General features: G+C 35.2%; 17 protein-coding genes and 1 pseudogene across 30 annotated transcripts in view; 7 read left to right on the top strand and 11 right to left on the bottom strand.

The window, feature by feature from the left end:
* The window catches only part of LOC140822358 (cationic amino acid transporter 8, vacuolar-like), a 2,424-nt gene extending 363 nt beyond the window's left edge, over positions 1-2,061 (top strand). The window contains exons 1-2 of one of the 2 annotated variants that reach the window (XM_073183112.1): positions 1-1,102; positions 1,553-2,061. The exon at positions 1-1,102 is cut by the window's left edge and continues 363 nt beyond it. In XM_073183112.1, coding sequence (XP_073039213.1) covers positions 1-1,102; positions 1,553-1,623 — 1,173 coding nt within the window. In that variant the 3' untranslated portion in view covers positions 1,624-2,061. The other variant, XM_073183111.1, reaches the window with a different exon arrangement.
* An 11,372-nt stretch (positions 2,062-13,433) lies between these two features.
* Positions 13,434-15,449, top strand: LOC140822349 (gibberellin 2-beta-dioxygenase 1-like). Its single transcript, XM_073183099.1, has 3 exons — positions 13,434-14,028; positions 14,137-14,488; positions 15,028-15,449. The coding sequence occupies exons 1-3, from the start codon at positions 13,634-13,636 to the stop codon at positions 15,277-15,279; spliced, it is 999 nt and encodes a 332-aa protein (XP_073039200.1). The 5' UTR covers positions 13,434-13,633; the 3' UTR covers positions 15,280-15,449.
* Positions 15,450-16,983: 1,534 nt separating this feature from the next.
* On the bottom strand, positions 16,984-19,330 carry LOC140822356 (interactor of constitutive active ROPs 4-like). Of its 2 annotated transcripts, XM_073183109.1 has the most exons (4): positions 19,157-19,330; positions 18,624-18,836; positions 18,335-18,408; positions 16,984-18,255 (listed from the first exon to the last, which is right to left on the bottom strand). In XM_073183109.1, the coding sequence occupies exons 3-4, from the start codon at positions 18,349-18,351 to the stop codon at positions 17,148-17,150; spliced, it is 1,125 nt and encodes a 374-aa protein (XP_073039210.1). In that variant the 5' UTR covers positions 18,352-18,408; positions 18,624-18,836; positions 19,157-19,330; the 3' UTR covers positions 16,984-17,147. The 2 variants fall into 2 exon arrangements, with proteins under 2 accessions (XP_073039210.1, XP_073039208.1); XM_073183107.1 differs by lacking the exon at positions 18,624-18,836 and having other exon boundaries at positions 19,157-19,326.
* Positions 19,331-22,217: 2,887 nt separating this feature from the next.
* On the bottom strand, positions 22,218-24,194 carry LOC140822343 (polyphenol oxidase I, chloroplastic-like). Its single transcript, XM_073183093.1, has one exon. It carries the CDS (start codon positions 24,174-24,176, stop codon positions 22,374-22,376), a length of 1,803 nt encoding a protein of 600 aa, XP_073039194.1. The 5' UTR covers positions 24,177-24,194; the 3' UTR covers positions 22,218-22,373.
* Positions 24,195-26,857: 2,663 nt separating this feature from the next.
* Positions 26,858-33,033, bottom strand: LOC140822342 (E3 ubiquitin-protein ligase DA2L-like). Of its 7 annotated transcripts, none has more exons than XM_073183090.1 (10): positions 32,494-33,033; positions 32,090-32,390; positions 31,344-31,395; positions 31,189-31,234; positions 30,952-31,066; positions 30,699-30,843; positions 30,524-30,626; positions 28,701-28,767; positions 27,414-28,012; positions 26,858-27,236 (listed from the first exon to the last, which is right to left on the bottom strand). In XM_073183090.1, the coding sequence occupies exons 2-9, from the start codon at positions 32,294-32,296 to the stop codon at positions 27,431-27,433; spliced, it is 1,317 nt and encodes a 438-aa protein (XP_073039191.1). In that variant the 5' UTR covers positions 32,297-32,390; positions 32,494-33,033; the 3' UTR covers positions 26,858-27,236; positions 27,414-27,430. The 7 variants fall into 7 exon arrangements, with proteins under 7 accessions (XP_073039191.1, XP_073039188.1, XP_073039187.1 ...); XM_073183087.1 differs by having other exon boundaries at positions 26,858-28,012; positions 32,494-32,593; positions 32,796-33,032; XM_073183086.1 differs by having other exon boundaries at positions 26,858-28,012; positions 32,494-32,593; positions 32,789-33,032.
* Positions 33,034-35,593: 2,560 nt separating this feature from the next.
* Positions 35,594-35,860, bottom strand: LOC140822339 (VQ motif-containing protein 1-like). The gene has a single exon (XM_073183083.1). The coding sequence runs from the start codon at positions 35,858-35,860 to the stop codon at positions 35,594-35,596; it is 267 nt and encodes an 88-aa protein (XP_073039184.1).
* Positions 35,861-40,972: 5,112 nt separating this feature from the next.
* Positions 40,973-42,925, top strand: LOC140822350 (exopolygalacturonase-like; annotated as a pseudogene).
* Positions 42,926-43,150: 225 nt separating this feature from the next.
* LOC140822351 (polyadenylate-binding protein-interacting protein 9-like) lies at positions 43,151-47,348 on the bottom strand. 2 transcript variants are annotated; one of them, XM_073183101.1, is made up of 11 exons: positions 47,215-47,348; positions 46,393-46,751; positions 45,752-45,862; positions 45,634-45,678; positions 44,542-44,614; positions 44,329-44,441; positions 44,162-44,221; positions 43,970-44,017; positions 43,803-43,871; positions 43,487-43,548; positions 43,151-43,405 (listed from the first exon to the last, which is right to left on the bottom strand). In XM_073183101.1, the coding sequence occupies exons 2-11, from the start codon at positions 46,720-46,722 to the stop codon at positions 43,351-43,353; spliced, it is 966 nt and encodes a 321-aa protein (XP_073039202.1). In that variant the 5' UTR covers positions 46,723-46,751; positions 47,215-47,348; the 3' UTR covers positions 43,151-43,350. The 2 variants fall into 2 exon arrangements, with proteins under 2 accessions (XP_073039202.1, XP_073039201.1); XM_073183100.1 differs by having other exon boundaries at positions 46,393-47,291.
* An 866-nt stretch (positions 47,349-48,214) lies between these two features.
* Positions 48,215-54,807, bottom strand: LOC140822345 (ethylene receptor 1-like). Its single transcript, XM_073183096.1, has 7 exons — positions 54,653-54,807; positions 53,099-54,037; positions 51,821-52,189; positions 51,425-51,691; positions 51,220-51,347; positions 50,945-51,142; positions 48,215-49,002 (listed from the first exon to the last, which is right to left on the bottom strand). Exons 2-7 carry the CDS (start codon positions 53,993-53,995, stop codon positions 48,645-48,647), a joined length of 2,217 nt encoding a protein of 738 aa, XP_073039197.1. The 5' UTR covers positions 53,996-54,037; positions 54,653-54,807; the 3' UTR covers positions 48,215-48,644.
* Positions 54,808-68,196: 13,389 nt separating this feature from the next.
* LOC140822361 (9-cis-epoxycarotenoid dioxygenase NCED1, chloroplastic-like) lies at positions 68,197-70,568 on the top strand. The gene has a single exon (XM_073183115.1). The coding sequence runs from the start codon at positions 68,374-68,376 to the stop codon at positions 70,192-70,194; it is 1,821 nt and encodes a 606-aa protein (XP_073039216.1). The 5' UTR covers positions 68,197-68,373; the 3' UTR covers positions 70,195-70,568.
* A 10,560-nt stretch (positions 70,569-81,128) lies between these two features.
* LOC140822359 (pyruvate dehydrogenase E1 component subunit beta-like) lies at positions 81,129-84,368 on the bottom strand. The gene is made up of 4 exons (XM_073183113.1): positions 84,024-84,368; positions 83,637-83,719; positions 83,501-83,541; positions 81,129-82,379 (listed from the first exon to the last, which is right to left on the bottom strand). Exons 1-4 carry the CDS (start codon positions 84,112-84,114, stop codon positions 81,407-81,409), a joined length of 1,188 nt encoding a protein of 395 aa, XP_073039214.1. The 5' UTR covers positions 84,115-84,368; the 3' UTR covers positions 81,129-81,406.
* Positions 84,369-85,283: 915 nt separating this feature from the next.
* On the bottom strand, positions 85,284-89,024 carry LOC140822344 (glycolate oxidase). 2 transcript variants are annotated; one of them, XM_073183095.1, is made up of 12 exons: positions 88,884-89,024; positions 88,071-88,239; positions 87,816-87,940; positions 87,376-87,422; positions 86,910-86,987; positions 86,702-86,826; positions 86,540-86,606; positions 86,388-86,450; positions 86,105-86,174; positions 85,925-86,025; positions 85,756-85,860; positions 85,284-85,653 (listed from the first exon to the last, which is right to left on the bottom strand). In XM_073183095.1, exons 2-12 carry the CDS (start codon positions 88,208-88,210, stop codon positions 85,462-85,464), a joined length of 1,113 nt encoding a protein of 370 aa, XP_073039196.1. In that variant the 5' UTR covers positions 88,211-88,239; positions 88,884-89,024; the 3' UTR covers positions 85,284-85,461. The 2 variants fall into 2 exon arrangements, with proteins under 2 accessions (XP_073039196.1, XP_073039195.1); XM_073183094.1 differs by lacking the exon at positions 88,884-89,024 and having other exon boundaries at positions 88,071-88,248.
* A 3,848-nt stretch (positions 89,025-92,872) lies between these two features.
* On the top strand, positions 92,873-98,090 carry LOC140822338 (uncharacterized). 2 transcript variants are annotated; one of them, XR_012115955.1, is made up of 4 exons: positions 92,873-97,224; positions 97,322-97,449; positions 97,575-97,705; positions 97,783-98,090. XR_012115955.1 is itself a non-coding variant. In XM_073183082.1 (3 exons), exons 1-2 carry the CDS (start codon positions 94,311-94,313, stop codon positions 97,702-97,704), a joined length of 3,297 nt encoding a protein of 1,098 aa, XP_073039183.1. In that variant the 5' UTR covers positions 92,889-94,310; the 3' UTR covers position 97,705; positions 97,783-98,090. The 2 variants fall into 2 exon arrangements, 1 of the variants encoding a protein (XP_073039183.1); XM_073183082.1 differs by having other exon boundaries at positions 92,889-97,224; positions 97,322-97,705.
* Positions 98,091-99,421: 1,331 nt separating this feature from the next.
* Positions 99,422-100,927, bottom strand: LOC140822357 (serine/threonine-protein kinase WAG2-like). Its single transcript, XM_073183110.1, has one exon. It carries the CDS (start codon positions 100,907-100,909, stop codon positions 99,467-99,469), a length of 1,443 nt encoding a protein of 480 aa, XP_073039211.1. The 5' UTR covers positions 100,910-100,927; the 3' UTR covers positions 99,422-99,466.
* Positions 100,928-103,746: 2,819 nt separating this feature from the next.
* Positions 103,747-108,198, top strand: LOC140822355 (endoplasmic reticulum oxidoreductin-1-like). 3 transcript variants are annotated; one of them, XM_073183105.1, is made up of 10 exons: positions 103,747-103,967; positions 104,138-104,369; positions 104,915-105,046; positions 105,360-105,618; positions 105,917-106,027; positions 106,417-106,535; positions 106,981-107,085; positions 107,169-107,371; positions 107,612-107,735; positions 107,828-108,198. In XM_073183105.1, the coding sequence occupies exons 2-10, from the start codon at positions 104,199-104,201 to the stop codon at positions 108,014-108,016; spliced, it is 1,413 nt and encodes a 470-aa protein (XP_073039206.1). In that variant the 5' UTR covers positions 103,747-103,967; positions 104,138-104,198; the 3' UTR covers positions 108,017-108,198. The 3 variants fall into 3 exon arrangements, with proteins under 3 accessions (XP_073039206.1, XP_073039205.1, XP_073039207.1); XM_073183104.1 differs by lacking the exon at positions 103,747-103,967 and having other exon boundaries at positions 103,975-104,369; XM_073183106.1 differs by lacking the exon at positions 103,747-103,967 and having other exon boundaries at positions 103,976-104,369; positions 107,831-108,198.
* Positions 108,199-111,232: 3,034 nt separating this feature from the next.
* LOC140822364 (CASP-like protein 2A1) lies at positions 111,233-113,012 on the bottom strand. Its single transcript, XM_073183119.1, has 3 exons — positions 112,756-113,012; positions 112,540-112,657; positions 111,233-111,619 (listed from the first exon to the last, which is right to left on the bottom strand). The coding sequence occupies exons 1-3, from the start codon at positions 112,965-112,967 to the stop codon at positions 111,347-111,349; spliced, it is 603 nt and encodes a 200-aa protein (XP_073039220.1). The 5' UTR covers positions 112,968-113,012; the 3' UTR covers positions 111,233-111,346.
* A 2,982-nt stretch (positions 113,013-115,994) lies between these two features.
* On the top strand, positions 115,995-116,791 carry LOC140822340 (agamous-like MADS-box protein AGL29). The gene has a single exon (XM_073183084.1). It carries the CDS (start codon positions 115,995-115,997, stop codon positions 116,772-116,774), a length of 780 nt encoding a protein of 259 aa, XP_073039185.1. The 3' UTR covers positions 116,775-116,791.
* Positions 116,792-118,298: 1,507 nt separating this feature from the next.
* Positions 118,299-121,683, bottom strand: LOC140822348 (solanesyl diphosphate synthase 1, chloroplastic-like). Its single transcript, XM_073183098.1, has 6 exons — positions 120,862-121,683; positions 120,633-120,757; positions 119,845-119,972; positions 119,658-119,761; positions 119,345-119,472; positions 118,299-119,145 (listed from the first exon to the last, which is right to left on the bottom strand). The coding sequence occupies exons 1-6, from the start codon at positions 121,091-121,093 to the stop codon at positions 118,597-118,599; spliced, it is 1,266 nt and encodes a 421-aa protein (XP_073039199.1). The 5' UTR covers positions 121,094-121,683; the 3' UTR covers positions 118,299-118,596.
* Between the last annotated feature and the right edge of the window lie 21,168 nt (positions 121,684-142,851).

Consider the following 142,851-nt stretch of genomic DNA (forward strand, 5'->3'; position numbering starts at 1 on the left):
AAAACCCCCCACCGTCTCAAAGATCGCCTATTCGGGCGATCCTCCGACGCGAATGAACTCGTTCAGTACAAGAAACAATCGGAGAATGAGATGAAGCAATGCCTCACGTGGTGGGATCTTATCTGGCTCGGATTTGGTTCGGTCGTCGGTTCGGGAATTTTCAGCATCACTGGTCAAGAAACCCACGATCACGCTGGTCCTGCAATCATTCTGTCGTATGCTGTTTCGGGTTTATCCGCTTTATTATCTGTGTTTTGTTATACCGAATTTTCTGTTGAGATTCCGATCGCTGGGGGGTCCTTTTCTTTTCTTCGAATAGAATTGGGGGATTTTGTTGCTTTTATCGCTGCTGGAAATATTTTGCTGGAAGGGCTGGTTGGGGCAGCAGGCTTGGGGCGTTCTTGGTCATCTTATTTTGCTAGCATTATTAAAAGTAATCCCGATTTTTTGAGGATAAGAGTTGATTCTTTTGCTGAGGGGTTCAATCTATTGGATCCTTTGGCTGTAGTGGTTTTGGCCATTGCCAATGGTTTTGCAATGACGGGCACGAAGAGAACTTCGGTGCTGAATTGGATTAGTTCAATATTCGGGATTGTGGTGATTGTGTTCATTATTGTTGTTGGTTTTGTGCATGGGAAGAGTGATAATTTGGTTCCTTTTTTTCCATATGGGGCTGAAGGGGTGTTCACTGCCGCTGCCGTAGTATACTGGTCTTATACGGGTTTTGATATGGTTGCTAATATGGCTGAGGAAGTTAAGAAACCTTCAAGGGACATACCAGTTGGGCTGCTTGGGTCGATGTCTTTGATCACTGTCGTGTACTGCTTAATGGCGTTGGCTCTCACCATGATGGTGAAATATACTCAAGTGGATGTCAATGCCCCGTATTCTTTCGCATTCGATGGAATTGGGATGAAATGGGCCAAGTATTTAGTGAGCATTGTTGCTCTTAAGGGAATGACTACCAGTATGCTAATTGGATCAATGGGACAGGCTCGTTACACTACTCAGATAGCGAGGGTGCACATGATTCCCCCTTGGTTTGCTCTTGTTCATCCCAAGACAGGAACTCCTATTTACGCCACCCTGTTGATAACCACAGGTAGTTGCATTCTTGCCTTCTTCTCGAGTTTGGACGTTTTATCAAGTGTATTATCGTTTAGCACCCTCTTCATTTTCATGCTTATGGCCGTTGCTTTGCTCTTTAGACGGTACTACGTTAAGGATGTCACCCCCAAAAGTGATGCCATCAAATTTTTCATATCATTATTCCTTATTTTTGGGTCGTCTCTTGGGATAACGGTCCTTTGGAGTTCCAAAAATAGGGAATGGACAGGGTATGCTTTGAGCGGAGGGCTGTGGTTCGTAGGAACTTTAGGGATGGCATTTACAGCGAAACACAGGAATCCGAAAGTATGGGGGGTTCCCCTTGTTCCGTGGTTTCCATCTCTATCGATAGCTATGAATTTGTTTCTTATAGGATCTCTTGGTTCGGTTGCTGTGTGGCGGTTCCTTATATGCAGTTTCATCATGCTATTTTACTATTTGTTAGCCGGAGTTCATGCGACTTACGATACTGCTCATATGGATGAACAAAAAATGAAACTTGAAGAGGGAATATAAGATTTGGACCAAGGGAGTTGGCTGGTAATGAGGAGGTAGGGTTTGCTAAGATATGTTTGCTACGAGTGCAAACCGAGCACTCAACTAAAGTATGAGACAGCATCGTCTTTACAAGTTCCATTTCAAATACAGTGTTCTGTCATATTTTTCTTAGTTGGTTTCTGTATTCTGTCAATACAAGTTTTAAAAATATGGAAAAGCGCTTGAAACTTGAATGAAATATTTAGTCCAACTCTAAAATACAAGCAAAGTGAAGATTAATGTACATGTCATCTATGTACACGCACTGCGTGTGTGTTCAAAGCTAGTTTGAAAGATTTGCATGAAAGCTAGTTTGAAAGATTTGCATGGATGATGGACCCCCAATGAAGGAAGAAGATAATAAGAAATTAACTTTGTCGTATTTACGTTATTGAGTAGGTTTTTGGATTCTTGGAGTTGTATTGGATACAGAAAAAGTCTTGTAAACGAATAGCCCAAATCCGATTGTATGATAAACAAGCCTACAAACGCTTGTGCAAAACTATTGAAAATATCGTTTCATTATATGTATTTTGAACAGTTGTAAATATACTTAGATAAATTCAAAACTAGAAATAGAGCGGGTCGACTTGGTTCATATTTATAATAAAAAAATATTAATTTTTATATAAAAAATAATATATTTTCATTTACAATTGATCAAATAGAATATGTATCTCACAAAATTGATTTGTGAGATCGTTTTATGAGATTTTTTGTGTAATAAAAACTCGGTTTCCATTGAAAAAGAAGTGCAATGAAAATTAACTTTGTATATGCAATGAAAAATAGTGACCATTGAATGTTTCGAATACCAAAATCGAGTTATGATCCAAGTGAATATATATTATCACAGGCGCACTACTTTGTTTTTGTGAGATGAATTTCACCACATGATCATGAAAGAACTTCATAGTAATAACGAAATAAAGAACTTTGAAGTTGCAATTCATTTAAAATACTTATGTTTAATAATGCACACGTAATATATATTTCTGCCACTTTCTAACTTTACTGATGGAGTCTTATCCAAACCAACAAAGTCCCTTATCTAAAACTACAGTCCTCAACCAGTAAAAGTCCAACACTTCTCACGTTCTTGAAATTCGCTAAATATGTGGGAGCATGGATTCACTTATTGGCTCCAAGTGCAAAAAAGGAATGGAACAGACCCACCCCAACTTTTTATCTTCTTATTGGCTGCTAAGTGAGAGAAGCATAAGAATGGAAATATCTTTTGCCACGAATGGTGGAAGAATAATCTAAGATGAGACAGAAACCTTATCCTCTAGGATGTTTTCATTCAAGAAATTCGGAGATTTGAATCATTACTATATCGGAAAGTTGGGTGGTTGGTGTTTTGTTTTGGATAAAATCTTGCTCTCCTACTTGGGATCGATTATGTTACCTGTCTTTTTTAGCATTTCTCATCTATTAAACCTAAACTCGATCGAGTACTGCCATCTGCTCACATACATATAAATAAAAGTAAGAACATAAATTTATTTCTGAGTTTTTTTTAATAGTATATATAATATCGTTCTGTTTAATTTCATCAAATTGCCAACATGCTCTTGACGATGTAATCTTTCGAGAAAAAATATAATATTTTACCACCCTCGTACAAGTAAATTAATTAAGTGGTCGTATGTATAAATTTTATGCATTATTAATCCCTGAAAATTATGATGTTAAAGAGTTAAACTTTTCTTGTAAACACGACAGCTCATAGTCGCATACACATCAATCAAATTCCAATAAATCCGCTCATGCATCAGTCACTTCTTCTTCTTCTTTCTTCTTTTCTTTTCTTTTCTTTTCTTTCTTTTTTTTTTTTTATAGTGAATACGTGCTTTGATTTGACAAACTGAGCATCCTCAGAATGTGAGTGGTTTTTAGCTCTATGACTCCACCACAGTAATAATTTAGTATTGACCCGATTTCATTTTCCTTTCCATGTTCTCAACTATCGCAAACATGGTTAGATAAGATTAGTGGTGCACTCCAACATCATCGAGATCACCTCTTCAGACCGCACTTGTCCAACTTTTCTTTGGTATAACCATCGAAGTTTCGATTTATATCACCATTAGCTTTGCTTTATTCCGTGTGAATATATATATATATATATATATATATATATATATATATATATATATATGAAGTGATTATTGAGGTATATTTCCTTTATGGATACCCATTTTTGCAATCCTCTGTGAATTTAAACTGAAGCAAAACGTAGAGTGCTAAAATGTGGGCATTTGAGCTAGCCCACCAAATTAATATTTAGATGGAATATCTGGTCAAAAATATTGTTAGGTTAGGCAAACAAGATTACGTTTGATTTTTTGGTAGATCTAGCAGATTGGATTATTGTCAAAGATAGTGATTAATTAATGCAGTGCGTAAATCCACGGGGGTTTCTTGAATCCCAAAAACTAAAAAGAATGAGTACTTTATGTCTACATCAGATTGTGATCAGTCCGTGACTCTGTTTTCAGACTTCAAATGTGACGTCTGAAGACTAAAGTAGTAGGGGAAATCATTCCCATGGAGATATAGACTTGTAACTCGTTGAAAACAAGTTGAGTGCCACTTTTTATTTATTTATTATTATTTAGTTAGTTGGATGCCATTATTGATCAAACCAGTTTTTATCGTTTATTTTTCCTTTTTGTAAGGAAATCACAAATCAGAATCTTAATTAATGCGATGAATCAATTTCGCACGAGTTTCAGTTTTTTAATGGTATAGGTTCATCGAATGTTAGCATGAAACACAAATTTAGGAGATAAAATATTACATCATGTGATCAACTCTCTCGATTCAACATGATAAACATTGAAATATTTTGATTAAACGTTTCTCGAAATTTTCGTTAATCCCATCGAGCATGTGAGTGGCTCGATGAAGTAAATGTTTTGGTGGATGAATATAACGTACAATTTATTGAATATTAAGATTCAGACCTAACTCCATGTTCCATGATCTTAACATAACGTTGTAAAAACATAGTAATATCTTTCTTACTTAGCCGCTTATGAGTGTGTGTTGTATATATATCTTTTACTAATGTTTCAGTCAAATTAAGTGTTAGTTGTATATCTCATCTCATACCTACTACTGCATGCCCATGTATATTCTGTACACCATTACCACCTTATCTCCCCCCATTCAGACCAGTTGCTTTCACTGTAAATGGTTGCATGCCCCAATTTTATAGGAATTATGGATAATGAAATGCATCAATTATTGGTCCATGCCACAATTGGGACCAAAACCAACTCTCGCCATCAATTATTTTTTGACGTTTAAATAACAGATTTTTGACTAAGACCAAACACTCTTGCTTGCGATCGGTCAGAGGAGACACGTGTATTCAGAATTTATCGCTCATTTGTTTTTCGAAAGCTTGAAAATATCGGTACGAAATTAGTATCTGCAACATGTAAAATATATATTATATTCGATTTTCGAACTTTTGTCGACACAAATACGTATGAAAGAACTATATATGATATTCATAATCTTTAGAATGCATGTTCTATTGAAAAAAGAATATTTATAACGTTATCACATAATTAGGCTAACGTATTTTAAATAATCACTTAAATAATACTGGTCTGGTATGGCGGCGTTACGTTTAATGATATACTAGTATATCGACGCATGCATGAATAATATTTTTATAATTCATTTGTTTATATTTAAATGATGATCAAAATATAATTATAAGAAATAAGGAGGGATTACGTTGTAGTTTTGATATATGAATTTATTTAAAAAAAAAAAAACAAAGTAGAAACTGAACCTACAACTACACGCGGAGAAAAGAGAAAAGAATTCGTTGAAGACATTACATTTATAGTAGCGCCCAAGTCCCAACAATGGAAATATACGTCTGGCTTAAGTCCAACCTTGTTGTCGTAAAAAAGGGAAGGCAAACTAATAAATTGGACTATTGGCCATAAGACCATCTCCAACTCATAAATTTATTTCGGTGTAATTTCTGCACCAAAATAGTGCAGTTTCTGCACAAAATTTAACATTCATCTCCAACCCATTTACTCCAAATCTTACATCAAAAAGAATATTCTCGAAATATTCTTTTTATTTTACATATATTAATTATTATATTTCATTTAATATATTTATAATTATGACTAAGATTTTATTATTAATAAACTTAAATAATAATATTTAAATTTATAATTTAATTAAACATTTGTATTTATAATTATATGTATTATAAATCATTAAATCCTATTAGTCCTTAATTAATAATAATTAACATAAATAAATATTTTAAAAATCAACAATTATTAATTTTAAATTTATATAAATAAATATTTAATTATTAAAATTATAAAATAAATATTATACTATTATTTAAATAATATTTATAATTTTTAATATAAATATTTCTAATAAATACAAAAAAAAAATCAAAAAAAAAAAAAGAAACAATCCTCTGCGCCAAATTTGGCGCAGAGGAGCGCCCCCGTTGGAGCAAGATGGTGCAAACGTTGGAGATGGCCTAAGCAACGCCAAAAAGTATGCGCATCGCACGTAACATTCGACATGGAAACGCAAGAATTATAGTGCTCCACCTCACCCAGCATCAAATTTCTGGACCATTACAATTTTATTGAAAATTATGTTGCTTAATTATTGTTGTAGGTTTCGAAGTTTTAAATGAGAAATATATTTTACGAGTTGTCCTTAATTATTAAATCATATGTTAAAGGTTGTACTGAATTAAGTATTTATTAAATCTGGAAAGTTTTTTTTTTTTTTAAATGGAAATAGGATGGGGAGGAACTGATAAGTTTGGTTGACTAGACGTGCCCACGATTCAGACGGGGGCTGAAAAAGCTTGGCTGACTAAATTGGCCCAGTCAGCGACGATGTTGACTACTCCTATTTCATCAGTTATGGCTGCCATTTTTTTTTTTATATTTTTAGTATCTTGTGTATGATATTTAAGTCACGTTTTATTTTGAGGATAAAATAAATTAATGATTAATATATAAATGATAAAAAAAATTATTATGATTGAAATGTAATATATAATTTAAAATTGTATTATGTTTGGTGTGATTTTTAAGTGTGTGATAATTTTAAATTTTTTGAAGAAATGACAAAATTGTCCTTTTCTTTTTTTTCCTTTTTTACTCCGACGACGGCATCGGTGTGGTGGTCGGCCGGCCGGCTGTGGCGGTGGTCGGCTGTCAGTAGGCGGCGGCTAGCCGAAGGTGGTCGACCGACGGCGGCGGTCAAACTGCGGCGTCTGCAGTATTCCGGCGGTCGGTCGGCAGTAGGCGACGACGACCGTCGACCGACGGCGGCGGCGGCGGCGGTCGGCCGGTAGTCGGTCGTGGCGGTGAGTTTGGATATAAGAGAAATGTAAATTGGAAAAGTAAGATGGATTAAGAGTTGGGTAAATAATCCTAGAGGGTGAGGAGTGATTATTTTATCACACCTTATACAACCTAATCATTTATAAGAGAGATTGCATTGGTTAAATAAAAATCATACTAAACACTTGACTAGGTGGGTTTAACAATCATAAACCCACCTAATCCCATGAACCAAACGCCCTTTTTTTTGTTAAGTTTAGGACTAAACTTATTTTATTTTAAATTTGGAATCTGTAAAACAACTTATTAAAATTCCGAAATATGTAAACAAAAATAGTATCGCATAAATATAGACATAGGGCCAGTTTGGTAGGTAGTATAAAGGTTGGATTGATTATGAATAAGTTGTTTCTTTCAATTATTAGATTTGACATTGACTATTTTCTTTACAATTTTACTGTTTGTGATGGAGAATAAATCCATGCTTCCAAGAATGATAGTAATTATCCGGCCAACCCCAAAAAGTTAAAGCACCAAAATACCCCTGATGCTTGCCACTAAGCTTCCTACGCTTTTTAACCTCCCTACCAGCCTCCTTTGGTGGCCACCCCCCTGCGCTTCCCAGCCACCTGAGAAAGTCCACCACCTGCTACAATCGACGCACCGCCAGTAACAACCCCAAATGCCATAGAACTTACTATCCCACCATCAATAGCCACCAACCCTCCCCCTACATTAGCCACCTTACGCGGACGGCCACGGCCTCGGCCGTTCCCGGCCATGACAGGGAAGCAGCGTTTTTCTTAAGCCTTCCCCAGCTCCTCCCAACAATAGCCTGGACGCCACCCCTACTTTCGGGCTACCCCGCCCGCGTTTGACCCCACCCTGTTTAGGGGACGTCCACGGCCTCTTGGGATCCCCCCCACAACAGGCCCAAAAACTGGAGCAGCGGCAACATTCACCGACCCCAGTAGCGCAGTAGCCGCATTCTGCAACTGAGGAGTAGTATGTTGCACAGGGTTCTCATTCTTCACGGACGAACGGAAGGGAGAGGGTTTGGCGTCTGATTTTTGGGAGAACAGGCCGTAGGTTTGGGGAAGAAAAACAGTATTGGAAAATAAAATAAATATTAAGATGAAGGGTATTTTGGTTTTTAGCACACTTATCATGAATTTATCTATCTTCTTAATTTCACACCACACATGATATTACATATCTCTCAAATTAACTATCTTATCATATCAAACATTTATCAATCAAATTATTAATCATTCAATTATCACGTCCTACAAACCAAGCGAACCCATAGTGTTAAAGGAAAACAGTACGCTACAAGAAGTATAAATATTATAAATATATAACAACAAGAAACAAGTAAACTAAATCAAAGTATGTAATCCCCAAGTGTAAAAGCCCTGCTACAATGAAAGACTTGCGACCTATCTCTCTGTGCAATGTTCTATACCGTATCTTGGCAAAAGTGTTAGCAAACCGGTTGAAGAAAGTGCTACCCCAGCTGATCTCAGATTCTCAAGCGGCATTTGTACCAAATCGATACATCACTGACAATGTCATTGCAGCCTTCGAAATCATACACTACATGAAACGAAAATGCCGTGGCAAAAAAAGGGGAGGTGGCATTGAAGATAGATGTTAGCAAAGCATACGACAGAATCGACTGGGGCTTCCTGAAGCTGATACTCTTACGCCTAGGCTTCGATCCAAGCTGGGTCCGATCAATTATGTTATGTGTCACCACTGTTAAATATTCTATCAAGGTGAATAATAAGCTCGTTGGCCCGATAACCCCGGGCCGTGGATTACGTCAAGGATGTCCCCTTTCACCCTATCTGTTCATTATCTGTGCACAAGGGCTGTCTAACTTATTAGACAAGGCTGTCAATCGTGGTGACTTACACGGCATTAAAATATGCCGTGGTGCTCCAATAATATCACATCTATTATTCGCCGATGACAGCTTTCTCTTCTTCCGAGTATCGGTGGAGGAATGTCTCACAATAAAGCATATCCTCAACACATACGAACAAGCGAGTGGGCAAGCCATCAACTTGCAGAAATCTGGAATTTTCTACAGTAGGAACACTGAGCAATCTTTGAGGGAGGGATTGTCTAACATACTTGGGGTGGTGAACCCTCTAGACACTGGTAAATACCTGGGACTTCCCTCATTGATTGGAAGTAAGAAGAAGGCTGTATTTAGTTACCTAAGGGAGAGGCTGTGGACGCGAATTCAAAATTGGAAAGGAACATCTCTATCCATGGCAGGGCATGATGTACTCATCAAATCTGTGGCTCATGCTCTGCCCACGTATTGCATGCAGTGTTTCTTGCTACCAAATTCTCTACTGGATGAACTTCAACGAATGATGAACTCCTTCTGGTGGGGATCCAAGTCAAACGGTGCACGAGGGATTCATTGGATGTCTTGGGATAGGCTGTGTATCAGAAAAGAATTTGGTGGGTTGAGCTATCGGAATTTAGAAGGGTATAACCTCGCTATGCTTGGGAAGCAAGGCTGGAAACTTATCACAGCCCCTGATGCTTTATCTTCACGGCTCCTCAAAGCTAAATATTATTCGGACAAGGGATTCTTGAATGCAAGCCTAGGATCGAATCCTAGCTTCATATGGCGAAGCATCTGGTGCTCTCAAGCTATACTGGCACGGGGAATACATTGGAAAATTGGTGATGGCAAATCCAATAACATCGGCACAGATCCGTGGCTACGGGACCCTGCAAACTTCTATATTCAAACAACGCTTGAGGAAGAGCAGCGTGCCATGACGGTGCATGACTTGATCGATGTAGATTTACATCAATGGAAGACCACGACACTGCAAGCCATTTTCGAACAAAGGGATATTGAGGAAATCTTGAAGATACCAGTACCAACGGCTGTCTCTGAAGATGTACGATTATGGCATTTCAGTCGAGATGGGTGCTATACGGTTAAATCGGGGTATAGGCTCCTTATGGCAAGCATAACAGATCCAAATAGGGCACAACTCGCACCTGGATCATGGAATCGATTGTGGGCAGTCCATGTACCACCGAAGGTTAAATTCTTCATCTGGAAAGCTGTAAGAAACTGCAACCCGTGCAGGCAAAACTTGCTTAATCGTCATATTGATGTCCCTGCCATATGCGTTCTATGTGGATCAGGAATCGAGAATAACTGGCACATGTTCATTGATTGCCCTTACGCTCAGGCTTGTTGGGAAGCTGTACACTTGGCGCAACTTGTCAATGATAAGGCAAATAACTCAGATTCATTTACACAATGGTTCTTCGGCTGTCTGGAATGCTGGCCCCATCAGTTATTGCCCACAATGTTCATGACTCTATGGAGCATCTGGAAATACAGAAATGACAAGCTATGGAATGCGGACGAAAGATCACCACGGGCTAATATAAAATTAGCTGCTGAGCTTCTCAATAACTGGATAGAGGCTCGCAAAACACCCCATGCTATACACTCTCAAATGAATGTGCCTGAGGAGGAGCGTACTTGGACGAAACCACCAACAGGGTTCATGAAATGCAATGTAGATGCGGCAATCTTTAGAGAGACGGGCTTGATCGGATATGCAGCAGTGGTTCGGGATTCAAAGGGCGAGTTTATGGTCTGTAGGATGCTCAAACTCCAGGGATCACTTGAGGTTCGAGAGGCAGAAGCAAAGGCGCTACTTGAGGCAATAACCTGGGCCACATCTCTGGATATGCAACATATTATATTCGAAACAGATTCGAAAACCGTGGTGGAGACGGTTCATGCAAATGCGGTGGATCGTAGTGAGTTTGGAACAATTATTGGAGAATGCCGTTCTCTTTTGTCCAGAGAGCGTTATTACAGAGTTCAATTTAGAAGACGACAAGCGAATATGGTTGCCCACAACCTTGCTCGAGCGGCCATTTCTCACGCTAGTCCTTGTGTCCTTTATGATGCTCCTAGTTTTATTTATGATGCTTTAATTCATGATTGTAATGAACTTGTTTTAAGCTAATGAAAGTCAATTGATTTTGGGCTCAAAAAAAAAATTCGTGTAGTTACTCGAACATTATATATTTACAATCAAATCATATTTTTGATACTCTTACAACTATTCTAATCATTCCTAATTAGAAAAGTATAGGATTTTTCATGTATTTCTTCTGTGAAAGAAAATTATACAATACGATATGATTTGTTAAGTAGGAACAATATTTTGAACATGCAAAATCGAGATACATTAATTGTTTGGTTTATCGGCGGCCGACATTGCTAGTTATTTTTGTTCCTCTGTTTTCCATTTATAGAAATAGAAACCTAATTGCAAATCCATAGCGACGTCATAAATTTTCACTAGAGAGATATGAATTATTATTTTAATTAGAACTCAGTCATACTCATAGATTGGACATCATCAGCACTGGGTGATGATGTAATGTTGTTAACGACGAAAGGCACAGAAAATAATAGGAATTTTTTTCAATTATTTTAGTCATTTTACATTAAATTTTAATTTTTTGTTGATTTTTTCCAATTACTTATCAACAATTTATAATATTACGTCAGCGTTTCCAATTTTCACATCAGCATTATAAAAAATATGATAAAAAATAATTAAAGTTATTGTACAAAAGTCAAAGATTGAATACAAAATAGATCAGAACTCAAAAAAACAATAGTATACCATATGAAGGAATGTGCTTTAATTAAACGTTAAATATTGGCATATCTCAAATTTTAAAATTTTCCAGTTATGGGGCCAACAGCGATGCAATCCAAATTTAACTCATTTTCACATGGTAAAAGCATTTAGTTAATATATATATTGACTTCACAAATATGTAATTTACACGAGTCAAATGATTAGCCGTCTGAACCTTGGACCAGATACTGTGTAATACCCGAGAATGTTGCTATTGTAATTTGAAATAATTTATTGATAATTGATGTGATTATAGACGGAAAAGATCAGATCGGGAAAGACGAGAAAAGACACGAGATATGTGCGAGGACAGAACCCCTCGCGCAGGTGCGCATATGCGCGAGATGGGCAGAGGACCCCGCACATGTGCAGGAAATTATGCCAAGTCAAAAGAACCTCGCGCATATGCACTGCGATGGTGCGCGCATATGCGCGAGCCTGTTGATTTGTATTGCTGGGTATATTGAGATTGTGCAGTTATGCCGTTGAAATAGAGTTAGATTGAATTCTGATTATATCCAGTATTGGATTGAGTGATATATTGATATTGTCATTGCCAGATTGAGTATTGACAGGCTTCGAATTCAGAATCAGATTGAGAGTTTTCGAGTTGACTCGTGTTCGGGTTGAGTTTCGGTTAAGCAATTTTTGAATAGTAATATTGTTTAAACCGACTCAATTCATCCAATCTACCCGAATTGACACCCCTATAGCCTGGACCAGCCGAGCATCAAATTGACTATTTATTGCCTTTTCTAACTTTCATTAATGAAACTTTTAGTTTATGTTTTATGTTTTTTAAATATATAATCTTTTCAACCTGAATCACCTTTTCAATCATGATTTTCTAAAATTAAATTTGAACCAGATTTTGAGAATAAAATTCTAATGGAATTTAAAGTTTCAATCATCCGAACTACTAATTAACATTACCAACATAATTAATATGCCAACATGTGCGAAAAAAGTCAAATAACTATAAACATAAATACGTCATGAATTTACAGTAATTTTAGACTTCAACACGTAAAAGCCATAAATTAATACGTAAAAATGCATAAAAATATTCGTGAATTCATTAGATATTCGACAAGAAATCGAGGAGAAGAAAAAGTGATCGCGACAAGCTTAATAAATTACCTAGTGAGACGTCATATTACAATTTTAGAAATATATTGAAAATTATTTGCAATTACAATTTTAGAAAAAAATTGTTGATACAAGGGCAATTCGAAAACAAAATTTCGGTGTTTTTTTTTTTGTATGGCAATTTTTTTTTATAAATAGTATATGGAAAAAACTTGTGTGAGAGACGGTTTCACGGATCGTATTTGTGAGACGGATCTCTTATTTGAATCATCTATGAAAAATTATTATTTTTTATGCTAATAATATTATTTTTTATTGTGAATATCGATAAGATTGACTCGTCTTACAGATTAATATCCATGAGACAGTCTCAAATGAGACTCATTCATAGTGTATATATAAAAATTGCGCGTGGGCATTTGGGAATTGTTGATTTTGATTACGATATTACGTCATTTTCAGCAAGAATTAGAACTTCTAACACGAAAAGAACGATAATTTTGTGTGAATATCGCTTTCGTACATGGAACATAATTATTCATGTCACCGTCAAATTATTTTATTAATCACGTATGATTGAATTCAATATTCAAAAAGAATTTCCCTTTCACAAAATTCTACTGGTTCATAATTCCAAGTGCGACTTTTGTGTTCCCAAAATCTTACCTTTCCCATTATCGTTTCTCTCCAAAACCCTCTATAAATAGCCAAGCGACACTCCATCCCATTACTACATGGTCGTAAACCTTAACTCAGCTGTCCTAATCTTCCATAAATCTCCATAATTCTGCGTCTCCATTTCCTCATTTTCAGTTCCCATTAAAATCAATGGTGGTTCTCTCAAAACCCTCTATCGAACAGTTGTCTATAGCCAATAACTGCTCCGCATTTTTCCCTGGTGTGCCACTGGTAGACCTCTCCAAGCCCGACTCGAAAACGCATCTAGTTAAGGCCTGCGAAGAGTTCGGATTCTTCAAAGTAATCAATCATGGTGTCCCTTTTGAATACATGAGAGATTTGGAATCGGAAGCTCTTAAATTCTTTTCTTTGCCTCCGTCTGATAAGCAGAAAGCTGGCCCCCCTAACCCTTTCGGCTATGGCCATAAAAAGATTGGCCATAATGGAGATGTCGGTTGGCTTGAGTACATACTTTTGAATTCAAATACCGAAGCCGATTTCCATAAATTTGCATCCCTTTTCGGTGAAGCAGCAGAAAATTTCAGGTCAGTGTTTTACAAATCCAGTCAAGAAACTGAGAAAGTGAAGGTTTATTTTTCTTATTTTAGCTCTGTTTTCCCCCCGTTTCTGACTTTCTCTGTAATCTTTTGCAGTCGAGTTCTGAAAGATTATGTATCGGCAGTGAAGAAAATGGCGTTTGAGATTCTTGAAATGCTAGCAGATGGACTGAAGATCCAACCAAGAAACGTGTTCAGTAAACTTCTGATGGACGAACAGAGTGACTCTGTTTTCCGAGTGAATCACTACCCTCCATGCCCAGATTTGGGAGAATCCAATGGCGCCGGGAATTTGATTGGATTTGGAGAACACACCGACCCGCAAGTCATATCTGTTCTTAGATCCAATAACACCAGTGGCCTTCAAATCTGTTTGAAAGATGGGAATTGGATTTCCATCCCGCCCGATCACAACTCTTTCTTCATTAATGTTGGTGATTCATTGCAGGTACCACCACCCCTTGCACACATGCATACACTCATAGGAAATCATATCAAATAAATAAATTTATTATTAATTTCCATATATATGCATAACGCGTGTGATATGATGATTATTGAAAGAGAGGTCGGTAAGGTATAGATAAAAAAATGTGCCGAAAATGGTATTGACCCCTCGTGTCTATGACATCATTCTTGTGTCATGCCCACGTTTCTTGCTTGTACCTGTCATCGAATGAATCTTGGAAGATTCCTTTACATCTATGTTTTTCAAGTCACTATCTATAGTTCTAGAAACATGAAAATGAAGGGGCAATAAAATTAAGGTGGAATTAGAATATCTTAAAATGGGAAGAATGATTATTGGTTAAAAACTGATAGTTAATTTAATTTATCCGAACATGTATTATTTTTTTAGGAAAATAGCCTCAGTTTTTTGTGACACAAGTTACTCTTTTGAGATAAAATTATGTCTCATTTCACATCAATCAATCACATCAATCAAAGGAAAGTTTATAATGAAATATCTTCTGTGTATCTGGGCAGGTTATGACTAATGGGAGGTTCAAGAGCGTAAGGCATAGAGTTGTGGCCAATAGCTCAAAATCAAGACTTTCAATGATATACTTCGGAGGCCCACCATTAAGTGAGAAGATAGCCCCATTGCCTTCACTAATGAAAGGAGAAGACAGTTTGTACAAGGAATTTACATGGTTTGAGTACAAAAAATCTGCTTACAAGTCAAGATTGGCTGATAATAGATTGGGCCTCTTCGAGAAAATTAATGTAGCCTCATGATGCTTGCTTGGCACATTTAGGGATTTGGTACAGTCTGATTCAAAATTTTCCATAGATGGCAAAGTTTGTGTTTTCTTTTGCTTGCTTGCTTGCTTGCTTGCCTGTCTTTCCTCTTTCCTCCACACATCATGTAACTTGTTTGTTCATAAATTCAAGTATTCATCAATCAACTTGTTTGTGTATACATAATTTACCCCTATTTATTTTTTTTTACTTTATTTTATAATAAATATCTATCATATTTCAAGTAATTTGGTCATTGGCGATGGAGTTGTTATCACTAATTCCGAATACGTCAAACTTAGGCAAGCACTTCTCGAGAATCGTGATTTGTCAAAGACCTGAATTGGGTTAGATGTTCTCTGGCATGTTCATTACATCACTTGATCATTTTTATGGGTTTTTATTTAAATATCAAGAAAGTGATATTATAGTCAAATTCTTGGCAGCCCTTAATCAATTATCTTCAACTCCTACTAGTTTCTTGGAGCACAAAATTTCCTATTGGTTGGCAAGGTTTTACATCTACATCGATCAATGAAAATAGACCAGCAATAGTAACCAATGAAGATGTTCTAGTTATAGTCAAATAGTAAAACTAAGACCAAATTCAAAGAAAAAGGGGTTTTTTTTTGGGTCAAGACTACCCTTTTTTGAAAAATAAAAAAATCATTCCAAAGTTATTTTCAATAATTGGACTTGTATTTGCATGTGAATTTAACTAATTATATATGCACACACACAATTACTCCCTTCAAAGGTCGAAATGAAATTACTTGACGATCCAAATTCCAGCCCTGAAATCTATGCCCGTCTATTCAATGAATCTTGGAAGATTCCTTCACATCTATGGTTTTCAAGTCACCGGGTAAAAAAAATTGTTAACTGTGTTTCAAAAAGCTAAATATAATTTTTTTTTTGGTTATTTTCAAACGACTGGTGTATAATTGCTGATTTACATTTTTGTGCTGTATTTTGTCGTTTGAACATAACAATTATATACGCTTCCCAGCTGAACACAGAGATTTGATGCTTCCTTATTTCAACAAGAAATAAGGAAGCATCGATCTTCGCTATGTTACCAAGCCTGTTGTATGCTTCTGAGCAGGGAATAATGTCAACAAACTGACTTCTGCTGACTGTAAAGTGATCTTTGGATTGCAGATTGGTTTGCCAACTGAACAACAAAATGGTGGCGAATTAAAGAAATTCAAAGTTGATTGAGATATGGGAAGCTGTTGGAATGAATCTTGACAGTGGAATTTATTTGGTCTTTAGAAGGGATCAACTCCAGAGCTCATGAATATTGGCTCCTTTAAAGGACATAGCTAGGAAGAACAAGTTTCCTAGGATAGTAAGGAGTTTAATAGACTCCAATATCACATGTGCATTGCACATTAATGGAAAATGTATTTTTCCATATATTGCTTTTAAATTTCAAAAATTTTCATAAATCTCCTTGTCGTCTCTTTTGATTGACGTAAAATTAGGGTCATTTCGTCTACATGCTCCCACGATTAAGCGATGAAAGTTTCCCCTCAAACAACATATGTCCGTAAATATAATACCACATGATTTATTGTCCAGAACCATACCTTACAAGATTGTCAGCAGACTGAATATGAACACAAACAAGCATAATGAGTACTCATACAAGCTATGATAATTTGTTTAAGGCACACAAGCTCGCCCTACTTCATAATCTTTAGTTTAGAACTCCGTCTTTTATTGATAATAATCAATCACAAGAGCGTCGGAGTAATCATAGTACAAATACTGATGGCAAATAATATGGCAAGTAACCATATTCTCTAAGCCTGAACATAATAACGCATGAACACATCACCAACAAAAGAAAATTTAAGGTTCTACTTCTGACTCTTCTTTTTCCACAGGTCCCCAAACATTCTAATACCTGAACCCTTTCTTTTTCCGCCTTCAAAAGCATCATCACTTTCATCGTCCATTGGACGAGGGGAATCAACGTAACCAGGATACACACCAACCGGTTCATATGTTCCTCTATAATGATTATCCATGGATCCACACCTCTCAGATATCCTTCTTCCATTCATCTCTACCCCCCCTGCTAGAACTGAGGCTGCTGCATCAGCTGCTTTTCTCCATTGCTCGGTTTGCACCCGAAGCCTCTTCATCTCATTTTCTAACTCTTCCTTTGCCTTTTCTGTAGCTATTAGCTTCTCGTTGATCTGGAATGCATTGTTTTTAGTATTTTCAAGTTCTTGATCCACTTCATTTAACTTCATAATCAGCTCCTCAATCTGAGATTGATCTGATGACATCTTAAGTGATTTCTCGTTAAGCTCGTTCTTTAAACTCTGATTTTCTTGACGAAAAACATCCACTTCTTTGTCTTTTTCATCTAGCTTGGTTTTCAACAAGTTTATCTCATCATTCATTGATCCCAACTCATTGAAAGTGGAATTCTCTGGCTCTGTTACCACCGGCATTTCAGACGACAAATCATCGGATTTAGATACGACTTGTGTCTTAGTTTCCATAGGAACTTCAAAAACATCAGTTTCGTTCTCTACTTCATCAGACGATCCAAACTCTGCGACGCTGCTGTTTTTCATGTTCATTTCTTCGGTTTTCATTGAAGCCGAGTGCTTCTCTTGGATTTGGATCGACTCTGGGCCGTTTTGTTGTTTCTTTGCTTTCTTGTCAAGCTGTTCTTGAGCCACTTTTTTGGTAGTTTGAACTGACACTAATTGGTCTTTAAGACTTTTGAGCTCATCTTGTGCTTGTCCAAGTTGAGATTCTAAATCAGCAATACGCGTCCCAAGCTTCTTTTTATTCACCGGATCAGACTGGGCACCACGAGGAGAACGACCCTCTGCAATTTTCGGGCTCCTTTCAGTTCTAACACGCTGGTGTAGTAGATCAGAAGCAGAGCTCGATGTCCTGAGATGAGGGGGACCTCGGGGAGTTTGCTTTTGAGGCACTTCTGTTAACCTGTTCTCATGAATCTAGATCAAGTCAATGTAATGACAACAAATTGAGCAATAAGGAAATTCCTGGTTATGAGAACTACCTTGTTGTTCTTGGCATTTTTGATCAAGTTCAAAGGCGGATGATTTTTAACAGAAGCAGAACTTAATGTTTGATCTGCATAATTGGAAATATAATATGAGAAAGGATTTCAACAAGAGATGGCAAACATTTCAATAAAAATTACTGCTAACACTAAATCTCAAAAAAAAAAAAAAATGACCGCCCGAAATATTTTTCGTGAGAGATCATTACTAGTGTTGGTGAAGTATCATATTATACCTAAAATCAAAAACTGTAGCATACAATCAAGACGTGTAGCTTCATTATACCTTTTGAATTAAGATTCAAACAAAGAGAAGCAGAAAAACCAAGTTGATTGCTCAGACATTTCTCATGTTATTTTCTATTCCTTGGAGTGCAACAAAAAGAAACGTCCAAAGGTTTGACGCATGCTTTTTTCTCCACAAAAGAAAGTAACTTTGCAGTCCACTTCTCGCAACTTTTAATGCAATAAAAAGATGTGCAGACTTTTGCCTTCGTACCTAGTACGCGATTCAATTTGATTGTATGAAAACACGATGATCAAGTGGATGCCAATGAGATCTGAAGTTACAGAACAAATACTCGGCAAATAAAGATTCAAATTTGAAATCTTTCATGAGATTTCAAGAATCTTGAGGTTAACGCTATCAAAAAAGAAAAACCCTTTAAATTAAACATTTGCAAACAAAGAAACCCCATTGGAAGAGCCAGATCAAAGCTAATTAACAAAAAAAACCTGACACAATGAAGACAGAATATAAAGGGAAAAAAATATAGAGCTCACAATCAAAGAAATGACTCGATCACACTTCTTACTCACCTTGAGTCAGTATAGTTTCCCCTTCTTCTCTGCAAAAATGAGTGGCAGAACAAGATCAAAGAAAAGAAACAGCTAAATGAATGAAGAGTGGGGGGTTGTAGCCGTTGAATGGCATTTATTAATGCATATCTGCAAGTATAAATGAGATAGCTCTACACAGGACCCCAGACAAGCGGTAAAAACAATATGTTATGTACGTGCATTGACCCCATATTACCATTTTGAAAGTTTGAATTACACGTGAACCAACACTTGTGGAGTAAATTATATAGAGGCTGAATTTTCTTTTTTATTTTTATTTTCACCCTTCCAAATATATAGTTCATAGTATATATTTATTTATTATTTTATTTATATATTTATAGAGGCTGCGTTTTCTTGCTTGAACATTTAAAAAAAAATTAAAAAGCTATTTATATTCAATACATAGACGAAGGATGCAATTTGATATTATAGATATAGTTGGGTAAATTTAGGTGGAGGGTGATGTAATATTTAATGGGGAATTTATATTGTCTGAATATTTAAAGGGAAGACTGATTTTTGTTATTAAATATCAATCTTTACACATGTCTTTAATTTTTATTATTATTTTAGATTCTCGGAGTTTAATCATCTCTAAAATTTTAAAATTAAACCACCATCTACGTAGGTTGGAAATTAAAGATTGAAAATCTTGATAGGGCCAGCAATATTAATTTTATATGTGGTTGCATTTTTAGTTTTGTCCGAAGATGATTCTACATTAAAATTTATAATTTTTTTAAATAAAAAAACCAGATAATTAAATATGATTACTTTCTAACTTTGTCCCACTTACAAAACGAGGTAATCCTTCATTAAATAACTAAAAATATAGGTAGACAATAACGTTTTAAGATCTTGATTAGACTAAGATTCGGTAATCACGTTTGATAATTAGATTGATTACATTGCTAATGCTGACTAATTAAATTAAGTTACTCACAAATCATTCGTCAATCCAACTTAACCAAATAAATCTTAATTGTATTTTTTTAACACTATGTCTCACATGATGCATATCGGATAGATTCTTTGTTTCCGAAACATCAAGTTATAGGTTCAATTCAAACATCAATATCTTGTTTTTCTATTTAAAAAATATTGTACATGCGTCGATGTACTAGTTTTAATTTGATTAAAAATTATATATGTTACGCAAAATGCTATTCGAAAATATAAACTAATATTGCGTTAATTTTGATTTGGAGCGAGCATATACATAATCATAATACAATGAGAATCATTATATAAAAAAAATAATTGTTAATTATTTAAAAAGAAATTATATGGTTGGGTATGAGGCGAGTTCACGTGAAGTCGATAGGTTTTTGTATTTTCTAAAGACAAAGCATGTGAAAAGCTTAAATCTAAATCCAACGACTCCACCGAAATTGCCGATTTTTTGTAGCCATATGCCTATCAATTTTCCGGTTTTGTTCATACCACTCATATTAGTAATATTCTTATCCACGTGACACATGTACTGAATTGATAACTCATTTCCACTCATTCAATCGTAATGTATAGATGGACGAACATGATTCATCACTCAATACATGTATTATATGTTGAGTGAACGAGGACACTGCCAATATGAATAGCTTCTGCTAAGCCCAATTTTCCTTTGTCACCAATCTTTATTTACCAAAATTATAGCACATTCAAAGAATCGAGCCCAGTATTGGCATAATGTCACAAGTTAGGAATATTTAATAATAAATTCCACACTTTATAGAAATTTAATTACTTGAAACATAATACGTCTTTTTTTTTTCCCATCTTAAATAATTTGCTTTGAAATGGGTTATTATTGATTAATACATTGCAAAAATAGGCCCGAATACAAAAGTGGAGCAAATCCGAAAACCATAGCTTTTGTTTGTTTGTTTGTTTTTATATAAAAAAATCTTTTATTATATTATATTATATTATTGCATTTAGAATGTAACATTCAACTTTGGATACTTTAGCTTTCTAGGGATATTTGTTTTTAAAAGCACGTGTATCATAAAGAATTTGTCGATACGAGATATATATATATTTTTCCTATTTTTAACTTAGGGTTTGCTAGTTTTTACAGCACAAAAAAATTTCAGCTCGAATGCTCGATCATTATTGATTAATTTTTCTATGGACTAGTGAAGTTTTTTTTTTCTTTCACTAAAAATATCCTCTGTATTTTTAAACTTCTCATCCTATTTTAAAGGAGTACAAGTAAATAATTATTTTTAAAATAATCATTTAAAATAATCCACCATTTATAATTTTATTTGATTTCTTTCTTATATATATAGTTTTTTCAGAAATAATTTTTTCCCAGTTTAGTTTAGATCACAAAAAAAAGGCAAAAATTTGTGTGAGACGGTCTCACGGGTCGTATTTGTGAGACGGATCTCTTATTTGGGTCACCCATGAAAAAAGTATTATTTTTTATGCTAAGAGTATTATTTTTTATTGTGAATATGAGTAGGGTTGACCCGTCTCACAGATTATGATCCGTGAGACAGTCTCACATGAGAAAGAAAAAAATTAATTAAAGAATAAATTAATATTATATCAATATTTTTTTACACATACTATAATATTTCACAAGTGTTTCCTACTTCATTTTAAAAATGCACAGAACTTTTTTTTTGTAATAAATTTACAAGCCTCGTGGATGTGGTTTTTAGGCGGCCCATTAAAATAGGCGGCATCATATCTGCGAAAAATTTCTGCTGACCGGACAAAGCTTCGCAACAAAGAATTGTTCGTAATTATTACCATTATATGATCAAGTTCGAACATAAAATAATTCATTTTCCAGCAGCAAATACTATACTATGAAAATGTGATTCCCTTCTATCATAAATTAATGAGTTTTGATGTCTGTTTGAGTACTTTTCTATACTAGCTAAAATCTTGAATTGGGTCTCTTGAATTTGTGCTTCCGTATTTTAATCAGAAATTGCATCTAATTAAGCTCCTCCAGGTGCAATCAATGGTAAGGGGGATGATCTAAAGACTGGGTTTTAATGTGATTTAGAGACTGGCCGGATTTCTAAATAATTAAGACACACATGCATTTATTGACTTGAAATATACAAAACTTACACTCGTTCATCCAACGTACACCGAATCAAGATCTCTTATTTTCTTACAAGAGTAGGCAAGCATATAGGAAATACCATCATCAAATCGTAAATTAAAGAAGCTAAGCATAGACGATCTTGATACCACCAATGGATATGTCCTCTCCCCTAGCTTTTGGCACCAAAGAAACCAATACTTTTTCATCATCTTCAGCATCCAAATCTTCCAGCAGTTCAGTCAGTCCCAACCTTATCTTAGTCTTAACAGTTGTCGAATTCTTGTGGGGAACCTGAGAGAAACTTCCTGCGTACTCCGCCTTGTCCAGTTCGTCAGGCTTATCATCCTCGTCATTAACAAAGACATCGAACCTCACAAACTTAGAAGTGTCCACTTCAATCCCTTCGATCACCAGCAACTCCTCTTCCTTTTCTTTATCTTTCTTGTTTCTCGATTTCTTTGGCCTTGAAACCAAAACTTTCACCACTTTGTCAAGTTTCACTGGGAATGTATTCCCCGCCGCCTCTGGTGCCTTTGAGGTCTTGGCCACTGTAGATTTCTTGACACGCGCAGTTGGCCTTTTTTTCAACCAGGGCAAGTCCCTGTCCTGGTAAACGTACCCCATTTTTTCGTTCTCCAACGTGTCTTTTACATTTACGCGCACAAGATCTGCGTTTTCATCGTAGAATAGGTAATCGGCTTCCAGCCAGTCGGCTTCGGTGTAATCTTTGGGTTTTGACCCCCTCAGGTTGCGCCATATAGACCAGAGACGATCGATATTTGCGTGGTGGGCGAAAAAAAGTGTATCTCGACCAGTTGAGTAAAAGTTCCCCATATCCTCTCCAGTACTCGTGGCCTCTCCAACCCAAACGTGCGCTGCAGTGTGGGATCCACGCTCCACTGAGCCTGGACCTGGGTTAGGCGCGGTACCAGTTACGTATTTATCGCCGTAGAAATCATCTAGCTTTTTAACATTGCGAACCATTTCGCCGTATACGATTGTCAAGTTATTGGGTATTATCTTGTCTTGGGCGGTGGCGGATTTGGGCGCGTATGCCAGATCGAGGACGGCCGGCGACAGATGAGTCAGGTTCCGTCGCGCATTATACAGGGGTGAGGCTGCCCTCGCGTATCTTTCAGGCATGGGCATTCCGTCTGGATGGTCCCAGTTCCAAAATGGCATACCGAAAGTCGGGTCATCGATTAATTTGCCCAAGATTCTTTCATAAAAATACAAGTACCATCTGTGCCAGGGGTAGAAGTGCCAGCAGTTGTGAATTTGAAGTTTTACGTCAGGGTCTCCTTTCTGTTCATACGTGAGATTACAGTAGGCACAGTGAACATTAGCTTGTTGCATGAAATTGCGAGGATCATCGGCAGGGAGAGCTTTCATGAGCGAAATAGCTTTCTCGAACTTGGCATAGTATTCTTCTCCGGCTAGCTGCGCGGCGGGGCGGATTCGCATTTTTTCCACGGGAGGCAGCTTATAAGTGATTATATCTGTTGACACCGGGGGGCAACAGTTCACGTCTAGTGGTTGGTTTGTGTTAAGATTTGTGCCTTTCGTGCATTTGGTGAAATCGGGGGAAGAAATTGGAGTGGCAATCGCTGGAGAAGTTGATGGAACAAGATTTGCCGCACTATAGAGACCTCCCATTCCAAAGAGCACATTTCTCCTGTCTAATTTCCCTCGAGAATTCTCAACGTCTTTAGGGTCATATTCCTGGTTTTGGCCTTCCTTCGTTTGGTTGCACGACACAGCAAACCGATGAATTTGGCCTGAAAAATGTGGTGGCTTGGCGTTGAAACTGCGTCGGTGTTGAGGCAAGGGGGAGAACGAAGAGGGGACCGGGCCGGACCACGAAAGTGGAATAGTAGCCATGTTTTGTGGAGATATTGTTGATGCAGAATATGGTCGCGATAACATAGAGAATATCACGCTTGCTAGTCTTATATATATATACACAATTGGACGTGAGAATAATATTCTACATAAATTTTCAGTCCAAGGATCTTTGTATACTAATAATTTAATCGAAAAAACTACACCCTCATGATCCAAAATTCTTGAATATATTTATATCACTACTTTTTTTAAAATACTAAACAAAAAAAACCCCCCAAATGCAACATTGATCCTTAATTTTTTAAAAATATAACTAAAAATTGTAAACATTAATTGGAAATCTTCTACAACAATTGGTGTAACATTACACGGTTGTCACATGTAATAAATTTCAATTCATTTTATAACTGCATTATAATTATAATTTTTCAATATCGATAAAAATTCTACATTTGACAATGTTATAATAAATATTATATATGATTTTTTTTCGAATTAATTTAATATTTAACCATTATTGTATTTCTTGATGATTATAAACAATCAATATAATGTGATGTTTATGCTAATGCAATTAATTGAGTGTACGTGCTTATTCATTGTCGGCAACGCTACGTATTCCGATTTCCACGTTTTTCTTTTCTGCTTACTTTTTTATTTTATTTATTTTATTTATTTTTTGAAACTGAAAAATATTTTTAAATGATTTTTGTATGAAGAACATTTTTGCTGTCCTTTGGGTTGGAGGGACCCGGCGGCTGAAGGGACTCTCACATTTAACCTACTATTCTTCGATTTCATGTTAAAGACCGAAAAAATATATAAAAGAAAAAAATAAAAATAAAATTCTTATTTTTTTTTGTACATGTTATGAATCATAATATAATATGTAAATAAATATCTTCTTAATATTAGGACATTAATCAAAGGTGTAGGAGATATAGATTTAGGATTAAAAGGATTAAGAAAATTAGTCTTGCGCATATTTTCATAAAACAACTTATATTTTTCATAAGAATAATTTGTCGAGGAAAGTAGGAGTGATTTAGTCTTCTATGAAATGATTAATTTGTATGAATCTGCATTTAATTTGACAACTCAAGTAAACCTATCTAATTCAAGTGCTATATTTAGATTGTTTTACCAACTACGACCCGTTATTATGCTCAAAATCTCTTTATAATAATTACATTCATTGCAATAAATTATAATAAAAGTTGTGACATTGATTCTGATATAAATTTATGAGACTGGGCTTTTGTTGCTTTACCAAAAGCTATATATATGATGATAACTATATAACTCTGATATTTTTAAATCATACATCAGCTCAATACTATGATTTGATCGTTCGATCGAATATAAACAATTATTGCAACTCAATATATTTTTTTAAAAAATCTCCTATATTGTGATTGTCCGAGCAAGCGTAGCTAGGAATTTTAAATATGGGAATGGATATTAAAGTTTTAAGTATTGTTTTACAATTAGTATGTTTCCATTCTTTTAAATAAATTTCTTGTAATATGAACAAAATATGGAGGGTTTGAATTTTTCGATAATCGCTCACTATATTTTTTTAGATGAAATGATTACCTGTAAAGGGAATATCGACGACAAAAGAAAAATTCATAAATGGTTTAACAAAATATGGATTTATAAACTATATATAACACACCATCTGAATTTACACACACACACACACACACACACACACACAGATATATATATATATATATATATATATATATATATATATATATATATATATATAGATAGCCTATTTCATTTTTTTAGCAATATTTATAAATAAATAAAAAAAAAACTCACTCTATTTGATTCTATCTAATAATTGAAATTGAAAATATTAAAAAGCTGTGGGTCTTGGCGGGGCTCAATAGTCAATACTGCTCCGCCCATGTGCCCAAAGTTGAGGTTCCAAATCAACAATAATTGTCCTAAGGTTTTTTGCGAGGACAATTATATGTGTGAGATTTTATGGGATTTTAATTTTTATATTGTTAAAATTGTCTCTTAGTACGTATAATTTATTTATTTATTTTTTTGAAAATTTAGTTATTCTTTGTATTGTTAAAATTGTTTCTTAGTCCATAAATTTTTTTTTTTTTTACGATTTTAGTTATTTTTCGTTTAGATGAAAAAAGTAAATACTATAGTCTGAAAAAAGAAAAAGGAGAAAAGAAAACCCACTCACCTCTCTCCGATCACCGAAAGACAACCAAAAATAAAACGAGTTGATTCGTTGTTTGACGTATTGGTAGAAGCATATTAATTTTTGACTCCATAAGTTTTGATTGACGCGTTGCGTAAATAGTCAATGAGTTTGTAAAATATTTAGAGATTTTGTGAAACATTCGAAATTTTCTTTTGACAGCCTAAGGTTCAGCCAATTACATACAATATACATATGTTTGGAATGATTCATGTTCTATAGAAAAAAAGTTATGTAATAAAAATGTAGATCACTATAGGTTAGGTCACTGTTTCTATTTATTTGGAAATTCTCAGCCTTGTTCTTGCATATGTGGGTCATGTATATACATATATGCAATGTCGTAAATGGTCTCGACCGTTAGGTGGTGTCTAGGCAGTTGAATTTTTTTTTAATGAATATTTATATGTAATTATATATAAATATGCTATATAACTATAAATAATCATTAGAAGGAAAATATGATCGTCCGATAGAAAGAAAAAAAGAATCTATACCCCACGCATATTGCGTTGAATAGTCCGTCACGAACAGAAAATGGCCAATTAATCTATGGCATCCCATAACGAAGTACACCTTTGAATCCCACAAAAAGAGAATCTACGAAGAACTATAAATGTTTGTGGGTGTGTGTGTGTGTATGTACATGCACGTTCCCTTTGCGTATATACCTGAGAATCAGCCATTTCCAGACAATATTTTCTGATACATAGGACGTGGCCAACTTTCTCGTGTCCTGTCTAGCTTGAGACGACGGCCTCACACGAGGTGCAATGTTGATCTGTTTACACTCCCCTTGAAACCTCCACATCCATACATGTTCAGCTCCCAAGTAGTGTTATCGTGATAAATGCCCATTGAACAAAAGCAGGCCATTGAGCAAATTCATTCTGCAACCAACTTGGTACCTACAAAGTTGGAAAGGAGATCGTTGAAGGGTCTTTCATATCTCACATTCCCTGGGTTTACCGAAAGGAAGTACCCTCGCCAAGTTTTGAATTTATATGAATGGATAAAGAGTTGCATATAATAAATATTTTTTGTTATGCCCCTGGGTTTTAGAGGGATAGATTTGGAGATTTTACTACACCTACAACGGTAGCTAGTGCCATGTAACTCCTGGCGGACTTGTCCTGGCTCGAGCCTCGGCCAGTGAAACAGCCATGGCTAGCATCATCTGCTCCTCAAAACTCTCGGGAACTACTGTTCCTGCAACAGGTTGAAAGCTATCTTGGTTTTCATCTTGTTGGGGTTGTTCCCCGTGTCTCCCTGAGTCATCAAATTCATCAGAACCTCCATAGCTAGTTCCAACTTCAGCCATCTCTGATCTATGATCAACCCATTCTCCAGTATCCCTGGTCATTGCCAAATGGTTATCAAGTGATGCCACCCTGATGTTCTCCGCAGGAAAATAACTTTCAGATTCAAGCTCCTCCCGATTCAAAAATCTGCTTGAGCTAGGCATGCTATATGTAGACATGATTCCACCAGCATAATTATTAGCTGTCTCTCTGCCTACTTCTTGTTCTGCAAGTGCTGCGATGGCGCATGCGAGACCACCAGATGGAGATGACGAAGATACGGATATCGGGGCCATCGCCGCCAAGGAACTACGATCATCTGCAAGGTATTCTTCAGGCTGAGCTGCATCACCATACTGTGGATCTTGTCTTTTCCCACTCCCCTTACATTATCACATCACAGAAACAAGAGAAAAGTCATTTTGCCATATCACGAGATCAGAGCAAAAGATTAATGGTTAGACCAATCAACAATGTGAGGTAACAAGATATGGGTGAGAGAAAATAGCAAATTCATCCATAAGCCGGCCTGGTTGTGATTTTGATCACCTAGCTAACTAGATTCCAGTCTTAGTCCAGAATGATTTCTTCTTTTGCAATAGTACTTCTTTATTCGCCACAGTGCTAACGTACCACAAATCTTGTTTATATGGTGCTGTTCCCGTGCCATGTCAATACTCCAGCAAACAAATTTACAAAATTGCAAAACAAAATTATTGAACAAATTCGACAAATTAGATTACCAAAACCACAAATATGCCAAATTACATATTAATTTTTCTATTCTCCCAGAAGGAAATAGTGGTCAATATTGATGTTTATGTTCCAACATTGCATAATATCACTTCATCATAAATTTAATGCCCCTGCCCCTCAAATGGACCGACTAAAAAGCACATACATATACATTAGGTCACAAAGCATCAAATTTTTTAGCATATCCAAGATTACCTACACACATGGTCTTCAAAATCAGCTAAGCGATAAGCTCTGAGTTTCTTTAACAAATAATAAACCTAAATATCGGGTCAACAAAGTAGTAAACTTAAAATATTGGATGTGTAGAAGTACCTGAATAGACAGCCAAATAGCTTCCATAACCATTATATCCTCGAGATCCAGGTCAAATTCCCCTTCCCTACATTCATTGTTGGTATAAGAGCAACATATAAGGGATATTGCATCGTAAATCATCTCATAAATCTCCAAAGAAGTAATCCCTATTCTATTAGTCCAATCTGCAACCATTATCACCTTCCTATTTAAAAATCCATCTCTCAACTTAGTGCTAATATATGCATGCACGAGTATGTGATGATATGAAACATACTCGTGGTCATAGAAGTAGGTATGAACTATCATGATGTCAGTAAAGTGGCCATAGGAAAGCATTAATAAATTTATAAGTCATTAAACACACTCAAGGTTTCTTTAGACAGTATGAGATTGAAAATGTAAATATTCTACAATCCATCAGCAAATAATTTGCCAGAACCTTTTGAACAAGGAAGTTGTTTGACTAAGCTCATAAACTTGATAGTATTTTTTCTAAAACAAGCTCTCGTAACAGCTTCATCTTTTTAAGCATGTAAATAAGAAGATTAACACTACGAAAATTATAATTTCTCTCAGCTCAGTTTTTTATTAAACAAACTGAGATTTCTTTTTTGGAAAAAGAATTATCACAAGATCCAGAAACATTATAAAATCTCATGGAGATTATAAGATGCTCAATAAATTAAGCCAAACACCTCTAAGTCGGTATACCATAAGAACGGAAAAATATTCATATTACTGTATATTTTGGTTCATTCTTTGTGTGTAAGGTGATCTCAAACACTAGCTATCAATAAAAATGAAGATTACATCTCGTATTTACTTCATCTTTCAGCATGTAGACGCACCCACAGGCTCCTAACCACTTAATATCTGTAAACCATGTAAAAAAGCTATTCCATATCAATACAAAAAGTTACCTAATTGAATTTACATTCCAACCTACAAGATGAAATCCAGTAATCATTTCGCTGACAAATGTTACATACAATCACTGATAAATTGTCATGCATTACATCTTCTAACCACAATCGCACATTAAGCCAACAATGCATGTCGATCTCATCGACAAGTACATGGTATGAATTCTAATACCTTAATACCTTATGACCACAAGATCTTAAATCTAACCATAAGATAGCAAAACAAGCTTTAACATGAGCGAAGAAAGTGGATAACTGAAATTCAAAAGGCTAAAGCAACATTTATGCTCTTCATCTGACAAAACCAAGTAAGAAACAGATTATTGAACATGAATCCTGTTGAACAATAAACTAATATTGAGTATATATGACCCAAAAACTTCTGCAACAATATTGTTTTATATTGAAACAAATGCAGACACTACAGTGAATCAAGAAAAATTAGAGCTAACACTGTCACTGACATTCCTAGAACCTGGGATTGTACCTTTCCCTCCAGATAAAAAGGAAAGATAAATATGTAAAGAAATTGCCAATTTTGAGTTATTATCTTCCTACATTTGACTCTATCTTCATATTTCAAGAAAAAAAACTTTAAAAAAAAGAAATGTCTGATGAGAGCAACTGCCCAGATTAGCTGGATCCCTGGATCAAATTAAATGAGAGTACTAAATTTTCACCAAATTTAGATTACCATTTGAAATGCAACATAATTAGAGTGATAAGTCAACTCCCAAGAGATAAACATGGAACAAATGATACACAACACCTCTAGCCAGCCTCCAATAAACGTGTTCTTTTGGCATACTACCGAACACATCAACACAAACTTTTAAAGTGCCTGATCCTATTCAATTAAGAACACAGTGGATCATAGCAAGAATAATTTAAGCATAAATTATAAAACAAGTAGACCTATTTTGCCTTTGGAGTGGAGGCAGTCTTGATGCAGTAGCAGCATTAGACTCGTGAAAGGCCACAATTTCTTCACTTTCCAAGGCAGAAGCAAAAGATGGGGCTACAAATTGGAAGAAGTTAAATGTAAATAAGTAAATGAGCAATGACCATTGACTAGTCTCATATCAATTACCTCTAGTCGAGCAATGATCAGCCTCACTTGGTCTTCTCATGCTGCTTGAAGAACTGACTTCTCTTCGTTTCAGCATCCTATCCTCTTCATCCTGAACTTCTTGCTGTCTCATCCTTATTTTGGCTTCTATAACTCGTTGTTCTTCCTAAAAAGGTAAGTTCAATTACATGCCAACATTTCAGAAGCGGGGGCATTTTCAACAACTATAAGAGGAAAAATATAGCACATGATGATACTAATATTTCACTCTCACAATTTGTTCCAAGCATTTCTCTTCCTTTGTCTTAACACCTCGATATTCCACGGCATAATTTGAGGTTTTGCAGAAAGGGCACCTTTCACTGTTAAGGTAAGCAGAACCAGGAGTACTAGACAGCATAACGAGCAACGCAAATAAAAAGTTAAAGCAAACATTGCATATTACGAGCAAAGCAAACCACTTTTATACAAAATTGAAAAAAAAAATCAATTAAATAGAAATCAAGGATACTGTGTTGGCCGGGTAGAATTAGGAGTCCTCATCTGCAAAAAACACTCTGAAATGGGGAAAACCAATATAGTAGCGACTTAAAACCAAGATAAGTAAGAATAATTGTTTGGTGAAATAATGACTAAATATGGAGGATAAAATTATGAGCAGTGTACCAGTACATATGCCTTTCGTGCAGCATCTTGACCGATTAAGGCTTGGATAGAACTGAAAACATTCAAAACAAAAAAAAATAGTTCTACATGAAATGGAGGTCAAACTAAAATAACAAGTCGCCGATCACCATTGTTTGCTAAAACTTAATGGTTGTGTCAAGAAAAAATAAGCGCTCTATTAATTCCTATAAAATGACTCTACTTGGTCTATCGCCGGAAAACATATAAAAGGATATAACTAGTTGTTAAAAAAATTGAAGCAAACCACTTTACATTCAGTTGTTCATGAGCATCATTAATAGCCCAGAATGATAATTAAAGATCGGGCTCATATTTGCAATGTCAAACACTTCAACAATTTTGCCGAGGTAATCTCTTTGGCACTATTGAATATTCGACTGTTCCAAGGCAATTTCTTTTGCATTGCTGTAGAAGAAACCACTCACTAGGCCAATAATAAAAACAGGCCAAAAAATGTGAATACACAGATGAGCAAATGGAGCTCAAGAACCAAACTACTGTTATAAGCAGAGAATTCAATCACAGCTAAGGAAATACAGGATGAACAGGGAAGATACCCCTTCAAATTCTAGCAAGACTTTTAAAACAATGTAGAGTTTGTCCTCTAATATCTTTTCCTGAACCACTTGGCATCTTGGTTCCTAAAAGTTTCGTTCTTAAATGGAAATCTCGCCCAAACCCTATGAAATATAGAAAATTTAACGAGGATAAAAATAGGGGCAGACCAGGAAACAAATGGGGCATTCCTCTAGGTCACAAGCATAATCATCATCACCAGGAAAACAAGGTGCCAGTTTTGAGTCAAGAATAAGCTTTCTAAGCTTCTTGTGATCCACATCTTTGTGTTGGTACAACCCTTGAGGCCTAGTGTACTTCTCATCCACCGCATGCCTCTTCTTTCCCAATTTATTCCCCATTGAATAAAAGCACATAAATTCTCAAACGTTCTTTTTCTACAATAGTAAGATGTCCCAATCAATCTTCCAATGCAGTTCCAAGATTTCACTTCAAAGCGACCTCAAATTCCTGCAAAACGGGCAAATGAAGATAAAACACATTAAAGTCAGAGAAACGAGCGAGACCCATCAATTTTACGCAAGAAAGGAAGAGCGCTATCAAATAATTAAACCTTGAGACGAAATCTTGGAACAAATAAAGACGGCCCTAATGAAATTCAACAAGCAAGAAAGCGCAACACCGCCTATGCCTCCACGGATACATCAACATGTCTGTACAAGAGAAAGGGGGAAGAAGAACAATAGGGAACAAAATCAGAACTTTTTCTCTGTTGTCGATATCTGTGTTTTTTTGCGAGTGAATCGATATATAAGTGGGAGATTTGTGATGGGATTTGTACCTCTCTTCATTTTATGCGGTGCCCACAGAGAAATAAAATAAAATAAAATAAAATAAAATATATATACTTATAACGCTGATGATTCGCAATCTGCTGCTGTTCTTGTTCTATTACGGATCTTCAGGCCTGGGTTTGTTCATCAGGCTCGAACTAAAAGCTTCGGTGAGAAAACACGTGATAATTATTTTTCTTCTCTCTTTCAACCAAGTAAAACAAGAAAGCTTGGATAGTTAATAATTAATTGATTGATACGGCAATTTTGTGCTATTTTTTCCTTAAAACTAAACGAACAAATACAACAATGGAAAGAAGCCACAGGACGGAGTGGAGCTACCAGAAAGAATCAGGGGATATTTGAGGAAAGAGTGGGTCTCATTTGAGACCGTCTCACGGATCATAATCTGTGACACGGGTCAACCCTATCCATATTCAAAATAAAAAATAATACTCTTAGCATAAAAAGTAATACTTTTTCATGGGTGATCCAAATAAGAGATCCGTCTCACAAATAAGATCCGTGAGACCGTCTCACACAAGTTTTTGCCTTGAGGAAAATAGACGAAGTCGATATTTTTTTTAAAAAATGGGTTATAAAATAAAATAGCCCCAAGAATCATGTGTGTAGAAAGAATATATATATATATGCATACACACACATGTAATGTCCCACCTATTTTTTTAATAAAAAATTTAGAATTTTTTATCACGAAAACAGGAACCCTAGTTCAACTACTTTAAAATTCGGTTGAAAATTTAGTGCGATAATATCGATCTATGATGTTTATGAATTTTTGAATTTGAATTTTAGCTTAAAAATATATCGTCGTGAATTTTGGTAAAATAATTTATGACTACAGTATTTGATAATTATTGATGTTACAATTATTATTGAGCTTGCATGACAATTTCTTTAGTTCGAAATACCTGAAAATTGAATAATTGTGAGAATTGAAAAATAATTCTACATATTATTAAAGACTAAAACTTGTGTGAGACGGTCTCACGGGCCGTTATTTGTGAGACGAATATCTCATTTGGGTCATCCATGAAAAAATATTACTTTTTATGTTAAAAGTATTACTTTCTATTGTGAATATTGGTAGGGTTGACTCGTCTCACATATAAAGATTCGTGAAACCATCTCACAAGAGACCTACTCATTATTAAAAATCAAAAGACCAGACATCAAAAAGTTATGGATATTTTTCATCCAATATTGATATTTCGTTTTTTATTTTATATTTTTGAACTATTTAATTTCACGTACATGTGACAGAACAAACCTCAAATAATAATATTATATATATAGTTTATTATATTATACGGGATTAGGTGAAATCCAAATTTTTATTCCAGTTTTGATAATTATATAACTCAAGTGAATTTCACAAGAAATTGTGATTATATAGTAAATTGTTTCATGTTTCGAGTGATCTCGTGCATGGACTTAAATCATGAGGATAAAATATAAATTTAACCATAATTGAGCCTTGTTGCAATCGAGAGTTTGAATAACAACACGTAGTCAACTTATAAAAAAGTTCAGACTACATGTGAAGTTGACAATATATTCCAGATTTTTTGATAAAAAGGACAACATAAAATTTGAGTAAAACTCAATACGATAAATTCAAAATACAATGATTCCTTTAGTTTTTTTTTTTTAAAGGACGAAAGCAATAAATGTGGGCAAAAAATAAAAATAAAGGGAAAATCTTGGAAGAAATATATAATTATCTAGTCTATCATAATATTATTTTCATGAAAACTTTGATTTTATGATCGTAATTAGTTAATTACCTCCCATACAATTATGTCTGATGAATCGTATTATAAACACATTATTAATAAAATACAATAGTCGTAGAGCCGACACGTGACTTTGATAGATCCATTTAACTTTACATTGTTATTCCTTTTAAGTCTAAACATATGTTATGATTCAGTTTTAAGGTTAAAAAACTTGATTTTACTTACCTATTTGACATGTTTTCATTTCAATTATCTGAAATTAAGAATATGAAGATTATATTACGCATACCCAATTTAAGTTGATTGATCCTCAATTTAAGTCAATTCGTAATTGAAATACAATCATTTGTACCTTATTCTCAGCAATATGTACCTTATTTGTGCTATAATCTCAATAATTTGTACCTATATTTATTGTTTTTATTTCGGCGTACGTCTTATATATGAAAATAAATAATATTCTCAATTCCATAATTTGAACTATTTGTACTTTTTTTAATTTTGAAGGGACCTAATGGGGATTAATTAGTTGAAGAATAGAGTTTATTTTAAAATTAAAATATCACGAGGAATGTGATTCAAGTTTTAGGTGGGAAATTTTAATAAGTTAGGTTTCCTTTATAGTTACACTGCATGAAGACTTCAGGCAGTATGACTATATACCTATGAAAACAACAGATTACTGATAAAGATTTTTTTACAAAATATTACAATAGACTAAAAACTTATATACATTAATATAAGTTTTTATGTATTAGGACAATCGTTTTAAAAAAAAAAAAAATAGTTCGGTTTATATTAAATAAAAATAATATCATAATTGTAAAAACTGACGAAAAATCTTACTGAGCTTGGTCATATCAAACATACGAAATTTTTATCTCTATCAGGTTGACATTTAATAGAATAGTGTGTAGAGATAAAGTAATTATAATCATATATAGAATTAACCAAGTGTGTTTAGCTTGACATATATATTTCCATTTGTTTCAAATATCCACAACAACAACAACAGATACAGTAATTATAATCATATATATAAAAACCGGAGCATGGAAAATTTGTGAAATTACACGAGATCGATCGAAAATAAAAGGAATCAACAAGAATTAATTCAACTTCATCGTAAGGCTTGCAATAGTTCATCAAGTGGAGGCAAGTCGTTAGGCATCCATTCGAAATCCCTAAACGACATTCCACGGGACAAAAATGGAGCCATATTATAGGCAACTTGAGTGGAAGATTGAATCGACGGTGGCTTTGCTTCGGCATGGGAATCCTTTCCGGTGAGGTTTTGAACAACTGACTTGAAACTCATGGCATCAGTTTCCACATACTGCGTGTTGATTATCACTACCTTAACGCCAGCTCCACGCCTCCCAGCCATTATTATATTTATATATATTGCTAAATGTTTTCTTTCAAAAACAAAAGAGAAATACGGCGCGCGCTTGCTTTGCCTTTTGTGAATGATGATCCACTGATAATTAACGACGCAGAATTTATAAGTGGTTTGACCTGTACGACAGTTGCTCGTCAAAGAAGTTGACCAATGTGTTGTTATATATAGAACAGCCTAATAGGACCATGACTTTGAGTCGAGACACGCGAACGGGAACCTCGGGAAGAATCGGTCCAAAGAAGATTCCATGAAATTCACTCCCTTTATAAATATATTTTATCAAGATCAAATATAATTTTATATCTCAAAATGCTTTTATAATATATATATATATATATATATATATATATATATATATATATATATATATATATATATAGATATATTATAAAAGCATATATATATATATATATATATATATATATATATATGTGTGTGTATGTGTGTGAAAAATATCGTTTGTAATTGTTTCTCCTAAATTTTAATAATAGTTAAGTTGAAGGTTAATGTTGACTCCACTGTAGTAAATGACAAATAATTGCACTGCCCGGCCAATCTTAGAAAAAATGAAAAGCGCCCACGTGTTTGTATGCTCTTCACATCTTGGTGGGAACGCAACGTTAAAATTTTGTTGACTAGTTGATATTTGTCTTCCAGGCTATTGTTTTCCTTTTTCGACTTTAATTACAGGCTGATTAATTTTCATTTTATTGAAGATATTATGCACAGTATGTAGAATTCATGTCGTTTTCAGATTTAATTTATTATTATTTTATGGTTTCAAACATACCACCGTTATTTTTTGTACATGTTAGATAAACATATATTAATCTGTAAACAACGGTAAGCAGAATCATCTGAGATAATTTTGATAAAGAGAATCGAACTCCTAGTAATTATTAGTCAACCGATCATTTTTATTTCACCAATTTGGACGCCACCAAGAATATTTTCAAATTTACATTATGAAGTGATCATAATGAAATTAAAGGTAAGGAAAAAAATTAGACGGAGACTTGCAAATATGTTAAAAGGGCGAAAAAGGCAAACTGTATATTATTTTTCAACTCTAATGAAAGGATGTAGACATGAGCATATCATGTCTCTCAATTATATAGCATACTGGAACATCTTCTTCTAGTGTAATATATATAAATCTAAAAAAAAAATCAAGTTTAACAATATTTTTGCCTTGATTTTAAAATAATAAATATTTTCAATAAAAATAACTAACGCTATAACTAGAAAAGGCTAAGAATTATTAGTATAATTTAAATAATGAAAGTTCTCGGTAAAAATTATATATTACATTATTTAAAAATAAAAGGAAAATTAGTATTTGCCCCTATAAGAAGCTCTCTTTGTAATAAAATATGTAATGCCTATGAAATAACGAAATTTTTTGATTACCAGATAAACAAAAAATGATACGAGATACCTTGAATTGAAACCAACAAAACTATCCTACTTACAGACATGTCCTGAGATACGTGGACTTAGAATTCGGTTTCTAGTACTGTTTTTTGGTCGCAATCTTGATCGATCCATATACGAGCTTCTTCCCATAACTTGGTCTCCATTCTTAACTTCCGGAGCTCCAGACCATGCTCGACTGTGACATAAAAGCAAGACAGATGAGCTCAAACACGACAAGGTACAAATATTACTTCCATCATGCATGCATGCATGAATATTCAAAAGTAAAAGACGTGGGACGTTTGTGACATGGAGAAAACAAAGAAACAATATATTTCAATCAAACTAAGGAAAACATAAAATGGAACAAATACAAAAAAATAAAATTAGATAGATTTGTCGAAGTTAGTACCATCCACAGTATCATGTGAATTTAGCTGCTTATGGGATTTGTTGATCCAGAACTTTAGTTTCTCTTCCGCGATATCAGGTTCCAGTCCTTGATTCTTTGCTCTTCTCCAAAAATATGTCAGCCAAGCCTAATATTGTAGTATAATGAATCTGTCCTTATTCCCGAGCACGAATGTGCAGTAGATAACAACAATAATGGTCATTTCAGATTACATAAATAGGTTTCATTTTAGGTTACCTGTTTGAGAAGACCGTCTTCAGACTCTTCAGGAGTCAACTCTGAAACAAAGTATGAGTTCTTCATTAATTAAAGTAGTAATGGCTGGAAACATTTTGGACAAATAGACTTGCCAAATGCTTCTGAACAATATTGGCCCTCGCAATTGGTAGCTTCAATTCATCTGTAGTGGTAAAAGGAGGGCATCATCAGAGATATTTGCTTCAACTTTCCTTGTTAGATTATGAGTTATGAAATAATATAAATTAAAACGCTTTAGGGCCATTGAAACAAAATACTGAATAACATCAGAAGTAACAAACTTCATTAATTTCCTTTTTTTCTCTTTTGTATCAGTAACAAACTTCATTCTACTCGAGGTTGAAAATGAGATTTCAGGCGTAATCAATTGTCTTAATTTGTCTCCGCAAACAGATCAAATTTTTAAACAGTCTCTACGAACATTGATATAAATTTAGAGTAACGAATAACATGACTTCGAAGAAGTGCGGAAATTTCAATCCATAGCCATTAAAGGTAGAGGAACAAATTTTCGAGAAGAACCTTAAGTGAGTTCAGTTCCCTAAGACCTTTCTCAACTAAAAGCTTGCTTTCAACAAAAGCTTTTTTTTGGAATATCACTCGTGTCTTTTACAACCTTCTCCCTCTCTTCAAACTCATTGTTCACTGCAAATTGACAAAAGTAAAAGACAGTCAAGTCAAGAGAAGTTTGCATGAAAATAATGCTCGTTAACACAAACATACTCTTTGGAAGTTTCATCTTTTGCTTTCCGTCCGGCAGCTAATATAACTTCAACAGGATGAGAGGCAAAAGATGACCAATATTCGTATCTTGATCCAGCAATTTCAGAATGGATACCTGCTATTTTATTTCAAATTAAAATTCCTAAAACAATTTTCAATCAAAATCCAAAATATCTACTACTGATCTATTCCACCATAACCTGGCCATTTCAGAATTCCTGTTAAAAATATTAGAATTCTGTCATGTATCCTAGTTGGTGTCTAAAATAGGCCCAACCATGTCGTGGTAGTTTAATCATCATAAAAAATTTAGGAGTGAACTAAAATTACCATGGTGAAGGCATATACTCCAGCACCGAGCAAGCTGTTGTCTCTTTAGAACAACCTCTTCCAATATTAAGAGACTATCAATAACTTAAGTATGCATAAAAGATTGCAAGGTAAGAGCACCAAAATGTTTCAATTGATAGATACAGTCTCTTCTTGAGTCAATATCATTCTTTGTAATTGTTCGAAGCAATTTAACTTCATTTTCAACATCATGGAGCTGCTCCAAAGCCAATGTAGCTTCATTGGATTTAGCAGATTTAGTCTCTACAGGGACTCCCGATACCTCAGGCTTATTTGATACTGGTACACTTCGAGGCACCGTGGAAGCGGTCTTGATCAATGATCACTAAAGTTGGACAATCAGCTGATGCAAAACGAGCAGAAGGAGGCTGTTCCGAGAGACTAGAGTAAGAAGCTGATCTTCCATTGGCGTTAGATCGAGCGGAAAGTGATTGTGTTTCTTCTGCCGATTCCGTGGGTTGAAATGAAATACTTGGTATTGTTGAAAGAATATGTGCCGGCAGGTCAACCGGCTTTAAATTTGACGGTCGAAGAAAAGGTGAAGAGCGAGCTGAACAAGGCTGTTATTTTTTTTAATTTAAATATCTATTTATTTTCATTAATTTTAATAATATCATCTCGTGCGATTCACGGGTTAAATACTAGTTTAAAAAAAACAAAGATTCCCACAAACGAATAATGTATAATATGCGATCACATTATCATAGAGACACTTGATCAGTTATATTTGCCGTCTCTACAAATAGTTCGTATTCGATATCCATTTCGGAACTTTTCAGGAAAAAGAAAAAATTAGAAGTCCCACGTATTGCATGCAAAATTGCATGCAACTCCAAAATACAATAAAATGGACCGTGACTTTGCTTTTTTTTTTTTAAATTATTTTAACTTTTCAAAGTTCTTGTTTTAATCATGTAATTTTAATTTTTATTAATTTTTAGATTTATTTTCTTGGAATATTGATATAGCATTAAACACGTTATCAATTTTCAACGTCATATAATTGATATGGTGAAACTGTGCTAAAAACCAAAAAAAAAAAAAAATTTAAAAGACTAAAAGTAACTTTCCACAAGTAAGATGATCAGAATGGAAAATATGAAAATTTAGAAGACTAAATTAACTATTATATCAAATTGATAAAACTGAATTAAATTTAAATAAAATAAAATCATGAATCCGAGTCAATACATTATCAACAAAATAGGGTGATTTATCAAACGAAATATTATATGATTTTCGATTTTTTTCCCTACACGAATGACTTGATTTTTATATATCTAATTTGTTCTGATTACAATTTTAGAAATCACTAGGTTGCTTTTTTAAAATAAATAAAATGTTTGTAGTAAAAATACACAAATATGCATAATGGTAATAATAATAATAATAATAATAATAATAATAATAATAATAATAATAATAATAATAATAATAATAATAAATAAATAAATAAATAAAATGTTCACAATTAAAGACATTTTAATTCAGATTTTTGATAATTTAAAGTTTTACATTTGAAGTGATGAATGAGGGTCAGAAATTTATCAAATTACCTTTCTTTTTCTTTTTATTTTCTTTTTTATTGATGAAGTCATGAAATGAGGTTCGAAATAAATGTACAGTGCGTTTTTTATTTGGTCAAATTGTTGACTCAACTCTATATTCTATATTAAAAGGAAATCTTTATACACACATTTGTGATTTGACTAGCTTTGACTTAAAAATGTAAATCACTTTTATTAATCATTAATTATCGCAACATTTATCATTGCGAGAGGATAGTGAGGCAGATGGCAAAGATTAGCAAGCCCAAGTTATATTCAAAATCGACAATATTATTTATCTTCTGTTTTCAAAAATACCTAATCTTTTTGTGTTCCATGCAGGTGCATAAAGAAATGAGCCCACTAGCTGAGAATCTCATAAGCACTAATATGAATCCAAGAGTAGCCCTTGGGATAACATTTCTTTCCATATTTTCCGTGTTGGTTGCATGTTCTAGCCACAAAACAAAAGTATTCAACGTCAAGAAATATGGAGCTGTTGGGAACAACAAGACAGAGAATTCTAAGGTGAACAGATATCCCATTAGCGTTTTCACAGTATCGTGTTCTTTACATAACTCATTTCTTGCGAAAAATTGTGTAGGCATTTATGAAAGCTTGGGCTGACTCATGTAAATGGAGAGGCAAGAGCTGTGTTTTGATCCTGAAGGGAACTTATCATTTGGAATCAATTGTTTTGAAAAGGACCTTGCAATGGTAGAAAAGAGTTTGTGATAAAAGGAATGCTAAGGTCTCCTAATCAGTCGAGTTCCTTCTTCATCGACCATTGGATCACATTTCAGAATATCAATAATCTGAGGATCCACGGTGGGGGTACGTTGGACGGCCAAGGAGCCTCGGCTTGGCCGTATAATAAATGTAAAACCGGTTCTTGCAAGCCTCTTCCTGTTGTTAGTTCTTTTTTTCCTTTATTTTTTTTGTTTGTTTCTTAAGATTTAATGATATTTTTTTGTCTTCCTATCGTTTTCTTAATCAAGGAGAAGCCATTGGAAGTGATGGAGATTTAATTTTGGTTGACTGCTTGTGGGAAGTGACTGCATGTGGGAAGTGACTGCATGTAACCCCTCCTTTAATCCTATTTTACTCGAGTATTATGAAATTAAATTGGTGCCAAATGGCTTAGAACCTTAACTGTCGGCGTTTAATTTTTGTCTCACCTGGGATTGCGGTAGTTCTGTAAAAAAACAAGAACATGCATTGTATACTGAACTAAGAGTTAGGAAGGATATGGATTACTATTTTGAATTTTGGGAAAAAACCAACAGTCACTGCGGCTGGATTTCGTGAACGACTCGGATATATCCAACATAAAGTCACTAAACAGCAAGAACTTCCATTTCAACCTCTTCGCATGCAACCGAGTCAAAATCCACCGCGTCACTTTATCAGCTCCGGCAGACAGCCCCAACACCGACGGTATCTATGTCAGCAGCTCGGGTAACATCAATATTGACAAGACAGTCATCTCCACAGGAGACGACTGTGTGTCCATCGGCCCAGGCAATCGGGACATTCACATCACCAACACATTTTGCGGGCCTGGTCACGGGATCAGTGTGGGTAGCATGGGAAAATCTGGCACCAAAGAAGACGTTACAAGCATCAGCGTCGTTAACTGCACGTTCAGAGGGACTCTTAATGGAGTTCAGATCAAAACTTGGCCAGAACCAAAGGCTGCAGGCGGGTACGCAACGAACTTCACATACGATAATATCTTGATGGAGAATGTGGACAACCCCATATTCATTAATCAGCAGTATTGCCCATTCAACCTGTGCAATCCTCAGGTAAAGGGTGAATTCGTTTAAAATGATAGTGTTTGCTGTTGGACCTGTGGAGTATTTCCTAAGTTTTCTTGTTTCAGGGATCATCAAAGATTCAGATAAGCAACATTATATTCAGGAACATATGGGGGGGACATCAACCACCAAGGATGCAGTAAAACTGAAGTGCAGTAAAAGCAATCCATGTCACAATATTGCTTTAGAGAACATAAACTTAATTGGTCCAGGCGGAGTTGCATCTTCCTCCTGCTCGAATGTCCACGGCAGGTCTCGCGGCAGACAGAAGCCACCTTCTTGCCTTTCATGATCAGAATTTGGAGGCCTCTGTTTTTGAAGAGAACCTCTACAGTTATTAATGGTGGCACTTTGCTCTTGTTTCCCTGACCAATGTCAAGGATATTAATGCTTTAGACTGGCGAATTTTTTTAATTTTAGTATTTTGTGGGATGGTAGATTTTGAAACAATTACTTTTATAATCGATACAACGTAAACGGCAGATGCCACTTCGTGTTCAAGTAAATCTGAGAGCCCGATGATTGGCCTTATTTATGGTTAGTTTCAACTATACAAAGAGCCGAATATTCTTCAATTTACAGTTGAATTTTGCATAGTTAATAATTAATACTTGTCGCATATGGATCCTAGGAAAAGAATGATTCAAGAAAACTCAATAACCACTAATCAGATCCGAATAGTAACTTTACCGACCTTGAAATTTAAAACCACCATTGTAGATGATCAATCATAGTATAGAGCAGTGTAACCATGATTTGAACCGTTAAATAAAAGGTCGACCATCAAGAGTAGCATTCAGTTTCAAGTAAAAAAAAAAATCGAAGTTTTAAGGGAAAAGGGATAAATGAAAGAAAGATAAGTTCCACCGCCACTTCATTTTAGAAGCATTCTCTTCCAAGATAACCAAACCCAGCTACCAGGTTTTGGATTCCCGCTATCAGATTTTTCTATACACCGGGACGAGGAATCCGAGGCCTTACCGGTGTCTTTGAAGGACTCACCCTACAGTAAATATTGAGAAATTTGTAAATGAATTGTTACTGTCTTGAAAGAAAACTGGTGATCACCGATGACAAGCTTTACCTGATGCGTTGGGATCCCACAATTTCACCACAACAGTCGAGGGCCAGTATTGCACTCTCAGCCTGCAAATCATAGCAATATGCACTAGTGAGTACGTATATTTGCGTGCAAAAGCATGTAAATATGGAAGTGGAGATGGGTGATTCGTGTTATCGGCTAGGTGGCCATGAATAGTCATGGTCCACCATCTTTTGACGGAGGAAATCTTACAACGAACTTCGGGGAATGAAAAGTCAGTTGAAGCATTATTATATAAAAGAAAAGGAAAAAGAACAAAGTCATGTCATAGCAATTTCAGCCAGTGAGATATGCATACCATGGAAAATTCAACAAAAGCGATGCGTGTTGAGTGCATGTGATCCCCCAAGAGCCTCAGACGAGAAACCTACAGTTGAGTGTACATCAGCCATTTTACAGTTAAAAAGCAACGATATTTAGAAAAACCGAATCCAATGGCCAATACTTGAAAACTTTTAGGTATACCTCTCCACATCTTGTTTCGAAGAATACCTTGACATCGATTTGAGAAACCTGCTCAAGTTGACACGTAAAATAGAAATGTGCTTTAGAGTATGCAACAGCTCCAGTAACATATGAGCAGGACAACATGGTAAACGATAAATCATTATTCAGTAAAAGCAAAAAACTAGCTATCAACAGATGTAGATCGTGTACCTTCTTATCGATATTTGTACAGTATACGGTCCTGGCACACATTTCACGTTCAACCTCCGACTACAGATACAAATTCAATTAAATAAATAATGGTAACTAATTAAGATGGATATACATGCAAAAGTTGTTCAATATCAGCAATATTTAAAGCTCATATTTGATCTTACCCTGGGAAGAAAGGTCGGGTTAACTGGTAGGATGGCCGTTTTTGAAGGCAGGACTGTCACAGGAGAGAAACCTAAATGTGTCCCACAAAGGCTAAGAGCAGCTCTCGCAGAATCTGTAGATGTTATTACACATGGAAATTCAGATTTGAAAATATTAGGTACGCATCCCAAGCAATACAAAAAAGAGTTGATGCGGAAAACAAAATTACATACAGTCATCAGCAAATTCTACAAAGGCAAAGCGAAGGCGAGAGTGTGGGTCACCACAAACTCGACAGTCCAGAACCTGAAACAAATACAGCCAGAAAGAGAAACATTTTTAAGAAACATCAAAATATATATCTTGCCAATCTTTAGCCTTAAGTTAAAATTATACACTTGTGTTCACTGTGAAATGGGGGTATGAAAATTTTTCCTAGTAAACAGAGGTGGTTTACTGTTTGAAACTTGACAGCTTAATGACTATAGACCATTCTCCCAAAAGTCGAAGATAAAGAGACCACATTTAAAGTTCATAAAACAAGATAACAGGGAAGAGAAATTTATGACATCCCATGTTTTTCCTTTAGCTCCAGCGATTTTCTTCCCTTTCGGTTAGGAGCTCCAGAGAAAAATATATTATTAACATGCTTTAAACTGTGGAGAAGCGTCATTTGGATTTGTCAGACGAAATTTATTGACTCATTCGCCCCTTAAATGTCAATTGCAATGACAATTTAATCAAACGAGGGAAATATTGTTCTCTGGTAGGAAATCAAAGGGCAGACTAAAAGACATACAGGACAACCCACAAATTCAGTAAATCTACTTTGTCACATAGTTTACGTGTTTGATTTATGTACCAATTCAAATCATTTGTTAGCTAGTTTAGGCAGTCATAAATTATTAATGCTACATTCTCTGAAAAAATATATATATCCTAAACCATACCGCATTACCATCATAAGGAATAAAACCAGTTCAGCCCAGTCAGATACAATCAAACATATTCTTCGAATCTCAGAATAGCACAGATCCATGATTTAACAATTAGTTAAACCAACAAGCAAAACAACATAGTTCAAAAGTCAACAAAGGAAACAAGAAAGTAATTGTTGGAGAAGCTAGTAAGTCACTCAGAATTCATTTCTCCAGATTATTTGGCGAACATTCTAGTATCAAAATCTTATTTTCAAAAATCTGCACCCAAGTTCCCCACATCTCGTGTATGTTTTTCAAACAACACACATCCACAGCAGATATACAAGGAAATCATTTATGGATTGCAGAGTTGCAGTTGAACAATATCTAAACAGAAAAACTTACTTGTCCAAAGCCACTGAACAATGCAGCAAGCTGCTCTTCGGTGACCTTATTTCCAGAGACGACAAGAATGTGTCAATATGAATCACAAGAAAAAAGTGAATTTCATTGATTTACTTACATTGTGGTCAATGTCAGACACATAGACTGTTCGCCTAATACTATCTTCTCTTTGAGCTCTAAAAGATCTTCCATTTATTCTCCTCTGATTCTGGCTGTAGTTATTTTTTCTCTGACAACAATTGGGCGATCAGTGAGAAAGAAGTAAACATAAGAGAATCACAAATCATCAAATCCACATGAATAACTAAATAATAAAATGTATAATTAGATCATCACAATTCCAAATTCAACAATTCATAAATCACTATAAAAATCTCAGACAACAAATGGCTAAAAAATAAAATGTATAATTAGATCATCACAATTCCAAATTCAACAATTCATAAATCACTATAAAAATCTCAGACAACAAATGGCTCAACAATCCTCAGTAAGAAAGAAAAGAAACCTTGCTGAACGTTTTATCGTTTCACTTTTGCAAATAAAACCCAGGAATTTCTTCTTATTCTGTAACTATCTAATATAAGAGTAATTAAGTGCAAGCTAACTCGGTAAATCCAACACTGAATCACATGAACAGGTCATAACCTTAGATGACAATCAACAAGCAGTCAAGCACGATAACTAAAAGATTAATTGGTCCATTTGAAAATGAACTCGGTTAACATAAACAGAGAGGTTATTGAAATTATACTATACCCTTTGATTATTTGGGAGACCATCATTTCCCAAATTCTTATCATCGGGAGCAAAATTGATTATCCCCATTTGGCCATGATTATAAGAGGAAGGAAAGAACTCCTTGGCTAGGGGATTCAGCTTCAGTTTCTTCAGCATATCAACAATTTCCTTCACTTTCATATCTGATTTTGAATCCCCATTGGAGGTCAAATCAGAATCCTTAAAATCACCATTTATCTCAGGTTCCGCACACTCCTTAGAATTGGGATGAACGTTATTTTCCACGGATTTTTCAGTGGAAGCGTCGGTCGATTTTGGTGGATCAAGAACAGCAACAGGGGTCTCCATTTCCTTAATTGCTGCGTCACCAGTCACTTCTGCACCAGCAGCCATTCAATCAACAGAACCCCACAAACAAAACGGGCCCAAATTACACAAAACCCGACTCTGTAAGACAATCTACACAAGAAATCAGACTCAAATTCAAAAAGCTCCAAGATTTTTCATGTTTCCTCCCGCAAAGATAAAAGCACAATCTTTGATCTCAAAAACAACATAAATTACAATGGTCAGTCAAGAAAGAGTATTTTTTCTCCGTTTCAGATTTGGGTGTTCTCGAAATAAGATTTCAGGCCGATTCTCTCAATGTAATGAGTATGCACACAATTAATAAATGAGCTATCACCAAAAGACAAAAATGGCAGGAAAAGAAAGAAGTGATGATGATGATGATGGTGAGAGTGAAGGAAAGAAAGCGAAGAGAATGATGCAATATCTAACAAAGGGCTCTTGTATAACAAATTCGATCACAAATTGGAAGTGGTTTTGGAAGAAACTAACAGGTGGCCTTTCTCTACCCTTCTTTTTGGCAGTGTTGTTGAGAGAGAGAATCTGTCACACATACATACATACATACATACATACAACATATACATATAGGTAGCCACATAGGATGGCTGGAGGGGGTGGGATAGAGTAAGAGCATTAAAGTGAGGGACGTTAAAGAAGGGGCAGGGAGATGTGTACTGAGCTAACGTAAGATGACTTAAGTTTAGCTTTCTTTTGGTTGTTATTCCCCTTACTCATGGGGTGGGGTTTGGCCACTGCCTCTTTTTTCATTGGGATTCTAATTCCCCATTCCCTTATCTTTTGGACACTTGCTAATTCTATTTCCATTTTCATTTTTATATAAATGTTTATGGATATTTGTATATTCATTACATCGTCATATAACAATTCATCCATCAGTTGTCTCATTTAGACAGTGCTACATGATTTTTGATTTTATATATTTAATATCGAAATAAACATAAATAATACACACACAGACCGAAGCTAAGACGAACCTTCGTTGATGTTTTTATTATAAAATTATGCGTGTTCATTTCTATATGAAATAAAATGATTTTTTTATTTTAAAAAAAAAACAACCACGACGACTAGTTTGAATTTTTTATATATTATGCGTACTAATTTCATGGCCAGAAAAGTCAAGGAGAAAAATCATTTCCGCTTATATTTGTTACGTAAGGGGTTGGTCATTAATTAGTATACAACTAAATGGTCAAGTAATCTGACCAAATGAAAAATCGACTTTGAACAAGTTTTCTTTCAGGGTTGGAACTCGGACAAAAAATAGGTGCAGATTTTGAATACGACACCAGTGATTCAATTATCAGAATTACACGGTATTTTTCCAAAAGTCAAATTAGTAAACCTCGGTGCCATTTAATTCACTTATAATCTATTTTATAACTAAAATTATTTCGTTCGGAAATGGAGAAACAGAACATGCACCTCTAAGCATTATTTGAACTCGAACCAAACTAATACCCAGAAAGAAAGTCACAATTTTATTTTTTTAAACTTAAATGGGTTCGATTTGCAGCATGAATATTAGACAAAGTAACAGTATTTACAACCTTCTGAATATAACAAAAAAGTGACAGAAAGATAAAAAGGTGAGTTAGGTAACTATAGATGGTAGGCAAGCCCGGCTTTCAGAACTTCCTCTCTATAAATATATTCTAAACATAATATAACCGAGAAAAAAATACCAACTTATGATTGGAACCAGACCAAGTGCAAGCACGAATACAACCTCAGGACGACTGATTTCTCCCAAATTTTGTCAAAAGATTCATCATCTTCAAAAACCATTCTACATCCAACCGGTTAAAACAATTGCAAAATGGTCTCAGGCAGCAGTCCCTCCCATATATCCATAAAGCTCAATTACCTTGTTCATCAGTAAGCACTTGTACTTTGGTTTACTGAGATTCAAACAAAAATCCATGCTCCAGGAGATCGGATAAGACGGTTCTCATTTTATCTACAGAAACAGGCTTTAACACGACTCCATCCATACCAACCCTTAAGCAGTTCTCTGTTGTCAACTTATCGGTGTTTCCTGTGAGTGCTATAATCAAATGTCTCTCGTGACGTTTTGGGAATTTTTCACGAATCCTTTTAGCAACTTCAAAATGATCAGCACCTGGAATGCTTATGTCGAGGAACACCACCTTGTGTTCATAAGTAACGGCTTTGACACACTCATCTCCCGAACCTACAGCCAATACATCACACCCAAGGTGCGTAAGGAGCCCCTTTGTTACCATACGGCCAACACTGCATCATGAAGAACCAACTTTAAAGTCAAATTTATTAACAACTAGGACTCGTGCTATTATATTTCAAATCAACTGTGCAGTTCATCGAGCTAAATATACATGGGAGAGAGATGAGACCAAGTCCTCCTTAGTCCAAACAATACCATTCAACTTAGCAGCATAAAAAGTACATCAGTATTCTAGTTTTGGTGACCGACTTCCCCATCCTTAAAGGCTCAATGTTAAATGTAGAGTTTGTTTAAATCTAAGTTGAGCTGCAATGTGATAGTACTTTATACCATTAAACTGGAAAAAAAAAATTGAGAACCATTAACAAAGTATATTACGAGCTATGTTATATATTTTCCCATGTTATGTAATAATCCTGTTTTTATGTAGATCCTAGAAATTAATGTCTCAGCACGCCTCGTTTGAAGAAGGCGCGCGTCTCACTTTGTGCCTAAGCTTGAAGCTATCCTTGCACCTTCTATAACTATGATCTAGAATTATAGGAGGATCTAGACGATCCAGGTGTTTTGGAGGTGCACTAAGATGGCCATGTGGTTAATATAAACTTAAAAATAGACCTTGAAAACACAATTTTGTTACATCCAATGAAGTAACAATGGCCAAGAACTCAACACACTTCCAACAATTCAAAGATCGCAACTGTAATCACGCCAGAAACCTAAGCAATTTAATAGCAGTGAATATAGTGGCAATAACCAATAGGATGGCCAACAATGATGCCAAAACTATTGACAATGAAAATGAACTTGCGATCTCCATGAGTGACGAGCACATACAGTTTCTCAACATATACTTCGTCGAGCATTGTATTAATCATTTTTTCCTAACTCTGAAAATGTGCTCATGTACCAGCTGAGCTTGTCCAAACATAACTCAAAATTAGTGGTCCAACGCCATATGGAAATATTTAGAGACAGTAAACGATATTGGTTCCCAAAGAAGTATCCGTAAATAACACAACTTACAAGGATAATAACTTTTCTATCTCTGATCATTTACATTTCTGGTATAAAATAAACAAAAAACACATGCACATACATCCCATCTAAATATTCCACTATGTCAACATGTACTTCGCAGAAAGGAAGGTAGAATTAATTTAAAATTTTAAAAGGTACAAATAACATAGAGAAATATAAACAGAGTTTATTAGAAAAAGCAACCACAGAGATTAACTTAATCTATGTAAAAAGCTTCTTCAGCTTGGATTAGTTTAAAAGTCTGGAATGTATTTGCACTATCATTATCTTCAAATAAAGTATTTTCTACGGTAACACCATGAACAGCACACAACAAAGCACCGCCCAAATAAACCTGTAACTCCTATTATGAAATGGGCTTCGCGTCCAATTATGAAAACAGGTTTGAATGATTTGGAATTTGGACCTCCCTTTGGAGAGAAAAATGTAGTCTACCCTTCTGAAAAAAGCCCCACAGGCCATAATGAATATCACCACAAGATTTGCACCAAGAGACAATGGTGCAGTATGGAGAAGATATTAGAACAATGGTGAAAATATGTTGACATTCGGCTGGAGTAAGGTGAAAGTCAGACAACAGAGGTGTATAATCAAGGGTACTGAAAGCATTTCTCTCCTAATATTTGGTTCTCGACATTTCTTGCACAAATGTAGAACATCATTGTTAATACTTATCCAATCTTTTCATCTGTAAACCATAAGTTTCTGCAACATGAACTCCCATTGAGAATGTAATAATAAAAAAAGAATTTTCCAAAATAATCTAAGAATCAATTCAAGCCAAGGAAGATATTAATTCACCAAAAGGCAACATTTAATTTAGCAACAGTTACTTGATGGTTATAATTCACTGCTTTACAAACAAATAGAACATGTATTGCTCATAAATAAACACAGAAGGAAACAAGTTATAACATCGTAAATAAGAGGGAATGATAAACCATTACTAACCTGTTCTCATCCATCACAACCACTTTGAGCCCAGAAAATATTTGCTTAACATAATTTTCTGGACTTTTAGGTACAAACGAGTACTTGATCTCATTTGAGCGTCCAGGAATCCCAAGTTTAACAATGAAGATAGCAGTAGAACCTTTCCCAATACCTTCACTTTCAATCCAAATATGCCCTTCCATGAGATTAACAAACCTGATCAAAGAAATAGTTCTAAGCTAATTTTGAAATCATTCTAAAATGTTTATGGCTCAGAAAAGTAGCAAGATTACCTCTTACTAATTGCCAGACCAAGTCCACTGCCATCAGAATTTTTGGCAGCTAGAGGTTGGCTCTGCACAAATTTCCTGAATAGCTTAGGAACATCTTGTGGGCTGATTCCCAAACCAGTATCTTTTACCTAAACCAAAATGGCAAAGGTTGTAAGATGGTTAGAAGAACAAAAATTATCATCCTACTAGGAAAAAGGGAACAAACCTGCACACGTAAATAGAAGTGATTATCACTCGGTACAGGGAAAAACTCTGGGGCTCGAGGATCTCTCAAAGCATCTGATTTTGCAAGAAAGGCAGAAATCGAAACACCGCCCTCTTTTGAGAACTTCACAGCATTCCCAACAACATTTAAAAGTACTTGCATTAGCCGCTTTTCATCACCAACAGCAAACTCAGGCAAATCCGAAGACAAACTCAATGTAACATATAGCTTTTTCACATATGCTATAGGCTTTATCAGGTTAAGGGCCTACAATAAGAAGCAAACATTTCATTTAACCAAAGAAGAATGGGAAACAAAAATTAAATAAAAACTTGCTACTTCTAAAGACCAGACAATTCTTGAACAAACACAAAACAACCAATATCTTATTCTTACCTCTCTGAAGAGTGCATGAAGGTTAAATTTTCCTATCTCGAGTTGAAGGCTGCCATCTTCAAGCCTTGAAAGATCCAAGACATCATTTATAAGTGTTGCCAAAAGGTTGCTGCTCTTGAGTATTGTTTCAACCATCAGACGTTGCTCCGGTGTCAGCTCAGTCTCTTGTAGTAAGCTTGAGAGAGCTATTATTGCATGCATGGGAGTTCTCATTTCATGATTCATGACAGCCAAAAAATCATTACGAGCACGGACAGCCGTCTCTGCTTCTCTTCTCGCAAGATCAAGAGCAACATTCTGTTCCATAAGTAGATCCCTAGCCCTCATTGACTCCTCCAAAATTGCAGCATGTGATAGAGCAACAGCAACCTGATTCCAGAATAAATCACACACAGGAACTCCAAGCATCAAGAAATCTGATAAGAGGGCTAATCAACTGTTCTGAATCAGGCAACTGCAGAATGCAAGTTCTTCATTTTTTTGACTTTCAGTGGTGTGTTCTAGTTTTCAGAAGATTGACATATCCTTTAACCCAGAAAATTATTTTGACAACTTAAATAACCAAATAACCAATAAGCACCATAGCATAGCTATACCCATAATGATGACATGATATTAATTATACACAACCAAATTCTCAGGGAATGGAGAATGAATTTCCGAACAAACGAGAAACTTTGTTGAGGTATCATTTAAAGTTGTTGGACCAATATAATCAAAGAACAAAAAACTAAAAGTCAGCCTGAAAAAGCAAGCATGCTGCTAATGGATCTGGATCTTGAAAATTTGGATAGATTATTCCCACTCTATTTCATGACAGTAATGCCAAACTAATGTAGAAATAAAAGACTAGAAAACTTAAAAAAAATAGAATTTTGTTGCCAGAACAGTCGGTGGAAAATTATGTCATTAGCATTAAGACAATACTAGATGCAACTGTAGATGGACAAGATCTCGTCAGCCACTTTACCAACCTTCCAGTTATATAGCTGTCACTCACCTAAAGTGTAGTTTTTAGAACAACCTGGTAGCCCCTTTAGAATGGAAAGTAGTAAAGAATGGGGCCCTTTAGTGTAATGTTTCATTTCAGTAGATTTAGCTTGTCTAAATTCTAAGCACTACAGCATAAAAAAAGCACAGACACATTCAATGTCAATTTTTTATTAACATAAAGATAAAAACTACGAAAAAGATCCACACCCCAAACAAAGGAAATGCACAAAGAAAATAAGTCCAAAATATGAATGTAACTAGGAAAAAGATGTGGTGAATCCTAACCTGGTCAGCCACCACTTCAACAAGCTCCAACTCATGGACACGCCATTGCCTTGCACTATCCGAAGGAAGCATTAAAACCATTAACGCATACCGTTTAGTTGAGAGCTCAGGCCAATCATGAATCTGGAAATTGGAAAGATGTAGGAGGGGAACCCGCACGGCAACCACTTCTCCAGGCATGTGTTTTCCTGCACGTCGGAACCTGGCGACTGGAGAATTTGGAGAGATTTTTATGGCTCGATTAGCATTGAAAACTTGATTGATCACGGGATGCTGTATAGGCACAGTAAACCCAACTGGGTTTTGGTGATGAAGAGTATATGAAAGTTGGAGCTCTAATCCTGTACGGGTTGGCATCCACAATGCACACTCTTCCAAAGCCAATGTTCTTCCCAGCTCAACAAATGTAGTTTTTAGAATGGTATGCCTGTCAAGAGTGCTTCTAATTTCATGAGTTAGCATTCTAACATGCCTACCAGTTTCTTCCTGTGAACGAATTAATCCCATTTCTCTATCGAGCTCTGCGGCCTTATTTTTCAAAAACAACTCCCTTGTTTTAACACTCAATAAATCAGGGATGATATGAACTAGCATAAGAGCAGTTGCGCAGGACACAGCAGCAGTCAAAACTTTTGCGGCGGTCATGACAATTGCCACGGTTCTTGTATGCATGGTAAATGTCCATAAATTAATTAAGTGTGTAGCCCCACAAAGAACAATGAATGCACCAAACTGCACAAGCACCCATCTATACGGAAATACAGCAGATTTTTTAACAAAGTAGATCAACTCCAAAGGAATCGAGAAATAAGCCAATGCAATGAAGAAATCCGAAATATACTGGTACTTCATCAACAATTCATCAGCCGGCCATTGCGGCTCCATGCAGCAATCCATTATGTAAGAACCACCTGAGCTCCACTATTTATGTCTACATTCCTGAATCAATTATTAAAAAATAAATTCACAATCCCAGCTGCATCACAAGTTATTATGTCGTGAACTTTCAACCTTAAGAACAAAATTTGTTCAAAAATCACTTGAAAGTCGATGCCCTTTCCCGGATTAAAGAATGCGTATCTCCGAGAAAAAGGCACACCACTAATTAGTGATCTCCAGTTGCTACAAAAAAACTTCCCGAAAATTATTCATTTACAAGAAAGTCCCAACATCTGATGAATTATACGAGACAGCTAATCATATAATTTTAGCATTTTCTTGAAGAACAATCACTTATTTGTAGATGGTTATTCGACTAACCCCACCCAGTCCCTCCCCCACCCCCCGGAAAAAAAAATCTCAATACAACTCTTCAATATTCATATACAGCTTGCCCCAGCAAACATATCGTCATATAACCTGATAAAACTGCAAATTTTGCCCAAAGAACAAAACTTTAGCTGAAATCCATTCAAAGAACGACTTTTTGCGTAGTCAATCAGATCCCGTGAAGGTGAACCAACAAAATTTGAAATTACTACTCCCAAAATTCATATGTTGACGAAAAAAGAGGAAATGAAAAATTAATATGGAAAAAAAGTAGGAAAGAATTACCCAATATTTCGACGACTAAGAAATTACTGAAGCTAAAATTCTTCATATGGAAAACGAAGCACCTTGATTTCCCATTAGCATGACTAATATTTCATATATTATATTAATACAATAATATGAAGCTTTTCTGTGATGACTTTGTTTAAAACCAGACAGGGCCTAGAGAAAAAAAAATGTCCGGGTACCGATGTATTCTGGAGGAATAATAACGTTACAGGACTGTGATGTTTTCCACGTCACGGCCATGCACTGACGTTAAGGAAACCCAAAAGTTAGGTAAACAGTCAACATCAAGCAAGTCAAAGCCTCTTGTTTAAATTAAAGGGTATTATTGCCATACAAGATAAAATTACATGTATCTGGCATATTTCATGTGCATCGGGTATCCAATTAATTTATTATTTGTTTTGAAAAAATATCCAAAATTACAAATAGGTCTATTATAAAATGATCTTATATATTTATATATATGTGTATTGGTCGACTCAATCCATATTTATCATGAGAAATAATATTTTTTGGCATAAAAAGTAATTTGTTTATGAGTTGAGTTAAGTTGAGTTGAGTTGAGTCGGACATCTGTCTCATAAAATGGACATATGAAAGATACTCACAAATTTTTTTGTTATTTCTACATGAGTTTCGAGATTTTTATCTTATATTACCAATAAAAAAGTAGGTCTCATGCAACACCGTCTCACGGATCTTAATCTGTGAGACGGGTCAACTATACTCATATTCACAATAAAAAGTAATATTCTTAGCATAAAAAATAATAATTTTTCAAAGATGATCCAAATAAAAGATCCGGCTCACAAATACGACCCGTGAGACCGTCTTTTGTCCCAATAAAAAACACTAATTACTGAAAAGCAAGATGATTTTTGGTATTATTATCAATGAGAAAATATATATTTTTTGTTTTCTGAATTAAAAAAAAAAAGAAAAAACCTTCTAAAATTTCGTACCGCGTTTCTTTCTTTTCCCTTCTTATTTATTTTGTCGAGGATCGCTTAAAGTCATCGTTTGATCCACAATACGCAAACGGACCAGCTCATTTCCAGCACACCTGTCAATTCACTTAACTACTCAATGGGCCCGTTATATTCTTGTAGTCATATTTGGGACAAATAAAAGACCATCTTTTCTTGGGCATTCAGCCCATTAAAGCTATTGGACATTATTCATATTAGAACAACATGAGCCGGGCCAGCTAGAAAACCTATGGAAGAATGAATTTGATTTGAGACAAGACATAAAAATGCACAAAATTGCTCCCACGTTTTCTTGGCCCCTTGATGAAGACCAATGATTGTCCTGAATTGATGATAATCCAAGTTTAGGGAACTAGACAAAACAAGTAGACATCTTCTTTCTTTTTCATTACTTGCTCTACATACATATACACGATAAGCTTACATACATAATTGATCAACAGCAAACATTCCTTCCCTTGTGTACACGGAATGTATGATGATGGAGTAAAATATTTTCGACGGCTCTAAATTATATTCTTAAGATTATTTTCGGATTGATGTATTTGATTTGAACATGCGAAAGATTTGAATTATGAATTTCAAATGATATCTTTCTTTATTGTATTTTAAATTCATTGTAATTACCATTGAAAACATAATTTGATGTGATATTCATCGATCCGAGCATATTATTGATGTATAATCTATATTGTATATTTCTTTTTTTTTTTCTGGAAAAAAATTATTCGTTTTTATTAGCCGTGATATTATATGTTCGTCGGCTTGCTTTTTAGCTTAGAGACACCTTGCCCATTTTAACAAAGCCTATCCGAAGGCCCGTAGGAGAACTGATGATTACTTCGAGCTATGCTTTTTAACGTATGGTCCTTTTCATCTCCCAAATCTGATTTAATGCTTACTTTTTTTTATTTAAAAAAAGATTGGAAGGGTTAGAGTAATTGGGGAAAGTGCTAACGTCCAAATCAACAAACCAAAGAAACAAGACGAGAAAGACTTGTCGACATTTGTATGGGTGGCGGGTCAATTAACACGTTTTAATCAAGGGATTATGCGCCTTTATACTACATGACCAGTGATTGATTGACGGGTGATTATATTTTGCAGCCGCTGGATTGATATTGCACAAAAACTCTTGTAAAACGGTCTCACAGATTAATTTTGGGAGTCGAATCTATTATTTGGATCATCCATGAAAATATTACTTTTTATGCTAAGATTATTACTTTTTATTGTGGATATCGACAAAGTTGACCCGTCTCATAAATAAAGATTCGTGAGACCGTCTCACAAGTGACCTACTCTTGATACTGAAATTAGCTAATTTCCTCGTTCCGTCATGTTTCATTTTTTGTTTCTCAAGGTTTTAACCATGTAATGTTGATATTTTTATCTTCGTCCTTTGACATGAATTTTAAAAATGTTTAGATTTATAAATTATGTTATATGCATGATCAAATTTGCGATATAAAATTAAAATATATATAAAATTCTTTTATCTAATGGTGGAACGGAAATTAGGGTTCTATTTCATTTTTATGCTGAATTTTTTTTCACTCATGGTACATAAAGTAATGATTTATATTTTATAATTAATTTTATCTTCAAAGACAACATACTATTTTTGAGTTAATTCACTTATCATATTCCTAGATATGATGCATTTAAATATGTATTTTTTAAAGAAAATTTTAACTAAAATTAGATCCAGAAAACATTTTATTTTAAAACTTTGTTTTATAATGTAATTTTTAATTCCCTCCTCCGTTAATATTTTCTTAGATCATTTAGCTTTCTTATGTTGAGATAATTCTCCTCCGTCAACCCCTAAAATAAAAAAAAAAAAAAAAATATCCTAAAGATGTTTTATAATATTAAGTGATATTTTTATTCAACTTTTGTTTGTTCACAACAATTAAAATATAAATTTTAATTTTTGAGGACGAAACTTATTATAAAGAGGGTAGAATGTGATATTCATGACCAAATTTGCGCTATAATGAATAAAATATATTTAAAATTTTCTTTTATCTAATATTTAAACAAAAATTAGGGTTCTATTTTCATTTTTATGCTGAAGTTTGTTTCACTCATAGTACATAGAGTAAGGATTTATTTTTTATAATTAATTTTACCTTCAAATCCAACATACTATTTTAAGTTAATGAACTATTTTAATTCTCAATTAATGATTTATCTTAATTTCAATATTAATGTGAAATTATTATTATTTAAAAGTTGTAACTCATTTTCATAAATTCCTTTCATTGCGATAATAATTTCTCTCAATTAAATTGTCAACCTTTCATGTCACTTTTGTGTATTATAAAAATCCTCCCAACCTAATTTCATTTTTCATAAAAAGAGAATGGAGAGACAAGACATAAACACTATATTTTATGACCACCAAATTTACTAAGTACTATTCCAATTCATTTTATTTTGTCGATTTGTCACAGCCATTTATTCCCTTCCATACTAATATCTACTCATTATTTTTATTAAATTAGAGTAATGGCATAAGGATTGAAGGATACTGAAAATAATCATTTTTTATTTTGATACTTTGAGTATTGTGTACTTGTGGATATTTAAAGATTTTTTTATGAATATAATTCTTAAGTTATGACATGAAGTTGATGATAGAAGATGATTAATAATAGTTTCCACTATATGAAGCTGAGATCGAGGTAAGTGGACTTATATATGTGTTTTAAAATAATTATGTTTCTGTTTTTGAAAACTCGATCGTACACTACTCATTTCATGTCTTTTGATTTCATATATGTTCGTTCAGCATGATTCCTCTATTATTCCATGAAAATGCACTGTTATGATTCAAATTAAAAGTGGTTAGGAAATTTCCGAAACATAATAAGATAAAATAAGGCCCTGATGCAGTGCGTTATAATAACTGTTCACTTGGCCTCACCTCTAGAGGAGTAACATATAGGAGACTGATCAATAGATCATGAATAAATATATGAATAACAGTGCCTTGTTTTGATATGTTTTGATGTCTTGTTTCGAGTTCTCTTTGTCTCTTGTCTTGATTCATGTGTGCGATATGTTCTGCGACAATTCACCTTTGAACTCGTATTATATGTATATTTCGATATTCTGGTGTATGCTTGGCCCCCACATGCTGAGTGTTTTCACAAACACTCACTCCCTTATTTCCCTCCTCATATCTATATATATATATAAAAGCTGAGTTGTTATTAAATTTAGTAAGTTCCCGCCTAAATAACCTTCTAAAAAAAGAAATACACGAAAAATATAGTAATATATATTATAATAAATGTATAAATATATTTAATTCATTATTAAAACTGTATATTAATGTCTGATTGAAATTTGAATCTCTCCTAGGAATTACAAACTAAATTAAATTACATTTCAAATTTCAAATCCTGAAATTAATTTCCATTATGAGAATTATAAACCAAATTCAAATTGTTATTCAAAATTTAAATATGAATTCTGCAAATTTGAAACACGTTTCAAAAATTGTGCTCCGTTGAAATCATTTTATTAGTTTAATATTAATGACATAAATATATAGATGTAAGGTTATTATAACTCAAAAATTGCATCTCTATTTTAGATGAACTAATTTTAAATTTGATTTTATTTTTGAAATCTAATATATTTATTTCAGTGATAGTATAAAATCATTTTTCTATTCAATATATTAACTTTAATCATAGACCAACAATTATCGAATTATTATGATGTTTAAAAAATAATTGTATGTCAATTTAATATAAACTACCATTTTTAATATTTTTTTGTTCAAGCAAAATAATATAAACAAGGAAAAATTGTTAATTGACATATTTAAAATTAAAATATATGTATAAAATTTGACATACTCAACAGGAAAATTTTGTTAATTAAATTAATTCAAGGCCAAATTGATTATGTATTTGTATAGTAGGCTATTGTTAATAATCCATGTTAAATAAATTTATATTAAATATCAATTACTATTTTTTTTATACTTGAATACATTTATTTTGTAAGTTATCATTATAAATGTTTTTTTTTAATTAGTTCCATTTATTTTAATTCTTTTTTGTTGTAAATATTTAAACAGAAAATATGGATTTGAGAACCTACTCTCAACATTTCAGTTTTCATGGTTCAGTCAAAATGTTGATTCCAACATCAATATATATGTTAAGTGATATTACAAATGATATGATTTCTTTTAATTAATAAAGTATTTTATCTCAACCATAGATCATTCTCTTAGATTATGCAATGACACTAGATTGATCGTGACAAGGTTCGGAATGTTTTGGAAGGAAAAATTCTTACTGGAAGTAATGCATGTCATAAAGTGGTTATTCCAAGAATATCATTGACGCCTTCTAATCTAAATATTGCTTTTAAATTTCAATGAAGACAGTTCAGTATTCTTTGATTGTATTATATGCAATGATAATCAACATAAGTCAGGGGCAATCATTGTCTTATGTAGGACTTTTTTAAAACCATGTTTTTTATTCATGGTCAGTTGTACGTTGCTGCAACCAGAGTTACGAATCCTTAGAGTTTACAAATTTTGATATGTGATAGTGATAGCAACCTGAAAAATTCAACGACAAATCCTGTATTTAAGGAAGTTTTTCAAAATTTGTAATTTGTTTTTTTTTTATTGTATGATCTATAATCCATTTAGTTTATTTGTATTTTAATTTAAATTATTTATTGAAATTAAAACCACATTAAAAGTTTGTATGATGTTTATCATTTTATTTTGTTACAGTTATTGTTTTCTACATAGTACATAAATTTATATGTGAATACAATATAATTGATAAACACATTATTTCATTCATTGTCTAATACAAGCGTGATATTAATTTTCAGCCAAAATATAAAAATGACTCTTTTATTCAGTGTTTCATTGTTAAGATCTACATGTATATGAAAACAATAGACATTTCACTTTGATAAAAAGTCACGTTATTGAGAAAATAAACAAATTATCATACACACTAATTTTAATAATAAATTAGATAAAATAATTGTCCGTGCATCGCACGGGTGAAAAACTAGTAAGAATGAAAAGGAAGGATTATTTCATCCTACCCCTGCAGGCAGTACAGGGGTACATCCAAGGGTCAGAATTTTTTCTGGCCCAAATTTTTTTTTTTAATTTTTTTTTTCCCATGAGGTGGAATTACAACCATTGATATGGGGTGTGGGCACTGCCCCCACACCCAGGATCGAACATTCCGAAAAGGAACTCTAAGAGGAAGAGCATACATAGTCTTAGGCTGATTAAAAAGCAGACATTTAGAAGTGCTACTATTATTTGATTTTTGTTGGCCTTATGATGATAAGTTTTAGCTTGCGCTGATGTATTGATTATGTTTTGTATTTTGGGATGTAAGAACAAATTTCGTCATTAAATAATATACTGGTTTTTGGTTAAATTATATACTATGAGACTTGTTGTTTTTGAATTTTATTTGAAAATAACACTGATGCCGTGATCACAGGTTTAGGGCGTGACAAATTATCTATATATTTATATTTATTTGTCATCTTTGCATTTTATATCATTCATCATCTTATTTCACGAGATATACTATATATAAAAAGAAACTTAACAGGAACCAAAAGTTTAAGATGAAGAACATAAAATAAAATAAAAAATACCAAACTAAAATATAATCGAAACACGACGATTTCCTAAAAGCTAGCTTTATGGCTGGATAATTACAATACAGAAAATTTGTGATTTAGGACATGTTGGTTATCTAATCCCAGGCTTTCTTTGTCTAGCAGTGGACCAGATTACATTATCTTTGCGTTCATTTTGTGAGTAAACATTTGATTTAAAAACTGATAAATTTATTTGAAATGTATGACAATTGATGTAATAGTGAATTGATAATCCAAATAAAATTTAGGGTGCGTTAATTTTAGTTGTTCAGATAAATCTAGTTCATAGAATTTCAAAAAAAAATTCTCAGAATAATTTAATAATAATCACAATTAATTTCAAATAATACCTCCAGCCATAAAATTTGAGATCATAGATGATTTTGAATCCATCGACTCCAAAATACACCGTAAAAATTTCATCAAATCGCTTGTTAATATTATTTATCGCCTCTAGATATTGTCTAGGTGCACAATTAATTTAGACATTGCCATGAACAGACTAATTCAATTTTAACATTAAAAATATTTAATATAACATAATAAAATTATTAGTAGATCTCTCGTGAGACGATGAGTCAAGACTAATCATATGTACAATAATAAGTAATGTTTTGCACCGTGCTCACGTAGATTTATGACCAATTCATATATTCTTTTTTTTCATACAAAAATATGTTTCCCTAAGTAAAAAATTGTAATGCACAAAGATTAAATTAATAACGAGATTTCAAAGAATAAGAAAGAAAAAAGAGAGGAAAAATTCTCAAAAATTTTATTAGAAACTATCCGTAAATTTAAATTTTGTTTGGCCTAAACCGATTAGGGTGGCCCTTATCTTTGCTCAATTCACTGTTTGTTTTGAGCTTTAACCTGAAATGAACCCCAAGGTACATGTTCATAAGTAAGATTTTCAATTAAATTGGATAATATTCAATAGTTATGGTTCTGTTTTTGGGTTGAAAATAAATTGATGGATAGTAGGATAAACTTATAAGTTCAATATCATGTTAAAACAAAACTACGACATGTTAAATATTAGGACTTTGACATAAATCATCCCAAAAAACTAACTCGATGGGAGATGATTTTTCTATATATACAGATTTTAAAGACTTAATACAAGCGATGCAAACATTTAATACCACCACATGTAGTAATAATAATATAATAATAATTGGTTCAGTATTTGGGAAATTATGTACCTTTTTCTGTATTATGAACGAAAAAGCGGGGAAACAACAGTTGTCAAGTACTACGTGTCGACATTAGACAGCCCAAGTCCAATAAATGTGGGCCAGTGATGTGTTTATTGGGCCCCCAGACGAAGCTCGACAACGAAAAGACGTAATTCGGCCCGCAAAGGCTAGTGCAGTGTGACATTTTCCTTCGAATTTTTGCTCCGAATGTGTTCTATAGATTGGAATATGTATTAAGGTGAACAGTAAACAATCCACCTGTACCATCACATGCTTTAGATTTATATTTTTGTGTGGCGCACTTTTTCATATCCATCCATATCCTCAAGTACCATTTAACTCGTGAGATAAAATAATGAAATTGTATATATATAATACATGGATGACAACAAATGATTTACAACTTTTTCATGGATGACAACAAATGATTTACAATCTTATCGATATTCACAATGAAAAGTAATACTCTTAGCATAAAAAGTAATAATTTTTCATGAATGACCTAGATAAGAGATCTGTCTCACAAAATACAATTCGTGAGACCGTCTCACACAAGTTTTTATCGATCGGTTAAACTAAAAAAAAAATCAAAAAATTCAGGGTCCACGTTTATATTTTCTGAAATTAGCGAGGGTGCAAGTTATTATAATATATCTTCAATTGGTCAACCTTACCACCTTAATGTCAAAATAATTTCCTGAATTAGCAGTAATCGTTTATCTCTAACAGTGGTGCTCCAAGTGGCACTATTTGCCATTCTCCCAAATGTGTTGATGCATACATGCCACGCACAAATTCGCGTTTCCAGCACTCATACTGCATTATTGCTCACCTTTTTGCATTCAATATCTTCCCATTCGATTTTAAGTTGGACGTGGCATGCTAATAATTAATATAAACACCCAAACTCTGCATCTGCCCAATTCTATTGTTTTATTTACAATTTAATCCCCCAAAAACTTGTGTGACACGGTCTCACGAGTCGTATTTTGTGAAAAGACGGATATCTTATTTGGGTCATCCATAAATAAATATTATTTTTTATGTTAAAAATACTACTTTTTATTGTGAATATCGATAGGGTTGACCCGTCTCACAGCATGAGACCGTCTCACAAAATACCTACTCATGTATATATTGATATGAAATCGCAAGGTCAATCGAAAGTCAAATCGGAAAATTAAAGCGGGACGATATAAATTATCCAATCAGTTATTATTCCATAGTGCATGCATGCATGTCCCACTATCATAAGATCAATTAATCGAAGGGTCCACTACAATCGAAAGCTACGCAAAAGGTTTATTTTTTCTTATGTTGTCTTTATTATTATTTTAAAAAAAAAAATAAAAATCCGACCCCAACTCGCTGTTGCCCAAATATGAATCTGTCTTCCATTTGCACCTGCAATCCTCGTGACTCCATGTGACTCCTATGTGATAATCCTGCAATAATGGGGCCATCTTATGAATAGATGATTATAATGTCTTTTTCAAAAAAAGAAGTCACTCCCCTATGCATTAATTGTTCCAAGTGCATACGTCTCGACGAATTGTATTTTTTTCCAAACACCAGCTTGATCATTGATATTGGCCCGAGAAAATTGGGATATTATTTTTCTGATTCTATATATTTGCGTCTTTGTGATTTTGTTATTCTACATGGTCAAATTTCTGTTTTGACTGGCGTCGTCTTAATTTGATTAGAATTTCGGTTAAATTGATTATTATAATAAAAAGATCTTCAAATAACTTATAAACTTAATTACGAAATGTAATATGACTATTACAATTTAATGCAGATAGGATTCTCCCTTTTCAAATAAAAAATAAAAAATGAACAAAATACATGATTTTCATTTATGAGTTTTTTTTTAAAAAAAAAATAAAATTCAAGTTTCGATTCCTTAAATATACTGAAACATATATCCCTTAATTCATTCTCCAACAGTCAAATAAATGCAGTTGAAAGTTATTTCAGTTAGTTTATTCCGTCTTAATTTGAGATGCCCAAGGTTCATTGCTTCTCGTGCAACATCGAACACCTATAATCCGGATTATTTCATCCTACCCCTGCAGGCACTGCCTGCAGGGGTACATCCAAGGGACAGAATTTTTTCTGGTCCAATTTTATTTTTTTTTAATTTTTTTTTTCCCCATGAGGTGGAATCTCAACCACTCATATGGGGTGTGGGCACTGCCCGCACACCCATAATCGAACTAACCCTATAATCCGGTCATTTGCTTTGGTTAATGTATAATAAATATAATGACTAGGTAGGTATTGGGGTAATTATTGCGAATAATTGAACAATGTATCAATAAATATATGAATGAGTGATTAATATATCAAAATTATATAAATATAGTTAATTATAAAAAAATAAATTCAAAGGTATATATATATATATATATATATACTAAGATATTATCCGCCGTCCAAATCTCGTCTTGATTTCTTGGAATTTGTCGTTTAAATGATTCATGCATGATTTGAAAATATATAACGATAAAAGATAGCACAGGAAAGCACGTGGATTTACATGCATTCCAAGATAAGAGAGGATGAACTGGTTCGAGCACGAGGTGGATTAATGATGTAGAAATTAACTATTACCCTACTCTAGTTACATGCACATAATAGTTGATGTTGAAGTACTTGTTATTGAGCATTCGCGACACGACAAGAACTCATCGAATTTAACGAGAAATTGCATACGGAATAATATGCACACTTTAAAAGCAGTGGAGGCGTCAGAAGATTTTCCGACGTTGTCACTCTGATACTCAAGTCAGTAAAATATTTACACAAAGGAAAGTGCAATCTAAAGAGAATATGTTGAGTGCTTGTGTAAAATATTAAAGTGTATCGAATGTTTTATGTTCAAGTGAACATGTGTATTTATAGGGAAAATGTGTTCCCTATATGTGTAGGCCTAGGATTGAGCATGTTCTGAAGTGCTTAGGAAGTGATCTCGATATGAGGATATAGACACGGTCCCCGATCCATTAAGTTTTCTTATAATGCTCGAGCAAAGCTGAGAGCTTGGGCTTATTGGTGGTCAGCTTCTCTGGATGTTGCAAGCCCAGTGATGATCTATAAAAGAGTACTTCTTTTATCAAGACTAGTTTTTACTTCAGATTCTCTTATTATCCCGATCTATACTCCAGCTCAAGTCTTAAGATGAATATCACCATATAATCTATCGGAAACAATTATTCATGTGATACTAATATGTATAATTTTTTTATTCCAAGTTGCCGCGATGATGTTGATTGTTGACCACAAGATCATTAGAGATGATGTTTTTGGTGAGGAACTAGGAAGGCTTAAGCATGTGGTAACATGCTTATGTAACATGGACAGCATGGGAGATCTTTAAGCAACAAGTTGGGGGTTTGGCTTGGCTTGTCATTGCCAATGATCATCACCCAAGAATTTCTTGAAAGAGATTTCCAAAATATTTATATTATCCACCAACTTGTTCACTAGTATATAGTTATCAATTAAAGCCCCCACATGCCAAATTTGATCCAAGGATTTTATATGGGAATTTCAAACCACATTTATAGAAATTGTTAATTATTTTCTTGTTGACCACCCCTTTTAATTTGAACGAACAAAAAATCAGTCTAACTTGAAAACGATTTATGTTTTCAAAATTAAAGCTTCGAGGCCAATACATGTTATTTAATTCCTACTTCTGTAAAATTGATTTATTATCGATATCTTAGTTTAATTTGTTTTGATGTGCATAAATACATTACAAATTATTTTCTCAATTTCAAAAATTAGTTAACTTGCGTGATGGTTATGTTATGAATGTGCATGTGGTACATAATTAAGTGAGCACTGATATTAATACAAAATGGGGAAGAAGGACCAAATAATTTTTTGTATTATTTATTTAAAAATAATATAACTTTCTTAATTTTAAAGTTTATTAAATTAAATAAGTTTCTTGATTATCCTCTCATCCTGTAAACCATCAGATCAGAACAGAATAATTTAATTTATGATTTAATCCATGTAAAAAGGAACACGTAGCCATTTCAAGAATGATTTCTTTATTATTTTATAAGTGACTATGTGGCCGCGATTGACAATTATGAAACACCACTTTTACTTATTTTTTTATCCCCTGTAAAATAATAATTCGATCATGATTTGTTGGTAAAGGTTAGGATCATTCATTCATGACATATATATTAATATATATATATATATATATATATATATAATATGATCAAACACATAGTGAAAGTGTAAAATATGTAAAGATATGGTTGTTAACATATGATTTTGATGTAAATCGATTGATTAGTCGATTTACAACTATATAATAATTCCGCCCAATTTCCTAACCGTTTGACTCAATATTACTTCTAATTTGAGATTTCTATGATCACTCAATCGATCAGTGAATATAATAGTTATATTATCATTATAATTATTCTTTTATCATCGTTAAATTATAATTTGAGAGTTAATTATTTTAAAATTACCCTGAGCCTGAAATCACAGATAAGATTGTTCAGAGGGGGCCAGGAGAGTGTCCTGGCGTAGCCCCCAACGCTCAAGTCAGAGTCTGAGGATATAAGGTAGAGCAGCTGAGGGTGCTGCTGAAAACAATATAATGAATCATTTATCATACGCTCAAACCTGGTATTTATAGGAGAATATCTGGGCTTGTCATTGACCAGTCACCTGTGGGCCTTAGAGATGGACCGGAAGTTTAGGCCGGATCTTAATAGGTTCATCCATGGATATAAGGTATGTAATGGATGTAAACTACTAACACCACCCAATTACCCAAAAGTATATGTATAAAGTTCGAACAAAGAACTAAAATTTCGGGGGCATAGTATTTTGTTGGAGTTCGGAGGTATCGACCTAATGAGTTTGTCTAGATTTTGTGTTTTAAAATAAAAATTTGATAATATATCTATTAAATTGTTATTTTTAAAAATAGATATATTATAATTTTAGTTATTTGAAAATGTAAGTAATAATTGAAAGGAAAGGAAAAGAAAGGAAAGGAAAAGAAGCGACAGTGCAAAGTCCAAATAATAGCATGGTTTTGAACGGGCAACCGGATAAAAAGATGGAGAAGAGCAAACGTGTTGGGCAGTTGATGTGACTCAGATTTGTGTTAAAAGCCTCAAAAAAAGAAATGCCACGTATAACAAACTGGTGCGGTGTAGATATTGAATGAACCAATCAATATCCATTATCCGATTCCACTCCATATTGGAAAAGAAAACCTTTCACTATTGAATGTTTTTCTACTACTAAATTAACTTTTTGGTCCAACAAATTAAGATATAACTACCTTAATCTCACTTTCCCACAATTTTTAATCTCCAGCTTTGCACAATAGGTTAGTCTCGAACATATAATGGTGTCCCTATTTCGATAATGAAATGAGCTAGAGTTTAGGTTTAAAAGAAATTGCCATTCTCAATTTTAAAAAAAAAAATTAATAGAGAATGAGGAAGTAGTGAAAAATAAGTAAATTGCGAAGAAGAGATTTGCGGGTCTGTTGCAAGCATGAAATTGGTCATTTGTTGAGAATTCCGATTTGAGCTCCCTTTCCAAATAACCAACACGTGGGCTTCTCTTGCATATTACAATAGGACCTGCATCCCCCCACTTCTGCTCTATATATACTCACTTCCTCTCTCACCACACAATCACACACCCCCACACACACACACTCTCTCTTTCTCTCTCTTTCTCTCCCTTCTCTCTCTGCCCTATTCCTAAACCCTAGAACACCGAAAACACGCACTAAAAACGCTCACAAATTTTCTTCTTTGCCACTTCTTCAGTGCCAAAATAGGGAGGTATGGCCAATTCAAGTACTGCGGCTGCAAGTTCTTGGGTCAAGCCCCAATTGCCTACAAGGGATTTGGGCTCTTGTACAAAGGGTTTATCGTTCACTCTGGCCAATGGAAAACAGAGCAACACCAGAATAAAATGCTCTCTCCAAACTCCAGAACTCTTCTTCCCGAAGGAGTACACACAAACAACAAAATATCAAAAACCTTTAATACCCACCTTTACCAACCAAGAAACCAATGTCAGAAAAGCGAATTCGCCTTCTTTTCCATCGAAGCCGCAGCTGAACTTTATTCAGAAAGCTGCGGCAATGGCTTTGGATGCTGTGGAGAGCGCGCTGACTGCCCGTGAGCTGGAACACCCTTTCCCTAAAACAGCAGACCCTGTAGTCCAGATCGCCGGAAACTTCTCTCCAGTGCCTGAACAGCCTGTTAAACACAGACTTCCGGTCACCGGGAAGATACCTGATTCCATTCAAGGCATGTACGTGAGAAACGGTGCCAATCCTCTGTTTGAGCCACTCGCCGGCCATCACTTTTTCGACGGTGATGGCATGATTCACGGTGTGCAATTTGCTGACGGCACTGCTAGCTACTCCTGCCGATTTACTGAGACTCAGCGGCTAATCCAAGAACGGGATTTGGGCCGCCCTATTTTCCCAAAGGCCATTGGCGAGTTACACGGCCATTCAGGTATAGCAAGATTGCTGCTTTTCTATGCTCGTGGGATGTTTAAGCTGGTTGATCATAGCCAAGGCACCGGCGTTGCAAACGCTGGATTGGTATATTTCAACAACCGTTTATTGGCCATGTCTGAAGATGATTTGCCCTATCACGTGCGCGTGACTCCAGACGGCGACCTCGAAACAGTGGAAAGATACAATTTCAGTGGCCAGCTGAAGTCCACCATGATTGCTCACCCCAAGCTCGACCCTGTTTCTGGTGAGATGTTTGCTCTGAGCTATGATGTTATCCAGAAGCCATATTTGAAGTACTTCAGGTTTTCAAAAGACGGCGAGAAATCAGAGGATGTTGAAATCCCGGTTTCTGGACCGACAATGATGCATGATTTTGCAATCACTGAGAATTTCGTGATCGTGCCGGATCAACAAGTGGTGTTCAAGATGTCCGAAATGATCAGAGGAGGTTCACCGGTGGTGTATGATAAGGATAAAGTTTCTAGGTTCGGTGTCTTAGACAAGTATGCGAAAGATTCTTCCAGGATGAAGTGGGTGGAAGTGCCTGATTGCTTCTGCTTCCATCTCTGGAATGCATGGGAAGAGCCTGAAACAGATGAAGTCGTCATAATTGGGTCCTGTATGACTCCCCCAGACTCCATTTTCAACGAATGTGACGAGAGATTACAGAGTGTTTTATCCGAAATCCGGCTCAATCTGAAAACCGGCAAATCAACGAGGAGGCCCATCATGTCAGAACAAGATCAGGTGAATCTAGAAGCAGGGATGGTGAACAGAAACAAGCTCGGAAGGAAAACCAGGTACGCGTATCTAGCCATTGCAGAGCCATGGCCTAAGGTTTCCGGGTTTGCTAAAGTAGACCTCTTCACCGGGGAAGTCACGAAATTCATTTACGGGGATGAGAAATTCGGTGGGGAGCCTCTGTTTCTTCCCACAGATCCAAATTCCGAAGCAGAAGATGATGGCTATATCCTGGCCTTCGTGCACAACGAGAAGGCCTGGAAATCAGAGCTGCAGATAATCAATGCGATGACCATGAAATTGGAGGCCTCAGTTAAACTTCCATCAAGAGTTCCATATGGGTTTCACGGTACCTTCATCAACGCAAAAGACTTGGCAAACCAGGCCTGATCTTTTTCGCTTCTCCTTTAGTCTTTTTTGCGGTGGATAATTGCCAGAGGGAAGGCTTAGATTTACTTCCCCGGAGTCTCTCCACTGTTTTAGGAAAGAACCCTCCTTTTCACTAAATGGAGTGTGTGATAGTTTTTTGTATGTTTCTCTTTTTCAAAAACATATTTCTTGTGATGGGATTTTTGGAGGGACCAGCTTGTAGCTTTTGGATGTAGGTAGAAGCATGGAAGCTCAGCTGGTTTCTGCTTATTCTCTCGCACACTTGGTGAAATCAGATTATTATAGTCATACATACAACTCTGGTTTAAGATGTCCTGTATTTTTACAAAGCTCTGTAATCTTGTACATTATCAAAGGGCAGACTTTTCATTTTCCCTCACTTCTCATACCGATATGTTGAACAAGATCAAGGCAAAAAAAAAAAAAAAAATAAGAGATCATTGTCGAGATGTAACATAAACTTTAAATATCACATATGATAAAATGATGACTACATTTTACCTTTGTCGAAATCAGACTATTTTTTAAGGATTTTGCTCATTTTGGAGTAAGAAAAAAGTAAATAGGAGATGGAGACTCAGATGTCAACCATCAATTATCATACAAAATCAGCATGTTAACCGTTGCTTCCTTTAATTGGCCAATTCTTTAAGCTGTTTTTGGATCAATGACATTTCGATATATGGCCAAGTGAATTTTTAAATGCGAAGCTCAATTATTTTCCATCGTGTGACGGACTTTCGCTCTTCTTATTATATTATTTCATGTTTCAAGCTTCAATTCAAATGTGATCGAGACTTCTGAACACGAAGATAGGTAATGTATTGTTTTGTTAGTTTTCCCTCGAACGCAAAAATTGGAGAAATACCATCCCAACAAGTGATCAAAACCACGTTTTGCAAGTACGTTAAACATAAATTTACGCAAGTAATTTTATAACAAGTTTAAGTAATTATTTTAAGGAAATTAAAGATAACAGTAGTAAAATCACATTGTTTATGCCATTTGACGTTATATGAATCATAGATATAAAAGATTTGCGGTGTCGAAGCAGAGTAGGAAAATTGACGGTTCTTTTATATTATTTCATAATTGAATTTTTTTTTGTATTACATCTTTGTTATATTTGCTACCCGTTTCAAATTCTTGGCTATCGCTTTGATACTATTATTTTATTTCTATCGTATGATAATGATTTAATTACACATAATTTAATATCGACGTACGTACGTACTTTGAAATCCAAATATATATTATTCATTTAAGAGACGAACCTAGAAAATTTGAAGTCACAGTTTGTTGATGATACTTGTAAGAAAATCGATTAAAAAAATTGGATCGCGATTAAAATAGCAGCAATAATGGAAGGCATGGTACAATTTTTATTGTAAAAATTAGACAAAGATTTATATATGTTGTTGCTGGAATGATCTATGAATAGTGGTCTATAATGGACAGTTTAATAAACAAATGGCGTCCATTAATATTACGTGGATCTAGCATTCAACAATATACCCCTGACACTTTTGATATCGTGTTCACGACCTTGTTTTCCAGAGTCAATGCCTTTTGAAATGTCAGAGTAAAGTTGCTAACGGTTCTATAATGCTTGTGCCACATAAATTAGTTTATTATTATTATTTTTTTCCGGGTAAAGATGACTCGTCAATTCCAAAAAAAAAAAAAAATTGTATAAAAATACGAGGAGGTAATAATTGTTTTTGTCCGTACAATAATTGAAACATGATGTTTGAGCTGTTTTAATTATCGATATTTTTAATTGGTAAAGCGATAGATGTTTAATTGAAATATGATATTTGAACTATTTCGTGAGCGGTCACACATGCAACATCGGGGAGTTTGTTGCTTTGTTCACATGTGTAGATGAATGACCATTACAAAAAATTTACATAGGACTATGTGTTTTATCTTAAATTTTTATTATCCGAGTGTTAACATGGGTAGACACATATATATACTAGTAATGTATACACACGATAATTCTGGTTCATAGTTCATGTATGTATCTACATCCCTGTCTAGTAATCTAGACTTCAATTGTAACATGAGAATGCTACCTTGCATATAGACACATATGTTAATTGGGATGTGGACGCAACGAAACACCCATGCCCTTTTGCCCATTTTGAGAGGAGTTTGTGTTGTCCATCAATTTCAACAAACAATATTCACTAACATTATTGATTAGGCTCGAATTATAGATACAATTGGTGCAATTTTTTTTTTTTTTTTTGTTTTTAAAATAATGATATTTGATCTGAGCCACGAGATTTAAATATTAGGTGGCTAAGATTGGTTGGCGCCATGTGTTGGGTGGAGCATGTCTCGAAATCTAAGTCGTTCATGTATGGGCATATTGTATCCAGACAATTAGGCATAGTTTGGTACATGGGATAAGAGAGGGATTGATAAATAATCCTCCTTATCCCATGTTTGGTACCTTTTTAAAAAGCTCATGATAATATCATGGGCCCTTGATAAATAATTTTTTAGAAGGATAAAATATCCCTAATAGAAGGTGTGATAATTTTAATTTAATGATAAAATACACTACAAATGACTTAATTACCCTCAATTTATAAATGATTTTTTTTTATAAATCTATGCTAGTAGGTAGAAATTAAAATCAAATAAATATTTTATTTATTTTTATATAGTATATAATATGATAATTATATAAATGAATTCGAGATAATTATATAAATAATTTTATAAATTTCAATAAAATTATTATTATCACTCGATTAACCTTAAAAATTGATATTTGACTTGACTTAAAAAATTAAGGGCTCAATTATCATATTATATAATATATAAAATTAGGTACAAATAAATAAATCATGTTTTGGGATTGAAAGCTAAACTCAAGCAACAACTTAGAAATTATAAAATTTATTATGATAAGGTTAATTTTGTCATTACAATCTAATATATAAATCTAATCACTCTTATTAAAATCATACCAAATATTAAATATAATATCCTACATCTTATTTATCCTTAACTTATCCTAATATTATATATCACATATTTATCCTATCATGTGTACCAAACTATGCCTTAGTGTCATGTTTCTCGAAATAATAATTGTACTTACAATATTATTATACGAACATTTCAATTTATACACATGTGTGCGTGCGTGTAATATTATTGTTGATAATTTTCGAAATAAATGGTTAAAAATATAGTGTATCTTGCACTAGTTTGATATACAAAAATCCGCCAAAAGAACACACGCAAAAAAGAGAGTGAAATGAATTTTTGAGTTTGTATACGTCTGAAAATCAGTCATCTTATAGAAGATATTGACCTTCGGATCGACCAGGAATTTAGTTAGCATATTTATAAGGAAGTGAACTAAATTTTGGACCGTGGATATCAGGCTTGAGGTCATTTGAACCAGTTTCGAGATGACAAACAGAATTTGCTATTTTCTCTCATAAAATATGCACATTTTTTTTTTTGCCAAGGTTGTTTGCAAAATTCAATTTGTTGGATTGGGCTAAAATTTGAACAGCAAATTGATATCGTCGTCGTGTGGTATATTCTTAATAGTTGAGATCATATTAAAATATTTGTATTTCCGACAAAGATCATGAACAGTGATTTTTCTACTAGATGCTGAAATGCTCGAAATTTCAAATTTTCTTCCATTATTGGAAATTCTTCCTCACTTGAAAATAGTCTGCGACTTGAAAATTTGGATGTGAATATCTTCTGATGTTGAAGGGTTGGTATTTATAAGTGCTGAGAAGGGTAATCATGTTTTCTCAATAATATGGTATCTCCGACGTTGAAGAATCTTGCTGCTTTGTTCGGAAGATGTTTGATCTTTTACCTTTGAGAATTCTTGATTTTATTATTTGAAGAAAGTTTACTGACCATACTAAATCACATAAACTCTTTATGCTATTTTAAAAAGAGTAAAACTCATATTAAGCTCTTTCCACTGCCAAATACGTGGTTTCATACGTGTATGCAATAAAATTCTCTCAAAATAACTATAGTTCTCATAATCGAGTATATCGTAATTTTGGTAAAAACTTGTGTGAGACAGTCTCACGGGTCGTATTTTGAGTGACATATCTCTTATTTGGGTCATCCATGAAAAATTATTACTTTTTATACGAAAATTATTACTTTTTATTGTGAATATCGATAGGGTTGACCCGTCTCACAGATAAAGATTTGTGAGACTGTCTCACAATAGAACTACTCCATACTTTAGGCGTGCTATATAGTGAGGAAATATTTTTTTTTAAAAGAATTATATTCAAAATGAAATCTTTGAACTAAAAATCTTTGACTATCAAAAATAAAACTACAAACGAAGTTCAGCTAAACTAACTTTTTTATACACCTTTTGTTTAAGGCGTGGCATACAAATGCACAAATTATTTGTAAAGTAGATGTCTCGTGAGATGGTCTCACGAATCTTTATATATGAGATGAGTCAACCTAAGCAATATTCACAATAAAAAGTAACACTCTTAACATAAAAAGTAATAATTTTTCATGGTTGACCCAAATAAAAAATCCGTCTCACAAACGACCCGTGGGACCGTCTCACATAAATTTTTTCGTTATTTGTAGGGGAAGTTATTTAAAAATCCCCAATCATAATATTTCTTTGCATTCACTCCCTACCCACAAAATTGTGGTATTATTTCATACAAAATGTGGTACACTTCATGTGGAAATGTGGTACACTTCATGTGGAAATGTGGTACTAAAAAAGTACCTAGGGACTGAAAACAAAAAAAAAAAGCGGCTGGGGACTGAAGCCAAATTTCCCGTTTGTATGCAAATTAATTAGTGAGAATGTCGGAAAACAAAATTAATTTTGTATGTAACATGTAGGCCGAATATTACCAACAGGTGACCTACCATGTCCTTGTCCGCCGCTAGCTAGCTAATTAATGCAACAAATCCAATTAAAAGTTAAGGAGACGTTATATCACTATTATTTATTATTTAATAAATAATTTTTTTTTTCCATTTCATATTTATTTTCCTGGAGGCCCCGATTCCATTCCAAGAAAAGGAGAAAAAATAAAGTAAAAATTATTGATTTTTATATTAATTTCCAACTCCAATATTCTATTGGTGGCTACGTACCAGGGGTTCTATGCGGTGTGCATCTCTTCGACACGCGTCGGGTCCTTAGTTCGAAATTTAGCTTATCAAAATCATATATTCTTCCTAAACTTATGGAGTGTGACGAATGAGATGATGCACCTTCAAATATAAAAAAAAAAGTATATATTTTTATTTCAAGCAACCCAACCTGTAATAAAATATTACATTATCTTATTTCAAACAAACTAGTACTATATTCGGTATACTTATAAATTAAGATTTTATTATTTCATATAGATTGGACATTTGAAAAGTTTAATGCGCCGACTATTTGAGACAAAATTATATAATTTGTGTTGATTTATACTCTCAGACAGAGATACTCGGTCTATGTTAAATTGAAGTAACAATTTCATATATGTTTATACAACATATTCGATATGAGACTCGACTCGGTAGATGATCAATTGAAAATATTGTATTTATTATATATATAAATTATACATATATATTTTTATTCGAATAAGTGATGAGTGATTGACCATGATGCAAATGTTAAATCTTTTTAATTTGAGTGGTTCAACTATGAATACCAGCTAATATGAAGTTAACTGGATCATGGAACATACAAAAATTATATCGTGCAATGCAGCATGTATTGTTTGTGAGAATCACGAATTTTGTGCACGTAATTATTTATTTAAATATAAATATGTATAATAATGTATTTTTGAATTATTTTATTATTGTAAAAATAATAAATTCGAAAATATTACATGATACATGATATTCAAATTTTCAATAAATACATAAAATTCGAAAAATAAAGTACATATATTCAAGAATTTTGAAATTTAAGTATAAGATATCAATCAAATTTGGAAGAAAACATTAAATGCATTTTTTTTGGTCAACAAGTAAGCTAATAAATTCAATGCTTATGAAATAACAACCGAATTATGGTAAAAATTTTACCTCACCACCTATAAATACCTCAACCTCATTCTAAAAATTACACCTTCAAATTCACTTTATATTTTGAATCATCTCCCTAGTGTTGTAGCATTTTCGAAGATTTTGCAAGGTGAAGTTTCATCCATTTCTTGAGTAATTAATAGGTTCAGGCCAAGCTTCTGTCCAAATATGTTTTTTACCATTCAGAACACACTATTATATGTTATAAACATCATATCAAAAATTCAACCAAATCTAGGTGAGAATAATATACCTATGATTTTTCGTTCATAATCAAGTTAAAAACGACTTTCAAACTCGATCTCTATCATTCACAATTTATTTGACTTATTTGTAAACGTAGTGTCCAAGTTGAAGCCTGATCTAACAGTGCAATATCCCGCATAGAATTCTGTTAGACGATTGATTTTTTGGCATAGGTGCGGCTACGTTTTCATAATTCCGTGTTTCCAAATTATTCAAGGAATGATGCTTGTTTTAAAACTATAAATTTTGTTTATGACTTATTTCGTTTTTGAAAATTTTTGTCGATGATTATTCTTTTTCTTTCCCTTCTTATAATATGATACCATATATTTTGGTACATTAGAGATTCAACTGGATATGAGTGAAAATATAGGAATCTCAGTGTCTAAACCAAAATATGCTTGTGTTCATGCTTATGATTTATGTTATACGAAATATGCTATTCGTGATTTGTTATTTCGAAAATCACGTATATTTGTATGTACTCGAACGGTCTATACTTATCACTCATCCATCACTCTATCATACCAAGACAGAAAAGGAAATCGAGAAACAAGAACAAGACAAATTTTGGGACAAATAATAATTAGAGAGATTGAGACGTTTATTTTAGTTTACGTCTATTTAAGTTTTTAATCAAGTTGTTGTTTTAAGAATTTACGGTGTAAATACAATTTTATGATTGATTTTCAGTAATAAACAAGTTTTTAGTTTATATTGTTTTACGAGATTTGTTGTTTTTAATTGTATAATTATAAAATATCAACGTCGATTAGTTCCGTGCGTGACACTATTTGTTACACAAAGTTGTAATCACTACATATTCTGATAATGTAAAATCATTACACGGATGTGTGATTTTTATTTTATTGTCATATTTATTGTTATTATTTTAATTAAAGGAGTGGTTGACTATAAATTAAAAAACTTTTCCTTCCGCAATGGCTGTCAATTCATTGTTATTCAAATGTTATTATTTTATTCACATAACTAAAACTCATGGTATACATGCAGACAGACACACCATAATTGAAAGTAACAATAGCAAATTCAACACCATGTAATATATATTTTCAAATGAAAGAAGACCTAGCTTGATTATGGTTTGCAACTAGATGTACACAATGTAATCCAGGCAATATAAAAATGCGCTTTTGATCCAGAGAAATCTAGTCTAGGGATAACATAAACAATGAAGAAATTAAAGGTATTAAAAAACGTATGTTTGATAACACAATAAACAACGTTAATATGCCTGTCATTCCCGTTATTTTATTTACATTATTTATATATATAGAACTGTCCACTACGCAGGTATGGTAAAATAATAATAATAAAGTAAAAATAAACTGTCTTTTTTTTTACAAATACTTGTGTGAGACGGTCTCACGAGTCGTATTTGTGAAACAGATCTCTTATTTGGGTCATTAATGAAAAAATATTATTTTTTTATGCTAAAAGTACTACTTTTTATTATGAATATGAGTAGGGTTGGCCCGTCTCACAGATTAGGATCCGTGAGACGGTTTCATATAAGACTCACTCTTTTTTTTTGGTGCTTTGAAACACATATATCTACTAATCTTATTTCTGTTCTTCCTTGTGTTTTATTTTAAATTAGAGTAGGTTTTTTTTATAGACAGTTTCACGAATCTTTATCTGTGAGACGAGTCAATCCTACTAATATTCACAATAAAAAGTAATACTCTTAGCATAAAAATACGACCCGTGAGACCGTCTCACATAAGTTTTTGTCTTTAAATTAAACACTTGAATTATATTTATGAAATAAAATAATATTAATTCTCCAACTTTGCTGCTCCTACTTTTAACCTTCGGCCGATAGGAGACGGGACGTCACTTAAATCGGCTTCAACGTCCACCGCCCTTTTATTCTCAAATATTAGCCCTCGATTTAGACCTTGCCAGCGAGTGACCGTCGGAGCTGTCCTTTGTACGTGTTGAAAATTTGACTCCATCGATGATTTGAGTAACGAGATTGAAGTAGTATTGAATTGAACTTGAATATTATTTAACTGTATTGTTTTACTAAAAGTTATATTCGATGATAGCGTACGATTCAAATATTTTAAATGATATCGCAACTCAATTAAGAATTGTTATCTAGATGTTATTTTAACTAATCGTATTAAAATAATCTTATAAATTATTATTTTTATCACAATACCTTATCGAAAACCTAAAGATAGACATGGATTTAAAAATGTAAAAATGACATGAACCAAAGATTTCAAGGATTTTGTCCATATCTTAATTTGACGTATGAGGATCTCGGATGCAACGAAAATCCCGCAGTAGCACAAAAATTCATAAGTAATTAAAATTGATTTTTGGTTTCCCATGAACTACAGGTAGGTTTAATTAATTTCAGATCACAATCCTGATCAGAATTGAACCTACGTTCAAAGCTGAGTTTTGCGTCTATTCAATTAAGAACTGACACAAATTAAACTTCTTCTAAACTTTGTTACATCCCACATTTATTTATCCATCGAACAATGTTTTTTTTTATAAGACATTACAATATTTTTTTTAAAAAAAGTTTACATTGCACTGGCACTATATTTATATATATACCCTAAAAATATTTGTAAAATAGAGAAAATTCATTATTAATAATCATTATTATTAAAACTAATTAATTTCCTGTAATAAAATATAGTGGTCGATGCTGTTTTTCCTTCTAACTCCCACCAATCTATTGTCTGTGGTGCGTTTTGAGCATTTGTTTTTGAAACCGTGGTTAAAATTTGCTTAATAAATCATATATAATTTGTACGGTTTGGCTAAGTTCAATAGGTTACCACGGTTTTTAAGAAAAATCAATCATCACAGTACATTATGGTGCGAAAACGTTAGCTGAAGTTCAAATACAATATATGTGTCCGTCATCTATGCTAAATTTGAGATTTAGACCTAACTCAACTTTAAAAATTATTTTAAAAAAATGAAAGTTGTTTAATTTCATATATATACAACTCTCGATTATTAAATTTGACCAATGTTAAACATTTTAACATTCTATTTCTTTTTATCTATGAAGGATCACATCTCTCCACCTACATGCAAAGTCACTTCAAAATTCTGGTTTCGTTTCAATTTAAAAAAAAACATTAATCAGGTATGGAGCGTTGTGAGTACTTGGGGAGCTTACGCCATTTCAGGCAGGTCCAGAACTTGTTTTTTTTTAAAAAAAAAAATCAAAGAAAGGTCCGGAACTTTCTTTTATTTGAAATTTTATTTATTTATTTATGGAAGATATGTGTCTACTGGCATGAATGCTGGCCCTAGAGTCCTCTCAAAGGCCAACAAACGAAGAAAATTTTCTTGGAAACTTGAAATATGTATGTATCTTACTTGCTAAATATAGAAACCATTTTTTTATATGACTACCTGCCTTCACTTTTGACATTAATACTTATCTCTGACCTTATATATATTATATATATAAATATATATTATATGAAAATTGATCTTAAGTTATAACCCCGATAACCCGAGTCGCTTACTGTAAAATGAATGGATTAATCATCATATCGATGAACTATAGTATAAAAAATTTGAAGTTCATACATACCATTGTTTATATATTCGAAAGCATAAAATGAAAAAAAAAAAATCGAAGATATAAATTCCATATGGATATAAAATTTTTGAGGTGAAAGTAGTTGTTTTTTTATTTGAGTAGGCTTCAAAGAATGAAGAAAAATCTCGAGAAAATAATATCATGAAGTCGTGAAAAATAGCATATAGACATCTTTACTTGACGTCATTGCTTGAGTCACCCACGTGATATTGAGCAAAGAAGTATATAAATTTTTATTATATTATTATATTTATTTTATAGATACATAGTGTCAGATAAAAAAAATTAAAATTTATTGACGCTTTTATACTAGGTAAACGTAGAATCTCCATCGACCAGAGACTATATCCTTCTGCTATAATTCTCTGGTCGAAGGAATGATTACTCCATTTTCTTCTTTTTTAATATCACATGTATTATATTATATTATGCAGTTACTATATTAATTTTGATTATTTTTGAAAATTTTTCCAAACTAATATTCAAATATCATTATGTAAATAATATATTTAAGATAAATTAACTGCAAGTATTTGATGAGTGAATATAGAGATGACAACTTTCTCCATGAGTTTGAAACCTACAGAGAAAATCTGAAAAAAGAACGAGGATCTCTGATTTTCTCGGGTTCGGGTTAGAGACATATATGAGATTACTGTCTTCATTCTCGAACCCGTCCCGAAAATAATAAAATAATAACAAGTTTTAGTTCGGAAAATTCCCGAACCCGTCCTCATTTTACCCCATTAATATTTTTCAAACGTGGATGAGGACAAGGATGAGGATTGAGGTGAATATGGAGGTAAAGATAAAATTCGAGAACGGAGATGGAGATGGCAAATACATCCCGTCCCATCTCATTGTCCTCCCTAAGAGAGGAGAATTATTTTAGAACCTGAAATATTTTTGTGCCAAGTATGTTGACTAATAAAATGATATCGGGTCCATTAGGGCCCAAGAAGTAGCTGAACACTGCACCTTTTACTATCATAGAGAGAAGAAATCAAGAGCAAAAGAAAAATAATAAAAACATTGAATTCGAACCACAATACATATACCTCCTCCCGTCAATACTATGATGCTATCCATATTCGAGATACCGAAGAACCAAAACAAATGCAACGACAGCAAAATTGGTTAACTCAGGCACCAAAGATTTGAAAGAAAAAGTGCATGACGACGCTGATAGTAAGCGAATATCGCTGAGATAACAACAATAACCAACATGGTGAAGATTGAAACTAAATCTTGACAGGAACTCACCACTACTGCAGCAAAAAGCTACTGACAAAGCTGCTCAACTGCAGTTACAATCTGCGGCGGTTGAACCACGGTCCATTCCTCCAAAGTGCCAGCATAAGGAGTGGGTACATCCTGTGAGGAAAGGCAAACGATTGGGGCATCCAAATAATCATGGAAATTCTCATTTATAGCTGCAGTAAGGCTGGCCCCGATACCACCTGTCCTCATGCATTCCTCAACTATAAGCACTCGGTGGGTTTTCTTCACAGAGTTCCCAATGGTGTAGAGATCAAAGGGTTTCAACGACCTTATGTCAATCACTTCAGGATCATACCCTTTGTTGACAAGAGTCTTCGCTGCTTGCATCACATGGTATCTCATCCGAGAGTATGTTAAGATCGTAACATGCTCACCGGGTCTCACCAGTTCAGCCTCTTCCAGTGAAAGCACGTATTCTTCGTCCGGAATTCTCTCCTTCAGGTTGTAAAGAAGCACGTGTTCGAACAGGACCACAGGGTTCTCACTACGAATGGCAGCTTTCATAAGACCTTTGGCGTTGTATGGGGTTGAACAGGCAACCATCTGTATTCCAGGAATTGACTGGAAATAGGACTCAAGCCTCTGTGAGTGCTCTGCCCCAAGTTGGCGCCCAACACCTCCTGGTCCACGAATCACAGTTGGAATTGTGAACTGCCCACCTGAAGTATAGTGAAGCATGCCACAGTTGTCGGATATTTGGTTGAAGGCCAATAGAAGAAATCCCATGTTCATGCCTTCAACAACCGGTCTCAGGCCTGTCATGGCTGCTCCAACAGCCATGCCTGTGAAAGAATTCTCAGCGATTGGTGTATCAAGAACCCTCAGATCTCCAAATTTCTCAGCAAGGTCCTTGGTGACCTTATAAGAACCTCCATAATGGCCCACGTCTTCACCCATGACACAAACTCGAGGATCTCTTTCCATTTCTTCCATTAGTCCTTCTCTAAGAGCTTCAAACAGCAGAAGTTCATGCCTGAACACGTAAAGATATTGGATCAATGAAATATTAATATTGAAACATAGATGACCTGCCGAATTTTTTACATGACATACACTCAGTTTTATGTTATTTGAAATTTTCTTCGCACAATGATTTGGTATATAACATCAACTAATATCATAGGGCTATCATATATCAAGAATTCCAACAGAAAATATTTTATGTTCATAGAAATTTTCTTCCCACGATGCTTTTGTATATAACATCCACGAATATCATAGAGTAATCGTATATCAAGAATTCCAACAGAATATATGAGACACATATGATAGTTAAACATCCCAACCACATCACTGCTACCTTCAAGCCAGACCAAAACAGTTCCTCTCCTTTCCAAGGAGAATTAAGGTCAACTACAAGTTCAGCTAGCTTCATGTGTAAACCCGTAAATGAGGTATCAATCCACGTTTGGCTCTGATGTATCATCGTGCGTCCTCGAAGAAAGCTCTGAGTTTCTTTTTTCATGAAAGAATAACAGAAGCGCATATCCATACAGGCTTGATTAATTTCAATTTTCCCATTGTTTTACTTACTGTTAATAAATTTGGAAATTTTCAATTATACATAACTTTTTTGAATGACTTTCTATTTTTCTTTAGACACTTTAATTATGAACATAAGGATTAAGGACTTTATATTGATGTGTTTTGCATGTGTTCTTTTTCTCAGTGTTTTGCATGCTCCGGGGATAATTCAAAAAACAATTTTTTAAGATTTTAAAACTGTCTTCCTAGAATGACATCCACGTTTAACTTTTATCAACTCCCCAGGTATCATAAAAGTCACTCAACCGTTCAGGAAAAATAAAGGGGATGGACATAATAAAATCAGACAGTTCTCCATAATTTTATAGCAATGCAAAGCCAAATGTCCAACCAATCATACTATACGAGTCAGAAGAAAAAAAAATGAAAGATGGTAAATCTCTTCCAGAAATAAACAACTGATATAGCTAAACCAACACAAAAATACATTGGTTACCAAACCATTAAAGCCTCATCAGCAAATCAACAAGGATATACTTCCTACAGCGAGCAAACAAGGATAAACCCAAAAAAGAACTGAGAATCAAAGTTTAATATCCATAGATTTACCCAGTTTTTGAAGCTGCTGACGCAGCATTTTCCGCCGGTGCCTGAGACCCAAAAACAATAAACAAAGTTAATGACAAATTTCGGTAAGCAACAGCCACAGAAATTTCATTATAAGATGGTGTGACAGCACACTGACCGCAACTGCTTTAGCAGTGATTTTTCCTGCCTTGCGGGTTCCCAGAATCCAACCCGAGACTGAGCTTGCATCAGATCTGATAGCTAATAAAACAAATTAAAAAAATTGGGCTCCTTCAATATAACGTAGATACTGAAAAACAAGGTAGCAGGTAATATAATCATGAAATACAGTTATAGTAAAATCACGCGGGACCCAAAAGAAACTTTTAGTAAAGATCAAAAGAAATCACGAAGCCGCGGAATGAGTTAAAAAAGCTGAGTAACACATAATTTCCCGCAACAGTTGCCGTCAAAATCTAATCTTTGTAACCATTTCAACAAATTCTTGGATTTATTCAGCAGCCATGATTCAACATATTAAAAAACAAAGTCAAGAATACAACACCTGGAACATAATTTACAGACAGTTTATTGGAGAGGTCTGGGAAGGTAGCCGAGACTGATGCCATCCCACCTGATTGTAACATGACGGCCATTATTCTTGTAAGAGATGCGGGGTATATGTTTGTACGAAAGCGTGAAAGAAAGGAAAAATAAAATGGATCAGCTGGTGCGGTCGAAGAAAAAGTTCTTCTATAATAAAGAGAAAGTTGGGACGGAGATAGAGATACAGATGCGATGCGACTGGGTGGCAATGGCGATGAAACCAAAGAGGACACACCCGTTTCTTGTTCCCGATTTATTTCGCTGAGCGCGTTTAATTGGGTTAACCGTCGCACGCCAAGTAATTAACAAACTAAATCACTCTTGCATTTTTGCAACCAAACCATTTATATATATATATATATATATATATATATATATATATATATATATATATATATATATATATATATATATATATATTGTTACGAATGAGATAATTTATTTAATAACTCAAAATATAGTTAAATATTAAGAAATATTTTATTAGGATTTGATAGTTGTAGATTGTTATATAAATTTATTAAAATAGATTTTTATTAAATAAAATGAAAATTTATTAATTTGAGAAGATATGCATATTTGGTTTATAAAAAACATCAAAGCTAATTATTTTAAATCAGCTTCGATTTTAATAATATAAATAGATATTTCAATTTGAATGATTCAACTAATAATATTGCTATAATTGTTACGATTCAAATTTTTTTGTTAAATTCAATTGTACTAGTTTATTATGAATTCTACTTTCTCACTTTTTTATTCTATGAAACAATAACGTACATCACAAAAGAAAATTACCAAAATTCATCTTTTAAAACGACTATAATCACTGAAGTTTATCTTTTCGATCCAATTATACAATGAAATAATGATAGATTAAAAAATATAATTTAAGTCTTAATGTATGAAAATAATACACCGATAACCGAGCAAGTTGACATGATAATGTTAGGAGAATCAATCACGGTGAGGTAAAAAAAAAAAAGACAAAAGTTTGTGTGACACATTCTCACAGGTCATATTTTGTGAGACATAGATCTTATTTGGGTTATCCATGAAAAAATATTACTTTTTATGCTAAGAGTATTATTTTTTATTGTAAATATTGATAAGATTGAATCATCTCACCTATAAAAACTCGTGAGACCGTCTCACAAGAGACCTACTAAAAAAAACTTCAAACTAGGAGAAACCAATGGTGAATAATAAGAGAAAGAAGTAGAGCAACTGTGAAAACCTTTTAGTAGAAATAAATCAATCCATAGTTCATTAAGTACATTACTTTCAGTATTTATGCAAAATGAGCAATCCAAGTGGGGCCCTTGAAAACATATAGTATGATGAAATATTAAACTGCCACTGGGGAGAAGCAGTTGCCCAAATATGGAGCCACAGTTCTACAACCTGGGAGCTAGAAGAGCACGAGGGGCATCCCACTCCGTGGCGATGTGATTACGGGTTATCTCACTGAGTGAACGACAACCAGACAAAGCCATAGTCAGTTCAAACTCATCACGCAGCATTTGGAGCGCTTTTCTAACACCGGCTTCTCCATCAGCTGCCAGCGCAAAAACTACAGGTCGACCAATCTGAGACGAGCCCAGAAAAATATCTTAGAATCATACAAAGACACTTTTGAGATTAAGCCAAGAAAGTTCATATTCTTGGTTTTTGTTGATTGTGCTACTTACAAAGATGCCAGAGGCTCCCAATGCCAAGGCCTTGAAGACGTCTGTTCCACGCCTAACGCCTCCATCCAAGAAAACTGGCAACCGTCCTTGTGCGGCTTTCACGACCTGAAAATGCAACAGATGATTAGGAAAACATAGATGGGTCATGAGGCCTCGTAAAACAGCATACCTCTTCCAGAGCCATGATAGTGGAAGGGACGTAATCAAGTTGGCGAGCACCATGATTGGATACGATAATACCAGCTGCTCCACTCTGAATTGCGATCCTTGCTGTAAATTGAGAGTAAGAAAATTTTGTTATGAGTGAGTATTTGATGAAGAGAATGATCAAGATTTCAAAGTTTCTTACTGTCCTCAGCAGTGAGTACACCCTTAACCAGGATAGGCAACGAGGTAATGGTTTGTAGCCACTTCACATCCTGTCAATATTCAAAGGGGAAGCAAGCCTATTATCTGTGTTTGTTCAAAGTTGAACGATGCAAATCCGAGCTCTGTAAATGTGCTAAAAACTAGAACTGTTACAAACAGGAAAACTACTTATTCAAATGCCATGTTTCGAGTCTTTTGACTATAACTCGAGCTATGCATCCCACCAGGATTTTAGGACAAGGATCGATAGTAATCTAGCTTACCTTCCAGCTCAAAGATCGATCAATTTGGCCAGCAACATATGAAGCTAAACCAGAGTCATCAGACTACACCACAGAATGAGAGCTGACGTCAACACTTAAAACTCATCAATAAAGCATGTGGGCTAGCAAAACAATGCCATTGTGCCACTTACTTTGTCCATCTTCCCAAGATCCAGACCTTCGAAATTCTTCAATGTCAGAAAAGGTGGCAAAGTAAATCTGTATAACATAGAAAAATAAAGATTCTTGTGAGACACCAAAGCTCATAGCCTTTATGCTTCTGTTTATTATCATGTTCAAGTTAAAGCTCCAACCTGTTCTTAATATCAGATTCTCTGCGTCCCAATCTTGGAGTATCCACCGTAAGTGCTATGGCCTTAAAACCTGCCCTTTCTGCTCTTCGCACCAGTTGAGCCACAACATTCCTGTCCTTATAGACCTGAAAGCAAAAGTAGTATGTAACTATGTATAACTCATATGAAAGCGGATTGGGGAAATCTTGAATTGCAAGTTAAAACTTACATAGAGCTGAAAGAATCTTATGCCGGGTCCGGTTGAAGCAACTTCTTCAACACTGGAAGTGGCCCATGAAGACAACGTCTGAAATAAAAATCATGATGCACAAGTTAATCACATATTTTCTTATATATAAAAAACAAAAAATTGGTGTGCATGGGGAAACATATATCTTTGCCAACTGTTCAAATTACTCTCACATGGTATTATCAGGGATTGTTTCCCAAGTTTTCTGACAGAATGTGACTTTGTTTTTAAACAAAGAGCAGCATTACGGTAGTGTTTTCATGCTATTTAACCCAATTAGTATCACATTTTCGTTAAAAGTGCGTCATGCCTGAGGTTCTAAAGAATGTTTCTCAAGTTTATAGGATTTAAAAATCATGTTTGAACACAATATCGTCATGTCCTGCTGTGCAGAAAACAGTCGTAGAAAATTTCGATAGAACTTGATGCGAGAGAGAAATCAAACCATGATTGTTCCAGCTGATGATGCAGCTCTAGCGGTTGCGTACTCTCCTGCATAATGAATAACCATGCTATCAGCACCATTCACAGCTAAATGAAGGTACATACATGGGAAATGCGGTTGAGCTAGCACCTAATCCGTGTAAATGCCAACAAGATGGTGATAATCAGGATTCAGAAAAGTAAAATCACCCGAGCATCAAATTGGTCAAGATTGAAACAAGCTTGTGATCATCAGGATTCCGAAAAATTAAAATCACCTGAACATCAACTTGGCCAATATATCTCGTGTCTCTAGAAACACCTCGTTCATGAACAAGTTAAAGGCAAAATGAAAAATCTTTGAATCACATACCTCCAAGTACTTTCCATAATGAATTGTCTATTATATGCAAGAAATTACTACAATCAGGATTGATCATAATTCCAGTACATAATGCTTACCTTCAGGGTGAGCCATTTTTTGCATAGCAGTTGGGGCAATCATGATGGGCATTGAAATCTTGAAGCCCAAAACAGTGGTAGCCATGTCAATCTTGGATACATCAATGAGAATTCGGGGCCGGAACCTGTATTTAGGTTAATGGTGTCTCATACAGGAAATTACCATCTCACTAAAAGCAAATAAAAAAGAAAGAACAAAAAAACTCGAAAGTTGGTCGTATATGGCCCTTTCATAGGTGATATGAAGCAACATACAGAATTCTTGAGAAGGCATTTCTGTTCTCAGCCAGAGTCCACTGGTCCTCGGCACCTGATGCATAGTAGTCGTACACCATTTTCGGCAACTTTTGCTTGGCAATAGCCTGATATTCGGTTACATTTGTTATCTCTTCCATCTCGGTGTATGATGAATGTCACAGGTCCCCTTCAAGATATTGATCAAAAAATGGAAACCAAATACATATCAGATCATCGATATTGTGTCCGTTTTTATTATAGTGATTAAAATCTTCTCCCTGGCTTCCTCGTGACCGTCAAAAACCGCAAAAAATGTACATGCAAACAGGATTTGTTCTTGAAAATTCATAAGCCTCATTGCGGCAAAAAAATGTACAAGCAACCAGAATTTGTTCTTGAAAATTCATAAGCCTCATTGTGTCTAATAAGGCATAAATTTACTACTCAAGCATCTGAAAACTGTGATATCTCACATCTCAATTAACTGGTTAAAGTGGCAAGCATCTCTTATCATTCATGATTGCCAAAAACAACGACGCAGGCACCGATTTTTAAAGTGGAATTGCTCGAGTCAAACAAGAAACTGGCAATGGTAATTACACCAAGCTCAATCCAGACAAGAACCCCCGATGTTCACATGAGATAAATAACTTAATCCGACAAGAATAAATTCTTGAACTTATAAATCTCCAAAACCAGAACTTAAACAAAATAGAACACTAATCACTTTCCAAGAAAGAACCATTTCAGCAAAAACCCACAAGTCGAAATAGAAACATTCTGTAAATGAAAGAAGAGAGAAATAGAGGGGAAAGATAAGCAGAAACAAACCTCGAGACACAACAGTAATGAGATGAGTGACTGCAAGGTAACCAAATAAGGGAACTCTAGCACAGGAGTACTAGATAAGCTTGAAAGAGAACCAAGGAAAACACCGATAAATAATTATATATAATTCACGAGAATTTTAGATAATATGACGATGAAGACAAATTGGGTGAGGTTCATAGAAGGAGTGGCACAAAATTGAGGATGAGTATTTGGAGGTACGAATTCGAAACCAAATCCTGTCAGGGCAAATTTCTGCCACACGCTTCGTTTGTGCTTCACAGTCTCTCTTCGTAATCTTCCCTCTTTGTACTCATTTTTTTCAACTCATTCATGATCCATATACACGTATATATGTATAAAAATTAAATTCATACCAAGTACCAGTTTTTGGTAATATGTCAATAATTATGATGCATGATGAGTTTGAGCATCTCTTTACGTGTCACGACCTCTGAATTTTTTTAAAATATCAACTCTGACTTCTTCTTATGACATGCCATCTTGGACTACAGGGCACTGGAAGAATTAACTAGTGTCCAAGATCAGAAACAAAGAAAAATCACATGAACAGGAAACATCAACGATTTTGGAACATGTAAACTAGGAAATCTGGAAAGTTACGAAATCGTGAACTCCTAGGATGAGCGCATTCAATCTCCAAGCAAATACACGCGAAACTGGCCTTTGCGTTGCAGCCTAGCAGGAACCAGAGTAGGCGACGCAGTTGAAAACTACCAACTTTGAGTGGCAGGTCGCCTTGTATCATTCGCAACAATATGCCATTTCTGGCGCAAAGGAACATCCTCCAAGGTTACAAAAAATTACGAATCTATGCATGTAGTCGCAATTGTCATCCATGCCAAAAGCACGAAATAGAGATTTGTTATATTTAAATTTCGTATAAATTCAGACATCGACATCAAATAGCTTACGAGACGATTGGACGGCTCAAGGGAACACAAATACAAATGTGATTCAATTTTATTTGCAGAGAGATAATTCCATCAAGTTGACTAGCCACCACCAACTTCAAAGCATCCACGAAAAAATGAACAAAATCTCACTTGAATAAAAGTACAAGTATCTGAGCAACTTGATTGGAAGAAATTGAAAGTCACAATCAAAATATCAACGAGAGTAAATATTTGACTTACCAATGAACTTTACTAAAATTTAACCTAATTCATAATTAAAATATATAATAATCCTATTTTTTTTAATTTTTTTACCTGGGCTGGAGCCCACCTCAGTCTTTGGGTGGCTCAGGCCCTGCCACTAAGTACCAAATTAGCTTCCTTTGTTTATTAATTTATTGGGCTTCAGTACATGCACAAAAGATAGAGATTAAATATAAAAAAATGGTCGCAGTATAGTTTACGTTTGCATCTTTCACTAATCAAGCTACGCAATGCGAAAACAGCTCGTCTTTTATCGAACCTTTCTGCTTTCTAGTTAGTGTTCCGGTTGCAAAACAATTTCCAAATTGAACAAAAGATCTTCTTCGAGAATCATTTACAAGTGTAACATGGCATTGGATTCGTGGAAAAGCTCCAATTCAGATTTTACTACGTGCAAATGAACTCACGAGAAAGAATGTTGGAGATTCAGTTTTGGCCTTTGGGGGATGATGATGCATGTAACGAAGGAGTGTTTAATTTACCGTCGTTAAATAGGTTTGGCAAGCATATTGTTTTGTCAACATGATTTCTGCTGCAAAGGCCAATGCCTGGTGGGTTTGTGTAGAGACGACATCGAAAGTGTTTTATGATTAATAGGGGATTTGAAGCTTAATGGTTTTTATGGGGTTTTAACAAATTTTTATGAAGAAAACACGAGGATGGTTCTTTCAATTAAAACCATGCCACACAGCACAGGAGTGCAAAATACAATAGACCATGGAGTGCTCCTTAATTAGCTTCGTTCTACGAATATGGTCGTGCTTAAGCGAATCATAGTTATAACATTCTCTTATGCGTGCAGTCGAGGACGTAGCCAGGAAATAATTCGAGACTGGGCTGAATGCTAGTTGCAACGGACAGATATCTAAGCACGGCTCTTCCAAACACCGTCGCCGATCAGATCGGCGACGGTTTGTACGTATAGCGACGGTTCGAACTAAACCGTCGTAATTTTAGCGACGGATGTTGTAAAACCGTCGCTAAGCCATCCGTTTTTTTTTTTGTAGTGTGGGAAATTCAAAAATTTTAGCGACGGATGTAGTAAAACCGTCGCTAATCCATCCATATTTTTTAGTAGGCCCAAAAATCTAGCCTGGGCTGGAGCCCACCCCAGCCTTTGGTCAAAATAGCTAATATTGTTTGTTTTATATAATGATTTATTATATGTATATCATAGTCCTTTCGTAATCTCATGTCACGAGTTAAATAATACTTTATCAGTATATTTAACATAGATCACACTAACTACTTTTAATATCTTGATTTAACATTTTTTAAATACATAAAATATGCTTAAAATTATAAAAATACTCAATTTTTATTTAATTAAAAAATATAAAAGAATTATTTTAGTAAATTTATAACATATATAATATATAACTAATAAATCTTACCCTCAATTTTTTTAAAAAAATTAGTTAATTTTTTTATCTATATTTTAATTAAAAATATTTTAATTATAAATCTTATATATTTTATTATTTTTTTTTAATCTTATATATCATGCCACTTTTAAAAATATATATAAAAAATTATTAATTTAAAAATAACATAAAATTATTTATTGATTAAATTATCAATAAATCTCCAAAAATATTGTTGTATTTGTGTTTAGTCTATGTTAGACAAAATAATCTTACAGTATCTGATTCACGGAAAAATTATTTTTTCACTGGTCCCCAATTGTTTTCTCGTATAAGATTTTGTATAAAATATTAAAAATTTGATATTAATATATAATATTTGAGTACAAAAAATTTCATATCTGACATAAATATATGATTTTTGAGTATTTGAACATGTATAACAAATATAAATATTGATGCCAAGTCTTTTTTTTGATGAAAATTAATACAAGATATTGAATATATGATGCTAATATATGATATTCCAGCACATAAACAAGTGTATCAAGCGTTGATATTAACATAGTTGTTCCAATTTATACTCAATCTTTTATCTTTTGTATACATAAAATAATTAATTCTCAAATATCATAAAATAGTTCCAGACTTGTAATATTTTATACCAAATTTCATCTAAAAACCATAAGTGAATCCATACAAAAATATATATTTTTTTTGTGAATACATAACATAATTTTTTTTCTTCATATTATTGGAAGTAAATACAAATATAACTGTATTGGTGAGATTTAAAAACAAGTTTTCCCAAAATTATTCGAGTGACGAGGGCACCAGTGCACCACAACACTATAAATGAGATTAAACAATGATTTTTTTTAAAAAAAGAAGATTAAACAATAATTTGAATATATATTTTGGTGTTATATGGCAATTGAAACATGTACCACAGTCGATATCGAGCTGACAGGCGGGCCTGACCATCGTCCACAGTTTGGGAAGACGAGCACACTGCGACCTTAGGAGCGGACATAATGCGCGGAATAAGCTTAGAGAGTGAACTTTGAAGAGAAGATACCTTTTAGTCTCTGTTTTCAGCAGGGATCGGATTCTCCTAGAAAATGGCATGGATGCAACTTTACCAGATGTTCACATTCGGGTTTATTGTAGTGTTTTTGTTGGCCAAGTCCTCCTTTCTGTATTCATATTCGTTTCGTTTCTCTTACACGGTAATTCACACTCTTGAGTCCTCAAAAAATTGCAAAATTTAGAGGATTTGTATTGTAGGAGTTGTGAATATTAGATTTTGCACGATTTGTTTTCATATCTTTGTCAATTCAGTGAATTTTTTGCTTAATATGAAGAAATTTGATATGGGTTTTCGTCAGGATGAAAGGCATTTTTATAAGAACTCAACTCCAGAGACATTTTATAAGTCGTCCAATAAAAAAGCAAACTTGCGTTTATTAGGTCTACAGTTGCATCATACTTTAGCACTTTATCATGTTATTAGCGTTGTCTCATTTCCTTATCTTTATTAGAAATTGTTAGCTTTTAGTATAAGTGTATGACAAATTCTCATCAGTCGGACGTTTGAAGTTATTGAAATGAAATAACATCAATTACTAGGTGATATTATATGATTAGCAATGAATTTTGTGTCCCAAAGTATTTAGATCGGTAGAAAAGTTGGCACATGGAGGCTGACAATATTTCTGGTGCTACAGCATTATCTAAGGTTGCCAAGCCCAATACCAAACTAAAGTCATAAAAGTGGGGAAGAAATAGAATAGATGAAATGAAAGATAACTCCAATTCATTCATCCACTAAGGAGAGCCACCTACTCTTAGTCTACCTGTAAATCATCACATTTTGTGCCATTTATTATCAGCAGCTTCAAAAAGCAAAGAAAACAACAAAATAAGAGAGAGCCCATCTAGAAAAAGAGAATGAAAGTGCACAATTTATTCAGTCAAATTTTATCTCCTACTATTAGGTACAGAAACAACGGCAAAGATTGTAATCCTAGTATTCCCAAGTCCCATCTCCATCCCTGCCTACAATTGACACATACATAATATAAAGCAACAGATATTTTTCCCCATCACATATTGCATCCAATAATAGAGAGAAATGATGATCTTGAGAACAAGAAAAAGGAGGAAAAAAGAAGAAAATGGTTGTGGAGTTTCAGAGTACAGCACTAAGAATTGATCACATGCAGCACATAACTCAATTTCACTGAGATCACTACTGTAAAGTTATGGTTGACTCTTTCATTGTGTGCCCTTGTTTTGGATTGTGACCTTCACGGTTCATTTCCAGCTTCTTGCCTTGTCAATCAGTCACCTCCTTTTTTCACATTTTTTCTTCCCCTCTGTCAAACGATATAGCCCACGCACAAACATGACACATCCCTATCTGTGTTAGGACCTTTGTTTCCCTTTATTTTTATTTATTTAGTCTCAACATTTCTAGAATCGAGTAGGCTAGAAATAAATCCTTTTTCTCTGTATTAGTTTCTTGATCTCCTGCATGAAATTTTATCTTTAGATTTGTTGGAATCATCCCTACTTTATCAATTCTTCAGCGATCAACCTTAAGTAAGATATGATGTAATCTGGCGAAGAATCTTTGAGCAACTATTTGATTATCACTTCCAAAATTGGTTGCTATTGCCTGTGTACCTGTAAGTTATCTAGACATCCTTTTTTTTCTTCTACCTTATCTTTTTTTCTTCTTTCCATATTGAAAGGTCCCTCTTTCTAATATATGACTGTTACACGGCCTCACGGGACTGAAAAATTAAGCTTGCTTAATGGGCTTGTATGTTTTTTGCTGATATTATTTTCTTGTTAAATTCCCTTGTATTTTTCTGTCAATAATGGGAGACCAAAAGATTTGGCATTGGACATTACTATTCTGTTGTACAATTGTTTTGGTTCAGTCATTGAATGACGAGGGAACTATTCTTTTGGAGTTCAAAAAATACCTTAGTGATCCTTATCTTAATCTTCAAAATTGGAATGCTTTGGATTCTAGTCCTTGCAATTGGACAGGTATTGGGTGTAGCTTAGATTCTAAGGTAATCTCCGTACATCTTAGTGGCCTGAATTTATCTGGGAGTTTATCTTCAAGCATTTGTCAACTCCCATTCTTGATCGAACTGAACATGTCGAAAAACTTCATATCCGGCCCAGTCCCTGATGATTTCAATTCCTTTCATAATATTAAGGTTTTAGATCTTTGCACAAATCGGTTGTATAACCCATTCCCTCTCCAACTATGCAATATTACCTCTCTTAGAATGCTCTATCTATGTGAGAATTATATGTTTGGAGAAATCCCACATGAAATTGGAAACATGATGTCGCTTGAGGAGCTTGTGATCTATAATAACAATTTAACGGGGGTTATCCCTTCATCCATTGGCAAACTGAAAAATCTTTGGATTATTAGGGCTGGTAGAAATTTTTTATCAGGTCCCGTTCCCACTGAAATAAGTGAATGTGAGAGTTTGGCTGTGTTAGGCTTGGCTGAAAACAGGCTAGATGGTGGTTTCCCTATTGAGCTGCAAAAGCTTGAGAATCTTACCTCCTTGATTCTTTGGAACAATCTTCTTTCTGGTGAAATTCCTCCTGAGATAGGTAATTTCACTAGCTTGGAGTTACTAGCTCTGCATGGGAATAAGTTTACTGGAATTATCCCGAAAGAGATTGGGAAATTGGCTCAGTTGAAGAGACTGTACCTTTACACTAATCAGTTGAATGGAACCATTCCCCCAGAGTTATCCAATTGTTCAAATGCCGTTGAGATCGATCTTTCCGAGAACCGTTTGACGGGATTCATCCCAAAATTTTTGGGTCAGATGTCTAATCTCCGTTTACTCTATCTTTTTGAGAACTTCCTCCAAGGAAATATTCCGACCGAGTTAGGGCAGTTGAAGCAGCTGACAAAATTAGACCTGTCCATGAATAATTTAACTGGTTCAATACCTTCAGCATTGCAAAATCTCCCATTCTTGAAAGACTTTCAACTGTTTCACAATCAGCTTGGTGGCATAATTCCCCCGTTTATTGGAGCTTTTAGCAACCTCTCTGTTCTTGATCTTTCCAAGAATAATCTTGTAGGCAACATACCTGCACAAATTTGTAGGTTTCAGAAATTGTCTTTTCTTAGCCTGGGATCGAACAAGTTGTCTGGAAACGTTCCCCATGGCCTAAAAACTTGCAAGTCTCTTGAGCAGCTAATGTTGGGAGACAACTTGCTTACAGGGAGCCTTTCTGTTGAATACACGAAACTTCAGAACCTTTCTGCCCTTGAGCTGTATCATAATCGATTCTCGGGACTAATACCTTCAGAAATAGGGAATTCCAGGAATCTAGAGAGACTGCTTCTGTCACATAACCACTTTATCGGGCACATTCCTCCTGAAGTTGGAAATCTTGTCAAGCTTGCCGCCTTTAATGTTTCTTGGAACCAGCTATTTGGCAGTATACCCCAAGAGTTGGGTAACTGTGTGAAGCTCGAAAGGCTTGATCTAAGTAACAATTTCTTTATTGGATCTGTTCCAGATAAACTTGGAATGTTGGTGAAACTGGAGTTGCTGAAGTTATCTGATAATGGATTCACAGGTGCAATTCCTGCAACTTTAGGGAGCCTTGTCAGGTTAACCGAATTGCAAATGGGAGGAAACTTGTTTTCAGGGGTTATTCCTATTGAGCTAGGACGACTTACTTCTCTTCAAATTGCTCTCAATATCAGCCATAACAATCTCACTGGCTCAATTCCAAGTAGTCTGGGTGACCTGCAGATGCTTGAATCACTTTTCTTGAATGATAACCAGCTTAGTGGTGAAATTCCTAACGTGGTAGGGGGGATGCGCAGCCTCTGGATATGCAACCTTTCGAATAACAATCTAGTTGGAATGGTTCCAACAACTCTAGTATTCGAGAGGATGGACCAGAGTAATTTTATGGGAAACAAGGGGCTATGCATATTAGGTTTGAATCATTGCCATTCATTTCAAAGTTCATCAGTTCCTTCAAGATCAAGCTGGTTCAAGAAGGGTTCTTATAAAGAAAAAATAATCACCATTATCTCACTCTGCATCGGACTGATCTCGTTGATTTTCATTGTTGGAGTATGTTGGCAGATGAAACGACATAAATCTGCTTTTGCTGCACTTGAAGACCAACTGAAGAGTGATGAGTTAGGTAGCTACTACTTTCCCAAAGAAGGTTTCAATTATCATGATCTTGTCGAGGCAACAGGGAACTTTTCAGATACGGCAATTATAGGAAAAGGAGCCTGTGGAACTGTATACAGAGCAGTAATGGGAAATGATCAAGTGATTGCAGTTAAAAAGTTGAAGGCCTACGGTGAAGGAGCAAGTTCAGACAACAGTTTTCGTGCTGAAATATCAACTCTTGGGAAGATAAGGCACAAAAACATAGTGAAATTATATGGCTTTTGCTACCATCAAGATAGCAATCTTATCTTGTACGAGTACATGGCAAATGGAAGCCTCGGAGAGATACTACATGGGAATGAAATGGCATGTATGCTCGACTGGAATGCACGATACAAAATAGCTCTTGGGGCTGCTGAGGGATTATGCTATCTCCACCATGATTGTAAGCCTCAAATTATACATCGTGACATAAAATCGAACAACATCTTACTGGATGAACATTTGGAGGCACATGTTGGAGATTTTGGCTTAGCTAAGATGGTCGATTTCCCCTTGTCGAAGTCTTTATCTGCTGTAGCGGGTTCATATGGCTACATTGCTCCCGGTGAGAACTTATTCGATAAAGTTTTCTGTACATGCATGGTTAGCATTATACAAAACTAATATTCATTAACTTGAGTTACTATTTCTCCTCATTTCAGAATACGCTTACACCATGAAAGTGACAGAGAAGTGCGATATATACAGTTTTGGGGTGGTTCTATTGGAATTACTCACTGGTAAATCTCCAGTTCAACCGCTGGATCAAGGAGGCGACCTGGTAACAATGGTGAGGAGATCTCTTCAAAAACTAGAGATAGAACCTCACATATATGACCAACGAATTGATCTTAGTGCCAAAAAAACAGTCGAGGAGATGTCTCTGGTTCTGAAGATCGCTTTGTTTTGTACCAGCACGTCGCCTCTCAACAGGCCAACAATGCGAGAGGTCATTGCTATGTTGATTGATGCCAGAGAGGAAGTGAGCAATTCTCCACCTTCTCCAACATCAGAAACTCCTTTAGATAGGGAAGCTAGTTGTTGAGGTATTAGTTCGTACCCTCTTGTGGCATCTCTAAATTGCTTACTTACATACATATAACAATCAACGTCCAATTTTCAGGTCGTATTGGCTGCTTTTCTTCCTACTTTTCTTGATGGACCCATGCAGCTGGGAGCTAGCCTCCCTGATAGTAAAATGTTAGCGAGACTAATAGCATTTGTGGCTATTACTGCGATTGAAAAAGTGTCCCCAGTTAAGAAAGTGATGATATCAGATGTAACTTTTATCTTCTTTCCATGACTGACTTCATACTTGACTGCCGAGTATAGATCGTCGTAACAAGTAAGATAATTCATAGGAGTGTATCCATATAAACTATTTTCTTTATACTCTCTTCGTACTTTAATATATGATATTTCTTGTTTTCATATTAAGAATATTATTAAAATAAATAAATTTTACAAGCAATAGTTGCATATTATTTCAAGGCTTAATTAATAGAGATTTATTATTAAAAAAAGAAATAATATTAAATGTAATAACTAGATTACATATTTGGTACAAAGTATAGTTATATATTTGAGAGGAAAGAAGTGTATGTAATCAAGATTAACAATCTCATGTGATTAAACTGAGTAGACTATTGTATAGATAATCTTTCATTGTCCCCTTTTTTAAATAAACTAATTTTTTTAAGAAATTCAAGACAGCAAATATGAATTGTCTTAGTGATAATAATTTATATATAGAGTAGGTCTTTTGTGAAATTTATCTCACGAATCTTTATCTGTGAGACAGATCAATCCTACCGATATTCACAATAAAAAATAATACTCTTAGCGTAAAAAGTAATATTTTTTCATTGAGGATCCAATAGAGATCTGTCTCGTAAAATACGATCTATGAAACCGTTTCACATAAATTTTTGTCTTATATATACAATAGACACAAACATATAATGTAGTTGGATTCTCGGCAGAAATAATCATTGTAGCCCCAAATTTTTTAAAGAAAAAAATATAGACATAGTTATGAATATTTTCAACTTGTGGAATCTTTATATATATATGTATGCCATTTTCGAAACCGTAGAATAGAAAAATTGGGTGAATAATTAGCAATTAGCATGTAGTCTTTAATCCTATTTTAGTATTGGTTAATTAAAAGTCAAATCTTTCCATAATTTCCTTAAAACGAACGTCCATGTTACTTCACACGATACCATGTGTTCAACATTAAATAATTATGTTCTGATCTCTGAGTTTAACAAAATATAATTTTTAAATTATATTCGATGATAAATTGTCAAATCTTTACTTAGAAAATAAGAAATTTAACATTGCGGTAAAAATGGCATAAAATTTTACTTGGTCATCGATATTTTAGTAATATGAGGAATACTGAAAATTTCAATAGATTACTTTGCTTAATTTTAAAAAAAAGTCAGAGTTGATTGGAACCCATTGTAACTTCTTACATCTATTTTATTCGTTCTCAATACTTGAACTCAAGATTCTTTTATTAGCTATGTTTTTATTGGTGACTAACTCTGATATCATTATGTTAGTCTCGAATTCAAGATCATCTGATTGCACAATATACTTTTATAGAAATTAATTTGTATTTATCGTCAATTTACTAAAATATTAATTCAAATGTGAGTATAATTTAATCTGAAATAACATAGGACAAAAAAATCACAAAGTATTAAAATTTATTTAGCAACGCCTTATATAGAGTTTTTCAGGATATAAATGTCATATTTACAAAATCCATAACCTTATTTACGTTAAGAAAAAAAAATTTAATTACATTTCCTAAGTTTATGATGGACATGTGAATAATAATAGTTGTAATTAGAATTTAAGCTATATTTAGACGCTTTACTCCTTATCAAACAAGCAAGCCTCTTCCAAAAGCAGCGCCGCCTTCTGAGGGACGAAACTGCGGTGGCGTGCTCCTTACTTTTACTCCGTTTAACGGCGAGGCCACGCACCACCGGCGGATGGCAGTTACGGATCAGTGGCCATTTAATTCCGTCGAAAAATGGGTGACGTTTGATATCCGTCGCACCCTTTGCGCACCCTAGCCTCCTTCTGGGGTCCTTCACCAACAATTTCTCGATCAAATCTCTGGCCTCCGCCATCCCGGACTCCTCAATATCACCTTCCGACACCTGAAATCTCAGCCCTCTAGTCGATGCTATATTGCGCAGTGTTGACTCCTTGCTCCTACCCTTGAACGGCGTTGTGCCGTATAGTAACTCATAAATCAACACCCCAAACGCCCACCAGTCTACTCCGTTTCCGTGACCGTATCTAGTGACCATTTCCGGCGCCAAGTACTCATGAGTACCGACACACGATCTCGAAAACGCTGCCATTGGCTCCGCCACGAATTCTGTAACCCGTTCCACCCGTTGCCGATCTATGAGACATGAATATCTTGCGGACCTGGCCTTAATCTGTGTCCTATTTTCCAGTTTCGGAGAAACGTCAGATTGGAAACACAAATCAAAATCTGATAACATAATGTGACCGTCCTCACGGATTAATATGTTCTCCGGTTTAAGATCGCGGTACACAATGCCCTGTGAATGTAAATACTCTAGAGCCAAGAGAACTTCAGCTGCGAAGAACCTGACAGCCTGAACCGATAACCGTTTCGTGGGTTGCTTGCGAAGCAATGCATGCAGGTCTCCGTTGGGGCAGAAATCCATGAGAAGGCAAGTGTAATGCGAAACTTCCAAGTGGGCGTATAACGTAGGGAGAAAAGGGTGGTCGAGAGAGGAGAGAATTCGCGCCTCAGTTTGCACGTGGGAAAGTTTCTTAGAAGTCAAAGAATTACGATCGACGACTTTAAGAGCAAAGTTAGCGTGATCATTGTCGCGCAGGCGACAGAGGAAGACGCGGCCAAGGTTTCCAGCGCCAACGAGGCGTAGCAGCTTGAGGTGGCGGAGGTGGAGCGAACCATCAAATGACAATGTGGTCGCAGTCTTGATGGCAGCCCAGTTGGGATTGTCGTGGCGGCGGTGCGGGCGGTGATTAGCATTTTTTATGGCGGTGGAGGGAGTAGTAGTACTGGAAGTAGTAGATAAGCGGGACTCATTGCAGCTCAAAGCTAAGCTGCTGCGGGCACTAACAGTACGGTCGGTGGTTGTAGTGGTGGTGGAGACGGAGGTGAAGCTCAGGTCTAGGTCTGAGTATGCTAAATTGGAGTAGTAAACTTCAGATTCTTCAAGCTCCATTATTTTTAGGTGGATCGAGTGTTTTGTATAACATATATATAGAGCATAGATGGTAGGGTGGAGAGTACTAAGGGGGTGGGGTTGGTGGGGGACAATGTAATTAATTTTAGTAACGTGTTTGGTTGACAATTATACAGGAATGGATTGGACGAAGAGAATAGGTTAGGTTTAGTGAGGCAGACCACAGTAATATCAAATTATTAGTGATCAAACAAACAGTTAATGGATAAAGATTCGGAGAATTGAATGATGTTTGGAGAATTGAATGGTAAGAGATACACTTGTTTGAAATATTACAAGAAATTATTGTAGCAAACTTATAATTTTATTTGAAATATATTATTCATAAAGTAGTAATCGATGTATAAATTAGAGCTGAACAAGTGGTCTCAGCTGCTTACTAGAATTTAGAATACGTCTCAACTATCTCATTAATCTTTATCAATTAGTCGAGTCAACAAAAATTTTTCTGTAGAAATTTTTTTTTTTAAGTAAAACTTATAACATTTATTACTTGGAAAGTTCATATGCACCCGGCGATATTTCTTGAATTTATATATGTAGCTGAGACCTATGGACTGAATCGAATGCAAGGCTCCAGCGCTAGGTGAATTAATCCACACTCTGAATCCACAATAAAATGGCATTTCAGTATTTTATATAAAATATATAAATAAACTAACCAGCGTTTGTCGGTTCGAATAATAATTAATCTAATCATGATTTTAGTACATTGATCAACATTGTCGATGCTAGTTGTTGTACCTGTACACGTCCTAGCACGTGTCAGTTTTCATTTTTTATTCATCCGATTCAAATTAATTATTAATTATATTTTTATTATCTCGTTTCCATTTTAAAAAGTTTGAAACGTACATGTACACACACATGTTGTACATATTGTCCATTTGGTTTTTTGTGTTGGCATAAAAAAAATTTGTCGAAGGTAATTCTAGAATTAACATAAAATTGTGTCAATTTAAGTGGAATACGGGACCCACGTGGAAACTTAGACGATGCTGTCAGCCACGTGGTCGACACTGGCCATACTCTGTCGCTAATTCAAATTATTTCATAAAATGTCGACGATATTAAGAATTTTATTCGTCAAACGATGTCATACCAATGGAGTTAATGCGTAACAATTTTCAGTTTATTTGTCATATTTCAAACTTCATTGAAATGAGAAAACTTGTTTCTAAAGATGCATAAATATGGTAAGTAAGCTATGATGAGTTGAATGAATAATTTAAAACACAAATGTTTTAAAGAGTATGTTTTTTTTGAGACGGTCTCACGAATTTTTATCTGTGAGACGAGTCAATCCTACCTATATTCACAATAAAAAGTAATATTTTTTATAAATGATTCATACAAAAGATATGTCTCATAAAATACGATCCGTGAGATCGTCTCACAAATTTTTTTTATCTATTTTAAAATAGATTTATTCCGTCACCGATGATAAATGTCCTCACGAAAAGTCGGTCGTCATTTGAAACTTTGGTGTCATGCATGTTATGTACTTGACTTCAAACAACGCTAATAAATGTAAAGTAAATAAATAGGTTGCTCCATTATTTGATACATATGTTGACAGGATCGAATATTTCTACATCTTCATTTTAATCAAAAATGTTTTAAATCAGACAAATTCCTCCATTAAATTATATTATACAACATTAATTATTCTTCCTACTTTGTCTCTCCATTTCTCCACATCGTCACATGCATAAACCTCCACGGTTCCATTACTTTTTCTTGATTGAACATAATCAACCACACTTTTTTTTTACTCTAAGTTATATTCGTATTAATTTTACTCTCAGATAGTTTATTTCACAAATTCAAATTAAAATTAGGTAACAAATTATGACTAATTATTAAAATAGATGAGTCGTGAAAATGTGTGGTTATATATATTTGACAACGGAACATTCTACACATGAACAGGGACAAATGCGTGTCCAGAATACGAGGATTTTATATTCAGTTGCTCATTTGTTTAATGTTTGATATCTACACAAAGTTAAGGAAAGGGATACTGTCGAAAATACAGTTGGGAGTGGTTCAAATCTGTCTGGCTGACCTTCGGGATTGTGCACATCAAATATCAACATAGACAAGCCATTCTGTATATAATGCCTAATACTAAATTTCATTCGCGCGCGCGCACACATATATATTTCGTCACTTTATTTCTTCTAATATTTGATCAACCAAATCTGTATTGTTTCTGTGAATTTAGATCATCTATATTCTATACAATCCCAACTGGAGCTTCATTTCCAGACTAAAAAATTTAGCCCATTTTTATTGGGACCTGGTTTAGACTAAAAAAACAAGCCCAATTCAACCTTACTCGGTAGCCCAGTTACATACATATACAATATATGGAATTCAAATTAATGGCAGTTTTTATATCAAAAATTTATTTGAGACGATCTCACATATCGTATTTTGTGAGATAAATATTTTATTTGAGTCATCCATAAAAAAATATTCTTTTTTATCGTTAATATCGATAAGATTGACCATCTCACAGATAAATATTCGTGAGATCGTCTCATAAAAGATTTACCCTTGAGATTCGAGATCCTCGCCCTTGCCACTAACAAAAAATATTTGTCATAAATTAATAAACAATTATCCGAGGAAAAGAAAAGCATCCAAATATTAACCAGTGGAATTATGAATATTAAAATATTTTCCCGATCATAAATTTGAGAGGGTGAATATCTGGTATGACCGTATAATATAATATGCAATGGGAGCCTCTAGCATGAAATTATTTCCAATTAAAGTTGCGAAATCCCACCGGTGTACGTGGTGAAATACTCATTTCCCATTGGTCCGATTATCGTCATTTTGGAACGCGTTTGTTCTCAAGTTTCCCCTGCTTCGTTCGTGCTGACAACGCGCTTTACGTAATTGACACGTTTCCCGTCGTACACCCACGCGCCTCTGCGCCGAGTGCGGCTCCCTAACACTTCACCGTCATGGGGGGAAACCCGTTGGCACCCGCCCTCTGCTTTGACCCAAAGCCGAAACCTTTCTTGTAATTCAAATGCCTTGATCGCTTGTGTGTGTGTCTGTATATATATATGTATATAATTACTGTTATGCATCATGTATAAAGCTCCAAATTTTATAAATATTGGTCCCGAAAATTGGAACCAGGTTGCTTATTTGAGGTACTCTGAATTTCTTGGGGTTTTTTTCTCGTAGCTTGCTGGGGGCTTATGTGTACTTGCAGCGGAACGAACTGTGTTTTCTGAGTTGATCTGACATGGCGGAAGCTAAGGTCGTTGTGGATAATAACAAGAAGACAAAGAAATCAATAGAGGTCAAAGGGTGGAAGAGGAAATGGGCTGTAATAGGAGCGGTGGTGGTGTTAATGGTGGCGGTGTCGCTAACATTGAAGCATGATCATAATCATAAATCTTGCCAGTGCTCTCAGGTACCGAATTTTTCCCTTTTTCGTTTTTCTTTTCAATTTCCAGTTGTGCAGTTGAGCTCTTCTGTCTTGTTTCTTGTGGGATTCAATGCTTGGGATGTGTGAGCAGAGCAAAGATTTTGATTTTGGGGGAAGAAGTGCTTGACAATTAATATACGTGTCTTGTTAAAATTTTTAAACCAATTTGGTGGGGTTTGGGGTGGGAGCGGGGTGTTGTGAGATTTATTTCTTTGATAAATTTCTTTGAGAAATTATTAATATGCTTAGTCGTGAGGCTATTTTTCCAAGAATTGTTTCATCCTTGCACGTGTGAGCTTTGGATGCAAACCTGTCTTTGGTTGTTGGAGACAGGTGATTTCAATATATTTGCTTGTTTTGTTCTATCACACTTTAGCATTTCTTTCTTCTTACGGCTGCTTGATTGTATTTGTATTGGTTCTATGCGTCAGCGGTAGGCTGTGAATCTAGCAATTTCCGTTGCTCTTCCGGTTAGACAGCAACTGCTGTTTTAGGTGAATTTCTCAATATTTTACTTGCCTCTTGTGCAGGATTCTAGAAAATATACAGGCATTGTTGAGGACTGCTGTTGTGATTATGAGACAGTGGACGCTATGAATGTGGCAGTTCTGCATCCTTTACTTCAAGAACTCGTTAAAACTCCATTTTTCCGATATTTTAAGGTTGGGTATCGACTTTTGTTACCAAATTTAGGATATTCTGAATGGTGTCATGTCAAAAGCCCTTTATGGTAGAGATCAAGGGTCCACCGCCATATGTTGATGTGTTGCTCTTACTTAAAATAGAAACTTACAATTTTTTTAGGATTGATTTGATGCAACTAAAATTCATGTTCTGAAAATAATTTGAGCTTATTAAATGTTGGTGGGGAAACCTGCAAACAAGATCCGAACTGCTTATCCACTAAATTTAAAATAACCATTTGACACTGCTGCATGAGTCCTTAGATCTAATGTTACTCATTAATTATAACAGGTTAAGTTGTGGTGTGACTGCCCCTTTTGGCCTGATGATGGCATGTGCAAGTTACGTGATTGTAGTGTATGTGAATGCCCTGAAGATGAATTTCCTGAACCCTTTAAGAAGGCGATGCTGTACGGTCTTCCGTCGCGTGATTTAAAATGTCAAGAGGAGAACCAACAGGATGTCGTTGATCGGACACTAGATTCAAAGGCCTTTAGGGGATGGATTGAAGTGGATAATCCTTGGACTCATGATGACGAGACTGATAACCGTACAATTCCTTTGTCCTTTTTCTAGCATTCAGATTATAATTATGTATTGCTGTTCCTTGCTTTACAAATTTTGAGGGTCTAACCATAAAAACATATGTTGTGGTTTTCCCTTTTTCTCTGTTAATCATTATTTGCATTCCTCTGTAAACTCGACCTGAAACTGTCTGTGCCTTACAGTTGTAGTGGAACCTTTTGGACGCTTGCTGATTACAATCACTTTGTTTTAGTTTCTTAGACTTTTTTCCAAGTGCATGGAGAATCATGTTGATAATAAAGAATATATTCTCTATTTTGCAGGTGAGATGACATATGTTAATCTACAATTGAATCCTGAACGATATACTGGCTATACTGGGGCATCAGCCAGGAGGATATGGGATGCGATATATTCTGAAAACTGTCCAAAATGTTTGTTTCTTGTCTCTTCAGTTATATATGGTTTGGAAATCTGAATTTTAGCAAACAAACAATCTGTTTTAGCGGTTGCCTCATAAATTGAGGAGGTTCTTTTTTTGTTTCTTAGTGCTATATGATGTCTATTAATCATGTGATGTTTATTCTTTTCTAAATTTCTTCTGGAGTTACTTTTAGCTGATGCTGTGTGTAATGCACAGATCAAGAAGTTCCGACATGTGTGTCTTAAATTCCTTCTTTTTTTTTTATTCGGTGGCTACCAAACATGATTGCTGGGTCTGCATGGAGATTTTAGAAACAGTACTTGAGTAATAAATAGAAGTTCTATAACATTCTCAAATTGTATGTGGACTAAACTATCTTTTATTTTTTATATATTGTAGATACATCTGGAGAAATTTGTCCGGAGAAAAGAGTGTTATACAAGTTAATTTCAGGGCTTCACTCCTCAATCTCAATTCATATTGGTTCAGACTACCTGCTTGATGAAACTAAAAATCTGGTTTGCTTCAGCTTCCCCTTGTATTGCTAAAATTTTAATTAGATTCTTATATTTTTTTGTTAGTTTTAGCAACTTTCTCGAAGTATACAGTTGAAGTTTTGTGACATCAATTTTTTTTTAAAACTCCAAGGATCTCTTGGCTTAGTGGCAAGGGAAAGGCCTCAATACCCATATAGTCTGGAGTTCAAATCTCAAAATTTTTCTTAAAATTCCGAGGATCTCTTGGTTTAGTGGCAAGGGAAAGTCCCCAAGACCCATATGATCTTGAGTTCAAATCTCACTCGTGTGGGTTGTAGTTAGATTAGTTAGGAAAGTTTTCCACCCTCATTGTATAAATGTTTCCTTAAAAACTTGTTTTGAAGCATTGTTTGAATTCATCATAGACATGTAACCATCTTACTTGGAACGTGTTAACCAAAAACATGTTTTATGTGTGCAATGTCAGTGGGGCAGGAATCTGGAGTTGATGTATGATCGTGTTTTTCGGTTTCCGGATCGTGTTAGAAACTTATACTTCACTTTCATGTTTGTTCTCCGAGCTGTGGCAAAAGTAAGCGTTTGTTCTTTCTGAATTTATAACGATTTTCCCTAGTTATACGGGATGTAATGTTCATCTCTTCGTATATGATCTAGGCCGCAACTTACTTGGAGCAGGCAGAGTACGATACTGGTAACCTTGAGGAGGACCTGAAAGCGGAGTCTTTAATGCGTCAACTAGTTTACAATCCAAAACTGCAGGCTGCATGTCCACTTCCATTCGATGAAGCTAAGTTGTGGCAAGGTCAAAGTGGACCTGAACTGAAGCTTGAGATTCAGAAGAACTTCAAAAACATCAGGTCTGAATTTAATTTATTGTCACTGTATAGAATCATCAGCTATTGATTTCACGAAATTTGATGCTCTGTGATTCAATGGATGATGGGTAACTGAGTTTTAGGCGAGTGAATTCAAAGTTTATGATAACTTCTTTAAAAGTTGGTACTTTGTACACTATGTAGTTTAGGATTTTCTGTTCTTTGTGCTGAATTTTTATAGATCTTGAAGGCAACGTTTAGCCTATGTTCTTGATATTGCAGTGCTCTGATGGATTGTGTTGGATGTGAGAAATGTCGTCTTTGGGGCAAACTTCAGGTGCTCGGCCTCGGAACCGCATTGAAGATTCTCTTCTCCGTCGATGGCAAGAACCAGCAAAACCAGCCTGTAAGTTTCATGTCAAAAATCTAATAATCCCCTACCCATCATCAAAACACTTTTCGCAATGGCTATATGCATTTCTAAATTTCTATCTTCAGCAGCTGCAACTGCAAAGAAACGAAGTAATCGCCTTGGTGAACCTGCTTCATCGTCTGTCAGAATCTGTGAAGCTCGTCCAAGAAATAGGCCCTTCAGTCGAACAAACAATGGAGGGGTTCATATCGCCACCTCCTCGACAAGAAACTCGTTTTTGGCAAAGAATTCTCCAAACGGTGTGTATAAATTAGTCATCATTAAGTGATACTCTCGTATCATTTTTGAAAGTTCAAAAGAGAAGCGTATATGATAGCGAATCACACCTGCAAATAGCTGAGTTAGCAAAGAGCAAGAACTTTGGACATATAGCTAGTTTTGAAATTTTATCAGGTGCTGTTTTATAGTTGAAATAAATTTGACTACTTTCCTGATATATATTTTCTAATTGAAAGTAAAAGAGAGAGAGAGAGAGAGAGAAACGACACAAATACGACATATACAAAGTTAGTATTACGGGACATGTTCATGGGAGTTCGATATTTACATTTCATTTTTATATTTGGATTACATTTATGTATAAATTTGACAAATATCTACACATAATGGAGTGTAGATAATATCAAATGGACTGTAATTATCAACTTCGTATATTTTAATAATTTTTTTGAACTGATAATTAATTGTTATAGATAACATATTATTATTGAATTTTTTTAAAAAAATTTATTTTAATAAATAAAATTACTAAAGTTAAATAATTAATCTTTATATATATATATATATATATATATATATATATATATATATATATATATATATGTGTGTGTGTATTTACGTAGATTTGTAGATTTGTATATATGTTTGTAAATTTTTAAAAATACATCATTGTATTAATATGTAACATTGTGTTTGAATTGATAATATAAATATAATTACAAATGAAAATTATATTATTTATCATTGTGTAAATATATTTTTTTATAAAAATATAAAAGTTTGATATTAACTGAAAATGCTAAAAATAATTAAAAATCAATTAGTCAAAAAGTTAATAAATTTTTTAATTTTATTTATTTGAAAATTTACTATTTCGATTCTATAAACTAAAAAAGTTTTGTGATTTTATTTTATCTAGTGTAATAATTTTATTAAAAACTTCATAATTTTAATTTTATAAACTTTGTAAAATTTCAAAATAGAAGTTATAAAACTAAAAAATAAAATGTAATTTTTAAACAAAAAAAATTATTTTATCAATTATATCATAACTATTCTTTGTGAATTATAGCTTAAAATATTAATTTTTATTTTATTTTTTTATCATGTTTGTTGCGAGACTATTCAACTATTATAAATTAAGTGACATTATTTTTTTTATCATCTTTTATTATTATTGAATATTATATTCATTTTATGAATCACAAATTAAAAATCACAAAATCAATTATAAAATTCAAAATTTCATATGATATTATAATAAAAAATTTATTAAATGAGATATCAACTAAAAAATAAAAAATATCAAAAGCATAAAAGAAATATATTTATAGAAGTGCATTTTGAAAATTAGGGAGATTGATATAAATAAATGAGAAGAGAGAATACGAGATGAGAAGGAAAAGAAGAGAAGTAGAGAGAGAGATTGTGTGAGTTAAAAATTTTAAAAATCTCAAATTTTTGAGTTTAATCAAAAACAATTTTGACAATTCATAATTGTACTTTAGACTTTAATATTCGCATGTTAATGAATTATATAAGTTGTTAAAAATCTATTGAAAATTTGAATACATCTAGACTTTTATAGATTTTTCAAAAGTCAATATTGAATATCACTTAATATCGAAAACACTTGTCACCCCATGTAATTTTTTTTGGAAAAAAAAACTCACCAAACAACATAAACTTATTTATTTCTAAAAAAAACCTTATTAACTCTAGAATAAATGAAAATAAAAGAAATTTTGTAAATTTACTTGGTGATAAATCTAGCGGAATCATATGCATATCCAAATATAGCCATAAGCAATTTTTTCCCTCAATTTTTCTCGAAGTTTAAGTGACGTAGTGTCAATATCACTCATACGCCGCACTAATAATCCTTCACAGTGTATCTAGTACTACTTTTGTTATGAAAAAAGACAAATGACACATGATATCAAAAACTATTTTTATTATAACATTAGTATTATTGAATTATACCGTTGAAATCTAAACGTTGCAATATCTCTATATAATGCTGAATTCTAGATACACAATCTCTCTACACACTTTGATCAAGTCATATTTGGGTTGATTACATCCTACATGTAGGAGTAGTGCCCCCATGATAGAATCAAGTGCTCAAATTTAGTCACACATACATGAAGTCAACTAATTTTTTTAAATCACATATATACGTAAATTTTGTCCATCCAAATCATATGGGGCAGTGCCCGCACATGTAGTATCGAACCTACTCTCATATCTGATATACTCTTAAGGATCATATGTACACATATTTTCACTCACAAATTCTTTAAATATTTATCATTTTTAAAGTGAGTTTTGTAACTGAAAGAATTTTTTTTTTTGGCAAATTTCATTAAAAAATGTTCCAAATAATACATCAGGATTTTCTTAAGGCAGTCGGTAGGTCATACTGAAATCGGTATTTGTAAAATTTGTAATTATTAAAGTCTTTTTGTGAAAGCTTTCTAAAAACAGAAGAAAATGAGACGTAGAAGAAATTTGTCATTCGAACTTCCATAAACAAGTTTTCGCGCAATTATCTTTCGCCATTTCATTTATTTTCACCATGTTAATTTTTTGATTTGTTGATATTGAGAAGCTTTGGTTCATTGGGTTTAGTTGGATTTTTTTCCACACTCATATTCAAGTTGTCTATTGCTCTCAAAAGATTGAGATTTAATTTTGGTTGCTAACACTAATTGAGATTTTTCAAGCTCAAAAGAAGAAAAAATTTGTGAGTTATTTATTCATCTCCTTTAAACACACCTTGATTCTAAAAAATGATATCAGAGATGGTTTATCTCGACCTCTGAAGTGTCAATATCTATGGTCCCATTCAATAATATTCCAATGTTCTCCAAAGAAATATTTGATGATTGAAAGATTAGAATACAAACTTAATTATATTGCAGCTTGAGATGATAATATTTTGTATGTAATAATTACTTAACATATTGGAGATTATAAAGATAAATATTGTTGTTGCCATTATTCTTGTAAAAACTCACATGATAAAAAAAAAAAAAAAAACCCGATGTGAAGGACTAGAAGACAAAAAAGTCGAATTTTGACAATGTCGTGAGACAACTTCCTCACTACCCTGGAAAACTCCAAGGCACATAGGCGCCTCCCCTGCGGCCTGGTTAACACATGGCTAATTAATCATATGTGCACAATGTAGGAGGATTCAGGATTAATATAAGGAGAAGCACAAGATTGTATTCACTACCCAAGAAAAATAAGCACATAAAGAAGCACACAGCTATTATTTCTACCTTAATATTATTCGTGGCAAACATTATAGTGTTATACATTTCTAACTTTTCAGATTCAGTCCAAATCATATGGACAAATCAAGTCTGAAATGTGGCGATTTCAATCCCTTTATCAGTGTATGCAACGGGTGCTTCGAATTTGCTGAAAAGCCTGTAGGAGGAAATGAGTGAAAGGCCAGCATAACAAAGGGTTACGATGAACGTGATGGCTACGGATGCAGTGGCCTTTCGGCAGAACCCGCCGAACGAGCTGCAAGTCTCACTCCACGTTATGGCTGTGTCGCCTTTGTATGCTAAGTACACCACTTCTGTAGATATGGCTCCCGCCGCAAGGATGATGTAAGTGAGCAGCTGCGCTAAGCAAGATCAAGCCAAGAAAATTTTCTTTCTGAATAATTTCATCAAGGAAAATAAGGCTATACTATATTATAACTCCTTACAAATTATGCGTCCATGCTCATTTCTTTTCAAATAAATAGAAATTAAAATTTTTATACTTAATTTTATACAAGTGTAAGTTAATTTCGCTCTGAAATTACATCAAATTGTTTATGTCCTATCGATGGAAGTTGAAATCCATCAAATTTTGATCCAAATGGATTCGGTGTAATTAGTTGTTAAATGTCTAAATACAGACGAAATGCCATCCTCGACTCTAGTCTCTAGCTAATTTAATCTCCAAATGCAAACCCCCAATAGAAATAGGGAAGTTAGCATTAAGAAGACGAGTGGGTCTCATGTGAGACCGTCTCACGGATCTTAATCCGTGAGACGGGTCAACCCTACCCATATTCACAATAAAAAGTAATACTCTTAGCATAAAAAGTAATACTTTTTCATGGATTACCCAAATAAGAGATCCGTCTCACAAATATAACCCGTGAGACCGTCTCACACGAGTTTTTGCCTAAGAAGACATATAGAGAACAAAATCGAGTTGCTGATTTCATCGCATCTGAAGCCCTGAAGTATGCTAGAGGAATCAGTACGACTCCCCAAGACAAGCTACAAGAGATTATAAAAGAAGACGAGATTGGAATAGGGTTGTCCTTCTCCCTACTATACAAATAAAAGACTTTCTTTATTTTGATTGAAAAACAATCCTAGTTACAAGATCTAGGGACAAAATGAAGCTCTTAAATCCAATAATTTTGATATATATATATATATATATATATATATATATATATATATATATATATATATATATATATATATAGAATTTACATCTTAATGTAAAATTAATGGATTCCAATCAATTGCAGCCAAACCTGGTCGAGGAGAAAGAAAGCCCACGCCATGGAGAAGTTGGTCTGCCGGGAGACCGCCGCTGCAATAGCCGACAGAAGTGAGTAGCCGGCACAAACCCCACTCGCATGCACCAAATATCTACAATTAAATAAATAAAAGAATATATTTTATCATTTTACGTATTACACATCCCAAACAAAATATATTAATTTTAAAATTTTCAGGAAATTAGGTACCTGAAGGCTCCAAGATCGGAATAAGACAAGGTGCCGTACTCGTTACTCTGTGAATTCTTAAGCATGACAACAAGTGCCACCACACAAAGGACCATCGGAAGAATCCTTAGCAGCGTCTCCACCGTGCGCATGGCGGAGCCGCTTCCATCTACCTCATTCGCACCCATGTCTGCCGGGGAAGAACCTACTGGAATCGCACTCTCTTTGCTCATAATAACTCGAGAAATGGACCTCTTTTCCACAGAAGTATGATTACTGATCGGGAGGATCCAACAACTTTATAAATGCAAATTGGTGAGGTTTGGTGGTGAATTAATTGCGCTTTAATGGAGACTACAGTTTCCCATGTAGATTGATACATGGACAAGTACTCTCCATATATATATATATATATATATATATATATATATATATATATATATATAATCTTGTATGTTTTCATTTACCTCGATTAGGGTTCGGATTTTATCCATTTTGGTAAAAGAGACAAAGTTGTGAGGCGATGCATGCATGAATGCAGTCATATGGATCCATATCTACAACAAATACATACATATACATATTCATATGTATTTTCAAATATATATATATACACACACACATATTATATATATATATAATTAACAAAATGTAATGCCTTGATCTCTTGTATAAACTGTTCTGAAATGTCAAAATTTATTGTCAGAAATTCTATTTCTAATTTTATATACTAGTACCAGTACAAAGTATTATATTTAACTTAGTTTTATTTTTAGTTTGCATAGAAATTATTTTATTATAAATTGTAAATTATTATAAAAAAAAACTGTAGGGCACACACACATTAATTGTACACGACACCTACTAAATATATCTAAAATATTAAATTGATATAGAAAAGAAAGTATTTCTCTGATATACAACTAAAGTTTCTGAAGGTCGGCAGATATATATGTTTCAATTTCAAAAATTAATATATTTTAATATCTATACTATTTACTTTTGTATATTTTTTTTAAAAAAAATTATAATCCCAAGAATATTCTTTATCCACCTAACTCTATATTTTACCTTTATTTTTTCATTATATTTTCTCTTTTTACATTTCAATTTAAAAAATTGATATTTTTATTTTAAAATTTAAAATTACTTCATTCTCCTTTTTTTCTATGGATTACATGCATCGTATATTCGTACGTGTCACATGCCTCCTAGTCTCCTGGATATAATGACGTGTGAGTCTTTTCCATATATATGAAAGCAAAATTTATGTGAGACGATTTCGCGGCTCATATTTCATGAGACGAATATCTTATTTGAGTCATCTATGAAAAAATATTACTTTTATACTAAGAGTATTACTTTTTATTGTGAATATCGGTAGGTACCTCCTCATATATGAGATGATTATGTAACGTGGATTATCCTTTTATGTCATATATTCATGTTCGATATGACATTTGAATGAATATGAGAAAGAGACATATTCATCTATTTTTGCAAGAATAGAGTCATTCGCACTTCTCATTCTTATATTCTTTGAAAATATTTCTTTTATTTAATTTGCCTAATCTAAACCTGCATCATCATCTTAATAATAATAATAATAATAATAATAATAATAATAATAATAATAATAATAATAATAATAATAATAATAATAATAATAATAATAATAATAATAATAATAATAAATATTTTTGAGTTGCTAGCTGTTATTTTGAACTTTTAGTTAAAAAAAAAACTATTATTAAATTAATTTCAATATATCAATTATGACTTTATTTTAGAGTTGGTTAAAATACAATTAATTGATCAAATCAATTAATTGCTCGATCGAATCTAATTATGATTAATAAATCAACGATCAATGTGTAAAAACAAGGATTACATTGATTCATCCAGTTTGACTTCACTTACTTGTCTTTTAGTTGAAGGGATCCGAAAAAAACATTCTGATCTTCTAAAGTTACGGAGGAAATTTCTTCTTTTCTATGCATACATATATATTAGGTTAAATATTTCCATTTTATTTTTTAGTTTTTTTTTGTAAATAACTAATATTTAATAAATTTAATTAAAATTGGTCGGAAACAGAAGTAATTCAAGAATGTTCATTTATATTCTCAGTTGAATAGTTTGCTTCAATTGATCAAGTGCTCACGCCTCTCCCAATAGTCAATATATATGATTTTTGAGAAAGAATTAATGATGATAACTGCTATGCATGCCTATTTGGCATTATTGCTACAATAATTCAATTTGAGAATTTTGGATGCCAGACTAGTTAATGAGAAGGAATTCTTTTGTGGTAAATTAGGGGAAAATTGAAATTTTTATTCTTTATATTATATATATATATATATAAATATATATATATATATATATATATATATTATTCTTTTGTGGTAAATTAGGGGAAAATTGAAATTTTTATTCTTTATATTATATATATATATTCTTTATATTATATATATATATTCTTTATATATATATATAAATATATTCTTTATATATATATATATATATATATATTCTTTATATATATATATATTCTTTATATATATATATAGCGACGGATAATATAATTTTTTCCATATTTATATATAGTCAATAGGGTGTGTTTTGCATTTGAACAAGTATGACATTTGATAATGATGGCCTCCGGACAACTTATTTTCATATCACAACCAACTACACCTCTGTACCGTCCATAATTTTACAGTTAAGATTTTGTTTAATTTTCAAAATCATTTGAATAATGCTAAAGTACAACTAAAATATGTACATCATATATATAATAATTATATTATAAAATTTTGTTAAATAATTATATTATAAAATTTTGTTATTATATCGTGAGATTTTATTACTATCTCACGAAATTTTGTAGTGAATTTATAATGAGATTTTGATAAATAAAATTTTTGTATTGAATTTTTTGTGTTATAAGAATTGTTGTACAAATTTGGTTGTACATGTAGCATTACTCAAATTATATATATATATATATATATGTATATATACGTATATATATATTCGAAATTGTCTTAATTTTATTTTAAATTCTTGTTTTCGTAAATTACGGGGGTGAGAGAAATTAATAGAGAAGTCTTACAAGATTTTACTTAAGGAAACGATTTTGTATTAATTATGTCAAAGATATGTTTCTAAATATTATAAGTCACTCGAGAATTTCTCCTTTGGGTATTTTATGTTAATTACTCTCTCTTCGTTAGCTAAAGAACATACTACCGAACATGTTGAATATTGCAAAGGACACCACCACCACTTTGAAGAAGAAAACCACCCAAGGTCGGAAGAAGATTGAAATAAAGAAAATCGAGAACCTGAGCAACCGGCAAGTGACCTTCTCCAAGCGGCGCGTGGGGTTGTTCAAGAAAGCGAGCGAACTCTGCATCCTTAGCGGGGCCGAAGTAGCCATCATTGTCCACTCGCTAGGGAAGCGTGTATTCACGTTCGGACATCCCACGAAGGATGCCGTGATCGACCGCTTCCTGAAAGACATATCGGAGCCCGGAAGCCGTGGCGACTGTCGGGAGAACTGCGCCTCCACGGCAAAGGTAAGGGATTTTAACAAGCATTATTTGGACATGTGCAAGGAGCTGGATGCCGAGAAGAATAGGAAGGAGATGATCGAGGCGGAGGAGAGGGCGGCAGAGGGTTATGGGTACAATGTGAGAGGAGGTTTCTGGTGGGACGAGCAAGTAGATTCCATGGATGTGGAGGAGTTGGAGCAGTACATGGCAGCTCTAGGGGAGTTGATCAATAATGTTACGATGAGAGCCAATGATTTGATGCACGCACAGAGTTCCAGTTCTCTGTCAGGGCTTCCGCCGCTGCCCGTGCCGATCACTACCTTTGAAGGTGTTTCAAATCTGGACGTGGAAGGGTGCACGACGTTTGACGAGGCCGCTGCGATGTTGAACCAGAATCCGGCTAATGGTGGTTTCAATTATAGTGGTAATAATAATAGTTGCATGTTGCCGAATTTTGGGTGTTTTGGATGGGGATGTTAATGAGCCATTCAAACATAAATTCGATAGAAGACCGTTTGAATATTTTTTTAATGAGTTTTATTAAGATAAAACAATAAAGTTCCAAGTTTTATAATATTTAGTTCGTTAGTTCTTGAATATTTTTGTCGGTGATGAAAAATTTATAGTTTTGCTATTTGATTTATAAAAAAGATAATTGTAATTTAAATTTATATTTATTACACTAATTTATGTTCAATCAATGTTCGAATAAGATCGTGAGTCATAAATATATTTATTAAATAAATATCAAACTCGGCTTGATTATTAACGAGTCAAGCTCAAATATTCAAAAATTCAACTCAAATCTTCATCCTTAAATTTGGACAAGGGATGGGTGAATTCCCAAAGTTTCGAATTAAAATTCCGAAAGTTTCGGATTGGTTGATGTTATAATTTCGTTTACAGGCCAGGGGTAGTTTCTTATGGTGGTACATGTTAAAAATCTAACAAGCTAACACTTTTATTTTTATGAGGTGGAAATATTTTCTACGGGTTTAATTTGAGCAGGCTCGTAATTATTATTGAATTTAATTAAACTCTTATTACACTTCCAATCAATAGATTAATAGAAATTCATATGGCTTAGAACGCAAATAGGAATTCCATAATCATGTCTAAATTTGATTGCTTTAAATCTTTGGGGGCGCGGGTTCGTTGCAATAAATTTTGAATCAGTCGCTTATTTGTTTATTTTTCCTAATTAATTAATTAAAGACAATTTAAATTTGAAGTAAAAATATAAAGAAAATATTGATTTAATGCCATATTTAATGTGATGACGGATAAAAAGTTATTTTATTTTATTTATTTATGATTTGATTAGAAATAGATTTGGAGAGATTTCTTTGTCGAACATATAGAAGGAAACAGTTCACCGAATCTTAAAATAGATCAACCTTTTTTATGGTCCACAAAACTTTGATGTATTAATACAAAACAAACTACTCTTGTCTATACATTGGTGTTTAGTCAATTTCTTACGTCTACTATATATACAATAAAAATTATACATATGATTACCTCTCTCGCATTTGATTATAATAACGTATATTTGTTATTCAATTTAACTCTTAAGAAATAAAAATAACCGTGTTTTATTTATTACATTGTTATTTGTTTATATTTTTATTTAATATTCTAAAGTGTTGTTAAACTTTCATATTTCATAATTATAAAAATTAATCTTATTAAATCATATTTAATTTTGTAAAATGTCATATATAACTAAATTTGAGAAACAAAAAATATTCAAAGTTCTTGCAATGATTCTGCAACGGTTTTCATTTGAACCGTCACCGCCTTATTCACCATTCCCCCTTTTCGGTTCTTACGCTGAAACCAATGCTTGGTGCTACAGAACCCTTTATTTTTTGGTGACATCATTATCTTTTGATACAGTCTTTCGTAACAAGCCACTTATTTTTCATGATCACCCACCATTAAAGAGAGGAAAAAAAACATATTTTTTGAGGTATTTTTTATGCCATAGTAAAGAGCTGCAAATAAGAGATACAATTACATGATATTATTGGTTCTTCATGACATTGTACAATCAATGCACAACAAGAATTTGAATTTCATTGTCACGTATATGCCATTGTCTAAAAATGGCCAAAATAAAGTGTAACATCAGCTACAGAAATTACTCAAATATATATTACCTGTAAAATCTGCTGTTTCTTTTGATGCCACTTCAGCCAAAAAACCATCTGCAATGGCATTGACTTTGCCCCAAACGCCTTTTCCATTAAGAGATTCATTTAACTCGATCAAGAATCAACCATATGTCTGCATATACCCATCATTTTATTCGTTCCAAGTTAAATTTCACCATTTGTTCTAGTGCCATCTTGAAGGAACTAGAGGGTAGGCATTGAAGATTTCGAACAGCTTCAATAGCTTTCTTTCTTGCCAAATCTTGTGCCCTTTCAATCCCACCACAGTTCTTAACAATATCAACGGCCTCTTCAAGAGAACCACTCTCGGAAAATTCGGATTCGATTATATCTCTCAGTTTTGTTTCTTTCTCCAATGCAAAGATCACGGGTGCTGTCAGATTTCCCTTGGCCAAATCACTTCCAGCAGGTTTACCAAGTTGCTCTGCTGATTGAGTAAAGTCTAATATATCATCCACAATTTGGAACGACAGCCCCAAGTTCTTCCCATACTGGTACATCTGCTCAATTAAATCAGCACCCACTCCACTGAATATGGCGGCTCCTTTAGTGCTAGCAGCAATCAAGGAGGCTGTTTTGTAGTAACTCTTGATTAGATATTCGTCAAGTTCAACTTCACAGTCGAACAAACCGGATGCCTGCTTTATTTCACCGCTAGCAAAATCTTTAATAACCTGCAACACAATTCATCAAGCGAATCTGTATGTAAAATTATCTCAATTCTCAAAAATATATCAATTAGGGCCTTCAGGCCTCCCATTTGGGACTGTCTGCCATGTAATCATAGATAATCATACTATTTTTTTCCTCTATTTGCCTAAAAATTCTGACTTCGAGAGAAAAGTTTTAAATTTAGGATAGCATTTTGCATACCTGGCTGATAAGCTTTATGACTTCAAGATTTTCAAGGTTCGCCAAGTACCATGACGATTGTGCAAACATGAAATCTCCAGCCAATACAGCTGTTCTTGTACCGTAAAGTTGATGGACGGTTTTTTTCCCTGCAAAGGAATCAGCATATCGGAAGCATTCAAAGAACTTGAAATAATTCAGTGACGAGTGTTCTAATACAGAACTTGTAAAATGAAATATATCTGCCAAAGTAATGCATATATGATCTGTGATTTAATGAAGAGATATGCCACAAACAAGAATTTTCTCAAGGTGTTGGACTTAGCAAGCTAACCTCTCCGCAGGTCACTTTCGTCTAATACATCGTCGTGTATCAAACTTGCTGTGTGGATCATTTCAATAATTTCTGCCAGCCTTCTATGTTCTTTGGTGAGATCCCTGAGTCATTAATGGTAAGCTATAAGTGTGTCGAATATAGTTTTGCCATAAACTGGTTGAATTGGATGCCAGATTGTGCTTACTTCAAACCAGCAATCTCCGCAGTTGCTCTAGACACAAGGAAAGTTAAAGCCGGTCTCATCCTTTTGCCACCAGCTCCAAAGATTTGCTCAGCAGCAGACATCAGAACTGGATTTTCTGCACCAACGATCTAAAAGTGACTCTTGTCAGAAGAAAAAACCATCGATAATGGGGATGGATGGCTGAAAAGTTGAATTTGACACACGATTTCCACACCAACAACCTTGTTGACAAATCTTAGCATTATTTACACAACTCATCCGATGATGAGTAGTTGATCTCATATTCACCATTTAATGTGGATATACAATGGTACACGTTCATACATGTTAAACCGTTGTGGTCTGAACTTTGAAGGGTAACATTATAGCGGATGGATATATAGGAAAATATAATTAAGGAGAAAAATGCACTCAAAGACATTGCAACGGCAAGTTGGTTCATGAAGGCAAACCCCATCCTCTACACTTAAGAATGAAAAACATACAAAGAGGGAAATCAAACATTAACTCTGAGATACATTTCTAAGCAAAGGAAACCATTAAAGTGAAGTTGACAATCCAAAAAGAATGATATGAGAATTCTATGAACAATTTCATCAAGTCACAGATATCCAAGTTCGAAAACTCATAATCACCATATGTAGATCCAATATATACCAGTAAATTCCATCTTTCAACAGTAATAACAAGGTTAACCACCTTGAAGAACTAATTGATCTCATTACCACGTTAGCAACAGTACGAACTACAAACTGAACCTTCCAAAGCATACCAATCATGAAACTTACTGATTGAAGATTTTTGTTCAGCGTCTGCAAGTCATCGGCCACCACTTCAAATAAATCCGATATTGAAGAAAGCTTTGTTAACTCTTTAGTCAAATCCAGTACGGGCGGAGGGCCAGCAGCGATCTCTGAAACGGTAAAGAACAATCACAACATAGAAGTTTTTAGAACTCTAAAATGCCAATAGAAACTCATCCATCAACACCAGAAGCAGCAAATGAAATATTATCACCGTTGAGAAAAACTTCTGGAGTCTTGGTTGAAAACACGGAACATGGACCAATTTCACGCCTGTGGCACAACGATTTCCGAGCTTTGCATCCATCGACGTTCCGTAGCAGACCCTTGGAGCAATTTCTTACAGAAAAGCGATCAAAAGAGGCATTGGAAGAGCAGCCGCATGCCACAAAATCCAACCTTGTTCTCCCAAACTCAAGATTATGACAAGTAATGGACAACATCATCAGACTAATATGATTTAACTGAAAAGCCACCGAATTTCCTCTAAAATCAAGAACGCTATTTCAGAAACTTTCCAAGTCCCTCGTTTCATGAACACCGAGGGAAAAAATCAACACTTCAACATTAATAAAAAGCGAATCTTTACACAAAACCGAATTCTCCAACTCAAAATGTCAATTGGGTGTTCAGTATATAACCTTCCTCTCTTTTTGCGCACAAGAGTAACGGAAGTTTAACTACAACCCAAGCCGATGTTTTTCAATCTTTATTGTGCACAAGCATCGAAATATAAGTGGAGCAAGAAATACCACACATACACGAAGTTCCAATATTTTGCATCACACAAAGGGCATCGAGTTTTGTCCTAAATAGAAATACTTAAATACCTAAAGTGAATGAAAAGAGGCGGTGGGAGCGGGACAGTGACGTTTCAAGACACTTTGATCGTATTCCGAACGGGCAGAGAAAATTGAGAGGCAATGAATGAAACTACGAAGCACCAGAGATACGAGACCTTATCCCGCAACCAACAGCCTTTAGTGAGTCAAGCAGAGGCTTCGCTGAGTTGGTGGTCCGTATTCAGCGGTGTGCGCATTTGACAACCAGGATATGCTATTACTGATAATACGAAGAAATCTTGGATTAGCCACGTGTGTGATAACTATTGGTTTATTTGAGAATTATATATTTCATTTGTCAGCCAATACAATAAATCATCAAAGCCAAATACTTAATTTCAAGTTGACTTAAAGAACAAAATCCTTGAGAAAAACCGTAGTTCTTCCTTTTTAATTTGGTGCAAAGATATATCCATATAAGATGTTTCTTTTTTTAAAAAAAAAAAATCATGTAGCACGAATTTTTTTAAGATAAAATCATCATGTGGAAGTGGAGTCCAATATCTTGTTTTACAAAAGACCCTGTTCCTGAAGGACATGAATCAACAGAAGCAAAATGTCCTCTCAACACAGTTCTTGCGTGCTTGGCCAAAATGTGTGCCACCTGATTATGATCAGTATGCAAGAAATGCTTGAAATCCAGCACATATCTTGGCGTATAGAATCAATGGTGCTTCCATGGATAGTGGTAATGAACTGTGCATCAGTATCTAGAACGCATTTTGTCCATCGATTACGAATAATTGCCAGCAAGAGGCCTTCTCTAATAATTCAGCAACGGAGAAAAATAGTGCCATCACCATTGAAGATTAATAGTTCCCAAGGAGATCTAAATATGAAATTCTATTAGCCCTTAGCATTAGAAAAATAATAAATTTAGGAGATTTAGAGATTGTTTGAATCCTTTTTCATATAATCTTATATATTTACTTGATTGTAAAAGCAGACTCAACCTTCCTCTGAAAAGGTGGATTTATTTATATAGAAATTTAAAAATCAAAAGAAATTTTATTTTCAGAAAAATATTGATGTAGAAGATATATATATCCATGCCGCAGCATATTCTTATTAGTATATTTCAAAATTCCATGATTAATTGTTCTTTGTTGGCTGCTCGAAAGATATGCGAAATGATGCGATCCAGGCGAAATAGATGAGCAGGGTCGGGTGCTCCACCGGATCGAATCAAGTATTTGTAGTGTTGTTTAGGAAAATGAACAAGGTATATGGCTTCAGTCTTGACCTGCAAACAAGAAGATGAACTCGTGAATGGGCGCCGGAGGGGTGTCCGACGTGACCACTCCGATGCTTAAATCAGCAGGCAAAGAAGAAATTAAGCAATATATATGCGAATATATGTGAACAATACTTTTTAGTTCAAAGAGTCTCTCCTTTAAATGAATTTAATACCGGCTATTTATAGGGGAGGAATGGGTAGTTACCTCGATTTCCGTGACATCTACTAAGTCGGTTTACCATCCTAGCTTCTGATGACTTCTCGGACACTCCAAGCCCAATTTGCTCTGGCAGATTAGATGGCATGTAATGATTATACTCAAGTGTGGCTCACTTGTCGAGGTAACGCTATTTTCGAGGTTGCCAAAGTGGATATGCAACTGGGAAACACTACCCGGTCAGGGGAGAAGCACCCGACCAACTCTATGAGGGCCCGGGTAAATAATAAAGAATTGCGTACAACACCAATCCATCCGGGAAGAGGAGTTATACCATCCGGGAAGAGGAGTTATACCCGGATACTCCTGAAATCGACCCTGACTATGACCCGGATCCTACTAGGGGTATCACCACCCATCCCTAAAATAGTCGGGCTAGAGCTTGACTCGCTGTCCCGATTTGATCCTTTCTGCACTCTTTGCAATTGTGAACAAATATTTAAACAAGGGAACTTTTGGAGTGTCTCGTATTCCATATCCTTGACTCCTCGATGTCTGATAATCACTATTCTCGAGAGAATCGATCGAATACATTAATGAGGATGCTACTGAAAATTGCTCGTTTTTCAAGGTAATGATGAGTCTATACTCTCAATAACTGCACACGTCTCTTCACTTGTACGCACGATTTCCTAAGCGTCCTGCGATCGTCCGATTAAATTTGAATCGAAGGTAGAGATGAACGCTCTACCCTATAAATAGAGACCTGGCTTATCCTTCCATCTTATCAATGCAATGGCAAGCTCAAGCAATTCGAAAGCTCCTGATATGGCGGGGGAATTTATGCGTGCGGCCACAGAGAGACGGAAGACTGATTTGGAAGACGAAGTTTTCCACAAAATACTCCTATTTTGAGAAAAATTGTACGAGCTGGAATCTTCTCAGTACGCAGAAGGGGCTCCTGCTCCTGAGAACGTGGCTCGTATGCAGAAGTATCGTGAACGTCTTTGTGTTGCGGAGTATGTGGACATATTTACTCACCATGGTGTCTACGCACTAATGCTAGAAAAGGAGTTGAAGATCCTGGAAGACATAGCCGGGTCAGATAGCTTTGGCAAGACCGCTACCGGAGATCTCAGCGGTTGGCTGCACAAATGGAGGGTTGTTGTAGAGGATGAACATCTCCGTGTAATTCGTGCTCATTTTTAATAATGAAATGTCCTTTTGTTTTCGTTCTAGCATTTATCAGTTTGTTATGTTGAGATCTCGAGTTTGTAGTTCGAGAGAAAGAATAAACAGGGACCAAGAATCCCCCGGTCTGCTGACGTGGTGCCATAATAATATGAGATTTATTGAAATCCTGCCAAACAAAAACGTTCCGTATTTCGAGGCACCTCCGATTTGACGTTTTGATAACTGTTCAGATCCTTTCGTCTGCTCCGCGCACTTTACGAGGGACATCCTGACCATACACCTGTCCAAATCTGATGGCTATGATCAACTCTTGCCTTTGAATAATAAAGGAGACGCTTCGCATGGCTGAGACTCTTGGATTTCCCCCACATTTAAGGACGTTTGCCTATAAGTAAGAGGGTGAACACAAAAAACAATTTCCCATTTTACCATGTCGAGTTCAGGCGGTTCCAGTGCTTGCAGCAGCACACACGTCTTGGTGACCCCGGCAATGCGTCCTCATCTAGAGGAGCTAAAGAGAGGCATCGAGGAGAGCGTGTGGAGGAAAGTTATGACCGTACGAGATAAGGCCCACGATCTGGATTTTTCCTACCGCAACAGTCTCGTTCTTACTCGAGCACAAAGAGCAAGAGCGAGGAAGTATATCCGAGAATTTGCAGTGGCCCGGATTACAGACCTGGTTAATGACCAGGTTCTACTACACATGATGCTGCGGAAAGAATGGCATGCGCTAACCAAGATAATGCACAATGAAACCTTTGTCAATCTTCGAATCCACGAGCTGACTAACTGGATAACAGAATGGCGAGATTCTGTGTCTGTTGTAATGGATGACATAATTGCTCGCCGCTTCTTTATGTAATGAGAAATTTATTGCTTTTTATTGCTTTATTGCCTCTTTTCCAGAAAATCTATATAAATTTACGTGCGTCGCAACAATAGATGCTCAACCAATCGTAATAATTCGAATTATAAAACTGAAAACGTCTCCGCGATATACCTGTCTGGGAATCTATTCCGGGGTGCGATATCCTTCTTCCTGGACTAAAAACACAATCCCGGGTAATTAAATTTCCGGGCTATCGAACAAGTTGTCGGGGGCCTCGCCTTTTACTTCGCGCATTTTGCTTGTGTACTTCCCTCAAATTTACGTGTTTCCAAGTAAAAACCGGGATTTAAAATCTCCCCGGTTTAACATAACATATAACATATCGAGGCCTCAAACCTCCCGATTTATAAAATAACATGCCGGGGCCTTAAACCTCCCGGGCTCCCAAATAACATGCCGGGGCCTTAAACCCCCGGGCTACCAAAAACTGGGTAATTCAAAAGGTACCGTGATAGTACGTACCTTTCTTGCTTCAACGGTTATCAACGTTTCGAATTTCGAGGCGTTGATAAGTCTGACACCATAATGATTACGCGTGTCCTTACCGATTCCCAAGGATCATCTCGTCCATCCGATCAGATGCAAATCAAGGGTAGAGATCGAGTCCTTCTCCTTATAAGTAGCGCCTAAATTATTTTGAAAATATCACTTTCAAATTCGAATCTCCGGCGAAGCCCTGCTTAAATTGCTCCTCGAAGCTCTTCCGTGCAAAAAATCACCCACTTCCGAAGCTCCTCTTCAAAACCTGTAAGTTCTCTATTTTTATCATGTCAAACTCTACTTCTTCAACGTCGGGAGCCAATGCGCGAGGCTCTCCTAGCGACGAATCTGCTGCGTTACGCTCCGATGCTTCTCAATCTCCCCCACCCCAACGCTCTGTCACCCAACCTGCTAAGAGACCAGTAGCCTCTTTAATTAAACCATCTTCTTCTAAACCCTCCATTCCTAATTCCTCCCGAACTCTTGCCCAAAGGAAAGGTAAGGGCAAAACTCGGGCCGTGAGCCCTCCTCCTGTCGAGGCCCCTGGATTTCCCTGGTTCTCCTCTTTGAGTAGCACCCTGCGCCCAGGGGCGGATGAAGAACTTAGGACCTTGGGTAGTATTCCTTCCAATCTTTCTATTTTAATACCCGAGTCCTCTGATAGGGCAAAAAACCCCCCTCAAGGGTACACTACTTTTTTCCGGGACCAAATTAAGAATGGTCTTAGATTTCCGATTCACCCCTTTTTCATTGCAGTTGCCAAATTTTTTGGCGTACCCATTAACCAATTTCACCCTAATTCTTTTAGGATAATGGCTGCCACTTATGTCCTCTTTAACATGAATAATTTTCTTATTAACCCCCTCATTCTTCACTATTACTTTTCTTGCCGGTTTGGGGATAATGCCTTTTCCCTGACTGCCCGGCATAACTGCTCGCTTCCTTGATGATATTCCCTCTTCTCAAAAAGGGTGGAAAGGAAGATACTTTTTTATTCGACTTCCGGGAGATCTTCCCTGCTTGTCTGGCTTTCTCTCTTCTCTGCCTACACAACCTTCGCTTCCCGGCACCTATAAATTTGAAGAACCCTTCATCGTGAGCCAGGATTTGGTGGAAGGGCGCAAATACTCATCTTCCACATTAATTTCTGATGATAATTTGATCACATATGGGTTGAGTCCCCGGGGTGAGGATCCCGAAGATCGCATGATTGATGAGGTGGCGGGCTCGGGCCCTCAACCCGGTAAGTTCACCCTTCTTTCTTGCCACCCCCTCCCTTGTTCTTTCCTTGATTTACTCAACACTTACTTCTCCTCTGTCCAGATAACTCCGAGATGCAAGCAGCTTTCGCTAAAAGACGGGCAGTCGAAAAGGCGGCCCGGGAAAAGGAACTCGCAACAAACCGGGCAATGGCCGAAGCAGAAAAACAACGTGCTATGGAGGAAACGCCCCGGGGAATCGAAATTACTCGAGAGAATCCTTCCCGGGATGATACTCCTCGGGTAGTGGTTGAGACCTCACAGGAGGCCGAAGATCTGGTTCCTCTTAGTAAAAGGCAAAGGATCTTGGCTGTCGAGCCCGAACTGATTATCTTGGATAATCCTCCTGCAGGTGATCAGGGTCCTTCTGGTTCCCACGAATCCCTTCCTCCTCCGCAGTTCAAGGAAGCCTCCAGCTCCGAATTTCCTTCGACTAACATTTTTTTCGAAGGGCCTACTTCTAGTGGCGCGAAACGCTTTAAGCAGATGCTCAGTCTTTCTGAGGCGGCCTTTCTAAAAAGTGTTCCGGCCTGCAATAGATTTCTGGAAGGATCGAATCGCCTCTATTCCGTAAGTTTTTCTCCTTATTACACTTATATTTTGACACATTCTTTATGACTTTTGCTCTTTGTTTTTGCTCAGGCTGCTCAAATGATAATGTCTGCTTTTGAGGAGGTGGCTGCAGTAGCCACCAAGACAAATAGGCAAGCCCGGGCGGCTCAAGAAATTCATGATCAACTTCGAGAAGATATTGCCCGGGCTACCAAGCTGCATGAGGAGAAAGTCACCGGTCTCCTGGCCTCCCTGGAAATGGCCAACCAGCATTTGGCTTCCGCTCAGCGTGCTCGGGATGAAAGTTTAATCCGAGAAGAGGCCTCTCAAAGGCAGATTGCTTTCTTGGAATCCCGGACCCGCTACCTTGAGGAAGAAGCTACTTGCCAACAACATCGAGTCGTGGCTGCTGAGGATAAGCTTAAATCCTTACAGCTTACTCAAGAGGAATGGAAGACTATTTTCCTTCAATCCTCAGATTTCCAAGCGGCTGTTGAAGATAGATCATACAACTACTTCAAAGTCGGTTTTGAGAAATGCCGGGAACAGTTTGAAGAGGAAAACTTAATCCCGGCTAACAAAGAAGGCTTCCCGGATATTGACAAAGCCATTAACTCCCTTCCTAAAGATGGTGATGCTGACCAAGAGGCTGGGGAGTCCGGGGATCAAACTGCACCTTTAGAGTAGGATTGTTTACCTTCTCTCTTTTTTCTTTGTAATTTCCGGCCTTCGAGCCCTTTAATGAAGAACTTTCTTTTCTTCCTTGTGACTAAATGATATGTGAAATACATATGTATTCCCAGACCCGGTCCTCATGGTCATTTGGGCTTTTTAAGAGCCAAAGTGCGGAGCCTTGGGCCGGGGAGCATGTCCCGGGACTTGGAATGGTCGAGGTGTGTAGCCCCGAGCCAGGGTGTAGTGCCCTGGGCTTTTAAGAACCAAGGTGCGGAGCCTTGGGCCGGGGAGCATGTCCCGGGACTTGGAATGGTCGAGGTGTGTAGCCCCGAGCCAGGGTGTAGTGCCCTGGGCTTTTAAGAACCAAGGTGCGGAGCCTTGGGCCGGGGAGCATGTCCCGGGACTTGGAATGGTCGAGGTGTGTAGCCCCGAGCCAGGGTGTAGTGCCCTGGGCTTTTAAGAACCAAGGTGCGGAGCCTTGGCCGGGAGCATGTCCCGGGACCTGGAATGGTCGAGGTGTGTAGCCACGAGCCAGGGTGTAGGCCTGGGCTTTTAAGAACCAAGGTGCGGAGCCTTGGGCCGGGGAGCATGTCCCGGGACTTGGAATGGTCGAGGTGTGTAGCCCCGAGCCAGGGTGTAGTGCCCTGGGCTTTTAAGAACCAAGGTGCGGAGCCTTGGGCCGGGGAGCATGTCCCGGGACTTGGAATGGTCGAGGTGTATAGCCCCGAGCCAGGGTGTAGTGCCCTGGGCTTTTAAGAACCAAGGTGCGGAGCCTTGGGCCGGGGAGCATGTCCCGGGACTTGGAATGGTTCGAGGTGTTTAGCCCGAGCCAGGTGTAGTGCCCTGGGCTTTTAAGATTAGTACTCGTCGAACTTAAGATGCAAGAAATAATAGAACACTTCCGAGAAAAATATATCTTCCATTATATCTTCAATCAATACACCCATTTAAGCATAATACTGTTTTAAATTAAATACATTCCAAGGTCTCTTGAGGGAACGCCCTTGTGCATCTTCTAAATAGAAAGATCCCGAACTGACTTTTCGAGTAATCTTGTAAGGTCCTTCCCACCTGGCTTCTAACTTTCCGACTTCCCCAGCAGGATTGGCCTTTTTCATGACAAGATATCCTATTTGGAAATTTCGGATCCGGACCCTTTTGTTATATGATTTCATAATCCGATTCTTATATGCTTCCATTCGGATGCATGCTCGATCTCTCTTTTCTTCTATCAGATCCAATTCCATAGCCCTGGCCTGATCATTGCTGCTTGGGTAAGCTTCTACCCGAGAAGAAGTCATTCCGATCTCTACGGGAAGGACTGCCTCAGAACCATACACTAAGCTGAAAGGAGTTTCTTGAGTAGGTGCCCGGGGAGTAGTCCGATAAGCCCAGAGAACACTAGGCAATTCTTCCACCCAATCTTTTCCTTTACCTTGTAATCTGGTCTTTAGTGCTTGCACAATGATTCTATTGACAACCTCTGTTTGACCGTTAGCTTGTGGATATGCAACAGAGGTAAAAGATTGAATAATCTTCATTTCCTGGCACCACAACATAATTTCTTTGCCCTGGAATTGTCTGCCATTGTCCGAGATTAGTCTTCTGGGCACCCCAAATCGGCATACAATATTCTTCCACAGAAATTTCAACACTTCCTGCTCGGTAATTCGGGCTAAGGGCTCGGCTTCAACCCACTTGGAAAAGTAATCCACTGCTACTAATAAAAATTTCTTCTGAGCCCGAGCAGTTGGGAAGGGACCCACAATATCCATACCCCATTGATCGAAAGGGCAAGATGCCCAGATGGGCTTCATGAGAGTGGCCGGGCTGTGCTTAAAATTTGCGTGATGTTGACAGCTCTGACAAGCTTGAACTATCCGGGTGGCATCTCGGTTAAGAGTTGGCCACCAAAACCCGGCAAGCATGGTTTTTCGAGCTAGAGACATTCCTCCAAGGTGCTCTGCGCAGCATCCTTCATGAATCTCCCGGAGTACATAATCTACCTCCTCTTCAGGTAAGCATTTTAAGAGAGGCCCCTGGAATGATCTTTTATACAAGATTGAGTTTAAGAAAACAAACTTGGAAGCCTGTCTCTTAATCTTCTGGGCTTGACCTCTGTCCTCGGGTAGTGCACCCTTTTCAATAAATCTGATTAAGGGCGTCATCCAAGAGTTTTCTGGATCGGGGGCTCTTCCTTCGTCGGTCGAGAGGATCAAACGGGAGACGTGCAACACTTCTCGGGTACTTACTTCACTTAGGGAGGCAGCCATTTTTGCCAGAATATCCGCCTCGCTGTTCTCCTCTCGGGGTATCTGTTCGATACTCCAATCCGAAAAGCCCTCCGCTCGTGTTTTGATAAGCTGTAAATATTTCAGCATCCTGTCATCTTTGGCTTCGTAGACACCCCTTATCTGCTGAGTGACAAGCTGTGAATCAGAATATATAATTATTCGGGAAGCCCCGACTTCCCGAGCAGCTCGAATTCCAGCTAGCACAGCCTCGTACTCGGCCTCATTATTAGTTACTCGGGAATCAATCCTTATTGCCAATTTGATTTTTTCTCCCGGGGGAGATATCATCACGACTCCTACTCCGCACCCTGCCAGGCTAGACGCCCCATCTACAAAAACTCTCCACACTTCCTCTTCACTGGGCTGGATCATCTCAGACAAGAAGTCTGACAAAGCTTGTGCCTTGATAGCCACTCGTGGTTTATATTCGATATCGTACTCCCCCAATTCCACAGTCCACTTAATCATTCGCCCAGATACCTCAGCATGAGTCATGATTTTACCAAGAGGGCTGTTGGTAAGAACCACTATTTGATGTGATAAGAAGTACGGTCTTAGCTTCCGGGAAGTTACGATTAAAGCCAATGCAATCTTCTCTACCTCTGTATACCGGAGTTCGGGCCCTCTTAGAGCGTGGCTGACGTAATAAATAGGCTTCTGATCAGAGCCTTCCTCTTTGATCAACACTGAACTGACAGCATGCTCTGTAGAGGATAAATATAGGAATAATTTTTCCCCGGGCTCGGGCTTTACTAATACCGGGAGCTCTGCAAGATGGGCTTTCAAGTCCTGGAAGGCTTGTTCACATTTATCGTTCCACCCGAATTGCTGGGCCTTTCTCAAGATTTGAAAGAAAGGATAACTTCGGTGTGCTGATCGGGATATAAATCGAGAAAGGGAAGCAATCCTTCCTGTCAGTTTTTGTACTTCTTTTACAGATTGGGGGGAAGGCATACATAAGACAGACTTCACCTTCTCTGGATTTACCTCAATTCCCCGATCTGTGACCATGAATCCCAAGAATTTGCCACTCTTTACGCCAAAAATACATTTGGCCGGGTTAAGCTTGATCCCATATTGTATGAGGGTGGCAAAAGTTTCCTCCAGATCATCAATAAAAGTAGTGACCTCCCGGGTCTTGCTTAAGATATCATCCACATAGACCTCTACGTTCCGCCCCAGCTGCTTCTCGAATACTTTATCCATAAGACGCTGATAGGTGGCCCCTGCATTTTTCAACCCGAAAGGCATTACAACATAACAAAATGTACCTCCCGAGGTGACGAAACTGGCCTTATCTTGATCTTTTTTGGCCAGGGGAATTTGATGATACCCCTGGTACGCATCCATAAAGCTCAGCAGCTCATAACCAGAAGTGGAATCTACCAGCTGGTCAATCCGGGGCAGTGGATAATGATCTTTGGGGCATGCTTTGTTTAGATCACGAAAATCTACGCACATGCGCCATTTGCCAGTGGATTTAGGTACTAAAACCACATTGGAAAGCCACGTAGGGAATTGAATCTCCCGAATGTGCCCTGCCTTCAGGAGTTCCTTTATTTGTTCGGATATGACCCTGTCCTTTTCAGGACCAAAATGCCTCTTTTTTTGCTTCACGGGGTGAGATCCCGGGATGATGTTCAAATGATGCTCCGATATAAGGGGAGAAATCCCCGTAAGCTCCTGCTGGGACCAGGCAAATACATGAATGTTAGTTTTTAAACACTTAATTAAACTTACCCGGGTGGTCATGCTGAGATCCCGAGCCACCCGGATTTGCTGTCCCGGTCCCACTTCCACCGCCTCCTGCTCTTCTTCTGCCACAAAGTGGATCTCCCCTTCCTCCACTATTCTTTCTCCTGTCCTAACTCTCTTCCCCTCCCTCTTAAATCTGCTCCGATCCGCCCGGACCGCTTCTACATAACACTTTCGAGAAGAGGGTTGATCTCCCCGAACTTCTCCTACCCTTGCTCCCACAGGAAATTTTATTTTCTGGTGGTAGGTAGACGCTATAGCCCTTAACTCATTCATAGCCGGCCTCCCCAGGATAATGTTATATGATGACGGGGAGTTCACCACAGTGAAAGAAGTCATCACTGTTTTCTTTAGATCGTGAGAGCCCAGAGTCAGCGGCAAAATAATCTCCCCCTCTGGATAAACCATGTGTCCGGCGAAACCAAAAAGAGCAGTTTCCACTGTTTCCAGGTGATAGCCCTGTAAATCCATCTGCTCAAAAGCATCTTGGAAAATTACATTCACAGAACTGCCTGAATCTACGAAAACCCGCAGAATGTCATAATTCGCCACCCGGGCTTGGATCACCAAGGCATCGTTGTGGGGTAGATTCACCCCTTTCAGGTCTTCCGGGCCGAAACTGATGACTGCCTCATTGCCCCTCATTCCTTCCACCTCCAAGCACTCTTTCCTACTTCTTGACTTCCTTGCCCGATTGGAGTCTCCGTCAGTAGAGCCTCCGGATATCATTTTAATTGTCCCTACAACGGGGGGTGACTTCTTTCTCTGCTCAGGTTCAGGCCCCCTTCTTCTCCCGGGCTCGGTTCTAGAGTTGTTTCTCACACCTCCTCTCTGAGAACTAGATCCGGGCTGTCGGGATGCCCACGGCGGCACCCTAGACATCTGAGTATTGATAGTGGGCTTTGGGAAGGAAGGCGCAACATAATTTCCCTTTAGAACTTTGCAATCCTCAGTATTATGATAGCCTAATTTGTGAAGCGCACAAAATCCTGTCTTCTCTGGCCGAGCCAGTTGATGATCCGGAGCTAAATCCCTACTACACTCCTGCACCTCCCTCTCTCGGGCAATCTTCAGAGGCACATGATGAGAGAAACGCCCTGGATTGCCCCTCTTCTGTCCCCTCTCCTCGGGTTTGGATACCCGGTCTCCCCTTTCTTTCCTCACTGCTTCCCTCTTTTGTTTCTGGGCTTCCTCCATATTTATGTACTTCTCTGCCCGGGATAACAGGTCCTCAAAATCCCCGGGCACTTTTTTGGTTAGCGATTTAAAGAATTCACCCTCTCTCAGACCCTGGGTGAAGGCAGTAGTCTTGGTCTCGGTGGCACAAGATGGGACGTCTAGAGCCATTCTGTTGAACCTTTTGATGTAAGCCCGCAAACTCTCCTCGGGACTCTGCTTCACCTCAAAAAGACTAAAAGCAGTCTTTTTGTACTTCTTGCTGCTACTGAAATGGTGTAAAAACACCCTCTGGAAATCCTGAAAGGAGTTAATACTCTGGGATGCCAGGCCTTCGAACCACCTCTGAGCTGAATCCACCAACGTCGTTAGGAATACTTTACACTTAATTCGGTCAGTGTAGCAATGCAACATGGCCGTATTTTCAAATCTGGCCAAGTGTTCCTCTGGGTCAGCGTTGCCATCATAATCTTTTACTTTGGCGGACTTGAAATTCCCGGGAAGAGGTTCCCGGACTATGATGTCTGCGAACGGACATCCTCTCAAGATTGTTCGGGCAACGCTTCGTTCTTCCAACTGTCCTTCGAGGACCTTCATCTTCTGCCGTAAATTTGACAATTCCTCTGCCATGGTAGGAGATTTGGATCCGGCGCTGGACTCCTCATCTTCCCCTGTTACTTCTTTTTCCCTCCTCTCCTGTTCTTGCTCCTCTTCATGTCCTTGTTTATCACCCTGTTTATCACCGGGTGGTGTAACAGGTCGAGAGACCTCCTTTCCAGCTGCATATAACGCGACGGCATCAGCCATCATTCTTTTTAACTCCTCAGGGGTCAGGGTAATGTTTGGCCCAGTATTATTGACATTGGCTTGTCTCGAAGTCTGTCCCCCATCCCCCTGGGCATGAGGATCACCCTGATCGGTTCTTCTTGTACGAGCCATATCAACGTCTTGAATTCAGTATATTTCCCACAGACGGCGCCAATGATGCGATCCAGGCGAAATAGATGAGCAGGGTCGGGTGCTCCACCGGATCGAATCAAGTATTTGTAGTGTTGTTTAGGAAAATGAACAAGGTATATGGCTTCAGTCTTGACCTGCAAACAAGAAGATGAACTCGTGAATGGGCGCCGGAGGGGTGTCCGACGTGACCACTCCGATGCTTAAATCAGCAGGCAAAGAAGAAATTAAGCAATATATATGCGAATATATGTGAACAATACTTTTTAGTTCAAAGAGTCTCTCTCCTTTAAATGAATTTAATACCGGCTATTTATAGGGGAGGAATGGGTAGTTACCTCGATTTCCGTGACATCTACTAAGTCGGTTTACCATCCTAGCTTCTGATGACTTCTCGGACACTCCAAGCCCAAGTTGCTCTGGCAGATTAGATGGCATGTAATGATTATACTCAAGTGTGGCTCACTTGTCGAGGTAACGCTATTTTCGAGGTTGCCAAAGTGGATATGCAACTGGGAAACACTACCCGGTCAGGGGAGAAGCACCCGACCAACTCTATGAGGGCCCGGGTAAATAATAAAGAATTGCGTACAACACCAATCCATCCGGGAAGAGGAGTTATACCATCCGGGAAGAGGAGTTATACCCGGATACTCCTGAAATCGACCCTGACTATGACCCGGATCCTACTAGGGGTATCACAGCCCTATGCTTAACTATATCATCAGTCGACTCAATAGTACATATTGCGATATTTGCAGTCCAACAGTTGTTCGGTTTCATCCCTAGCATATCTAGATCACTCACGTTCTAACGCAGCACATGCTTTAATCGAAACAACCCAAATTTGTGTGAGCATCAATGCGTCACCGGGTTTAATAGAAACAATATTTGGCATGCAACGAACGCGATAACTGTTAAGAAATAAAATAAAGCATTAAAAAAAAAGTTTGCAAAATATGGAGCAGTCAGTTGTCACACCCCGAAAATGTAGCATTAACATGTTCTTGGAAGTAAATTTTCAGAAAGGATAGATGTAAAGAAATTTAGAAAACCAACCTTTTACTTCATTAACAAAAAAATTCTTCTTATAACCAAAAATACAATCAAAATTGTTTCAAATTTTCTGCACTAATAAATCAAATATAATGGTGGAAGATTAACAAAATGACAATAGCTTAATATCATCAAAGCAAAAACAACAGCTTTGAGTTATACGTCTTTCATGCATAGCAGGAAATCACCAACCCCAAGAGGCCAAGACAACCCCAAAACTCAATTGGCTTTTTCTCCTACAGTTAGATCTCTCTAAATTTGAATCTCCTAAAGTTAAATTCGGAACAACAAATTTACCCATCGTACCATGGTTTAATAATTTATAATAACTATTTCCCATCATATCAAGGTAGATTGATGATTATGAAAGGAAACATGTCTTGCAAGAAATTTTTAATATAATATTTTTCTTAAGAATTTTGTATATCTAAAATATTGAGTTTCTTAAACTCTATATTTGATTTTTATTATTTCGAATAATTTGTTTCTTAATGAAAGACAACTTTCCTTATTTTGTAAGAATCTATTCAATTCTTTCAAGATTGACACAAGTATATATATATATATATATATATATATATATATATATATATATATATATATATATTGAAAAGTAACTGACATATAGTGATGCGTCAGTCGAAGGCACCAGAAAAACGAGATAAGCAATACAAGAGAGAATTTTCAGAAAAACTCGCAAAAACGAAGCATCATAATTATATTGTGATGTCGTTGGCTGTTAGAAACATCTGAAGACAACACTCGTGAATGTATTGATTGAGTATTTCGTTTTGTTACTCCAATTTTCAGCACATCATTTTGCATTCATTGGTTTCATTTTAAGTCTAGTTATTTGTTTTAGAATGCAATTTGTTTTTCTCAACCTGTTAATTAAGGAACTTAGTTTGTCATTTAATCACTGTATTGGTTTTGTAAAATGACATTACGTTTTTACTGATTATTTTGCTACGAGGAATCGCGTAAGTATTTATATTTGTGCATAATTATTTCTCAGTTATTTTTAATTAAGTTGATTATTTGTGTGTTTTATTATTCCGCTGCAGGTTGTCATAAGATGTTACAATATCTGAGATAACATTTCGTTCTTGTTAAACGGTAGCCATCACCTAACTTCACTAAGTGAGATTTTGGTTATTTTTTTTAACATGTACAAATTAATGTACACGTCACTTTCAAATACTGTACTCAATCACCTATCTTGGATGGATCCAACTACAATATATGGAAGGTCAATATCAGAATATGTTATAATTAAATGTTTCGGATTTTGACAAATAAAATATCGAAGTTTGCAGAAAACTAATTAGCTCAACTGAAAACACTGAACTGAAGCTATTCAAACTCAGGTCATCCGAACTGAAGATTAATGAGTTAAAAGATAAGATGCAATCGAACCTAACAAAGTTAACTGAATCTGTAAAGTCAATTGAACTTTCAGTTAGAACTGATCAGTCATACAGTCAGTTCAACTGAGCAGTCATATAGTTAGTTCAATTGATCAGTCAAATAGTCAAACTTCTGTTAAGTTTGACACGTCATCAGTTAGCTCAGCTATCAGCCGACAAAGTGTACAACAGACTGCAACTAAACAGAAGGAGCGCCATATTAGCAGACTGCAACATTATACTATTGTCAGAAGAATGTTGACACATTCAGAAAGGACAAATAAACAGATAAGTAATAATCAATGCTTTCAATGTTATCGTTGGAAGAAAAACCTATAAATAGTTGAGAATTTCAGTGAAAAGGAATTTGTTGATTTCCGGATTTGAGAACATTTGAAAGATTCATTTATACACGATCAATTGCGATATTCATAAAGAAAAGCTCACACTTCATATATATATTCATAGCATTCAGGCTATCATTTTGAGAAAAATTACTAGCACATTGCATTGATATATTCGATCTTCTTAGTTCAGTTGTGCTACGAAAGAAAATTAGTTGTGTACTGATAAGTTGTAAGAAACTAAGTATTTCAGTTTGGCAGTGTTTAAGTCCAAACTGAAGTGAGTTATTATAGTTTCTGTAATCAATCAAAGTCTTCAAGTGAAAACCTATCCTTGTGATAGAAGTGGTGATGTAGGAGCATTTGAAGTATCCGAACATTCATAAAAATCATTGTGTTCAACATTTATTTTATTCTTTGAGTATTCAATCTATCAGTTAGTTTATTTCCGCACTTCAACTAGTTAACTGACTGATATCGACAACAAGATTTTTGAATTTAGTTTATTACTAAACTGATTCATCATTTCAAAAAGAGCCAAAAATCTTAAAGTGTTTATTCAACCCCTTTCTAAACACTTTGACCCTTCAAAACAATCCTAACAAGTGGTATCATAGTGGTTTCAATCTTGTTTCTGAATATTTTATGTTTGCACACCTGATCATCATATCTTCATTCTAAAAAATCCATATGTTCTCAAGAGAGGAATTTGAAAAATGAAAAATCAGAATGCAGGCTCATTTAACTGCACAAGATGATGATATATGGTACATTATAACTGACGGACCTATGAAGATCATGAAAGCTAACACAACTATTGTTATAACTGACGGAGCACCTCACCGCATTGAAAAACCACGAGAAGAATGGACAATTGAAGACAAGAGGAAAGCAAACTTGGACAATGTAGCGAAGGATATTCTATATAAAACATTGGAAAAAATTACTTGTGGGACCCGGACGCTAATTACACTTTTAATCATTCTTAGGAATTATTTAATCAATTATAATAAACATGGTCTAATTTTTTTTTTTAAATACAAGCGGAAACGTAACGTAATTTACTTCAAATTACATATTAAACATAAACATACAAATCTTGTGTTATCTACAAAAGTTTACTAGGTTCAGCTATATGTCAGTGCTGAATCCTAAGTTGCTTTGGAGCCCGGATCTCCACGCTATCTAGTCCAGCCTCGTTCTCTTCATGACCCTGATCCCATCCCACCTGTTGCCATGCACACATACAAACAAGACAACAGCCAGATAACTCCGGTGAGAAGTACATTCTCAGTATAAATCATGTATACATGCAATATTATAATCAATACAAACGCATATAACAAACATTCATAACATGTATTCAAATCAGATTATAAATCCATATCAAGAATAAATCTGATTCTAAACATGTACCATCATCAGGAACATAAATCAACCTGTACCATATTCAGGAACATAACCCACATAATTCAAAATAAATTATCAATCGTACTCGTGACTCCACGACTCAGACTAGACTCAATCCTAGTCTAGGGATCCCAGTTTCCAGATGTGGGTATTCCTATATCGACCAACAGTAATAGAAAAGACTTCAGTTCTATCCACGTCGATATAACCAAACATCCAGTGTCCTAACCTAACCGTCATGGACTGTGGCACTATCGCCAATATCCTGTCCTGTGACAAATTGCAATGGGCCAGTGACGAGTCCTCACTATCCGGCCCTTCTGTCACAAGATAAAATATCTACGACTAAGCATATCCGCCTATGACTCAAGACACACATTGTCTATAAATCCATAGACCAAAAATATCAATCGTATTCAATTGCAAATAACAATGCAATAAAATAAAGTATGTGATTTAGGGAAACTCGAGTCAAACCACACTCGAATTGTGCAATCCCAACTCAACATTAATTTATACCTTTATCTTCTCGCTCTGACGAAGACGAAGTCCTGGATTCAACTCTATCCATTCTCAATCTGGTAATAACAATACCGAACAGACACATTATCAATATATAACTCAATTCTGAATCTGTTCTGATCAATACTCAAGTCAAAACATAATCTGATCAATATCAATTTACAGATGTTTCGACGGCATAACAATACAGTCTTGATAACCCCGTCAATCTCAACATCACAGATATAATACCAGAACTCATAATCAGTATCAGTACAATTTATAATCTCAATCACAATACAAATCTGATATCGAATCCCAGTCAAACCAACTTCAAAAATCATAATAATTACATAAACATTTTGTTCTTCAATCTGAATTCAAATATACGATATCTACTGTATCAGAAACACCATATATGATTCATATTCGATTATGACAATATCATAATTTCAAATCGTATCTAAACGTAACAAAACTTACGTCCAGTTGTAGCCTGCGTCGATAGGAACTCAATACTGAAGTCGGATCCAAAATCGGATAGACGGATTTCTCACAAAAGGCGTAAGGATTTTCTACAACCTTACTAAAAATTTTCTAGATTCCTTCGTTTCCTTTTTCTTTCTTCTGAAGAAATTTGCATGTTTATATATTTATATATATTTATATATATATGTATATATCACATACGCATGGCATGACAAGTGTTGATATTTCGCTCTGCATGCCGCACGCATATGCGCGCCCAAGATCCGCGCATATGCGCCGGAAGTATTGTTTGGCTACTGGACTACTCGCGCATATGCGTGCACTGACATCGCGCATATGCGAGAGACCTACTGTCTCCGCATACATCAACTCGCGCATATGCGCGCCTTCCGCCGCTCATGTGCGCCAAATTTTCTACCCTGCTCGCGCATATGCGCCGTTCACGTCGCGCATATGCGCCGAGCACTCCCCTAAGCTACTGGACACCTCGCGCATATGCGCGCCCTCACGCCACGCATATGCGCGGAGTCTTCTGTCAAAACCGCGCATGTGTGTGCACCAACTCGCGCATGTGCGCGTATGGTATTTTTTTCGCACATATTTCGCGTCTGTTCTCGTCTTTCCCGGTCCACTCTATTCCGTCTATAATCACTTCAATTAATCAAGAAATCATCCCAGATTAATCTCAGATTACGGTAAATATACCAAAATCATTTTAGATTACAGTAATCAAATCCTCGGGCATTACATTACTTTTATCAAAATCAAGATGTGCAAAACAGCCAAAAAAATTTGGGAAAAATTGATTCAGTTGTGCGAGGGCAACATGCAAACAAAGGAAAACAAACTCTCGGTCGCAATATAAAAGTTTGATAATATCAAAATGAAGACTGTAGAATCAATGAATGAGTTTGATGAATGAGTTTAAATTGCGTTAAAGGTTGTTCGTGGTCTTCCCGAAGAATGAGATATGAAAACAATGGCAATGAGAGAATCCAAAGATCTCAACAAAGTGTAATTACATGATCTATTTGTATATCTCAAGGCATACGAATTTGAACTACAGACGAGAGAGGGAGAACCATCAACTCCACTAGTTACAACTACTCTTAGCGCCTTAAAACTTGAACCAACTGGTTCAGCTGAAAAATTTGTAGAGCAGCTGAGCAATGATGTCATGTCATTATTCATCAAGAAGTTTGGAAAATTTATGAGAAAGAATCAGGGAGCTTTCCAAAGACACTCTCACAAGAGTATCTTCAAGGAGGAACCAAATGCATGCTACAACTGTGGTAAGACTAGACAATTTATTGCTAACTGTCCTAAGCCAAAGAAGGATAGTCGACGTTAAAATGAAAAAGAAAAGAAATGATTTGAATGGAGAAAAATAGCTAAGGATGATAAGATATCATTCAAAAAGAAGCATGGAGCTCTATTAGCCGAAGAAAGCAAGTCCAAGTGAGCAGAAATTGATAGTGATGAATCAGAATTTGAGAACTCGAGCAGCTCCAATGATGAAGAAGTAAAATGTTTGATGGCTAATGATACAGAACTGAGATCAAGCAGTGAGCAGGTATTTTTTTTTCAGTTCAATTGATTTTACACGGGAAGAAATGAGTATCACAAACTTGCTATCTCATTTGAGAAGGCCAAAGCAAAGCAAACTGATCTCCAAGACAATAAAACTAAAACTGATGAATCAGTTGAAACTGTTGAGTTTAAAAAGGGAGATTACTGAGCTAAAAGTTAGAATGAGTGAGAACCAATATTTGATTCAGCAGTTGAAACTTGAAAATTCAAGACAAACCGATCTGGTTCAAGTTTGTAATAGGTCATCAGTCATATTAATTGAAATGCAAGATTTACATAAATAAATTACTGACAAAACTGTTTTAGGCTTTAATAGCTAAGATGAATCTTCAACCAGTGGTACAAAGCCAGAACTAAACATGTGAAAAGAGAAGTACATTCACTTTGTAAAATCAGTTATGGTACATGAATAATCAGAGTCAAGTAAACCAGTTAAACAAACAATTGACATTAAGAACAAGGCTAAGAGATATGGAATCAGATATAGTCATATGAGTTCAAATGACTCACGAAGCTGGTCACCTAAACGGTTCAGCTATGAAAACCAGAACTCGAGAAATGGCTATTTCAATAATTATAATAGTAAGCCTATTCAGAAAAGATATAGAATGAACAACCAGGTGAACAAGGCTAAAACACATATTGTCTCATCTTAACAGAACAAATCAAGCACACATAAACCGAGAAAAACTATCTGGAGCACAACAGCTGGAAAGTCAGTTAGATTGGTCAAAGTCAGGGTTCTTAAAGGACTAATCAGTTTAGAACCCAAATAGATGTGGGCACCAAAATTAATCATTTTGCGTGATTGCAGGTGACTTGTACAACAACTAAGATTCAACCTGGTACCTAGAAAACAGATGCTCAAGACACATGACAGGGGATGCTGATTTTTTATCCCAACTGGTCAAATATTTTGTTCCAAAAATCAGTTTTGGAGATGACTCAAAAGGTAGAATCGTGGGTAAATGTAAGCTTATCAATGGTAACATTATTATTGATGATGTTCTACTCGTTGATAATTAAAATATAATCTGATTAGCATCAGTCAGTTTTATGATAGTAATTTTTCAATTCAATTCAACAAGCACATTTTCACAATCAAGAACTCAACTGATAATATCATCATGATAGGAAATCGATGTGGCAACGCTTATAAAGTAAGTTGGACTAATCAACCTAATGAACCCGTTTGTTTTGTAGCTTCTAATTCATCCAAGAACTAGTTTTGACATAAAAGGTTGAACCACTTGTGAAACGACCTCGATTTTTTTTTCTAATCATAAATTCTAAATACTAAACTAAATAAAATAACTAAACATAATCAACCATCATAATAATTTGACACATGAAATTTCAAGTGCATAAAATAGATCATAAATCATCAATTAACCAAAATCCTAAATCGACCTTTAAAAGATCAACTAACAATAAAATGAAGTATAAAAATATCTCTAATAAAAATCCTTAACATAAATCTTTAAATCGTAAATCTATCTAGCTAGTGCGGAAACATAAAGGCCCTCGGGTGTGTACTGCTGCACTCAATCTACTCAAATCGTTAGCAGCTCCCATAAATCATCAAATCATGCATCATACAAACCTAGAGAGTCTAAAGACTCAGCACGTTCTAAACATGGATAACAAATAATACATATACAACCACATGCATTTAACATATTTTTATTTAAAATAATCTTTTGATCATAAATAATCCATTTAAAATCATTTAAGCATAATTATATCAATAATAGTAAAATCATTTTAAAATAAATTTAAGTATAAATAAATCTTTTTAAAAATCATTTAAAAAAAAAGCTTTGAGCATGAAAAAATAACTTTAATCATCATCATAAATCATATATCATAAAATCATTTTAATCATCAAGCTTTCCATCATATATCATTTTGGGTGAAGTTTGATCCTTGAAAGTGACTAGC

The sequence above is a fragment of the Primulina eburnea genome, unplaced genomic scaffold (assembly GCF_022965805.1).
Source record: "Primulina eburnea isolate SZY01 unplaced genomic scaffold, ASM2296580v1 ctg808_ERROPOS3000000+, whole genome shotgun sequence".
NCBI lineage: Eukaryota > Viridiplantae > Streptophyta > Magnoliopsida > Lamiales > Gesneriaceae > Primulina > Primulina eburnea.

Bases quoted from the DNA above. Each gene is read 5' to 3' on its own strand.
- LOC140822355 (XM_073183105.1), top strand. From the start codon at position 104,199: ATGGCGGAAGCTAAGGTCGTTGTGGATAATAACAAGAAGACAAAGAAA. The intron at 105,047-105,359 runs GTTGGGTATCGA...TAATTATAACAG, and splicing joins CATTTTTCCGATATTTTAAG to GTTAAGTTGTGGTGTGACTG. The intron at 107,372-107,611 runs GTCTGAATTTAA...TTGATATTGCAG, and splicing joins AAGAACTTCAAAAACATCAG to TGCTCTGATGGATTGTGTTG.
- LOC140822364 (XM_073183119.1), bottom strand. From the start codon at position 112,967: ATGAGCAAAGAGAGTGCGATTCCAGTAGGTTCTTCCCCGGCAGACATG. The intron at 112,658-112,755 runs GTACCTAATTTC...ATTTAATTGTAG, and splicing joins TCCGATCTTGGAGCCTTCAG to ATATTTGGTGCATGCGAGTG. The intron at 111,620-112,539 runs GTTTGGCTGCAA...TGCTTAGCGCAG, and splicing joins CTTTCTTTCTCCTCGACCAG to CTGCTCACTTACATCATCCT.
- LOC140822357 (XM_073183110.1), bottom strand. From the start codon at position 100,909: ATGGAGCTTGAAGAATCTGAAGTTTACTACTCCAATTTAGCATACTCA.
- LOC140822348 (XM_073183098.1), bottom strand. From the start codon at position 121,093: ATGATGTTGTCCATTACTTGTCATAATCTTGAGTTTGGGAGAACAAGG. The intron at 119,473-119,657 runs GTTAGCTTGCTA...ATTCCTTTGCAG, and splicing joins CGAAAGTGACCTGCGGAGAG to GGAAAAAAACCGTCCATCAA. The intron at 119,146-119,344 runs GTATGCAAAATG...ATTGTGTTGCAG, and splicing joins TCATAAAGCTTATCAGCCAG to GTTATTAAAGATTTTGCTAG.
- LOC140822343 (XM_073183093.1), bottom strand. From the start codon at position 24,176: ATGTTATCGCGACCATATTCTGCATCAACAATATCTCCACAAAACATG.
- LOC140822338 (XM_073183082.1), top strand. From the start codon at position 94,311: ATGGGAGACCAAAAGATTTGGCATTGGACATTACTATTCTGTTGTACA. The intron at 97,225-97,321 runs GTGAGAACTTAT...TCCTCATTTCAG, and splicing joins ATATGGCTACATTGCTCCCG to AATACGCTTACACCATGAAA.
- LOC140822359 (XM_073183113.1), bottom strand. From the start codon at position 84,114: ATGGCCGTCATGTTACAATCAGGTGGGATGGCATCAGTCTCGGCTACC. The intron at 83,542-83,636 runs GTCAGTGTGCTG...TTTGGGTCTCAG, and splicing joins TCACTGCTAAAGCAGTTGCG to GCACCGGCGGAAAATGCTGC. The intron at 82,380-83,500 runs GTAAATCTATGG...TTACGTGTTCAG, and splicing joins TCAGCAGCTTCAAAAACTGG to GCATGAACTTCTGCTGTTTG.
- LOC140822361 (XM_073183115.1), top strand. From the start codon at position 68,374: ATGGCCAATTCAAGTACTGCGGCTGCAAGTTCTTGGGTCAAGCCCCAA.
- LOC140822345 (XM_073183096.1), bottom strand. From the start codon at position 53,995: ATGGATTGCTGCATGGAGCCGCAATGGCCGGCTGATGAATTGTTGATG. The intron at 52,190-53,098 runs GTTAGGATTCAC...TTCTGGAATCAG, and splicing joins TTGAAGTGGTGGCTGACCAG to GTTGCTGTTGCTCTATCACA. The intron at 49,003-50,944 runs GTTAGTAATGGT...TTCATGATGCAG, and splicing joins GTTGTGATGGATGAGAACAG to TGTTGGCCGTATGGTAACAA.
- LOC140822344 (XM_073183095.1), bottom strand. From the start codon at position 88,210: ATGGAAGAGATAACAAATGTAACCGAATATCAGGCTATTGCCAAGCAA. The intron at 86,988-87,375 runs GTTTGATTTCTC...TTTTTATTTCAG, and splicing joins CATCAGCTGGAACAATCATG to ACGTTGTCTTCATGGGCCAC. The intron at 86,827-86,909 runs GTAAGTTTTAAC...TTTTGCTTTCAG, and splicing joins TAAGATTCTTTCAGCTCTAT to GTCTATAAGGACAGGAATGT.
- LOC140822349 (XM_073183099.1), top strand. From the start codon at position 13,634: ATGGTGGTTCTCTCAAAACCCTCTATCGAACAGTTGTCTATAGCCAAT. The intron at 14,029-14,136 runs GTCAGTGTTTTA...AATCTTTTGCAG, and splicing joins GAAGCAGCAGAAAATTTCAG to TCGAGTTCTGAAAGATTATG. The intron at 14,489-15,027 runs GTACCACCACCC...GTATCTGGGCAG, and splicing joins ATGTTGGTGATTCATTGCAG to GTTATGACTAATGGGAGGTT.
- LOC140822340 (XM_073183084.1), top strand. From the start codon at position 115,995: ATGTTGAATATTGCAAAGGACACCACCACCACTTTGAAGAAGAAAACC.
- LOC140822339 (XM_073183083.1), bottom strand. From the start codon at position 35,860: ATGGCTGGGAGGCGTGGAGCTGGCGTTAAGGTAGTGATAATCAACACG.
- LOC140822342 (XM_073183090.1), bottom strand. From the start codon at position 32,296: ATGTGCTTTTATTCAATGGGGAATAAATTGGGAAAGAAGAGGCATGCG. The intron at 31,235-31,343 runs GTACACTGCTCA...TCCCCATTTCAG, and splicing joins CACGAAAGGCATATGTACTG to AGTGTTTTTTGCAGATGAGG. The intron at 28,013-28,700 runs GTACTTCTACAC...TGATAATGTAAG, and splicing joins CTATTTGGCTGTCTATTCAG to GGGAGTGGGAAAAGACAAGA.
- LOC140822351 (XM_073183100.1), bottom strand. From the start codon at position 46,767: ATGGCTGCTGGTGCAGAAGTGACTGGTGACGCAGCAATTAAGGAAATG. The intron at 44,222-44,328 runs GTAAGATCAAAT...TTGTATCTGTAG, and splicing joins ACCCGACCTTTCTTCCCAGG to TCGGAGGTTGAACGTGAAAT. The intron at 44,018-44,161 runs GTACACGATCTA...CAACTTGAGCAG, and splicing joins GTACAAATATCGATAAGAAG to GTTTCTCAAATCGATGTCAA.